Source organism: Nicotiana tabacum, chromosome 4, assembly GCF_000715075.1.
Source record: "Nicotiana tabacum cultivar K326 chromosome 4, ASM71507v2, whole genome shotgun sequence".
In the NCBI taxonomy this organism is placed as follows: domain Eukaryota; kingdom Viridiplantae; phylum Streptophyta; class Magnoliopsida; order Solanales; family Solanaceae; genus Nicotiana; species Nicotiana tabacum.
Window position 1 is genome coordinate 23637059 of NC_134083.1, and position 144179 is coordinate 23781237.

Consider the following 144179-nt stretch of genomic DNA (forward strand, 5'->3'; position numbering starts at 1 on the left):
CAATTCTCTCAACAACAACACGTGTGCCAAAACATAACAACTCAAATAAAATACTTTCACAATATGTGCCCACATGTCATAATAGGGCTGGCAAGTGGGCCGGTCCCGGGCCTAAACGGGCCAAGTAGGCCAGTCCAAACGGTCCCGGTCCCGGGCCGGTCCCAAATTAAACGGGCCTAAATGGGCCCGGGTCTAAACGGGCCCGGGCCTAAACAGACTTTTTGTATGGACCGGCCCGGGACCGTTTGGTCCCGGCCCAAACGGGCTAATTGGGCCCAACATATATTTTCTTTAAAAAAAAATTTAAATAGATATTAGAGACAAAAGGATGTTAAAAAAAAATATCTAAGGCAATGCTTTGTAAATTTTATTATAGAATTGTGACCTAAATTTTATTTAACATCCTAAATTTTAATATTTAATATTTAATATCGAATATATATAGTATATAAGATGTATATATAGTATATCGATATAAGTATATATATATATATATATATATAAGCTATATTCGATAAGCTATATATACATCTTATATACTATATATAAGATGTATATACTAGTTGGTGTATCATCATCCGGTTGAGTTTCATCAAAATCTATTTTCTCGTCATCATTTTCATCAATAGTTGGATTAGAATAAAGAGCATTCATTAATTCATGGTCTAATTATTCACCAGCTCTAATATTATGGCAAAATTGACTTTCAGTAAATTGTAATAAAATATTATTGCTATCAAGAATAGCAGGTGTATGATGGATATGAAATTTGATTCGGGGAACCCGGAGTAGTGAAGGAGGAACAGATTGAGCACTAGATTCGTCACTCTTGGATTTTCCCTTATTTTTACCAAAACGTTTTTTTAAAGGAAGCCATCTTAATTAATAAAGTAATAGAAAATAAATAAAACAAACAAAATTATAATATTAAAACTTAAGAGTTGGAACGAGTTTACCGAATTGACGAACAACTTGTTGGAAATTGATTATCGTTGAAGATTTCAATTCACCAACTCACAATTGTTTCACAAATTGTAACAATAAAGTAAGCAATAATAGCAATTATAGAAGAAAATTAGAGAGAGATTGTGATTGATTGATGATTTTGTAAGAAAACAATGAAAGAATGATGAGGTATTTATAGTTGAAAATAGGGAAAAAGTTTAATTATAAAATAGCTAAATGGCTATTTTTGATAGCCCAACGGCTATATATATTTTTTTAAAATAGCCGTTGGGACCGTTTGGCCCGCTAAGGGACCGGGCTAAACGGTCCCGGGCCCTGACGGGCCCAAATCATAGGACCGGCCCAGGCCCGCTAAAACCGGGCCAAACGGTCCTGGCCCTTTTAGCCCGTTTGGCACGTTGGGCCCGCGGTTCCGGGCCGGTCCCGGGCCTGGACCGGCCCACTTGCCACCCTTATGTCATAATGTTTCCTCAAAACAGTTTCAATATCACAACCACACATAGCCCTCGGTTCAACAACACTGAATACAACAGCAACAACGACAATAATATGAGAATACGACAAGTGAATCAACTCAGGAATTTCAGAACACAAAGAGACGGAAGAACGAGATCACAAAGAAGGACACAACAGGGAATAATAGTCTCAACAAGGATAACTCAACAAGGAAGAGATAATGTGTAGCAATAATTCCGCAAAAGTACAATTCGACGATAAGAGAGATAACATAAATCAATGATTCCAAATAAGAATACGTCAACAATGGAAGGAATAACAAACTTCAATTAAGGCTAAGCAATTACATATGGGATATTAGTAATTTCAATTAAGGTTAAGCAAATATGGAAGAGATACTAATAACGTCAATTAAAGTTAAGCAATTACAGAAGAGATAGCAACAAATTCAATTAAGGCACATAAGGGTTCAATTGGTAACAATGGTAAAACATGAATCAAATAAATTCCAAATACGACACGTAAGGGTAAATTTAGTAAGTGGAGGATTTAGCATGATAAAATAACTTCATATCTAATGAACATAAGAACCTAAGGCCCTAAACGATCAAGTTTCCACAAATAAGCTCGGACACGTACTCGTCACCTCGCGTACACGTCCTTCACATGACACAATTAGCACAAACGACTCAAATCCTAAGGGGTAGTTCCCCCACACAAGGTTAGGCAAGATACTTACCTCAAAGAAGCTAGACCGTTACTCTAAAATAACCTTCTCGAGTAAAACAACCCTTCGGACGGCTCAAATCTAGCCAAAATAACTTCAAATCATAAATAAAACTCATAGGAAATAATTCTAGATAATAAAGCTTCAATCTTTAAGAAAAACAAAAAAGTCAACCCAAAAGTCAGTCATGGGCCTGTACTTCGGAACCTGACAAAATTTACAAAATTCGAACACCCATTCAATTACGAGTCCAACCATACTAATTTCATCCAATTCCTACTCCAAATCGATGTTCAAAACCCAATTATTCTCTTTAGAAAATTTTTTGATATCCCCCCTCAATTCTCCAATAAAAATATGGATTTATTCACAACTAGAATTCTGTAATCATATTAACATACAAAAATTATAGTTATACTGACTCCCATGAAAAGACGAGAAGAACGCCGCAAAAATCATCTAAATCGGAGCTCTAGAACTCAAGATATGTTCAAAATAATAAATAAACATAATCTGATTTTTTTAATACACAGAAATTTTGCTTCCGCGCCCAAAACACCGCACCTGCCGTCTGCCAGCTGTATTTTTTGTATTTGCGGACCATTTTTCGCACCTGCGGGGACGCAATTCGCATCTGCGAAGCACCAGTACCAACTCTTTTCTCTGACACTAAAATGAGAATAACTTCCTCATACAATGTCCAAATTCGACGATTCTTTTTTATATGGCTCCGTAATTACGATACAGATCTAATGCTTTAATCAAAATACAAATTGGAGGTAATTTGTTTAATATAGTACCATTTATGCTTTAAAAAATGACGTCGAAACATAAAAAACGAGCGCAACACAACCCAAACCTATCTGAAACTCACCCTGGGACCCCGTTCGAACATACCAATAAGTCGCAAAGCAGAACACGGACCTGTTCGAGGCGTCAACTCACATCAAACAACATCAAAACTATGAATCGCATCTCAAATCGAACTTAATGAACTTATGAACTTTCAACTTCTACAACTCGCGCTGAAATATATCAAATCAACCTGGAATAACGTCAAATTTTGCATGCAATTCTCAAATGACATAACAGAGCTAATTTAACTCCCGGAATTACAATTCTAGGCCCATATCAACAAAGTCAACTCCCGGTCAAACCTCTTAACCTTCCGAAACTTTAACTTTTTAATTTTCGCCAAAATGCTTCAAATTATCCTACGGCCCTCCAAATCCTAATCCGGACGCACGCTTAAATCCAAAATCACCATACGAAACTATTGAAATAGTCGAAATGCCATTTCGGAGTCGTCTAAATAAAAGTCAAACTCCGGTCAACTCTTACCGTTTAAGCTTTTAAAACAAGAATCCTTCTTCCAAATTGATCCCGAATAATTCGAAATACGAACTCGACCACACACACTAGTAATAATACATAATACGAAGCTGCTCGAGACCTTAAGCCGCCGAACGAGACGCTAATTCTCAAAACAACCGATCGGGTCGTTATAACTATGGTGCACAATTGTATTTATATATTGTTCGTGCTGATTATTACTGTTTAAGAGAATGCTGAATTTGCTCGCATAGTTTGGATCAGATAGAAATTCTGAGAATAATAAGTTTTTAATTAAGAAGATGTTGGTGACATTAGTTTTGTTTTTGTTTAAAAAAATGTGGGTTTTGGGGTTAGGTGTTTTATATGGATAAGATTAATTACTTATCTTTTGAAATTTAAATATTAAATTAATTTGTGAATTTTGCCGCTTGAATAATTTTGCAAATTTTCTTGTTGATAGTTATAAAATTACATCCAACTTCCACATAACTTAGCAACAAAAATTATTTAAAAAAATCACGTCTAATGTAATTAGAAATACCGCATTTCACATCCATATTAGCAATATTAATCATACTAGTTCTAAACTAACTAATTCTATTATATTATTTATTTTATCCTAATATTGCCAATTGTCTTGAGCAATGCCAAGTGACTTATTATTAGGCTACCACTTGGCTAAATATAGATACTAGAAAGAAAAAATCGCATGAATAATTATTTGCATAGGAGAACGTGGATAAGAATGAATTATGGAGGTAGGTTAGAATAGTTGTTATAAACCTGCGTTTGGAAAGACATCGGTCATGGGATTGAAATTTTGGGTGATTTATTTATTTTTTCTTTCTTTTTTCGTGTTTTTGTGTGAAAACAATACTAAGTATATATAATAAATTACAAACCGCAGCAAAAAACAATATGGGAGAAAATATGATAATTACTTTTTGCATTGAAGGTTTAACAAATAAATATATAAATACCAAACAAACGTTGAGAAAGTTTTAATTTTTCTTAGACATTGGAGGAAGTATTAATTTTTTAAAATTGGCAAGTTTAATTTTTTATCTTCTATTTTAAAATAATTTTGAAATTTTTCTTTGAGTTTTTTTCCTAAAACATTAAACTTGACATGTTATAGTGATGACACTTGAAATAGAAATCATCGAAATAGTATTAAAATTTTAATTAATTCAAATTATTAATATCCTAACATTATATTTATTTCCTCTTTTTTTTCTATTGATATATTTGATTAGTTTTTCCATTTACTATTTTACTTAGAATTAAGATACCCTTATTTTTTAATTAAATTATAATTTTAAATTCATTAAAAGTATACAAAGAGAAGCCTTTTATTATTTTGTTCAAAAGTCTAAAAAGAGAAGGCTTCTATTATTCACATTCTTCAATTTGACTAAATTTATAAATAATACTTTAGTATATTATTTTTAAAATATTTCATGTATAATTATAAAATTTATCAAGTGATTTTATAGTATCCTGACACTTGGTTTAATCGTATGAATAACTATTCTTTTTATATATAGATGGCATTGCTAGCTAATTTTATGTGTAAAAATTTATGAGGACAAGTGTGAGCATTCAAAGATTTATATTAAAATATTTTTTTATCATATTGGTATCAGAACCGGTTCTGGTACCTGAACATTCAAGCTTATAGTAATTATGTATTATGTGGGGAAAACAATCTGACTATAGAGTTGCTCTATACTGTATTTCAGAATTTTATTTGTATAATTATTGAAATCGTTATAGACTCATTCAATACACAATTTCTTTTGGACATCACTATTTTTACTTGTCACTGTAGAAGAGAAAGAACTAAGCATTCCTTTTAGGATGGGCTTGCACGCTCTTAACCACTCCAATAAGCTGGCTGGACTGATCATGAGTAAGGGCAATAGTAGGCGAAGTCGGGAGAGTAAGCTGAGTTGGCGGAATGTAGTCAAACCTGTTATATCTGCTCTGCTTTCAGGTTCAACGTTGTTACTGCCTCCACGTTGAAGCCTATAGCATGATGGCACATCGTGGCTTGGTTTTCCGCAGTAAGTGCAAAATCGATCTATTAGCTGGTTCTGGTGTTTGAACATTCGAGCTTATATCAATTCTACATTGTGTTCCCTCCCCTAAATCAAGATCTTTAAACATGAGCATGCCGTGATTAATAGGTTTTGTAGGAATTAAACCAAATGTAAAAATTCTAATTTATTTATGATTTGATATTTACCTGATTTTCTTGTTTTTATGTTTGATGGCAAAATTAATTTTAGAACTTGGTATCAATAGACTAAGAATTTTTAATACTGTTGGATTATGGTCCATCATTGATGAAGAATTCGTGAAAACTCTCGAAGGTATATGATAGTAGGCTATATTTATGCAATTTAGACACTATTTACACTCTAATTTAGCCGTACTTTATTGATATTTGAATGCTAAAAGATAACAAAATGCTCTAATTAAGAATTTGATGCTTTGCAGGAGCTACTCCGAGCTAGGAGGGAGCTAACGAGTGTTTTGGAGTCAACATGGAGTGTGGAAGGCCAATCGAAGGTTAGACCGGTCGAAAAGGAGCGAGAAAAGCAAGCGAGACGACCCCTCCGGGTGTGCGGCCGCGAATTGGCCCGCGAACTCAAGGAAGTGAAGCAGTGGAAATCCGCGGCCGGATCCGCGGTCGAATCCGCGGCCGCGGACGGGCGGACGAAAGCCAAACATGTAGGGTTAATTATGTAATTTCCTAGGCGACTAACCTAAACCTATATGAAGCCTAAACTCGCCCAGAAGTCGGAGATAACTGATTTTTAGAAGATTTTAGAGGCAAGAACAAGGGAGAGAAGACGGATAATTTCCTAAGAGTTTTCATCTTTTTCTTCATACTTCTATTTGTTGATTATGAATTATTTTAGTGTTTTGTTCTCCATTAGTATGAGTAGCTAAATCTATTATCTAGGGTTGATGGAACCAATTGTTGGATAAAGTCTTGACTCTATTTTGTTATAATTGAGTCATGTTTGTTCTATGATTGTTCAACTATGTATTGTATTGTAGTTAATTGAAAGGGCCCTTGATTAATCGTGTCTAGTTACCTTGTATTTTTTGAGAAAGAACACTTGGTTAGATTGTTGTTGAACACCACCAACTTTGGGTAAGTTAAGAGATTAATTACTTGAATTTAAAAGTGAGGTTAGAGATAACGAAACTTTGGTGGGATAATTCTCAGTTGCATAAATTATTAACTAGAGTAGTTCGAGAGAATGATTCTAGTAAATTATCATAATTGATCGAGAGATAATTACGATATCCCGAAACTCATAATCCTCGTAGAGTATTACAGCGAGATTATAGCTAAGAGTTAAGAATTAATCTGGCAATTGGGGAAATCAATAGCCCTAGGTCCTTTTACCCTTGAATTCAATTTTAGTCTTGATCATTGCTAATTTTATTGTCATTTTTCCTTAGCTAAATAAATTCCACTGATTATTCATAAAACTCTTGCATCCGGAAGTTGTTTGAGCTTATCATTAGCATTATTTAAAGTTGTAGTAATTAGGTTAGTTCCCTGTGGGATTCGACTCCGGACTTGAACTGGCTTATATTTGCAGTGACTGCTTAGTCCTTTTTACAAGGCATAGTTGGGCGTGATCAAATTTTGGCGCCGTTGCCGGGGAACTAACAGTGTTATTTATTACAACTTAGAAGAATTGCTAGGATTCTTAGTTTAGATCAATTTCTTACGGTGTTTAAATTTTTCCATTGAAATTCTCACGTTTGAATTCTCCTGTGACTAGGTGTATGCCTAGAAGATCTTTGAGGACTGGTGAACTTTTTGAAGGACTCTTAGACCCCGAAAAAGCATTCATGGCATTAAATAAAGAACAAATAGTTACAACAAAAACACACATTCGAAATTGAAATGGACAACGTGGACGATGTCAATGAAAACAATCGGAATAATCGAGTTGTCCCAAACAATGGAGTGGTGGCACCTCTTGTGCCAGAAGCTGCTCTTTATGATAGGGCACAACCAACTGCTGATAACCTGGCCACCGCCATTGCTGTACCTCAGATACAAGCGAAGACATTCCAGATCACCAACAACATGCTGCATCTATTGCAAAATAAGGGACTGTTCTCCGGGTCATACATTGAAGACCCACGACAACATCTGAAGAATTTCCTATCAATATGTGTGACCCAAAGACAGCCAAATGTGACTCCCGAAGCCATCAAGCTATTACTGTTTCCATTTTCTGTGACTGGAGAGGCTCAAACTTGGCTGAATTTGCTCCCAATAAACTCTATTGCCACTTGGGAAGAATTAGTCAAACAGTTCTTAAACAAGTTTTATCCTCCCAACAAGACTGCAAGGTAGATTGATGAGATATTGTAGTTCAGGCAGAAACCAACTGAGACCTTACAAGAAACCTGGGAGAGGTTCAAGGGTATGCTAGTGAAGTATCCACACCATGGCATTCCAGATCAGATGCTGGGACAGAGATTCTACATGGGTTTAGCAGACAATTTGAAGGCCAATATAGATGCTTCAGCTGGGGGTGCATTTTTGAGCAAGACATTCACAAAGTTCAAGCTTCTTCTTGACAATATGGCTCAAAATTCAGGCTGGATGACTAGAGGTACGACACTTACACCAATAGTGCATTCTGTTGCTCTTGACCCAAACAATTCCCATGCAGAGAACATAGCCACTCTCATGACTCAGATGAGCATACCGACAAAGAAAATTGATGAGATGGGTACAAAGCAAGTGCACATTGTTGATACAACAAATGGAGGATTGTTCACTCCTTGCATAAACCAGTCATATATGTGCTCGTGGAGTGGAGAGAATGACAACCAGGGCTTCAAAGAAGACATGAATTATGTCAATAATTTTGGAGGTCAGAGGCAAGGTGGGCAACAATGGGGACCAACACCAAACCAGCAGTACAGACCCAACCTGCCACAACACAACCCCAATTCTGGAGGTGCACGACCACAAGGTTAAATTATGCCTTATCAAAGGCAGCAGGGCTATAATCAGCAGCACCAACAACAGTTGGCCTACCAACCACCTAATCAACAACATGACAGCAACATGGTAGAAATCGAGAGCATGCTGCAACCACTCATTGGAACAAATGGTAAGATGCAAAACAAGTTAGCAACACATGATTCGGCAATCAAAGGCATTGAAACTCAACTGGGACAACTGTCTATGGACTTTAATAATCGACCCCAAGGAACATTACCTGCAGATCCAAATGTTAACCCAAAGGAGCAAAACCCAAATCAGCTAATGGCAGTGAGTCTCAGGAATGGAAGAGATTTTGACAGAGAGCAAGAAGTTGCTCAAACTACGCCAACTACTCCAGTTACATTAGAGGCAGATGGGTTAGCAGAGCTCACCGAGGTGGTAGTTGAATAGGCACAGGTTGACAAGGGTAAGGCGAAAGAAGGTGAACACGTCTCAGAACAGGTGGCACCTCTTGTGCCATACGCTTCTAACTAAGAAAAGACATCAAGTAGTGGACAGAGGTTGACTCCTGCACCATTCCCTTAGAGATTGGCAAAACAAAAGAAAGATGATCAATACAGGAAATTCATGGAAATGCTTTGACAGATTCAATTGAACATTCCACTGATGGATGCGTTGAGGGAAATGCCAGGGTATGCAAAAATGATGAAGGACCTGATGTCGTCGAAATTTGACTTCCAGGACCTATCCACTATAATGCTGACACAGACCTGCAATGCGGTAGTGACAAGACCTATGGCCCAAAAGGTGTCTGATCCAGGTAGCTTCACTATCCCATGCACTATTGGGAGTTATGCTTTTGCTAAAGCATTGTGTGACTTGGGAGCCAGCATAAACTTGATGCCCTTAGCAATCTATACAAAACTGGGCATTGGCAGAGCTAGACCGACCTCAATGTTGCTGCAACTAGCTGATCGCACAGTCAAAAGACCGATAGGAATTCTTGATAATGTGCTTGTGCAAGTGGGAAAATTTGTATTCCCTGCAGACTTTGTTATTCTTGACTGTCAGGTAGATGAAGAGATACCCATCATTCTAGGAAGGCCATTCTTAGCCACTGGAAGAGAATTAATTGATTGTGAGACTGGAGAGTTGAAAATGAGGTTGAACAATGAAGAAATAATATTCAACGTTCCACAATCCATGAGGAGACCTAGTGAATTTGCAAACTGCTCACTAGTGGAGGCCGTGGATGTGATACTGCAAGAAGAGGATGGGACCCTTAATGTCAAGGATCCACTAGAAGCTTGCTTGATGAATTTGGAAGAGATGGAGGGTGAAGGGTTGGAAGAGTGGGTCATGGCTCTCGAAGGTCAAGGATTCTGGAAAAGGGAACCTCAGTTCGAGCCCCTACGCTTAGAAGAGAGAGAAACATCACCTGCAAAACCATCAATAGAAAAGCCACCACAGCTGGACTTGAAACCGCTTCCAGCCCACCTCAGGTACGCTTTCTTGGGGCCTAATTCTACTTTGCCTGTTATTATATCATCTGGTTTGCTAGCTGTGTAGGTAGAGCAACTATTGTAGGTATTGCAAGAATGTAAGATTGCGATTAGTTGGACCATGGCAGACATAAATGGTATCAGCCTAGCCTTTTGCATGCACAAGATTCTTTTGGAAGAGGGGCACAAACCTTCTAGGGAACATCAACGACGGCTGAACCCGAATATGAAAGAAGTAGTAAAGAAGGAAGTGATCAAGTGGCTGGATGCGAGTATCATCTTCCCCATCTCTGACAGTAATCGGGTCAGTCCTGTCCAATGTGTGCCAAAAAAGGGATTAATAACGATCGTACAAAATGAGAATAACGAGTTGATCTCGACTCGTACAGTCACGGGGTGGCAGATTTGCATGGACTATCGGAAACTGAACACAGCCACTCGAAAGGACCATTTCCCCTTGCCTTTCATTGACCAAATGTTGGACAGGTTAGCCGGGCAGTCCTACTTCTGTTCCTTGGATGGATACTCGGGGTATAACCAGATCTCAATAGCCCCGGAAGACAGAGAGAAAACATCCTTCACTTGTCTATATGGCATCTTTGCCTTTCGTAGAATGCCCTTTGGACTTTGTAATGCACCGGCTACATTCCAGTGGTGTATGTTAGCCATTTTCACTAACATGGTGGAGGATATTATGGAGGTATTTATGGATGATTTCTCCGTGGTGGGGGATTCATTTGAAGATTGTCTTCACAACTTAAGAAGAGTGCTCAAAAGATGTGTGGAGACAAACCTGGTGTTGAATTGGGAAAAGTGCCATTTTATGGTACAAAAAGGAATAGTGTTGGGGCATCAGTGTCCAGTAAGGGCATTGGAGTCGACCATGCCAAGGTTGATGTGATTAAGAAGCTTCCACCGCCCACTTCGATAAAGGCAGTGAGAAGTTTCCTTGGGCATGCCGGGTTCTATAGGCGATTCATTAAAGATTTTTCCAAAATTGCTAACCCCTTATGTAAGCTGCTTGAAAAGGATCATCCCTTTGTGTTTTCTAATGATTGCAAGTTGGTTTTTGAGGAACTGAAGAAGAGATTGGTGACTGCACCTATCATAGTTGCACCCAACTAGGAGCAACCGTTTGAGCTCACGTGCGACGCCAGTGATTATGCTATAGGAGCAGTCTTGGGGCAACACAAAGAAAAGATGATGCACCCGATTTATACTAACCATACAACAATTAGGTACTTGATAGCAAAGAAGGAGTCAAAGCCACGATTGATTCACTGGGTTCTTTTGCTACAAGAATTCGATCTAGAAATCCGTGACAGAAAGGGGACGGACAATCAAGTGGCGGACCAACTCTCAAGATTTGAAGGAGCTAAAAAGAGAATAGAGGTTGAATACATAACAGAGACATTCCCGGATAAACAGTTACTTGCTGTGACAATGGAGGAGACGCCATGGTATGCTGATATTGCTAACTATTTAGTAAGCAGTGTTGTACCTTATGAACTCTCCTCAATTCAAAAGAAAAAGTTCTTCCGCGATTGTCGAGCCTATTATTGGGACGAACCTCTATTGTTTAAAATATGTGTAGATAACATGATCCGGAGGTGTATCCCCGAGCAAGATCAACCTTATGTTTTGCAGGCTTGCCATGCTTCACCATATGGTGGATACTTTGGAGGAATCCGGACAACAACAAAAGTGTCAGAATCGGGATTGTATTGGCCTACCCTTTTCAAGGATGCCCATTCTTGGGTCAAAAGTTGCGATGAATTACAAAGGACAGGCAACATATCTCGCCGTCACGAGATGCCGATGACCACAATTCAAGAGGTGGAGGTTTTTGACATGTGGGGAATTGACTTTATGGGGCCGTTTGTCAGCTCATATGGTAAGAAATATATATTGGTAGTGGTTGACTATGTCTCCAAGTGGGTCAAAGCGGTAGCTCTCCCAACCAATGATGCAAAAGGGGTAACAAGTTTCCTAAAGAAAAACATCTTCACACATTTTGACACCCTGAGAGCTATAATCAGTGATGGTGGAACCCATTTTTGCAATAGAGCATTCGCACGTCTGTTGGAAAAATATGAAGTTCGCCACAAAGTAGCCACATTGTACCACCCACAGACGAACGGGCAAGTTGAAGTATCCAATAGGGAAATTAAAAGTGTCCTGACAAAGATAGTGAATGCAACAAGGACTGATTGGGTGAAGAAGCTGGATGATGCATTATGGGCGTACCGCACAACATTCAAAACTCCTATTGGTATGTCACCGTACAAGTTGGTGTTTGGAAAGGCATGCCCCTTCCAGTATAGCTCGAACATAAAGCACTTTGGGCACCGCGGCAGTTGAATCTGGATATAGAGACTAGCAGAGTCACTGAGTTACATGAGCTCGAGAAATTCAGGTTCCATGCATTTGAGAATGCTAGATTATACAAAGAAAAGATGAAAATGATCTATGATAAGCACATCTTAGATCGGAACTTCAAACCCGGAGATCTAGTGTTTTTATACAACTCGAGTTTGAGATTGTTTCCGAGTAAGTTGAAGTCCCGATGGTCAGGACCCTTCAGAGTGGTGCAAGTGTTCTCAAGTGGAGCTGTAGAGATTGAATCCAAAGATGGGACCAACAAGTTCACGGTAAATGGGCAAAGGTTGAAACATTACCTTGGAATGGTCGAAGAGAAGAGGGATAGAGTGGTGATAACTTTGGAAGATCCCCAGTACGCGAACGAGGAGTGATAATGAAAGCCTGTGTCATGCCGCGATATTAAACCAGGCGCTTCCTGGGAGGCAACCCATGGGTTTTTGTAAATCGTCGTGTCGCGACGTTAACTTAGGCGCTTTTTGGGAGGCAACCCATTATTTTTCTTACTTTGATTATTGTAATTGATTTAGAACAACTTTGATCGATCTACTAGTGTGTAGGGCAAATATTATGCGCATCGGAAGGATTCGGGGGTCGAAATTAACCCGAGAATAGGTAAAAATGCGGAAAAGACAAAAATTTGCTGGAGACGGAGATCCGCGGCCGCGGATTGGACATCGAATTTTGGTCTGTGTTCTGTCCCCCGTCTGCGGCCGCGGATTGGGGTGCAAATTTTTGGTCCCCCTCTACCCAGAATCCGCGGCCATGGATTGGACTGCGGATTGGGGCGCGGATGCACGGGCGTGTCCAGGTAACATGCAACCTTCAAGGAAGAGCGCTACCTGAGCCTCATCAAGTGGTCATGGAGGCTCATCTCGGGGACGGGCACCAGCCAGTGCAGCTTTGTTTGATTGCACCAAGTTCGTCTCCAGAGCTGCCCAGGAACGGTTCAGTTTGAAGGCTACTAAGAAGCCTATACCGGAAAGGAACATTAATAGAGCATCTCTCCAAGATGAGTGTCCTAATATGTATCGGGAGTTGATCAGGCGCAGGTTGGACAACTTTTTCGAAGAGTCGGAGGAGGGTAACTTGATGCTTGTCCGGGATTTCTATGCCAACTGCCCCGAACATGAGGATAGAATATGCACTGTGCGATAAACGAGTGTGGATGCCTCGATCGAAGCAATCAGGAGAGTGTATCGATTGCCTGAATTCAATAGGGAGGAGGATTTCTATGATACTTACAGGAGATAACCCATCACATGGAACAGGTTTTTCCGAACTATCTGTAAACCAGACAAAGAGGTAGTGTGGGTTGTGTCGGGATCAAAGCTACACTCTGCCTAACTAACTTTTGAAGGAAAATGCTGGTTGTACATCATCAACAGTGGCTTGTTGCCGTCCCATAACACCACAGAGGTAAATGGTTTGAAAGATGCCCTGATCTGGTGCTTCGTGAATGGCCACGACTTTGATGTGGCCAAGGTTATTCAGTCTGAGATGTTTGTCCGTTCACCACAGAAGAGGTATGGGTTCATTTTCCCCTCTTTGATCACTAGATTGTGCCGGGCAGCAAGGGTGCCTGAGAACCCAAATGCGGATGGCATGGTAAAGAAAGAAGCAAAGTTCCGGGCAGACAAACTGACCATCGGGAAAGACCCGGTGGAACCAGGGGCAACTAATAGTGACAATTCTAATGAGTCAGAAGAGGGCGATAAAGGGCAGGATGAGGTTGAACCTGCCTCACCCCACAGAAACAAGTTGCCGTAACTGAGGGACCATCCCAGGGCAGACGGAGCACGCAAATGACAGCCCTAGAACGAGACATGGCAGGACTGCACACTTCCGTCATGGAATTGGGGGCTAGAGTTGATGCTTTGGCCACCCAAAATGCGAAGTCAGAAAAGAAAATAATGGGTTGGTTGCGTGCACTAGGGAGAGCATGTCATCTAGACCCTGGCACTGTCTCCGATCAAGACTGATCCACCAGGGAAGTTCCTTTACCTCGCATTACTTTACTTTGTATGACATCGGGACATGCCATCTTTTTAAGTATGGGGTGGGGGATACTTTGTTGTATGTTGTATGTAGATAGTTTCGTAGTTTATTTGTATAAATCAATGTCGACTTGTCCCGACGATGGATATCATTCGACGGGTTTCTTGAGGAACTAAAGTCGAAAGAAAAAAAAACCAAAAAGATTTTCTTTTGTAGTAGTGTATCAATTCCCCCTTGGTTTTTCTTTAAACCACGATTTTTTTCCAAGAGTTTTGTTTGAACCAGGTATAGTTAGCTTTTTATTTTTAGCTAGGAACTTATGGGCTATGGGCAGAATTAAAATAGGATCCCTTAATTTTGTAATGCCTTGAATATAGCGGTTACTTTAGTGTGACGCTTAGGCTCATTTGTTGACTCTTGTAAGAAGGCCTTAAAATGCATGTTCTTAATTTGGCTTAAGTACCCTGATCTGAGTGTTTGATGATCTAATCTGGAATGAGTTATGTGCCATGTGTGTGTGAGGCTTGTTATATTCTGTGCACGACATTTAACACCTAGAACTTGCCCCGTGTGTCTGCAAAGCGAAATGGTAGTCTTGTTTAGTTAGGGAAATGATATAGGCATTTCTTTGTTAAACCATATATATACATACTCCACCCACCTATTTTCTATGTACCATAGTTAACCCCGTTGAGCCTGTAATCCTGTTTCTTTGGCAACCACATTACAAGCCCTATCCCTTGTTTGAATTTATCATCTTTTTGAACCCTTTACCTCTCGTAAGCACTTGAAATACTATGAATTTACAAAGGATAAAGTGTGGGGGTGGTGATGGAGCTTTTGAGTGGAACTAGGGAAATAAAGAGAAAGGTATATCTTGTTGGAAAAATCACTTGTGAAAAAAAGAGAGAAGAACATTGTTAATAGTATATCATGTTGATCGGTAATAATCCTTTGGTGGCTTTTAAGGTGATTGTGCTCAAAGAAGAAGTGTGGGGTGGTATATGTGGTGTTAAAGATGAAAATATTGGTTTAACTTAGGTGTGGACTTGATTGTAAAATAAATGTATTTAAGTGCTTAGGGAGGTGTAGTCACTATTATATATCCAAATATATCCTACCCAACCTGCAACCTACATTACATCCAAATAAAGTCCTATTTGATCCTAGACTGAGTGAGCTCAATGAGTAGAGTCGTACACTATGGGCAAGCCTATGGTGCATTTTCTGTGGTACAAGAATGTCATTTCTAAGGGTGAGTGAATTCTGTTCCTTTTAAAGTTCCTCAGTGTGTGTGAATTTTACTGATTGTGAAATGAGTCTCTTTTGTTATGAGCAAACACTTGATTCATGAAGGAGAGGTAAGTCTGGACCTATAAATTAGAGTAAGTACGCCGGTTAGGAACATTGCGTGGCTAGAGGGAGTCAACTCTTGAGGTGTAGATGTTTCACTAACGTCCTCAATTTATGTGAAATATTCTTGGTGTGACGAGTTGGGAAGTCGCTCAGTGAAGTTAGGCCTCTTAGAGTGCTGTTTGATGGCTCGGGGACGAGCAATGGTTTAAGTGTGAGGTGTTTGTAGTAGGCTATATTTATGCAATTTAGACACTATTTACACTCTAATTTAGCCACACTTTATTGATATTTGAATGCTAAAAGACAATAAAATGTTCTAATTAAGAATTTGATGCTTTGCAGGAGCTACTCCGAGCTAGGAGGGAGCTAACGAGTGTTTTGGAGTCAACATGGAGTGTGGAAGGTCAATCAAAGGTTAGCCCGGTCAAAAAGGAGCGAGAAAAGCAAGCGAGACGACCCTTCCAGGTGTGCGGCCGCGAATCGGCCCGCGAACTCAAGGCAGTGAAGCAGTGGAAATCCGCGGCCGCAGACGGGTGGACGGAAGCCAAACATGCAGGGTTAATTATGTAATTTCTTAGGCGACTAACCTAAACCTATATGAAGCCTAGACTCACCCAGAAGTCGGAGATAGCTGGTTTTTAGAAGATTTTGGAGGCAAAAACAAGGAAGAGAAGACGGATAATTTCCTAAGAGTTTTCATCTTCTTCTTCATACTTCTATTTGTTGATTATGAATTATTTTAGTGTTTTGTTCTCCATTAGTATGAGTAGCTAAATCTATTATCTAGGGTTGATGGAACTAATTGTTGGATGAAGTCTTGACTCTATTTTATTATAATTGAGCCGTGTTTGTTCAACTACGTATTGTATTGTGGTTAATTGAAAGGGCCCATGATTAATCGTGTCTAATTATCTTGTGTTGCTTGAGAAAGAACACTTGGTTAGATTGTTGTTGAACAACACCACTTTTGGGTAAGTTAAGAGATTAATTACTTGAATTTAAAAGTGGGGTTAGAAATAACAAAACTTTAGTGGGATAATTCTGAGTTGCATAAATTATTAACTAGAGTAGTACGAGAGAATGCTTCTAGTAAATTATCATAATTGATCGAGAGATAATTACGATAGCCCGGAACTCATAATCCTCGTAGAGTATTACGCGAGATTATAGCTAAGAGTTAAGAATTAATCCAGCAATTGGAGAAATCAATAGCCCTAGGTCCTTTTACCCTTGAATTCAATTTTAGTCTTGATTATTGCTAATTTTATTGTCATTTTTCCTTAGCTAAATAAATTTCACTGATTATTCACAAAACTCTTGCATCCGGAAGTTGTCTGAGCTTATCATTAACATTATTTAAAGTTGTAGTAATTAGGCATAGTTGGGCGTGATCAGTATAACACTAACGACTGGAGCAACTATACAATCAGAGAAAATTAGACATCTAGATTATAAGGCATGCTAGTATCTTGTTATCAATATTGTTGCAAGTATCTAATAAAGTTTTGTATGAAAATCAGCAAAGCAGACCTAAAATATCTTGGTGAGTTCACATCGAAGTGCGGCATACGTGAAAAAGAAAAAATTACAAGAGCTTAGGACACAATTCAAGTTGGCGATGAAACAAACAGAATCTATCAAAGAACTTTGTACAATAATTCAAAACATTACAACGAATTAAGGACCAATGCAGAACTATTAAAAGAAGATACAATTGTTAAGAAGATATTGCAGTTTCTAATTTTAAAATTTCACACCAAGAAGATAGTTTTGAGACTACCAAGAATCTTAATACTTTAAAACTTGGCAAGTTAAAAAGTGAACTAGTGATATATGAGATGTCCCTGAATCAACAAACAAATGAGATAATGGAGGAAGCATTACTAACAATGAAGATCGATGATCAACCTACAAAACAAAGACACCAAATTTAGTAAAAATCAATCAAGAAAGCCAAACTTCAGAAATAAAGGAGAAATAAGCGAAGATACAAGTAACTTTAGTTGTAGTAGGGATTTCAGCGAATGCGAAGGAAAGTAAAAAAAAAAAATTTAAAATTAATATGCCAACTGCGATGGTTAGAATGGATAACATGGTTGGACTTGATGTCATTTCAAAATAGGTTAATGTTTTAAGTCCTAATAGACTTGATTAACCCAAGACTGAGACAGAAATAGCTAGGCATCTAAAATCACTATAACGCATGACTATAAATATTAAAAATGCAATTAATTTCGTGTCATTGTTCGAGGTAATATTTTAAAGAGCGTGACGAAATATATATTGATGGAATTATTCTACAACCTACATAATGAGCTTGTTCTGGTGCCTGAACGTTAAAGCTTATAGCAATTCTGCACTGTATGCCTTTTCCTTGAACTAAGATCTTCAAACATAAGTATGACATGAGTAATATCAATCCTTGTATGGGTAAAATACTTAAGGCTTTTCATCAATTTTATAAAATATGCTGCATCAACAAAATCACGAGTGCAATCCTTAGTCAATTCTATCTTCTCTTCAATATTGAACATAATTGATTTGGCTTTACCTACGATAAGTCCTTCAAAATATCATCAACATATTTTTTTTTCTTTTACTTCGAAACTATCCGCTTCTCTAGATATTTTGTGGTTGGTCGTGTACACCAGTTCAACTTCAATTGGCCATTGATAGATTTCTGCGCACATTATAGTAAGAGAGGGCACACAATGCAGAATTACTATAGGCTTGAACATTCAGGCACCAAAACCAGCTCTAATACCAAATATGTAAACAAAATAGTATAATTCTCTAAATGCTTTTTATATATTTTTACACTTGTCTCCACTAATCTCTACGTACATAAAATAAGCTAGCAATATCCTTATTTATAATATTACCAACCTATTTTAACTAGGAATTTTAATTTTTAACTAGATATGAATTAAATAAACTTATAAATATCAAATCCTAAATTTAGTTTCCTATTACAACTATGAATTGGTTTTCTTACAGAAACTAAGACCGGGCCATATTCTAATCTACACCGTTTTAAAACTCAAAAAAATAAAGCAGAGTGCCAAACTTCACTTAATAAAATTATCCTGGTGGAGCTAGGGGGCTGAATGGGGATTCACCCTTCGCTGAAAAATAACACTCTGCTATATATATATACACACAATATTAAGCATAATAACTCATAATAAAAGGACATAACTGAAATTCTAGATATTAGTCTTATAATCCTATTAGTTTTAGGACATAATACTACACGTTAGAAATCCTACATGATTACCTTAGGAATCCTATTAAAAATAATTACTTTCGAGATTTCTTATTCATATAAAATTGAACAAGTAAATATCTTTAGTCATATTGTCACGACCCCAATTTCTCTCCGTAGGATGTCATGACGGCACTTAGTATCCAATACTAGGTAAGCGTAACAAGTATGTGGAATAACTGAAATATTAAGCTAAAACTCAAAACGTCAACAACTGTAATAAATAAAAGCTGCAACTCAAGTATAAGCAACTCCCAAAATCCGGCAGATATAAGTCACAAGCTCTAAAAAAAAATACTAAATATCCCAATACATCATAGTCTAAAGAGGATAAGAAAATAACATGATAAAGATTGGGGGGGACTCTGAGGTCTGCGGACGCTGGTAGATGTACCTTGAAGTCTCCACATACGGACTAGCTCACTGATACATGGTCTGGTAGGCAGTACCTGGATCTGCACAAAAAGATGTGCAGAGACATAGTATGAGTGCATCACAACAGTACCCGGTAAGTGCCAAGCCTAACCTCGGTAGAGTAGTGACGAGGTCAGGTCAAGGCCCTACTAGAAATAATAAGAAACAATACAGAAGATATAATAATATAATGAAATGACAGAGAAGTGAAACAATGAGAATTTACGGAAGGTAGTAACACGGAATCAGAGAAAGACAAATACAACATGAAAGGAAAGCACAAATCTTACAAGTTAAGGAACACCACCAACATCAACAATACAACAAATAGAGGAAATCAACGGGGGCACTCCCGAGGTACCGCCTCGCAGTCCCAAAAGTAAATATCTCACAATCTTTCCTTATATCACCGCGGGAGCCTTTATATTTTGTTTTAAAAATTATTTTTCCGAAATAGCATCCTGCATTTTAGCCACCCTTATCACACCGCATGGCTTCTAGTAGTTCCCCTACTAGCCACGCGTATCAAGCCCACCTTATCTCACCGCATGCGTTTCAACACCCAGACCTTATACCACCGCATGCGTATCAATAATCACAACGACACGACAGGACCTCGTGCAAACGATAACAACCGCACGGCAAAAACCTCATGCAACAACCAAACAATCATCTCAACAATAATCAAGGAAACCAAAACATAACAACTGAAATAATGATATTTTAAGGTTACCAATTTCAAGTAAGGAATTCCATAGTTAAATAAGGAATATGGAATCAAGAAAGCAGGTAATTCAACTAAGCATGTAGTACAAGTTGCAAATAAAAGATAAGACAAGTAGATAAGTGTAATTAGGCTAAACATGATGACTATTCATGCTAAAGTAACTCAGTTAAGTCATAAAAAGGAAACTACTTGGATAAAACCGAAATTTCAACATTTAGCCAGTGTACACACTCGTCACCTCACGGGCCCTCACATATCACAAATTGTCACAACATTACCAAATCCAAAGGGGGATCCCCCCCCTTCCCACAAGGTTAGATAAGTCACTTACCTCAAAGCACACTCAATCAATCAATAAGAAGGCCTTTCCCTCGATTTTCCGACTTCGAATGACTCAAATCTAGCCAAAAGCAATACATACTATAAATATAACTATAGGAAACTATTCTAAATAATGAAATTATAATTTTAGTAAAGAATTAAAAAATCGCTAAACTCGACCCGGGCCCACATCTCAGAACCCCACCAAAATCACAAAATCCAAACACCCATTCGATAACGAGTCCAACCACGCAAGAATTACTCAAATTCGACCTCAAATCTCCTTTCAAAACACAAAAATTTAGTCTAGGAAGTTTTTTTTTACCATTTCTCCCCAAATGTCCAACTCAAATCCCTAATTAGATGATGAAAATTGTAATGTATTCGAGAAATATAGTCCAATCCGGGTTAGAATCACTTACCCCAACAATCTTCTTGAAGAACCCTAAAATAATCGCCTTACACCGAGCTCTCTAGGTCTAAAAGATGAAAAATGAGATGAACCCTCTATTTTGAAACTTAAATTCTGCTTAGTTGTTATCCTTCTTCACGAACGCGAAAGGTGCCTCGCATTCGCGAAGCACAAAATTCTCAGCTGCCAGATTTCTCTTCGCGAACGTGAGATCCCCCATGCGAACGCGATATATACTAAGCCCAGGCCTACGCGAACGTGACCCCTCATACGCGAACGCAGTGAACAACTTCATACACCTTCGCAAACGCGTGGCCATCTTTGCGAATGCGAAGCAAAAACCTCACCTGCCTCCCAGATACCCTTCGTGAACGCGATGAAGGAGACCAGACACCAGCAGCTCCAGAAATTCTTCATAATTCTGAAATATGCCAAACATAGTCTGAATCACCCCCAAGCCCCCCCCCCCGGGACTTCAACCAATTATAACAACAAGTCCTAAAATCATCATACAAACTTAGTCGAGGCCTCAATTCACATCAAACAACATCAAAAAACGAATTGCGCATCGATTCAAGCCTAATGAACTTTTGAACTTCTAACTTCCACATCCGATGCCGAAACCTAACAAATCAAGTCTGATTGACCTAAAATTTTACACACAAGTCATAATTGACATTACGGACCTACTCCAACTTCCGGAATCGGAATCCAACCTCGATATCAAAAAGTCCACTCCCGGTCAAACCTTCCAAAATCATCCAATTTTTCAACTTGCGCCAATTAACGCCGAAATGGCCTACAGACTTCCAAATCAACATACGGACACGCTCCTAAGATAAAAGTAACCATGCGGAGCTATTAGAACCGTCAAAACTCTATTCCAGAGTCGTACTCACATAATTCGAACTACGGTTAACACTTACGACTTAAACTTCCATTTTAGGGACTATGTATCCCATTTCACTCCGAAACTCACCCGAACCCGACTCCAGGCGCCCCGGCAAGTCCCATAACCACAAAATGAAGTAGAGGGAGAAATAAATAGAGGATCAGGGCTAATACTCTCAAAATGACCGGCCAGATCATTACATCCTCCCCCTCTTAAAACAAACGTTCGTCCTCGAACGAGTATAGAAACATACCTGATGTGGTGAAAAGAAGAGGATAACGACTACGTATATCATGCTCGGTTACTAAGTCACCTCCTCGACTGGATGACCCCTCCAGTGAACCTTCACTGAAGCGATATTCTTCAACCTCAACTTCCGAATCTGCCTGTCCAAAATGGCCACCGGCTCCTCAACATAAGATAGATCCTTGTCCAACTGGACTTAGCTGAAGTCTAACATATGAGACGGATCACCGTGATACTTTCGGAGCATGGAAACATGGAACACTGGATGAACTACAGAGAGACTAGGTGGTAGTGCAAGTATGTAAGACATGTCTCCAACCCTCTCAAAAATCTCAAAAGACCCAATATACCTAGGGCTCAACTTGCCCTTCCTCCCGAACCTCATAACACCCTTCATGGGAGAAACCCGGAGCAAGACCCGCTCCCCAACTATGAATGCAATGTCTCGAGCCTTCCGATTCGCATAACTCTTTTGCTTAGACTGGGATGTACAAAGTCGATCTTGAATCAATTTAACCTTTTCCAAGGCATCCTGAACCAAGTCTGTACCAATTAGTCTTGCCTCACCTGGCTCAAACTAACCCACCGGGGATTGGCACCGCCTTCCATACAAAGCCTCATACGGGGCCATCTGAATGCTCGACTGATAACTGTTGTTGTAGGCAAATCCCCAAGTGGCAAGAAGTGATCCCAATAAATCCTAAAATTCATCACGCACGCACGAAGCATATCCTCCAATATCTGAATAGTGCACTCGGACTGTCCGTCCGTCTGAGGTTGAAATGATGTACTCAACTCCACCCGAGTACCCAACTCATGTTGTACGGCTCTCTAGAACCGCGATGTAAATTGCGTACCCCGGGCAGAGATGATAGATACCATCATACTATAAAGCCTGACAATATCGCGAATGTAAACCTGAGCCAGCTGCTCCGAAGAGTAAGTAGTAACCACATGAATTAAATGAGCTGACTTGGTCAATCTATCCACAATCACCCAAACTGCATCGAACTTCCTCTGAGTCCGTGGGAGCACAACAATGAAATCCATAGTGATCCGCTCCCATTTCCACTTCAGAATCTCTAGCTTCTGAAGCAATCCACCTAGCCGCTGATGCTCATACTTCACCTGTTGACAATTTAGGCACCGAGCTACATACTCTACTATGTCCCTCTTTATTCTCCTCCACCAATAATTCTGCCTCCAGTCCTGATACATCTTCGCGGCACCTGGTTGAATGAAGTACCGCGATTTGTGAGTCTCCTGAAGAATCAACTCATACAAACCATCTACATTGGGCACACATAGCCTGCGCTACATCCGTAATACACCGTCATCTCCAATAATGACCTCCTTAGCATCATCGTGCTGAACCGTTTCCTTAAGGACAAGCATATGGGGATCATTATACTGATGCTCTCTGATACGATCATAAAGAGAAGACTGAGAAACCACACAAGCCTAAACTCGACTCGGCTCGGAAACATCCAATCTAACAAACTGGTTGGCCAAGGCCTGAACATCCAAGGCTAAAGGCCTCTCTGCTACCTGTAGATATGCTAAGCTCCCCAAACTCTCCGCTTTGTGGCTCAAGGCATCAGCCACCACGTTGGACTTCCCAGGATGATAAAGAATGGTGATATCATAGTCCTTAAGCAACTCCAACCACCTCCGCTGACGCAAGTTAAGATCTTTTTGCTTGAACAGATGCTGCAAACTCCGATGATCGGTGTAAATATCACAAGGAACACCGTACAAATAATGCCGCCAAATCTTCAAGGCATGAACAATAGCTGCTAACACAAGGTCATGGATAGGATAGTTTTTTTCATGTACCTTCAGTTGTCTGGATGCGTAGGCAATCACCCTACCGTCCTGTATCAACACCGCACTGAGACCAATGCGCGATGCATCACAATACACCGTATAGGACCCCGAACTAGTTGGAAATACCAACACTGGGGATGTGGTCAAAGCAGTCTTGAGCTTTTGGAAGTTCTCCTCACACTCCTCATTCCACCTGAACAGAGCACCCTTCTGAGTCAGCTTGGTCCTAGGTACTGCAATAGATGAGAAACCCTCTACAAATCTATGGTAATACCCCGGTAAGCCAAGAAAACTCCGGATCTCCATAGCTGAGGACGGTCTGGGCCAACTCTGCACTACTTGCCCGTGTATGCACTCGTCACCTCACGGGCCCTCACATAGCACAAATTGTCACAACATTACCATATACTAAGGGGGATTTCCCCCACAAAAGGTTAGACAAGTCACTTACCTCAAACTACGCTCAATCAATCAATAAGAAGGCCTTTCCCTCAATTCTCCGATTCCGAACGGCTCAAATCTAGCCAAAAGCAATGCATACTATAAATATAACTATAGAAAACTAATCAAAGTAATGAAATTATGATTTTAGCAAAGAACTAAAAAATATCTACAAAACGTCGACCCGGGCGCACATCTCGGAACCTGACCAAACTCACAAAATCCGAACACCTATTTGGTAACGAGTCTAACCATACAAGAATTACTCAAATTCCACCTCAAATCGCCTTTCAAAACTCAACAATTTAGCCTAGGAAGTTTTTTACCATTTTCCCCCAAATTTCCAACTCACATCCCTAATTAGATGATAAAAATAATAATAGATTCATGAAATATAGTCCAATCCGGGTTAGAATCACCTACTCCTCCAATATCCTTGAAGAACCCTCGAAAACTCGCCTTAGACCGAGCTCTCTAGGTCCAAAATATGAAAAATGAGATGAACCCTCGATTTTGAAACTTAAATTCTGCCCAATTGTTATCCTTGTTCGCGAACACGGAAGGTGCCTCGCATTCGCAAAGCACAAAATTCTCAGCTGCTAGATTCTGCCATGACCTAAACCGATGGGCCACGACGGGCACCCGGTACCTTACTCAACCGAGTACCTACGTAGCGTATCTTTCGTATCATACTACCATAGGTAAATGAGCTAGAGAGGCTGTCGTGAGATAAATAGAATAAAACATGGGGAAAATACTTGACTTTGGATGACCCAACATGTAATCCAAACGTATGCATATGACGTACGGACCGATAAGGCCGACATGATCTTTCATATACTCAAAACATAGGCCGACAAGGCCATACAAGCATTCGTATACATGACATCTGTCTACAAGCCTCTAAGAGTACACTTTAACATAAAGGTCGGGTCAAGGCCCCGCCATACCAAACAATGCACGTCTAAATCATACTGACCAAACAAGCAACTCCGGAGCAAATGGAGCGCACCAACATCTTCCGCTGAGCTGATAGCCTACTTGGAGGACTCTCGACCTATCTATCGGGACCTGCGGGCATGAAACGCAGCGTCCCCAGAAAAAAGAAATGTCAGTACGAATAATGTACTGAGTATGTAAGGCACATAAATAAGTACATAACAGCCGTGGAAGAAATATAGAGTAAATGACTCAACCTGTAAGTCTGGATAACTCTGTAAATCATGAAATAATTATTGTGTCATGCATATGCGTATGAATGTTATGTCGTGCATAGGTACATGTGTCATAACATCATCAGACCTCTGAGGGCATCCCATCATATCATCTCAGCCACTGTGGGAAAAATCATTAACGTATACCGGCTGATCAGGTGGTGGTGCGTATATAACGCCATAACCTTTTCCCATATCCCATATACATATAAATACTTATATATACGCGTATATAACGCCATCTGGTCATGGGTCAATGTACATATATAAATGAATGCAATGCATGAGAAGTACATCACTAAAATCTCTCGGAATGTCATAAGGACATTATGCCTTTGAATAATATCATGAAGTAAACTTTTTCGACTTACGTATTTTCTGAGACCTATGAACAGATGATAGAATAATAATATACATGGGAATTCAACAACATAGACACTTCTAATACTTCTATGAATAGAGTTATTTATGGAAGTTGTGCATTTGCTCGTTTCGTGTCGTATAGATCATGCCCAAAAAAAAAGAAGGAATAGCCTTGGCATACCTAAGTCGATTCTCTTGACAATCCCTCTAATACACATCAATTGTGACAACACGTAACGACAAGATCAGAGTAGGGAAAAATCCGTATGATATTCTTGGAAAAAGTTGCACCGTACTCCTTTAGAACCGCAAAACTTTACGTTACTATGATTTTAAATATTCTCGTTGGATTCCTTTTGGTTGCAAGAATTCACGTTGATTAATGTAAGGGTTAGAATCTGATTTGGAGTATTTGGAAACGGAGAATTTGAAAATTTGTAGGAATTGACAAAAATGGCTAATGTTCTAATCTATTCACAACTTATAAAAATTGCTAATGAAATGTGTATCTTCTTTATTTAATGAGTATGAATCATGCTCTTTAAGTATTTCCACATAATCATAGTGACTTATGAGTCACAATCCTTAGATGGGTTTGCTGCCACGTTATGGATTTTATTCAATAATTAACCACCAATTGTCTTAATCAACTTGTTAATCTCCCATTAACCAATTACCCACATAATTAAGAATTATCTCAAATTACTTAAAATACTACTCATGTTAATACACCTTGTACATCATACCATCGTGGTCATGTGGTACCTTGTATGGCACTAGTCCATAAATACCGAGTATTTTAGCTCGGGCCATATTTTATCCCACATGTCAAACTTGGACTAAAATTCATTTTCTTTGACTTGCTTCCCCTCTCACCTTTATGAATTTACTCATCACTTGTTTGAAATGTCATAATGCTTATAATCTCAAAATAATCCCATTCCCGAACTTCCATTAATTTATTTATGGCGTACTTCAATGTATGAAAACATGGAGTGTAACAGATTGGTCTTCGCAAACGCATGATCCCCCACGCGAACGCGATGTATACCGAGCCCATGCCTACGCGAACACGACCCCTTATACGATGCGGTGAAAAACTTCTTACACCTTCGCGAACGCGAAGAACAAACCTCACCTGCCTCCCAGATACCCTTCGCGAATGCGAGACCTCTCTCGCGAACGTGATGAAGGAGACCAGACACCAGCAAAATCAACAGCTCCAGAAATTCTTCAAAGTTCCAAAATGTGTCAAACATGGTCCGAATCACCCTCGAGGCCCCCAGAACTTCAACCAATTATACCAACAAGTCCTAAAATCATCATACAAACTTAGCCGAGGCCTCAATTCACATCAAACAACATAAAAATACGAATTACGCATCGATTCAAGCCTAATGAACTTTTGAACTTCTAACTTCCACATCCGATGCCGAAACCTAACAAATCAAATTTGATTGACCTCAAATTTTGCACTAAAGTCATAATTGACATTACGGTCCTACTCCAACTTTCAGAATCGAAATCAGACCCCGATATCAAAAAGTCCATTCCCGATCAAACCTTCCAAAATCTTCCAATTTTCCAACTTTCGCTAATTAACTCCGAAATGACCTACGGACCTCCAAATCAACATCCGGACACACTTCTAAGACCAAAATTATCATACCGAGCTATTGGAACCGTCAAAACTCCATTCTGGAGTTGTCTTCATACAATTCAAACTAGGTTAACTCCTACGACTTAAACTTTCATTTTAGGGACTATGTGTCCCATTTCACTTCGAAAGTCACCCGAACCCGACACCAAGTGCTCCGGCATGTCCCATAACCATAAAATGAAGTAGAGGGAGCAACAAATAGGGGATCGGGGCTAATACTCTCAAAACGACCGGCCAAGTCATTACGCATGTAATCCTATTACTTTTATGATACACTTCGTAAAAATTCCTATTATTAATTTAATTTGAAAACGTATTATAATGTCCTATTACTAATTTAAATTGAGAATCTATTATATTGTCCAAACCCATTCAGAAAAATAAGAGCCTATACTTTTATAATAGCATAAATACAATATTAATATATCAAAATAGACCTAAAATATTAAACGAAAGAACTCATAGGGAAAGGATATAATTGCAATAACCTAGTAATCTCACATTAGGTAGAAATTACTTACCTTCAATAGCTAGGTTGAAATTCCCCCTTTTGAAGCTCCAAAATCGCCCAAGAATACAATAAATGAACCAAAAAATGGCTAAGTCCCGATTTTTAGATCACACTACCCAACTGCCCCTTCTTCACGAACGCGGAACAGGCCTCACGTTCGCGAAGGCAAACGGCCAGGCCCAAAAAAGCTTGGCCTACGCAAACGCGACCAGGGCCTCATGAACGCGGAGGCGTAACAGCCTTGCCCTATGCGAACACGAGGGCACCTTCGCGAATGCGAAGAGAAATCTGCACTGACCCTCCCCAAGTCCCTTCCTTCTACGTGAACGTGATGGGGCCTTCGCGAACGCGTAGGCCTTGTACCTCAAGGCTCTATGAACGCGATCCCTTTATCGCTAACGCGAAGGGAAAATTGGCCCACTGCCCAAATCCTTCACCGCGAATGCGTGGGTCCTTCCGCGTTCGTGAAGAAGGAAACCAGAACTGCAATTTCTGGTTTTTCCTAGCTCGGCTACGGGCGGTTTGAACCACCCCCGAGCCACTCGGGACCCCGTTCTAATGCATCAAGAAATCCATAAACATGATACGGACCTGCTCGAACTCTCGAACACGTAAAACAACAACAAAACCAAGAATCACACCCCAAAACCAAATCGAATCAAGTTATGAACTTCAAGTTTCCAAATCGCTCCGAATGCGCCGAATCATACTTAGACTACGCAGAATGACACCAAATTTTACAGGCAAGTCTTAAATCACCATACAGAACTATTCCCAATCTAGGAATCCTAATTTGACCTCGATAACACCAAAACCTACTCCAAACCAATTTTAAAGAACTTTAAAACCTTCAAAGAGCCATCTTTCACTATTAGGCATTGAAACGCTCCCGGGTCATCCAAAACCCCATCCGAACATATGCCCAAGTCCGAAATTGTCATACGAACCTATTGGAACCTTCAAATCCTGATTACGAGGTTGTTTACTCAAAATGTTGACCGAAGTGAAACTTAGCCTTTTTGTCCAACCTTAAGGAACAAGTGCTCTGATTTTAACCCAAACCCTTCCAAATCGCGAACTAACCATCCCCGCAAGTCATGAAATAGTAAAAGCACATATGGGGAGTCGTATTCAGGGGAACGGTTTTCTAGAAAGCAAAATGACCAATCGGGTCGTTACATTCTCCACCTCTTAAACAAACGTTCGTCCTCGAATGGGTCTAGAATCATACCTGGAGTGCTGAATAAGTATGGATATCTGCTCTGCATGTCCTCCTCGGACTCCCAAGTTGCCTCCTCGACTAGTTTTCCCCCCACTAAACCTTTACCGCGGAAATCATCTTGGACCTCAACTGGAGAACCTACCTATCAACAATGGAAACTGGCTCCTCCTCATAACCCAAGCTCTCATCTAACTGAATCGTGCTGGAGTCTTATACATGTGACTTGTCGGCATGATACCTTCGGAGCATAGACACGTGGAAAACTGAATGAACTCCTGATAGACTGGGAGGTAATGCAAGCTCATAAGAGACCTCCCCAACTCGTCTCAACACATCAAATGGGCTTATAAACCTTGGGCTAAACTTGCCCTTCTTCCCGAACCTCATGATCCCCTTCATCAGCGAGACATTCAAGAGAACCTTCTCACCCATCATAAATGATAAATCACGCGCCTTCTGATTTGCGTTACTCTTTTGTCTAGACTGTGCTGTGCGAAGTCGCTCCTGAATCAACTTTACCTTTTCCAAGGCATCCTTCACCGAGTCAGTACCATATAACTTAGTCTCGTCGAGCTTAAACAGTCCGATGGGAGAACGACATCGCCGACCATATAAATCCGCAAATGGATCCATCTCGATGCTGGACTGATAACTGTTATTGTTCGAAAACTCGGACAAATGCAAGAATCGATCCCACTGCCCTCCAAAGTCAATCACACATGCTCTTAGCATGTCCCCCATAATCTGAACTGTCTGCTCTGACTGCCCGTCAGTCTGTGGATGAAAGGATGTACTGAGCTCTACATGGGTCCCCAACTCACTCTGTACTGCTCTCCAGAAATGCGAAGTGAACTAAGGGCCTGTATCTGATATGATGGAAACATGCACACCATGAAACCAAACTATCTACTGAATATAAATCTGAGCCAACCTCTATGAAGTATACGTGGTTGCCACCGGAATGAAGTGTGCCGACTTTGTCAACCTATCGACAATGACCCAAACTGCATCAAACTTTCGCAAGGTCCGCGGCAACCCAACTACGAAGTCCATAGTAATGCGCTCTCATTTCCACTCATGTATAGTCATCTGCTAGAGTAGGCCACCTGGCCTCTGGTGATCATACTTAACTTGCTGGAAATTTAGACACCCCGCAACATACTCAACTTTGTCCTTCTTCATCCGTCGCCACCAATAATGTTGCCTCAGGTCACGATACATATTAGTAGCACCTGGATGAATAGAATATCGAGAACGGTGTGCCTCCTCTAGAATTATCTCCCTCAAGCCATCAACATTAGGAGCACATAGGCGACCCTGGAGTCACAGAACACCATCCTCGCCGATAGTAACCTCCTTGGCACCACCCTGTAGTATCGTCTCTCTGAGAACCAACAAGTGCAGATCATCAAACTGTAGAGCCCTAATCAGCTCCAATAGTGAAAACTGGGCAACAATGCATGCAAAAACTCGACTGGGCTCTGAAATATCCAACATCACAAGTTTGTTAGCCAAGGACTGAATGTCCAAAGCTAAGGGCCTCTCATCTGCTGATATGAATACCAAACTACCCATACTCTTCGCCTTTCTGCTCAAGGCATCCGTAACTACATTCCCCTTTCCCGGATGATAAAGAATGGTAATATCATAATCCTTCAGTATCTCAAGCCACCCGTGCTGCCTCAATTTGAGATCCCTCTGCTTGAATAAATGTTGCAAGCTACGATGATCGGTGTAAACCTCACAGGACACCCCATAAAGATAATGCCTACATATCTTAAGAGCATGAACAATCGCGGCCAACTCCAAATCATGTACATGGTAATTCTTCTCATGGGGCTTCAGCTGATGTGAAGCATATACAATAAATCGTCCCTCCTGCATCAATACATAAACCAAACCAATGCGTGAAGCATCGCAATACACAGTATACATCCCCGAACCAGAGGGCAATATAAGAACCGGTGTCGTAGTCAAAGCTGTCTTGAGCTTCTGAAAGCTTGCCTCACAATCATCGGACCAATGGAACGGAGCACCCTTTTGGGTCAAACCAGTTAAAGGTGTTGTAATAGATGAGAAGCCTTCCACAAACTGGCGATAATAACCTGCTAATCCGAAGAAGCTCCTGATCTCAGTCGCCGTAGTAGGACGAGGCTAACTCTGATATGCCTTAATCTTCTTGGGATCCACCTTAATACCCTCACCTGATACAACATGCCCCAAGAATGCTATAGAATCTAGCCAAAACTCACACTTGGAGAACTTAGCATATAACTTTTGTTCTCACAAGGTCTGAAGCACCACTCTCAAATGTTGTTAGTGCTCCTCCATACTGTGCGAGTAGATCAAAATGTCATCAATAAAGACAATGACGAACGAATCAATGTATGGCATGAACACCCTGTTCATAAAATCCATAAATGCCGTTCGGGTGTTAGTCAAACCGAAAGACATCACTAGAAACTCATAATGGCCATATATAGTCCGAAAAGCGGTCTTTGGAACATTTGAATCCTGAATCTTCAACTGATGGTACCCCGATCTCAAGTCGATCTTAGAGAATACCCTAGCACCCTGAAACTAGTTAAATAAATCATCAATACGTGGCAATGGGTACTTATTCTTAATGGTGACTTTTTTCAACAGGAGGTAATCAATGCACTTCCGCATAGTCCCATCTTTCTTCTTCACAAATAACACTGGTTCACCCCAAGGTGATACACTCGGCCTGGCGAACCCCATTGCTAGCAACTCCTCAAGTTGTTCCTTCAACTCCTTCAACTTTTTCGGAGCCATACGGTACAATGGGATAGATATAGGCTGGGTACCTGGAGCCAAATCAATGCATAAATCGATATCACGATCTGGAGGCATGCCTAGAAGATCAGAAGGAAACACATTGGAGAACTCCCAAAATACGGGTACTAAATCGATCTCCGGAGTCTCTGCGGTAGTGTCCCGAACATAAGCTAGATAAGCCAAATAACCCTTCTCGACCATCTATCGAGCCTTCATAAAAGAGATAATCCAGCTAGGTGTGCTGACAGACGAACCCTTCCACTCCAATCTAGGCAATTCTGGTATCACCAAGGTAACAGTCTTGGCATGGCAATCAAGGATGGCATGATATGGAGATAACCAGTCCATGCCCAGGATGACCTCAAAGTCGGTCATATCAAGCAGTAGAAGATCCGCCCTAGTCTCATAACCACAAATTGTAACAATACAAGATCGATAGACCCGATCCACAACAACAGAATCTCTCATTGGAGTGGACACATAAATAGGAGTACCCACGGACTCATGAGGAACATCTAGGAAATGAGCAAACAGAGATGACACATATGAATAGGTAGACCCTGGATCAAATAATACTGAAGCATCCCTACCGCAATCAGAAATAATACCTGTGATAACGGCATTTGAGGCCATCGTATCTGGTCTTACCGGGAAAGCATAGAATCTAGCTGGACCACCACCTGACTAGCCTTCACCTGCCTAGGCTTTACCACTAGGACGACTCCTACCCACCTGCCCTCCGTCTCTGGGCGGCCGGACGGCTGGTGCGGCTACTGGTGCTGCAATCATAGGTTGAGTACCCTGCTGCACTGCCTTGCCCCGAAGCCTGGGGCATAACCTCCGCACATGGATGAAGTCCCTGCACTAGTAACTACCTCTCGGGACGAAGGACTGCTGACCTAAAGTTTGACCCTGATGGACTGAATACCCACTGGAGGAACCCTGAATAGTTGGTGTGCGATAGGAACTCTCTGACATGGAGTTGAAATAAGGTCGAACTGGAGCACCCTGAGGAGGCGGTGGTGCTATATATGTGGGCCCACTAGGCTGACCCCTCCCAACTGACCTATGAACTCAATTAGAGCACCATTGAATGCTCCGGAATAACGAAACCGCTTGTCCCGCAGCATATGCTCTCGGCCCCACTGACGATAACCCTTAATCCTCCGAGCTATCTCCATAAGTAGCTGGTAAGAAGTCCCCATCTCAACCTCTCGGGCCATAGTGGTCTGAATACTGGAGTGCAACCCCGCAACAAACATCCGTACTCTCTCCGCCTCAGAAAGAAGTATCATAAGTGCATGGTGAGACAACTCATAGAATCTCGCCTCATAATCGGTCACTGACATCTGACCCTGCTGAAGCTGCTCAAACTAAAACCACAACTTTTCCCTCTAGGAGGGTGGAATATACCTATCCAAGAAAAGGCGTATAAACTAATCCCAAGTCAAGGGAGAAGAACTTTCTGGTCTGCCAAGAAGATGAGACTACCACCATCTACGGGCCCTGCCCTCCAGTTAGAAAGTAGTAAAATCCACCCCGTGGATCTCTACTATCCTCATGTTGTGCAATCTGTCCCTGCACCGATCAATGAAGTCTTATGGATCCTCATGTAGCTCACCTCTGAAGACAAGTGGGTGTAGTCTATCTATCTAATAGCTTCTGTGGCTCGCTGGCCGCAACTGGTCTGGGCTCAGGCACGGCTGCTGCCACTGGCTGGGCTCCACCAACGGGTAGTGTGCTAGGGGTTTGATATACAACAGCTGCATGCCCAGGAGCCTGAGCAGTAGGGGTTTGTGCTCCCCCTCCAGCCTGAGATGTGGATGGGTCTGTTGAAACAAACCGCCTAGGTCATAGTATCCATGAACTGTAGCATATGGCCCATGACCTCCTGGAATCCCGGTGCTGACATGAAATATACCGAGGCTGGCTCTGCTACAGATACCTCGACCTGCTCGTCAATGATAGGATCCTCTACCGGATTCGCTGGTGGCATAGTTGGGGTAACTCTGGGACATTCTCTTCCCTACCTTGGGTCGGTGCCCTCCCCGGCCTCTGCCTCGGCCTCTAGCAATAGGGGGAGCATCTCCTCTCGGGTCTAGAACATCTGTCATGCGCGTTCTCACCATCTATGAGAGAATAAGAGAAAGATACTTAGTATAACATCAACTGCACGATAGGAGATGAAGAAAGAGTAGTTTCCTAACACCCTATAGCCTCTAGAAGATAAGTACTAACGTCTTTGTACCAATCCGCAAGACTCTATTAGGCCTGCTCATAACTTGTGAGACCTACGTGAACCTAGTGCTCTGATACCATGTTGTCACGATCCAATTCCTTCTATAGGTCGTGATGGCGCCCAACGTTACCGCTAGGCAAGCCAACAGTGAACTAACCATGTGATTGTTTCTTTTAACATTTTAGAAATAGCTGATTTTTTTATTTAGTGCATAAATAGGAAGTAAAAGTTTAAATAAAATGAGAGATAAATAATTTTAAGAGCAAATGAGATGAGTAAATATCCAAAAAATCATCATGTGTCTACTAGCATGATCTCCAAGACCATGTGTCACAAGTGTATGAGCTACTAGTAGAATATACAAAAGTACTACACTACTGTCTGAAGTAAAATAGACAGAAAGTAAAAACAAAAGGAAGACTTCGGGTGCTGCAGAACGGGCTCGGAAGGTAGCTAGCCGCTAAGTCTCAAAGAAATCAAGGATGCGTGTCGTACTGATAGCCAGATGCATCTGCCTCAGATCCTAAACGATTAGTACAGAAGTGTAGCGTGAGTACATCAATAACATATACCCAATAAGTATCTAGTCTAACCTCGAATAAGTAGTGACGAGCGGTCGACTTCGACACTTACTATGGGCTAATAATAAATACCGAAATTATAATTAAGTATGGATTATAGAAATATAGCTGAAAACTCAATAACAAGAAATAAATAAATAATTCTTTCACTAATAGTAAATCCCAAATCAATTTCCATCATTTAACAAACTAATCTCTCAAGCCAATGAAACAATATCAATTACAATTGGGCTCCAAGAAATATTATGCATGAATTATGCCGAGGTCGTACGGCCCGACCCAACATACAAATATATAAACTGTGCACTGCCGATGTCATGCCCCAATACTCGAAGAGCGTGACCGGCGCCCAACCGAGTGAACCCGGTCAAGCAAGCCTGATAGGCGCTTTCTACCCAACGCACCCATGATCAAGAGAAGACATAATTTCGTTAATTTGACAGTAGGAAGGTCATATATACAATACTAAATTGTCTCATTGGTTACATCATTTTTAAGTTCCAAGATACACAAATTCTTATGATTCGAGTGGAACAAGAGATCAAAACACAACATAATCTATTTGACTTTTCTAGAACCCATGTACAACCCACATAGTGTCTACAGAGACTCTAAAACATACAAAAGAGTGTTATGATAGTGCAGGCAACAAGGCCCCGGCTATACCTCAAAATGTGATAATAATATGAATAAAAGATACAATACATGGCCTGGGATGAAATGGGGTTCACTAAGTCTGTTGGGAAAAGGATGTACCATTATTGCTGATCAACAATGCCTGCTATGGAACCACTTGCATCCATTTAAAGATGCAGCGCCCCCAGCAAAATGGACGTTAGTACTGTTGAATAGTACTAGTATGTAAAACTAAACACCATCTCAATAGAATGAATAACAATACAAGGGGGGACAGTCAAGAATTCAATAAGAGCTTCAAATAATACTAAAACATCAAGTTAAGGATCACATAAGTTTTCAAGTCAATTTTCATGTTATTAGGTTGGGCAATCTTTAGTGCCGATATACCATAATTTACAATACCACCGTATTCTTACACGGAGTCCGATCACGACCCGATCGGCTAGGTCGTCTCATTTGAGACATCAACCATAACCACAATTTCATTATAATTTCCAGCACAGTCACCACCATGTGTGCGGCATGGCGTCCGATCACGGCCCGATCGGCTAGGCCGTCTCACCCAAGACATTACCTTTTTCAGTCAGTCATCTCACATCATACTTCTTTCATATCCTTTCAATTCATTGGCACTAGTGGCCACAATTATAAAGTCATTCTTGACACTTGGCCGTATTTCATAATTCTAGTTCCCCTTTCCACATTCAAACATCATTATCATTAACAACAATAATAAGGCTTCCCATTCAAGACATTAAATTCACATATGAGCAATTTAGGGAATCTTAGGCACATAGAAGCTTTTCATACAATTTGGCATAACAACCTTTATTCGATCTTGACATGAAACCTTAACATTCTAACACATATTCCACATTTTGAACATATCCTCAAATGGCAAGGTGACATGATAAGCATTTAGAATAAATATTGAACATACATCTTTCAACACAAACACATTAGGAATAGCCAATTCTATAATGATCAATTTGGGACTTAGACTAATTACATGAAAACCGTGGGATTCAATTCTAAGAAAAAGGGGGTTTAGCCAACATACTTCAATTGAGCTTTCTTAAACTCTAAAATAATCCGTAATTCTTAGCAATTTCAATCTATTTTAAATATAACAAATTGAACCAAAAATTAGGAGGATGATCATGGTTCTAGCTCATTTGAGCATTTTATCAAACACTAGGTGTGCATTAATGTTTCAAGGTCCTTTTATGGAGGACTCCATCATCCCACAACTCACTCTTTACCATTTTTAGCTCACAACCTTCCCACATTCCTTGATAACACATGCATGCAAGATAACAACCCCCACACCCAATAATTATCTTTCTAATTATCCCCCCTTTTAGTAGATTTTCGGAATTAAGAGCTAGGACATAGATTATTACCTTTAAGGTGAGTACTTTCTTGATAATCTTCAAGGATTGAGCAAGAATTGTTGGATAGTAGGTTGAAGGTTACTTCCCCACTCTAAGAACTCTCTCTCACTCTAAAAATATCAGAAATGTGCTCAAAATGGACTATGGCATATGTTTTAATGAAATAGGGTCGAGTTTAAAAACCCCAAAAATGAAGCTCCTAAATAGAGTATGCGGTCGCATATGCAACCGCATAATGCGTATGCGGTCCTCAGAATAGGCCGCATAATTGCCCTCCAGAACTGGGCAAATCTGGCTTGGTTTGAGGTCATTATGCGGCCCGCAGACCTATTCTGCGATCGCATAATGCTCCACAGAACCTCCCTCCGAAAAATCTCAAAGTTGGATATGCGATTAGAGTGCAGCCCGCGAAATGGTTATGCGGTCGCATAATGGGCCGCGGACATGACATCAAAAATGGCCCAAAAGACTGTCTCAATTTGCGACCATTATGCGGTCCGCAGAGTGATTCTGCGGCCGCATAGTGGGCCGCAAAAGTGCATTTCTTCTGCCCAAATATTTTCTTTACTTTCCAGTGCATTGTTCAACCCAAAAAGTCCAAGCCGCAAAAATTTTATACAATCCTCAAACACGTAAGCCCAGTTCGGCACCACGAAACATTATTTTTCCTTTGCGAAATCTTACGGGGCCTTATAGCCGAGGGTCGAACGGCACGAACCATAGATGCATCTATTTTATTACCGAGGCGTTCGGTCCGCTCCATAAGAAAAGAAAATACTTTATAAACAACCGATTCAAAAATTATTAAGAGTCTAATATTCAAAGAAAACAAATATTCTCATTAACGGTCAAGTAACCCATCCAAAACTCAAGTAAATAAAATTCGGGTTACAATTCCTTTATCAAGTTCCAATATGGTTTAGGCACTTAAATTACAAGTAGGGTGCCAACATCGCAAGTATAACATGATTTGGATCCTAAACTACCCGTACATAAGCATGATTAGTAGCTACGTACGGACTCTCGTCACCTCGTGCGTACGTAGCCAACACAAATAGAAGCACATATTAATTCAATTCACCTATGGGGTTAATTCCCTCTTACAAGGTTAGAAAAGAGACCTTGTCTCAAAGCTTACTTTCCGGTCCACAATTGTGCTTTAAACCCTCAACTCGGTGCCAAATAACTCGAAACTAATCAAATGTTATATAAATTAGTCAATGCATGTTCAAAAGTTCATATCCTAACTATTAAAGTGATTTCCCAACCCTAATTGAAGAATTTCTAAATTCACCCCGGGGCCACATATCCGGATTCCGAAATTTTTTGAAAAAGGTTTTTACCCATAACATCTTGAACTCAAATATATAATTTTCTCTAAATTCCATAACCATTTTCGTGTTTAAATCCCATTTTTATCAAAAACCTAGGTTTTTCATCTAAACCCATGATTTCCATAAATTTACATGTTAGAATCTACCCATAATCTATGTATTAAACTCACATTAGGTAGAAATTACTTACCTTCAATAGTTAGGTTGAAATCCCTCCTTTTGAAGCTCCAAAATTGCCCAAGAGTACAATAAATGTCCCAAAAATGGCTAAGTCCCGATTTTTAAAACACAATGCCCAGCTGCCCCCTTCTTCGCGAACGCGGAACAGGCCTCGCATTCGCGAAGGCAAACGGCCAGGTCAGGAAAATCTTGGCCTACGCGAAGGCGACCAGGGCCTAGTGAACACGGAGGCGTACCAGCGCTGCCCTACGCGAACGCGAGGGAACCTTTGCGAACGCGAAGAGAAATTGGCATTGACCCTCCCTTCTACGCGAACGCGATGGGGCCTTCGCGAACGCGTTGGCCTGGGAAGTCAAGGATCCGCAAACACGACCCTTTTATCGCAAACACGAAGGGAAAATTTCCCCACTGCCCAAATCCTTCATCGCGAACACGTGGGTCCTTCCGCGTTCACGAAAAAGGAAACCAGAACTTGAATTTCTGGTTTATCCTAGCTCAGCTTCGGGCAGTCCAAAACACCCTCGAGCCACTCGGGACCCCATCCAAATGCACCAACAAGTCCATAAAATGATACGGATATGCTCGAACTCTCGAAACGCATAAAATAACAACAAAATCAAGAATCATACCCCAAAACCAAATCGAATCAAGTTATGATCTTCAAGTTTTCAAATCGCTCCAAACGCGCCGAATCATAATTAGACTACTCGGAATGATACCAAATTTTGCGGGCAAGTCTTAAATCACCATATAGAACTATTCCCAATCTCGGAATCCCAATTTGACCTCGATAACACCAAAACCTACTCCAAACCATATTTAAAGAACTTTAAAACCTTTAAAGTGCCATCTTTCACTATTAGGCACTTAAACGCTCCCGGATCATCCAAAACTCGATCCGAACATACGCCCAAGTCCGAAATCATCATACGAACCTATTGGAACCATCAAATCCCAATTTCGTGGTCGTTTACTCAAAATGTTGACCGAAGTCAAACTTAGTCTTTGTCACTATCCAAAATCCACTAGAGGTCGTGATGGCGCCTAACATCATCGCCGGGCAAGCCAACAATGAATTTTTAACTTAATTACTCATTTTAGTATTTTTTAAACCATAATTTTCATCAATTCAATAATAAGAAATAGAATTTACAAGGTTACTGATAATGTTTTCACAACTACAATAAAGGACAACCCATAAGCACCCCCAAAACCCGGTGTCACAAGTGCATGAGCATCAACTAGGAAATAAAATAAAATACAACATCTGTCTGAGATACAAATAACTCTGATGGAGACTCTGCAGGCTGCAGATCGTAACATGAAATGCAGCTCACGGTAAGTCTCTGCAATAGCTGCGCCTCTGTGCCCAAAATATCACCAGACATATATGTACCTGCACAAAAATGTGCAGCAAGTGTAGCATGAGTACGTAAATCAACGCGTACCCAGTAAGTATCTAGCCTAACCCCAGAGAAGCAGTGACGAGGGCTCAACATCGATATTTACTAGTGGTCTAATAAGACAGATACAGTAAGGAGTAAACAGATATGGGGCAGAGTAAATAAACGAATTTAAACAAGTGCAAATACGTGATATTGTCCTCCTATCTACAATAGACTCAAGTTCTCAATTAGCAATTACCTCCTCAACCGGAGCATATATATATATATATATATATATATATATATATATATATATATATATATATATATATATATATATATATATATATATAATGGACCTCACCAGATAGGTCGTCACATTTAAATCAGGAAGATCATAGATACACTGACTTCTTGTCAGATATTACACACGATTTCCATGAGAGTATTTTATATTAATATCGAGGCGTACGACCCGATCCCATCATAATCTGTGCACTGCTGAGGGTCAAACGACACGAACTATAGATACATTTATTATACTGCCGAGGCGAACAGCCCGCTCCCATGAGAGTGTGGTACATAATCCTGCCGAGGTGAACGGACCGATCCCATTAGAATAAGAAGCTTTGACGGGTTCTTGACCCCACCCACGAAGGAACATGTGAGTTAAAAGGAGCTTTGAGGAAACCTTCCGATTAGGACACATAACACGGGAGAAATTTGTAAGAGGAGTACAATTATTCTGCGGCTAATCATGAAACTCGTCAAATCTTTACAATAGCAAGTCTATCACTCTACGTCCGTCTAGCCTCAAAAAGTAATACGAAGTAAAAGCATTTAATAAGCAAGTGATAACCCAAATAGTACAGTTATAGCATGGCGTGAACCTAAGTCTACCCGTACAATAACATGAATGTAGCTACTGATTCTCGTCACCTCGTGCGTACTTAGCCCCCGCAACAAGTAGCACATATCAATTACAACAGCTAGGGGTAGTTTCCCCCTAACCGGCTCCAACGCCGCTCTAACACCTCAAAACGGTGCTCGCCGCCCCAAGAATAGTCAATCAATGTGCAAATCCATAAATATATACTCTAATACTCATTATAAATCAAATTATAACAATTTCCAACTCTGTTCAAAAAATCGATAAAGCCGACCCTCGGGCCCACGTGCCCGGATTCCGAAAATTTTCGAAGATAAACATTACCCATAACATTACTAACTCAAATATTTAATTTATTCCAAATTCCATGTCCAATTTCGGTCAAAATCCAAAATTACAAATTTCTAGATTTTCTTCAAAATCTCACAATTTCCACTAATTTTAATGTTCAAATCCATATATGGTTCATGTATTTAACTTAAAATGTGAATGAATCACTTACCTAGTGGAGGATGATGAACAAGCCCCTTCAAAAATCCCCCCAAGCTCGGCTCCAATGGATGATTTGAGATAAAATGAGCCAAAACCCGTTTCTTGTAACTTATACACTGCCCAGGCGACCCTTCATCGCGAACGCGGCACTGCCCTCGCGTTTGCGAAGCTCAGCAAGCCCAGGACCAGAAATCCTTCTTCGCGAACTTGGCAAGCCCTCGCGTTCGCGAAGCACAATCTGCCTCAACCCCCCAGTTCCTCTACGCGAACGTGAGAAAGGGCCCGCGAACGCGAAACTTTACCAGCTAGCCCTTCGCGAACGCATTTTCCCACTCGCGAACGCATAGAACAAAAAGGGCCCAGTCTAACTTCCTTCTTCGCGAACGCATGAGGCCCTTCGCGTTCGCGAAGAACAACACCAGCACCAGCAACAACAGCTCAACCAAAAGTGGTCCGGAACCACCCCGAAACACGCCCGAGGCCCCCGGGATCCTGTCCAATCACACTAACCAATCCCATAACATAACACAAACTTGCTCGATGCCTCAAATCATATCATACAACCTCAAATCTGCAAGTCGCATCAATTCAAGCTTAATGAACCATTGAACTCCTAACTTCCACATTCTACGACGAAACCTATCAAATCACGTCCGATTGACCTTACATTTTGCACACATGTGATATTTGATATTACGGACCTAATCCAACTTCCGGAATCGGAATCCGACTCTTATATCAAAAAGTTCACTCACGGTCAAACTTCCAAAAAAACCCCAACTCTCGCCAAATGACCCCAAAATGGCCTACAGACCTCCAAATCCATATCTGGATGCGCTCCTAAGACCAGAATCACCATACATAGCTATTCCCATGCTCAAAATTCCAAACAGACATCGATAACATTAAAATACACTTCAACCCAAATTTATAAATTTTTTCCAAAATGCCAACTTTCCACAATAGGCGCTGAAATGCTCTCAGGTCATCCAAAACCCTATCTCGACATAGGCCCAAGTCCAAAATCATCATACGAACCTGTTGGAAACTTCAAATCCCGATTCCGAGGTCGTTTACTCAATAGTCAAACCTTAGTCAATTCCTCTAACTTAAAGCTTCCGAAATTAGAATTTTCTTTCCAAATCAACTCCGAACTTTCCGAAATTCAATTTCGATAATGTGTTCAAGTCATAATACCTGAAGTGATGTTACTCAATGCCTCAAACCGCCGAACGACGCGCTAGAGCTCAAAACGACGGTCGGGTTGTTACAACTTTTTTGGCCAACTTTAAGGAACCAAATGTTTCTATTTCAACCCGAACCCTTCTAAATCCCGAACTAACCATCCCCGCAAGTCATGAAAGAGTAAAAGCACATACGAAAAATTTTATTTAGGAGAACGGGGTTCTAAAAAGCAAATGATTGGTCGGGTTACAACCTTAGATGATATCAAATATATATTGGGATCAAAAATAATAAGTTGTGATGCAGAAGCTAACAAAGTAAACATTTGGCGACGATAAATCAAACGAAATAAAAAATCTATTAAAAAAATATATACTAATTTAATTAGTTTGGTCAGGTGACCTACATTTGATAAAAACTAATATACAAGAAAATAAAAAAACGATGGAGAGAAAAATCTTTCCCTAAATAACATCTTTTTAATGACTACATTGTGGATGTTCTTGTGTTCTTATGCTTGAAGGAGAGATTTTCAATTTATAAAGATCTATAAATTATGGAAAAGATCTATATTTTCCTTTAAGAAAAAGTATAATAATTATGGGTAATATTCTACTCTTTCTTCAAGTAAAAGAATAAATTCAAATAAGGAATTAGGACAAATTCCCAACAATATGTACTTAAAAATTAGAATCTTGAATTAGGATCTTGAGTCGAGAGGATCACTAAAATGCACTATGAATTATTATATTGTTTTTTTCGCACCATTAAGAGCTAATAACTTATTTGTCTAAGCTTCTATAATTAGCTTATTTTGAAAAGTACTTTAAAAAAATATTTTTGGTGAAAAACAGTTTGTGTTCTACTAATAAATTTGAAAAGTATTTTTAAATGTATTTTTCTCAAAGTGTTTTTCAATAAAATGCTTTTGGGGAGAAGCAGCTTTTTTCTGTTTCTCAAAGACTACTTATGCTTCAAAAGTATTTGTTTTGGTTCTAAAAGTTTGGCCAAACACCTTAACTTTGAAAAACGTGTTACTGCTAAAACAATAATACTTTTGGCCAAAGAAGCTTGGCCACACAGGCTATAAATATGTTAAGTTCCAAAAAATGTTTTTTTGTGTGTATAATGGGGCATTTTAATATATACATACTTTTGGAGTCACCATTAAAGTTGCACAAATTTTTGCAAAGTGTACATGCTTGAATCTGAAGTAGTTCAATCTCTTAATACAACTTCAAAAATCAAATATAAAGTTTTTCAATCATCCAAATGCAATTTTAATAATTCGAACATAAGTAGTTCAATCTTTTCAAGCAACTTCATAAATTTTTTGTCTTTCAAGTGCAACTTCAAAAATTTGAATCTTAAGTTTTGGAACATAAACTTGTTCTTCGAATTTCAACAATCCAACTTACGATTCAACGTCCAAATCTACTCTATGTGAGCTCAAATTTGAAATATAACTTTCAAATATCATAAGGAACAAGCCCTAGTCATCAAATTATCAAAATAACAATAAATTTAACAAACCTATTTTGCAACTAAGAAGAAGAAGAAGAAGTCCATGTACAACAACAACAACAACAACAACAACAACAACAACAACAACAACAACAACAATAATAATAATAATAATAATAATAATAATAATAATAATAATAATAATAATAATAATAATAATAATAATAATAAGAAGAAGAAGAAGAAGAAGAAGAAGAAGAAGAAGAAGACTTCTTCTCAAAATCAAGAACAGATGAAAGGTATGAGAAAAGAAATTCGTGATTTAAAGCAACAGTTGGACTCCCAATTCGGAACATTTGTTAAGATACATAAATCCATGAGAAAATATGGGCATGATCTATCTGATGAGATAACATGGGCATGATCTATCTGAAATTCGTCTGTCCTTTTTGAACGTTCCGACTACTTTGGTCGGAAATCGCCGACTGATTCCGTCGAAAATTATTTTTCGACCAATTATTTTTTGATCGACTAATTTTGGTCGGAAAGTAGTCGGAAATTCATAATTTCAGACCGTTTTGGCGGTCGGAATTCTGTCATTTTCCAGTAGTGCAATATCCTTTATATTTTAGTTGTACGTTACCTAGTTTTGTAAGCGGGGTTATAAAAAATTAAAGTTAATAGATATTGAGTATAAGATTCGGTCTCATATGAAGGATGGTTATTAAAAGTTCCAAGTTTGTTTTGCAATCCACAAGCTCCATTTGGGTATACTGATCTTAATTATACACGTAAAAATTTCATGTGGCGCTCAGTTGCGTCACTCATTAAATTTGATTAACTAATACCCAATTTTTAGGTAACTTCAGGCAGAGGCGGATCTAGAATTTAAATTCTGTGGGTTCAACCTTTAAGGTTCTTACTACTGAACTCATTATATCCTTAAAGTTATGGGTTCATAGCTATAACTTATTGCGATTTTAGTGATTTTTTGCATATAAATTTGTACTCCGCGTCGAAAGTTATGATTTTAATTGAACCCGGTGTTATAGGGCTACATACGCCCCTGACTTCAAGTACACGCATCTTCTTCTTCTTCTTCTTCTTATTATTCTTCTTCTTCCACAAAAAGTGCAGCAAGTGTAGCATGAGTACGTTAATCAATGCGTACCCAATAAGTATCTAGCCTAACCCCAGAGAAGTAGTGACGAGGAGTCGACATCGATACTTACTAGATGTCCAATAAGACAGATACAGTAGGAGTAAAATAATGTGAATCAGAGTAAATAAAAGAAAATAACATGTGTAGATACATGGTGCAGCTCTCTTCTCAAAAATATCTCAAGCTCTCAGCTAGTAGTCGCCTCCACAATCGGAGTATATATAATATGGACCTTACCAGATAGGTCGTCATAGTTAAATAAGGGGAAGCTCACAGATATGCTGGCTTCTTACAAATTATTGCGCACGATTTCGTAAGAGTATTTCATAGAAATGTCGAGGCGTACGGCCCAATCCATCATAACATTTCCAAACCATAGATACATCTATTTTATTGCCGAGGCAAACGGCCCAATCCCATGAGAGTGTGGTACATAAATCATGTCATGGCGTATGACCCGATTCCATTAGTGTGCGTACTGTCGAGGGTCAAACGACACGAACCATAGATGTATCTATCCTGTAGGGCGAACAGCCCGATCCCATTAGAATAAGAAACTTTGGCGGGTCCTTGACCCCACTCACGAATAGATGTGTGAGTTATACATTTTTAAGGGAAACCTTTCGATGAGAATGCATAACTTGGGAGAAATTCGTAAGAGGAGTAAAATTATCTCACAGCTAATCATGAAGCCTTTCGAATCTCTAGAATAGCAAGTCTATCACTCTACACAAGTCTAGTCTCAAGTCTCAACGTAATATGAAGGAGTTTAATAGGTAAGAGACAACTCAAATAGTACAGTCATAGCATGGCGGAAACCTAAGTCTACCCGCACATAACATTAATCTAGCTACGCAGGGACTCTCATCACCTGGTGCGTACGTAGCCCCCACAACAAATAACACATAACAAATACATCACCTAGGGGTAGTTTCTTCCTCACAGAGTTAGACAGGGGACTTATCTTGCTCTGAAGTTCCATAACCAGCTCCAAAGCCTCTGTAACACCTCAAACTGATGCCCGTCGATCCAAAACTATTCAAATAAATGTGAAAACCAATCAAAATATATTCTAATACCCATAATTAATCATTTTAAACAATTCCCAACTCTGCTCGAAAAGTCAATAAAATCAACCCTCGAGCCCGAATTTTGAAAATTCTTGAAGATAATCTTACCCATAATACCATGAACTCAAATATATAATTTATTCTTAATTCCATGTCTAATTTCGTAGTCAAAATCCAAAAATACCAATTCTAGGTTTTCTACCAAAATCCCACAATTTCTATAAATTTCCATGTTTGAATCCTTGTATAATCCGTGTAATTAGCTAACAATGTGCGGGAATTACTTAGCTTGCAATAGATGATGAAAACCTCCCCTTGAAGCTCTCCAAAAATCGTCCAAACCAAGAGAGAAATGAGAAAATCCCTTATTTAAACAATTTGACCAGTCGACTTTCCGCACCTGCGGAACACCAGCCGCACTTGCGGCTCCACACCTACAGAAATTTTATCGCAGATGCGATTACAACTCAGTCCAGTCTCGTCTGCATCTGCGGACCCAAACGCGTATTTGCGCTTCCATTTCTGCGGCCAAGGGTCACTTCTGTGCATGTGCACCTGCGGACCATGTCCGCTTCTACGATCAACAGGCCTCATAGGCCTTTTCGCTTCTGCGCTCCTTCCTCCGTAGAAGCGACTCCGCTTCTGCGGTCCTCGCGTCGCACCTTCGACCACAGGCCACCTTCTCCAGGTCTGCTTGTGCGTCCAAATGCTCACTTCTGCGAGCTCGCACCTGCGGTCAATCTTGCGCAGGTGCGATTATACTAGAGCTGGTGCACTTCAGCCATTCACATGAGTCCAAATTGATCTGTTAACACATCCGAAAACCACCGACCTCGACCAAATATACCAACCAGTCCTAAAACATCTTACAAACTTAGTGGAGCCTTTAAATTTCGTCAAACAGCATCAAAATCATGAATAGCGGCTCGAATTCTAATTTATAAATTTCCAAATTCTATATCTAGTGCTGAAACGTATCAAATCAAGTCCAATTGACCTCAAATTTTGCACACAAGTCATAAATGACATGGTGAAGCTATTCCAAGGTTCAAAATCCAAAACGGACATCAATAACATAAAAATCCACTTCAAGTCAAACTTAAGTATTTCTTAAATTTTAAAATACCAACCTTCTATAATAAGTGTCGAAACGCTCCCGGGTGATCCGTTGCTCAACCCGAACATACGCCTAAGTCCGAAATCATCGTACAAACCTATTGGAACCTTCAAATCCTGATTCTGAGGTCGTTTACTCAAAAGTCACACCTTAGCCAATTTTTCCAACTCAAAGCTTCTAAAACTAGAATTGTTTTCCAAATAAACTCCGAACTTCCCGAAATTTAATTCCGGCCACACGTACAAGTCATAATACCTGAAATGAAGCTACTCAAGGCCTCAAACCACTGAACGACACGCTAGAGCTCAAAACGATCGATCGGGTTGTTACATTCTCCCCCACTTAAACATACGTTCGTCCTCGAACGTACTAAGGTCTGCTCCTGAGTTATCCAAAATCACTGTTTAACACCTCGTGCACCTGCCCGTGACACTACAACCCAGTTGAGCATATTAGCTCAAGCCAGACTGAAGGTCCCCCCTTTTCATTTAGTCAATAAGCCTTAGAACCAAATTCCAACCTCCGAATTTCATTACAAGACCTGATTCTAACTCACGAACACCATGCCAAAACATGATCATGCATCTATGGTGAAATCACACCATGCACCACATAAGTCGGTTGCCCATAATAACATCCTCCGACCACAATAGCTAAAATTTCAAAAATTCGGTGCCCACAATACATCTCATGACGTATATAAATCCTATTCCAACTCTCGCAATACTGCCACGACGACAGAGACACGTAGAAACTCATAACCGCCTGCCGAATCAATAATTCATGGAGTCTTTCCCCCTAACAAGAACCATTACCTCATTCTGAACCGAATAACGATATTTTTCCGTTAATGTACCTTATATAAATCTGATTGCACAAATTTCAGGTCCAATTATCTCGTCTTATCCAGTACAAGCCACTCAGGCAATAAGCCGCCTCAAACACTGACTCGGATCTCATATGACGCCATCAATGCAACGAAAAGCTACAACTCGAATATGAGACACAAGGAGGAACAAACTCTGGAAAAGAATTATCCAGCACGCGTAACGAATAAAATGGTCGAACATATGTTGTGAACCCTTCTCGGAGAATGAGAAACAAAATATGTAGTGATAGATATAGGGAACCGTACCCAACATAACATTGTTGCGACGTGCAACCCGATCCAAACATGATACCGTTGCGGCGTGCAACCCGATCCGAATAATGTACCCGTGGCGGCGTGCCACCCGATCCACTCATGACAATAAATAAGGACATACTCACCAAGCCATAATGCTTCTACCTACAGAATGCCGAATATCGGCCATAAGCACGCTATGTGCAAAAATACAACTCTGAGGAGACGGATAGCGTAATACGTCACAAAACCCAAGCACGACTAAGGTGCAATAAATGACCTTCATCTCGAGAGCCATCCTGCTCATATGACACCATAATCTACATGGGACCTCAACATACGTGCGAATAATCAAGTCGTCTCAATCCGGCACAACCCCTACAGTTCACAACCCAAGGAATAGAGCGCCTTCCAGGCATCAACCCTCACATTAACGATAGTACCAAAAATCTCCGTACTTGGTTTCGATCTTTAACCATCAAGTGACTAGCATGTCACACTCATACAATTTGCCTGTGGCGTATGCTCCCATGACCTTCCGCTCAGGTAGCCAAGTCCGTACATACATACCACCAATTGTACTAATTCTGTAAAGCAAATCACAATCCGCAAATCAATACACAATGCCTCTTCCATAGAACACTATTCTCAGGCGACACTAAGATAACGCCAGCTTACTCTAAACATCTAAATACTTTCCTGCTCATCCGAGCTCGTGACATTCTCATCAACACCGAACAACAACCTTGATCCTCAGCTTTCAATTTCCCATGCTGCTCGCTGCACCCACCATGCCGCTATGTGAGAATACACGAATTCATCATAACCCCCAAACTACCAGTAAAATAACGTTTCATTGGCTAGAAACCTTTCACTTAGCTCATTTTCGAAGAACCGATGCAACACACAACTGAATTCCCAACCCGCAAAAAACACAACCTCAAACCGTGATCTAAACCGTCATAACTCTTCCGGAATCCATTTACACAACAAAGCCATTTGAATCAAATACCTCCCGAATCAATCAGTTTATGGTGCCTGTCAAGCCCCCACATACAGCCACAAACCACATGTATGACTTCACACGACGAAGGGGTTGTTCATTGCCATAATCATGCCAATTCAAGCATTCCTAACTGACCCAACTTCTTTCATTTTACTCTTGACCTAACCTAGAAATATAATAGCTCCACTCATAACATAACAAACTCAATTCGCGCTCATCCCAAGTGACCCGAATCGCGAGACCACATCGTCTCAATACTCATGAACCATTTCATACCCTCATTATGTGCTCAATAGCATCTCCGGATGGTACACCCATTTCGCAAACCCTTCTGCGAATCCGAAGATATTTCTTCCTTTCTTCCAATACTGCACCACATACCCGATGATAACATAGAACATTCCAAGTCCCATTTGCAATCCACTGTGAAGGTTCGATCCTTAACCACACAACGGACCCGAAATCCTTAGCCACTGTACTTTAATTCTTGAACCCACTTGAACCATTGTTGAGAGTCACCCACTCTGACCTGATCCCGAATGCCACCAAACTTCAACGCTCTGCTAGCACATGAACACACCCTCAAAGAGGCAGCCGTCTGAATTCTCTTCCTTTTACATTACATCCATAAGAAGCATAAACTCTGGGTCTTCCCGAAATATGCACCTCAATCGATAAGGCGAAGCATATATTCATCAAGTTCTTTGCGGAATTACCCCAAATGGTTCCTTTTCTTAGTCATAAATAATCCACCAATGCATCGATAACCAGAAACCGCATAAGCTGACAACCATGCGATCCAATCATAGACGGTGGGGCTCCCCTACTTAGCTTTAAACTACCATCACATAATGTAGAGCCCACAACGATTCCTCCTTCTCATTTACCATGATCTCGCACCTCTAGCCCTCCAAATTTCTCAAAATCATTTGTTAAACATTTCAAGAAACATTTTGAATTATCAACCATTATCGTATACTCGACCTTCCGCTTCATAGTAAGTAGAACTCTTCGTAGAATCCTACCACAGAACCCATATGCTAATCTGCCATCCTTACTTTGGTTAAACCATCTCCTTTAAGCAACTTCTCAACCTCTGCTTTTCATACTTGACCTACTAGTACTTCAACCACCGTGAAACACTTCCTGCCATGTCCTTCCTCATACTTCGCTGCTCAAATGTTGCCTCAAGTCAAATCCATAATTGTAGCACCGGAACTAATGAATTGCTACCAACTCTAAACCTCCTAGAAGATCATCTTCCTCGAGCCACCAATATTAGAAATACCAATTCGATCCTGAACCGCTGCTCGCCGCTATTTCTGACAACTGCCCCCCTCGGGCACCATCTCACAACACCCTGCCCTGAAGGCAAAAAATCAAGAAGACCATTCCACCGGCGAACCTTAATGCATTCAACAAGAACGAAGACATCGCATCAAAACGAAAATCCCACCACGCTCGAAAATACCAAGTCTCGTTACTCCATCAACCAAAACCTGAAGATCCGTAGTCCGATTTCCTTTGTTGGAATTAAATACTAAGCCTATAAATCATGCACCGGAAAATCCTCCTTTCAAGTCATTCACTGCCTCAACACGTAGACAAGCACCCTACCATTACACCCACCTTGTGCGATAATAACGCATGAACATCGTAGCAATCCGTGCATAGTCTCGAAACTATAGAAAATACAGATACTAAGATGGAACAAAAAAACATATTTCTGCTAGGCGATGATAATAGCCTGACCGAACACACAGGGAAAAGCATCTTGCTCAACGTCTGCAGTATCAATACCACTATTCGGCATCCAATTGACGACGAGCGCTTCACGTCATATAAGATTGAGTAGGAAGAAAATAAAGGCACAAGCCTCAATGGAATCAAATCGCACGATGAGGAATCAAGAAGGGAAGTGCTCCTAATAATCTTGTAGCCTCTCGAAGATAAATACAGACATCTCCATACCGATCCGCAAGACTATACTAGACTTGCTCATGACTCATGAGACCTAAGTGAATCTAACGCTCTGATACCAAACTGTCACGACCCAAAATTCACTAAAGGTCGTGATAGCGCCTAACATCACCGTCAGGTAAGCCAACGGTGATTCACCAATTTAACCACTCATTTTAGTATTTTTAAAATCATAATTTTTACTAATTAAATAGTATAAAATGTAATATACATGGGAGAAATGTTAATAACTACATAGTCTGCAATGACAAACAACAGTAGTGTCACGACCCAATTTCTCCTATAGGCCGTGATGGCGCCCAACATTGCCGCTAGGCAAGCCAACTTTAAACTAACTCCGTGATCTTTCTTTTAACGGTTTAAAATAGTTAACTTTTAATTTATGCACAAATAAGAAATGGAGGTTTTATATAAAAAAAAATGAGAGATAAAATTTTTAAAACAAGTGAGATAAGATAAATTACTCAAAAGAAAAAAAACATCAGGTGCCTACTAACATAATTTTCCAAGACCCGGTGTCACAAGTGTATGAGCTACTAGTAGAATATATAAAAGAGTACTACACTGCTGTCTGAAACAAAATAGACAGAAAAATATGGCAAAAGGAAGACTTTGGCTGCTGCAGAACGGGCTCGAAAGACAGATCACCGCAAAATCTTGCAGTAGTAATCAAGTGTGCGCGTCAGACTGATATCCAGAAGCACCTACCTCAGATCCTGCACATCAAGTGCAGAAGTGTAGCGTGAGTACATAAACATCATGTACCCAGTAAGTATCTAGTCTAACTTCGAATAAGTAGTGACGAGGGGTCGACTTTGACACTTACTATGGGCCAACAATAAAAATATATATAACTGCTAATTAGACATGGGATATATAAATGACAATAGAACCCCAAAAGCAAGAATTTAAATAGCCAATCCTTTCACCGAATAGCAATTACCAAACCAATTTCTCTCCTTTAATCTTTTAACCTATCAAACCAATGAAGCAATATCAAACATATTGGAATTTCCAGTATCATTTCGCACGAGTTATGCCGAGGACGTTCGGCCCGATCCAGAATACATATAAATATACTGTGTGCACTACCGAGGGTCGAACAGCGTGAACCATAGATGCATCTATTAACCTGCCAAGGCAATCGCCCCGCTCCCATGAGAGTAGTGAAAATTTTCCCCGCTCGCGGAATATACTTGCGATGCGGTTGAACATAGATTTCTCAAGTTATTCCTAAATTCTTTCCGAAACAAGAAAATCGAACTAGAAACTTTAAAAGTCATTGAAACCCTCAATCTCAGCTCTATCCGAGGCAATTAGTAAGCATAATCAAATAGAAATGTCAACCAAGCATGGTGTAAACCTTAAGCTAACCAAACATAAGCAAAATTAGTAGCTGCGTACGGATTCTCATCACCTCGTGCGTACGTAGCACCCACAAATAAAAGCACATATTAATTACATTCACCTATAGGGTTAACTCCCTCTTACAAGGTTAGAAAAGAGACTTACTTTGTCTCAAAGCCTGCTTTCCGATCCAAGTTTGTGCTCAAATCCTCAATTCAGTGCCAAACGACTCGAAACTAGTCAAATATTATATAAAACGATCCATACATGCTAAAAATTTCATATTCCAGCTCTTAAAGGGATTACCCAACCCCAAATGTAGGATTCCAAAAATTCACCCTCGGGCCCACGTGCCCGGATTCCGGAAATCTTCGAAGAAAGTTGTTAACCATAACCTCACGAACTAAAATATATGATTTTCACTAAATTCCATAACAAATTTCGTGGTTAAATCTCATTTTTGTCAAAAACCTAGGTTTTCACCTAAACCTATGATTTTTCACTAATTTATATGTTATAATCTACCCATAACTAGGTATTTAACTATTATTGTGTAGAAATTATTTACCTCAAAGTGTTAGGCAAAATCCCCTTTCTAAGAGCTCCAAGAATCGCCAGACAAGGAAAGAAAATGAACCAAAAATGACTAAGTCCCGTCATTAAATGAGTGGTTCTGCCCGTAGTATTTCCGCATCTGCGGTGCCTGGGCCGCATTTATGGCGTCGCTTCTGCGGACCATGGTCCGCTTCTACAGAAGAGCTCAAGGATGGCTAGTCTTGATTCTGCGGACCATGGTCCTCACTTCTGCAGTCCCGCTTCTGCGACCATCGTGTCGCTCCTGCGGCTCAAGTCGCTTCTGCGAACACTGCCCTCGCACCTACGCTTTCGCAGGTGCGCAAACTTGTTCGCTCCTGTGGTTCTGGGCAGCCTTGGCTGGTTCACTTCTACGGCTCATCTCTCGCACTGGCGGCTGGCCAAGCGCAGGTGCAATCACACCATAAGCTGAAGGCTTCAGCACTTGCCTTCAAGTCCAAACTTCATCCGAGCCTTGTCTGTTTAACTCCCGGGGGGCCCAGGGGGCCCCGCCCGAACATACCAACAAGTTTGAAATCGTAAAACGGACTCGATCGAACTCACGGAATGCACAAAACAACATCAAAACTAAGAATCACACCCTAAACCAATTGAATCAAAATTATGAACTTCACGTTCTTAAATTTTCTCCCAACGCGCTGAAACATACTTAAACTACACGGGATGACACCAAATTTTGCGTGCAAGTCTTAAATCACTATATGGAACTATTCTTGGTCTTGAAATCACATTTGGACCTCGATAATACCAAAACCTACTCCAAACCAAATTTAAAGAACTTTAAAACCTTCAAAGAACCAACTTTAACTATTAGGCGCTGAAATGCTCCCCGGTCATCCAAAACCCGATCCGATCATACGCCCAAATCTGAAATCATCATACGAACCTATTAGAACCGTCAAATCCTGATTCTGTGGTCGTTTACCTAAAATGTTGACCGAAGTCAAACTTAGCCTTTTTAGCCAACCTTAAGGAACCAAGTGTTCTAATTTCAACCTGAACCCTTCCAAATTCTGAACTAACCATCCCCGCAAGTTATAAAACAGTAAAAGCACGTACGGGGAGTCTTATTTAGGGGAACAAGGTTCTAAAAAGCAAAATGACATGTCTGGTCGTTATATTCTCCACCTCTTAAATAAACGTTCATCCTCGAACGGGTCTACAATCATACCTGGAGTGTTGAATAAGTGCGGATATATACTCTGCATGTCTTCCTCGACCTCCCAAGTCACTTCTCCGACTGGTTGGCCCCTCCACTGGAGTTTTACTGCATAAATCTCCTTGGACCTCAACTGGCGAACATGTCTATCAATAATGGCAACTCGTTCCTCTTCATAACCCAAGCTCTTATCTAGCTGAACTGTGCTGAAGTCTAACACATGTGATAAGTCGGCATGATACCTCCAGAGCATAGACATGTGGAAAACCGGATGAACTCTCGATAGACTAGGAGGCAAAGCAAGCTCATAAGAAACCTCTCCAACTCGTCTAAACACCTCAAATGGGCCTATAAACCTTGGGCTCAACTTGCCCTTCTTCCCGAACCTCATAATCCCCTTCACCATCGAAACTTTCAAGAGAACCTTCTCACCTACTATAAATTATACATCATGCGCCTTCTGATCAGCGTAACTCTTCTGTCTAGACTGTGTTGTGCGGAGTCGCTCCTAAATCAACTTTACCTTTTCCAAGGCATCCTTCACCAAATCAATACCATATAATTTAGCCTCGATGGTCTCAAACCATCCTATGGGAGAACGACATCGACGACCATATAAAACGATCCATACATGCTCAAAAGTTCATATTTCAACTATTAGAGGGATTACCCAACCCCAAATGTAGGATTCCTAAAATTCACCCTCAGGCCCACGTGCCTGAATTCCGGAAATCTTTGAAGAAAGTTGTTACCCATAACCTCACGAACTAAAATATATGATTTTCACTAAATTCCATAATAAATTTCGTGGTTAAATCTCATTTTTGTCAAAAACCTAGGTTTTCACCTAAACCCATGATTTTCACTAATTTACATGTTATAATCTACCCATAACTAGGTATTTAACTCTTATTGTGTAGAAATTACTTACCTCAAAGTGTTAGGTGAAATACCCTCTCTAAGATCTCCAAGAATCGCCCCACAAGGAAAGAAAATTAGCCAAAAAATGACTAAGTCCCATCATTAAATGAGTGGTTCTGCCCAGCAGTATTTTCGCATATGCGGTGCCTGGGCGGAATTTGCAGCGTCACTTCTGCGGACCATGGTCCGCTTCTACGGAAGATCCCAAGGCTGGCTAGGCTCGCTTTTGCGGACGGGCCCCTGCTTTTGCGGTCCTGTTTCTGCGTCCATCGTGCCACTCCTGCAGCTCAAGTCTCTTCTGCGATCACTGCCCTCGCATTTGCGTTTTCGTAGATGCGCAAACTTGTTCGCTCCTGTGGTCCTGGGAAGCCTTGGCTGGTTCGCTTCTGCGGCTCATCTCTCGCACCTGTGAACTCGCACCGGCAGCTGGCCAAGCGCGGGTGGGATCACACCAGAAGCTGAAGGCTTCAGCACTTGCTTTCAAGTCCACACTTGATCCGAGCCTTGTCTGTTTAACGCCCGGGGGGCCCAGGGGCCCCGCCCGAACACTCCAACAAGTTTGAAATCGTAAAACGGACTTGATCAAACTCACGGAATGCACAAAACAACATCAAAACTAAGAATCACACCCTAAACCAATTGAATCAAAATTATGAACTTCAAGTTCTTAAAGTTTCTCCCAATGCGCCGAAACGTACTTCAACTACACGGGATGACACCAAATTTTGCGTGCAAGTCTTAAATAACAATACGGAACTATGCCCGGTCTCAGAATCCCGTTTGGACCTCGATAAAACCTAAACCTACTCCAAACCAATTTTAAAGAACTTTAAAACCTTGATAGAACCAACTTTCACTATTAGGTGCCGAAATGCTCCCGGGTCATCCAAAACCCGATCCGATCATAAGCCCAAGTCCAAAATCGTCATATGAACCTATTGGAACCGTCAAATCATGATTCCGAGGTCGTTTACTCAAAACATTGACCGAAATCAAACTTAGCCTTTTTAGCCAACCTTAAGGAACCAAGTGTTCCGATTTTAACCTGAACCCTTCTAAATCCCGAACTAACCATCCCCGCAAGTCATAAAATAGTAAAAGTACATACGATGAGTCTTATTTAGGGGAACAGGATTCTAAAAAGCAAAACAACCAGTCGGGTCATTACAAGTAGGATCCCACAAAACCCGGTGTCATAAGTGCATGAGCATCAACTAGGAAATATAATAAAATACAACATCTTTCTAGAATATAAATTAGATAGGAAAAATATAAATAACTCTGATGGAGACTCTGTAGGCTGCAAAGCATAACATGGAATGCAACTCACGTTAAAGTCCCCGCAATAGCCATTGCGTCCAAAAGACCACCAGACATGTAAGTACCCGCACAAAAAGTGCAGCAAGTGTAGTATGAGTACGTAAATCAACGCATACCCAGTAAGTATCTAGCCTAACCTTAGAGAAGTAGTGACAAGGGGTCGACATCGACATTTACTAGATGTCCAATAAGACAGATACAGTAGGAGTAAACAGATGTGAATCAGAGTAAATAAATGAAAATAACTTGTGTAGATATGTGGTGCAGCTCTCTTCTAAAAAATATCTCAAGCTCTCAGCTAGTAGTCGCCTAATCAATCAGAGTATATATAATATGGACCTTACCAGATAGGTCGTCATAGTTAAATTTGGGGAAGCTCACAGATATGCTCGCTTCTTTCCAATTATTGCGCACGATTTTGTATGAGTATTTATTTTAAATTAGAAATTAGATAGGAATTACACACCAATTGTTGGAATGACAAGGTGGGTTGCTCTGATAGTAAGCACCCTCCACTTCCAACCAAGAGATTGTGAGTTCGAGTCACCCCAAGAGCAAGGTGGGGAGTTCTTGGAGTGAAGGATGCCGAGGGTCTATTGGAAACAGCCTCTCTACCCCAGGGTAGGGGTAAGGTCTGTGTACACACTACCCTCTCCAGACCCCACTAGTGGGATTATACTGGGTTGTAGTTATTGTTGTATTTCATAGAACTATCGAGGCATACGGTCTGATCCATCATAACATTGCCAAACCATAGATACATCTATTTTATTGCTGAGGCAAATGGCCCGCTCCCATAACAGTGTGGTACATAAATCCTGTCGTGGCGTACGACACGATCCCATTGGCGTGCACACTGTCGAGGGTCAAACGGACACAAACCATAGATTTATCTATCCTGTCGAAGCGAACGACTCGATCCCATTAGAATAAGAAGCTTTGACGGGTCCTTGACCCCACTTATGAATAGACGTGTGAGTTATAAATTTTTAAGGGAAACCTTTCGGTGAGAACGCATAACGTAGGAGAAATTCGTACGAGGAGTACAATTATCTCGCAGTTAAGCATGAAGCCCGTTGAATTCCTACAATAGCAAGTCTATCACTCTATACAAGTCTAGTCTCAAGTCTCAACGTAATATGAAGGAGTTTAATAGGTAAGAGACAACTCAAATAGTACAGTCATAGCATGGCGGAAACCTAAGTCTACCCGCACATAACATTAATCTAGCTACGCAGGGACTCTCATCACCTGGTGCGTATGTAGCCCCCACAACAAGTAACACATAACAAATACATCACCTAGGAGTAGTTTCCCCCTCACTGGGTTAGACAGGAGACTTACCTTGCTTCGAAGTTCCATAACCGGCTCCAAAGCCTCTCTAACACCTCAAACCGATGTCTGTCGATCCAAAACTATTCAAACAAATGTGCAAACCAATCAAAATATATTCTAATACCCGTAATTAATTATTTTAAATAATTCCCAACTCCGCTCGAAAAGTCGATAAAATCAACCTTCGGGCCCGAATTCCAAAAACGCTTGAAGATAAATCTTACCCATAACACCACAAACTCAAATATATTATTTATTCTTAATTCTATGTCTAATTTCGTAGTAAAAATCCAAAAATACTAATTCTAGGTTTGACGAGCTCAAACCACACACCTAAATATGCTCGCTAGTCAAAGATAGTATAGAAAATTATCGTATCCACAAGGATTGCAGTTAAACAATATTTTCGTAGCTTGTAGCTAGATTGCTATCCAATATGAACAACAATTGAGATTATATGGTTAAGAACTAAAATTAACTAAGACTCTAGATCTAATTGACTAATGACAATTGAACAAAATTAAGCAAAGAAGATATCAATATGAGAAAATAAGGGTTGATTAGATAGGTGCAAGATAATTGTCTGGGATTTAACTCTCGTTAATTCACTCCTAATGTTTAAGTGAGTTTCTCGAATTCACACAATTATTAGTTCAAACGTTTAGTAGAATCTCCTCTCTCGATTAAGTCTCAACCTCACAATATGAACCAATTCGCAGTGGACTGTTCTTTAGGTGAACCTCTTTCGATTATCCTCCTAACTAGGTCTAAACAATAATCCAACTAGCCTCTTTCGATTACTAAGAAGAATCAATGAATTCAACCAACAAGATAATGCAAAAATATCACAAGTTATGCCTCTCTCGATTACATGAACATGTGAATATAGATGCAATAATTAAATCATCCAAAATAATTCAATACATAAAAACTAAAGTTAATATCCACAACCAATCATCAAAACACCAAATCCATCAATCCCTAAAGAGAACTACTCCATAGATATGGAGTAATTCATCACAAATATAAAGAAAAGCATTAAACGATCCCAACTCTTATCTTGAGTGAGGATTGAATGATGAATTCCTTGTGCTTTGGCTTCTCCACCTTCTCTCTAGCCTCCTTAGTTATTAGATGTGTCAAAAGTCCAGAAAATACCGTTTTCCATGTATTTATACCAAGTAGGGTCGTGCCCAAGCGAAATCACCCTTTCCTAGCCGAAATAGGAAAACTTGCAAACTTATTGCTTTTCATGCGTCGCACTGTGCGTAGCATTAGTGCTTTTTCCTGACAAACCCCAAAAACCCAGTCTCTGAAGTTTGCTATTTTCTGACAAATTTTTACATTGATGCGTCGCACTATGTGTCGCCCAGTGCGCCGCACCAGTGCATTTTTCAGCAGATTATTCTTCCTTGAATTTTGATGCCCAGAAGTGATCCTCGACCCCCAAACACGATTCCGGATTATTCCTTTGGGATTTTACTCAGACTTCAAAACTCCAATTAGATCGAATTAGTTTCATAACATCTACATAGCTCGGAGTCACTCCTACAAGGCATAAAACACACAATTAGTGCAAAACACTAGCAATTAACGCTCAAACTCAATTAAAGTACAGTAATTGGAATGTAATAAGCGAATAAAACACAAAATTATAGCCTACCATCAACACCCCACACTTAAACCATTGCTCGTCTTCGAGCAATCACACCACACTTTATATAGACACAACCTTACTAAGCAACCCTCCTAACTCATTACACCAAGAGTATTTAAAATAGACTAAGCACAATAGTATAACATCTTCACCTCAAGAATTGACTCAAAAGCACCATGCATTATTTACAACTCACCCACTTACTCTAATATAGAGGTCAACAACATTGTCTTTCCTTCATGAATTAAGTGCCCTCACAATAATAGAGAGTAGTTCCACACACAATAAAAGTTAAGAATAATTAGGAACTCAAGATAGAAAGAATTCACTCACTCTCAGAAACAACATTCATATGCCACAAAAGATGCACCATAGGCTTGCCCGTAGTGTACTACTCAACTAATCGAGCCCATTCAGTCAAGGATCAAATAGGACTTTCAATGGTTGTAATGTAAGCTGCGGGACAGGTAGGATACAATTAGATATAATAGTGACTGCACCTCCATAAGCACTTTAATACATACATTTCATTGTTCGAAACCCCACACTTATGTCAAACCATAACTCCGCCTTCACATCAATATACATTAACTCCCAACTTATTTAAGCACAATTACATCATAAGTAACTAATATCAAGGAATATTTTTCACAATCGTACAATTAATCTCTTTCTCTTCTTCTTCTTTTTTCAACTCAAGTGGCTCTTACTTTTTCAAAACAGTGCACCTTTTTCCTTATTTCAATAGTTCCACTCGAAAGCCCAACCAACACCCCACACTTTAACTTTTACAAAGTTCATACCAAATTCAAGTGCTCACAAGAGGTAAATGGTTCAAATAGATGGTCAAGTCAAACAAATGGGTAAGGCTTGTAATGCGGTTGCCAAAATAAACAGAATTACAGGCTCAACGCGATTAACTAAGATATATAACAATTAGGTGGGTAAAATCATATAACTGGATCAACAAACAACTGCCTATATCACTTTCCAGACCGAATAAAACTACTATTTCGCTTTGCAAACACATGGGGCAAGACATCAAATGCAATGCACAGAATAACACAAAAACCTCACACACACATAGCACATAACTCACTTAAGATTGGATGATCAAGACTCTGTAGTCAAAGCAGTTAAGCAAAGTTAAACTTATATAATTTAAGGTGCTTATACAAGAGTTAAAAACTGAGCCTAAGCGTCACAACTAAAGCACTCACTATTCTCAAGGCATAATAAAGTCAAGAGATATTGCTTCCAATTCAAATCATAGCACAAGGTTTCCTACTTCTAAAAACAAAAACTAACTACACCCAGTTCAAACAAAACCCTTGGAAAAGAACCGCGGCACAAAGAAAAACCAAGGGGGAATTATTACACTACCTAACAAAAGAAAATCTTTTTGTCTTTTTCTTTCGACTTAAATCCCTCAAGAAACCTATCGAATGATATCTATCGTCATGAAATGTCCAAAAAATTTAAAAAAAAAGTTTTTTTTTTCAATTTTACAAAACAAAAAATAAAACTAACATACATACAACATATAATTATCCCCCTACTCCACACTTTAAGTTGTGGCATGTCCCCATGACACACAATTAAAAAGCATAACGTAGAGAAAACTTCCCTGAATATCTAGTCGGGGTCTGAGTTGAAGTCGGGCTCCATTCCACGCGCCCGAACCAGTGCACACATCCATACAGACAACTTCTTCTCAGCCTTTTTGGGGTACACCCCACACTTATCTTTTCCACTCGTTGTAGACTTTTTTTTTTAACTCTTCACCTTTCACTCAACACTTGCAACTGGATTCTCCTTTTTAACCCCCGTTTCTACATTTATCTCAAAAGTTATAGTCTCTTCCCCCACTCTAAGCATGAGTTTTCTATCATGTATTTCTAATATTTCTCTACCCGTTGCTTAGAATGGTCTTCCTAAAATTAGAGGGACCTCCTTATTCTCCTGCATATTTACTACAATAAAGTCCATAGGAAATACAAATTTATATACCCGTACTAAAACATCCTCCACTATCCCTTCGGGTATCAGAGTTGTTTGGTCAGCCAGCTGCAAGGATATTGATGCTGACCTTATCTCTCCAATTTCATTCTCCTACTTCCTGTAAATAGAAAAAGGTATTAGATTAATTGAGGCACCAGAATCACATAAAGATTTATCAAAATTAAGAGTGCCTAAAGAGCAAGGTATTGTAAAACTCCCTGGATCTCCACAATTTTATGGGAGTTTGTTTTGCAAGATTGCACTGTAATGCTCTGTGAGCTTAACCACCTTGGTCCCTTCTATATTTCTCTACTTTGTGAGGATCTCTTTCAAGAACTCTGCATAAGCTAGCATTTGTGAGAGAACTTCAGTGAATGGCAGGTTTACATTAACCTGTCTCAGCATATCTAAAAATTTCTCAAACTTTTTGTCCAGCTTTTCTCTATAGAGCTTTTGGGGAAAAGGTAGAGCAGGTATGTGCTTGCTCACATCATCAGTTTCCTCCTTCATCTATTTCTCTACTCCCTTCTAGCTTTTTTTCTTATCAGTCTTTTTATCATCTTCAATTTTAAGCTCATTCCCCATTTCTTTTTCAGGCGCAACTTCTTTGTGAATTGGAGTGGGATCTTTCAACACTTGTCCGCTTCTCAAGGTCACAACATTTACCGTTTCTTTGGGATTCTTTTCAGTATTAGCTGGTAGACTACCTGGGATTCTCTCAGATATTATAGTTGCAATTTGTCCCACTTGTCTCTTCAAACTTCGCAAACTTGTCCCAAGTTCTTTAATAGTTGAACCATGAGCATTTAATCTCTCATCTATCTTGACAATGAATGGCTTCATCAGATCTTCTAACCCATACTGAATTGGTTGTTGAGGCTGAAATTGCGGCCTCTGCTGATTCACAAAACCCGGAGCTCCTTGAAATCTGGAGTTATTTTGTTGCCATGCATTTGCTGTATCCCCAGGTGAACTCCATGAAAACCTAGGGTGCTTCTGACCCATTGCATTGAAGTTATAATTACCAACAACATTAACGTCCTCTTATTGAGGCTTGACACTCATGAGTAGGGTAGTGAAATTGAGACTGCTCAACCTCCACATATGTCACATGCTGCAGGAGGCTCACTGTGTATTGAAGCTAAAGTTAGCTTCCTTATTTCCTCTCCCATGGCATCAAGTTGAACCTGCACAGATGTGTTAGCATCAACTTGGTGAACACCCGTTGTTCTTCTTGTTTCAGTAACTTTAGAGGGCCACTGATTTGCATCCTTAGACAACTCATCTAGAATAGTGACTATCTCTTCTAGAGTGGTTTTCATCAACGGACCTCCAGCTGCGTTGCTCAATGTTCTACATGATGTTGGTGTCAATCCATCCCAATAATCCTGGAGTTGCATCTAGAGTTCTATTCCACTATGATGACACTTACACACTATTTCTTTAAACCTCTCCCAAGCTTCAAACACAGTTTCAGTCTCGTTCTGACAAAAGTTATGAATCACTTTTCTAAACTTGCCCGTCTTAGCTGATGAGAAATATTTGTCAAGAAATTTTCTGGTCATCTTATCCCATGTTCTAATCGATCCATTAGGCAAGCTTCGAAGCTAGTGCTTTGCATCGTCTTTGACAGGAAGGGGAATGCCCTTAAGTACACTTTATCTTGTGATACACCATTACATTGAAAGGTGTTCATGATCTCCTCGAAGTCCATTAGATGATTGTTTGGATCTTCATTCACCTTTCCTCAAAAGACACAGCTGTTTTGGAGGGTTTGAAGCAACCCTTGCTTCATCTCAAAATTATTTGCTGCAATAGGAGGTGGTCTCACACTCGATAATCCTTGGTTATAGATCGGTCTAGTATAATAACCAAGCGGTTTCCCAGCACATATTTCCAAATTGGTCTGCCCCCACAGGTCAATTTTGATTAAGTCTGTGACCCCTCTCTTCTTCATAAATACGTTGTGCATCTCTAAAAGCTGCTTCTTCAGCATCTCATGCCAACTTTTCTCTTTGTTGGGCTGCCTCTCTCGCAGCCAGGTCCATATTATCTTCACCATTTTCGGCCATATCTTTGGTTGAACCTTTTCTAACGTCTCGGTGAGGTTTATTTCCTTCTTCAGTTATTGCAGTTGTATTTCTATTTCTGGCTCATATGGTAGCAAATCATTCCCAGAAGATCGAGTCATGCACCAATCTAACCTGTAACCTACGCACAGTCAAAGAACACCAATCGTAAAAGGGAACACCAAAATAAAACAAAAAGAAAAAGTTCCTGAATTATCACTACAAACTATTTCAAACACTATTGACTGCCAATCTCCGGCAACGGCACCAAAATTTGATGAGCTCAAAACGCAAACCTAAATATGCTCACTAGTCAAAGATAGTATAGAAAATTATCGTATCCACAGGGATTAGAGTTAAACAGTATTTTCGCAGCTTGTAGCTAGATTGCTATCCAAGATGAACAACAATTGAGATTATATGATTAATAAATAAATTAACTAAGACTCTAGATCTAATTGACTAATGACAATTGAACAAAATTAAGCAAAGAAGATATCAATAGGAGAAAATAGGGGTTGACTGGATAGGTGCAAGATAATTGTCCGGGATTTAACTCTCGTTAATTCACTTCTAATATTCATGTGAGTCTCTCAAATTCACTCAATTATTAGTTCAAACGTTTAGTAGAAACTCCTCTCTCAATTAAGTCTCAACCTCACAATATGAACCAATTTATGCTCGGTGAAGATATGCACGAATTCGTAGTGGACTAGTCTTTAGGTGAACCTCTTTCGATTATCCTCCTAACTAGGTCTAAACAATAATTGAGCTAGCCTCTTTCGATTACTAAGAAGAATCAATGAATTCAACCAACAAGATGAAGCAAAAACATCACAAGTTATGCCTCTCTCGATTACATGAACATGTGAATATAGATGCAATAATTAAATCACCCAAAACAGTTCAATACATAAAAACTAGAGTTAATATCCACAAACAATCATCAAAACAACAAATCTATCAATCCCTAAAGAGAAGTACTCCATATATATGGAGTAATGCATCACAAATATAAAGAAAAGCATTAAACGATCCAAACTCTAGTCTTGAGTGAGGATTGAATGATGATTTCCTTGTGCTTTGGCTTTTCCACCTTCTCTCTAGCCTCCTTAGGTCTTAGATGTGTCAAAAGTCCAGAAAATACTGTTTTTCATGTATTTATACCAAGTAGGGTCAGGCCCAAACGAAATCACCCTTTCCTAATCGAAATAGGAAAACTTGCAAACTTATTGATTTTCATGCGTCGCACTGTGCATAGCATTAGTGATTTTTCCTCACATACCCCAAAAAACCAGTCTTTGAAGTTTGTTATTTTCTGATAGATTTTTACACTGATGCGTTGCACTGTGCATCGTTCAGTGCGCCGCACTAGTGCATTTTTTCAACAGATTATTCTTACTTAAATTTTGACGCCCAGAAGTGATCCTCGACCTCCGAACATGATTCCGGCTTATTCCTTTGGCCTTTTACTCAGATTTCAAAGCTGTAATTAGCTCGAATTAGTTTCATTATCATCTACATAGCTCGGAATCACTCCTACAAGGCATAAAACACACAATTAGTGTAAAACACTAGCAATTAACGCTCAAACTCAATTAAAGTGCAGTAAATAGGAATGTAATAAGCGACTAAAATACAAGATTATAGCCTACCATCAAGATTTTCTACCAAAATACCACAATTTTGACAAATTTCCATGTTTGAATCCTTGTATAATCCGTGTAATTAGCTAACAATGTGCGGGAATTACTTACCTTGTAATAGATGATGAAAATCTCCCCTTGAAGCTCTCCAAAAATCGTCCAAACCAAGATAACAATGAGGGAAAATGAGCAAAACCCCGATTGAAACAATCTGACAAGCCGACTTTTCGCACATGTGGCTTCACACCTGCGGAAATTCCATCACAGATGCGGTTCCAACTCAGTCCAGGCACGTCCGCATCTGCAGACCCAAACGCGCATCTGCGCTTTCGCTTCTGTGGCCAAGGGGCGCTTCTGCGCATGCGCTCCTACGGACCATGTTTGCTTCTGCGATCAGCAGGCCTCCCAGGCCTTTCCGATTCTGCACTCCTTCCTCCGCAGAAGCGACTCCGCTTCTGCAGTCCTCACGTCGCACCTGCAACCACAGGCCATCTTCTCCAGGTCCGCTTCTCCATCCAAATGTTCATTTCTGCGAGCTCGCACATGCGGTCAATCTTGTGCAGGTGCGATTACACCAGAGCTGGTGCACTTTAGCCATTCACACGAGTCCAAATTGATCCGTTAACCATCCGAAAATCACCCGAGGCCCTCGGGACCTCTCCCAAATATACCAACCAATCCTAAAACATCTTATGAACTTAGTTGAGCCTTTAAATTACGTCAAACAACATCAAAATCATGAATCGCACCTCGAATTCAAATTTAAAAATTTCCGAATTTCCAAATTCTATATATTGTGACGAAACGTATCAAATCAAGTCCGATGGGCATGGTGAAGCTATTCCAAGGTTTGGAATCCCAAACGAAGATCAATAACATAAAAATCCACTTCAAGTCAAACTTAAGAATTTCTTAAACTTTTAAAATACTAACCTTCCATAATAAGCGTTGAAACGCTCCCGGGTGATCCAATACTCAATCCGAACAAACGCCCAAGTTTGAAATCATCATACGAACCTATTAGAACCTTTAAATCCCGATTCCGAGGTCTTTTACTCAAAACTCACACCTTAGCCAATTCTTCCAACTCAAAGCTTCTGAAACTAGAATTTTCTTTCCAAATCAACTTTGAACTTCCCAAAATTCAATTCCGGCCACAGGTACAAGTCATAATACCTAAAGTGAAGCTACTCAAGGCCTCAAACCACTTAACGACGGGCTAGAGCTCAAAACGATCGGTCGGATCGTTACATTTCATGTTCAACACCTCTATCTTCGTCCTCATTTGGTCCAAGGACAAAAGGATAAAATTCTTCATATATTCCTTCATTATGCTGCAATTCATCTGCTAATTCATCATCCACTATTGATTCAACATTTGAAATATCATTCTGGTATGCCACATCTAATGCATCTTCGACTTCCACTCTACCCACGGGCTTTGTTTTCAAAACTACCTGCCATGCAGACTTATTCTTGCTCAAAGGATAAGGAGCATAATACACTTGTTTCACCTTCTATGCAATGATAAAAGGATCATAAAGTCTATACTGCCCTGTGTGTTTAATTTCAACTCTTTTGTACTAAGCGTACACCTTTGTACCTCTATTCGGTGTTGGATCATACCATTTACATCGAAAGAGTACCAACTTTTTCTTCGGCCAACCTACAGTATACTCCAATTCCAAAATCTCTTGAAGCACACCATAATAATCAATATTTCCATCACCTTTCACCCATACCCCACTATTGTTGGTTTTCTTTCCATTAGACCATTCTTTTGTATGACACTTGTACCCATTGGCCAAGTATTTAGACATCATTCTGACTCAGGTCCCCAAGCTATATCACGTAAAAATGGGTCATTAATTCCATTAGTTGGATCATGAACCTACATATATAATTAAATATAATTTAGAATTTTAAAAATATATATAATTAATTTACATACAATAAAAATCATGTTAAATAATAAGTAATACTTACAAATTCTTTAAACCGCTCTGAAAACTTGGGATAAATAACATCTTGCCCATATGTACCCACAAAGTAACTGCCATTATAACTTTTATTAGATAAATCAGTGATAGATCTAATATAAAAGTCAGTAATAAATACGAATATATACTTACCTATAATAAGGTTGGACTTCAGGGCAATTCAACAATACATGTGTTGTAGCTGACTTTAGCTCCATCTCAGACAACCTTCGCTTTGGACTATTTTTTGGACCTCCTTTACCTGATTGATTAAAAATGGAAAAGGGTGGTGCCAAAGGATCGATTTTGCCTCCATCGTCATGCCGATTCAGTCTACTCCTCAAACATGGAGCATCATGTTCAAAATAGTATAAACATAAATAAGATGTTTCTTTAGCCACATATGCCTCGCATATCGATGTAACACCCCAGAAAATTTCAAAGTATTTAAGTGTACAGCCCCGTAAAATTTCGCAAATGAATTCAAGGTTTCGTGGTGCCGGAGTAGGTATACGTGTTTAAGGATTTTAGAAATTCTTCGCAGCGATCTTGCTCGCCACGGCTCGGACTTTTTGGATTGAACAATGCAACGGAAAGTAAAGGAAAATGTTTTGCAGAAAAGCGTGCTTATGAGGTCCATTATGCGACCGCATAATCACTCTGCGGGACGCATAATGGCCACAGAAGTGAGGCAGGAGAGGGTTAATTTGGGAGCAATTATGCGGTCGACTATGCGACCGCATAACAGTTATGTAGACCGCATAGTGATCGCAGACTCAGACAAATGTTTTGGTCATTTTGGACACCAATTATGCGACCAATATGCGGTCCGCATAACCATTATGCGGTCGCATATACGACCACATAATCTGTTTCCGGAGCTCCATTTTTGAGTTTTTAAAACCCGACCCTACTTCATTAAATACACGCTTTTGGCCATTTTTGAGCAAAAATCTGATGTTTTAGAGAGAAGGGAGAGTGTTTTAGAGAGAGAGGAAACCCTAGGATAATTATTCATCAAGTTTTGCTCATATCTTGGAAGATTAACAAGGAAAACCCACAAGATCGTCATCTAAGAGGTAAGGTTCCATACCCTAGTTTCCAATTTCGAATTTGGGTAAAAGATGGTTGATTTGGAGTATGATTCTTGGGTATATGATTATTATATATACATTCTTGTACTAATAAGGTTTGTGGGAAGATTGTTGAGCTCAAATAAGTAAAGATTGTGTTGTGGAGTGAAGGAAATCTTGTAGAAGAACCTTGTAGTTATATTTACACATCTAGTGTTTGATAAAATGCTCAAATGAGCTGAGATCATAAATATCTTCCTAATAATGGTTCAATTTTTGTTATGTCTCAAAATAGATTGGGATTGCTAGAATTTTCGGAACGTTGTAGTAATTTAAGGAAAGCTCAAAGCGAGTTATGTTGGCTAAACTTTCTCTCTTGGAATTGAATTCCATAATATTTCCGTAAGTTTTAAAGTATGGGTTGTGTATTAAAAGGTTATGGCTTTGAGTCATATTTCAATGAAAGATAGTATGCCAAATTGTGTGAGAAAATCTCAATATTCTTAAGACTCATAATTGCTCATATGTGTACCTAAAGTCTTGATAGGAAATATTTTATTGTTAATAACCTGTAAAGGTGGTTGGAAATGAAATAATTTAATTGGGGATATAAAGTGTGGACAATGTGCCAAGAATTTAAGTTATGACTATGGCTAATAGTGCAAATGATTTGAGAGAATGCGGTAAAGAATATGAAATGAGCCTCGACTGAACTATGTTAAAGGTGATTTGGAAAATAGAATTTGCCTAAGAGCTTTTGTTCTCAATTCATGCCCATTTGTGGCTGCTTTAACTAATGCTTTGCTTTATAAATATATCTAGCGTGATTCAAGTTCTATATACTCATGTGTTGAAATTGTACATTGTCATTTTTGGGGAAGAGTATTGCAAGAGTAAATGGTGTATTGACTGTTTATGATTTTTCATGTGTGTTTCTATTGTTGATTGGTATGCCTCATTCTTTAGGAAGAAACCATTTGTATTTGAAGTTCCCATTTCAAATGGATTGGAAGTATATGATTTCTAAAATTTTCTATATGTTGATATTTGATGGTGATCTTTGAAATTGAAAGAGGTGAAAGTGTGGAATATGAAATACGGCCATCGTGCCAGGAATAAAGAATCTTGTGAATGGCCTAATGAGCCAAGGAAATATTGTCGTTGTGAATGACTGGAAATACTAATGAGAATTTATACAATGTGAAAGATGTTGAGGTGAGTACAATTATATTTATGATATTTCTGTTTGCAAATCAAATCAAAAATATTTTTGGGAGCATCATTAGCAATACCGAGGAAGGGTGGGTCATAAGGCCTACACCTAAAACTACATGTGTCAGTGTAGGGGTGGATTGAGATTATTCCCCTTATTTCGGATAAAATTGGAAACTCTGGGAAATTGTGATATTATTCCCCTTAATTGGGATGAAACTGGAACCTTTGTGGATTGGAAAAGTCAACTCGCACGGCATATGTGGGAAGGCGGCCTAGGTGATCGGGTGGAGATTAGACGCCATATTGCGCATATGGTGGTACTACTCTTGGTAACAACTTTCTTTCGCATCATATGTCAAACCACATTGTTCGTGGGTAGATGGCCTAGCCGATCGGGCGTGATCGGACTCCGTGCTAACAAAGACGGTGGTATATCGGTGCTAATGATCTTCAAACCAAAATTGTATATGAAGTTCGTATTTTGAAAATTATTATGTTTTAACTGAACATTTGGATATTGTTGATTGTGACTTATTGTTTCTATGTGTTACATTTTCTTATATGGGCATTCTATTTTGAAAGAGGACTTTTAGCTATACATACTAGTGCTATTCGACAGTACTAACGTCCATTTTGCCGGGGGCGCTGCATCTTTAATGGATGCAGGTGGTTCTACAATAGGTGGCATTGATCAGTTATAGCAGTACACTCTTTTCAGCTAATTTGGTGAGCCCCACTTCATTTCGGGGTCATGTATCTTTTATTTCTTATGTACTGTGTTTTGAGGTATAGCCTGGGCCTTATTACCGGCATTTTCATATTACTCTTGTACTGTATTTAGAGGCTCCGTAGACAGGTTGTGTGTTGTGGTTGAAGTTGGAAATTGAACTAGAAATGTTGGTATTTGGAAATCATATTTTTCATTAATTCTATAAACTCGTAATGTTTTGGAAATTAGTTATGAAGCTGCTAATGGGAATGAAAAGGAAGTTGTTAATAAAATCTTGTTAGTAATTGATTAATGGAGTACATCTCCTCTTTATTATTGGGTTAGTTTGGGTAGAAGGAAATCTAACAGGCTTGCTCGGCCGGGTTCTCTCGGTTGAGCGCCGGTCGCGCTCCCCCAGTTTGGGGCGTCATAATTGAACCCTCAATTCTTGATCTATTTTTTATGGTCTGTTTACATTTGCCAATAGTCCTGCATAGTGTTATTTTTAGACGAAACAATCTTTAAAGCAAATACAAAAGGTAAATGATTAAATGTCATTACCTCTCGAAGGGATACATCCATCTACATTGAACTGGCCATCCAAGTCGTGCCTCTTATGCAAGGTGAATTGGAAGATGTTTCATTACATCAAAAAAACCAAGAGGGGAAATTTTTTCCAGCTTGTTTAAAGTTAAGATAAGATTACTCTCCATATAAATTAGGTTCTCCACCCTCAATGTGCAAGAACACAAATCCTTAAAAAAGCAATTTATCTCTGTAATCGGTTTCCATATTCGACCAGGTAATGCATTGAACGCAATGCATCAAAACTTCCATGAAAATATGACAATTGTGGCTTTTCATTGACACCAACTTCCCTTCTTTCATGTCAACACACCTGGATAAATTTGATGCGTACCCATCAGGCATCCTCAAATTGTTAACCCAACTACAAATCTCTCTTCTCTCATCCAAGGTGAACATGTAACTGCTTTGGGCTTTTGAATCTTGTTGTTAAAGTATGTCAGATACAACTCACTTCGCCTACAATAATTCTTTAAGTCCATCCTGGCCTTCAAGTTATCTTTGGTCTTGTTAGTAACATCCATAACAGTGTTAAACAAGTTGTCAAAAAAATTCTTCTCGATAAGCATGACGTCCAGATTATGCCGAAGAAGATTGTGCTTCCAATAAGGTAATTCCCAAAATATGCTCTGTTTAGTCTAGTTATGTATGATACCATAAACTGGTATCTTAGATGGTGGAGACTCTGTTACTTTATGCACATCCCTTACTTTGTTCCAAATTCTTTCTTAACACAAGCACGCCGGTGGCTCCTCAAAATCAGTTCGGTTCTTTATAAATGCACTTGTATTTCGCCTAAATTCATGATTCATTGGCAAGAATCTGCGGTGGTAGTCGAACCATGTATTTTTACCTCCATGTTTCAAAGTAAATGCTTTTGTGTCTTCCATACAACAAGGGCAAGCTAACTTTCCAGCAGTCGACCACCCGGACAATATTCCATAAGCAGGGAAATCATTTATAGTCCACATCAAAGCAGCATGCAATCTGAAGTTTTGTTTAGTTGATATATCATATATTTCCACACCTTGATGCCATAATAATTGTATCAATCAAAGGCTGCAAGTATACATCAATCAAATTTAATACTTAGCAATCTAACCGCAACAGACAACTTGGAACGCACCGAGCCTTCATATAATGGACGACTAGCTTCTTCTAACTATTTATAGAAACGCTTATCCTCATCATTTGGTTCGGATTGAACCCCAGGAAACATCCCAAAAGCATCCCTCATCATTTCATTGTATCGAGAATTTTCAACATTATACTCCGCAATGGGGCTACCCTTACCACCAAAAGAATTATGAAAGTTAACATCATCTAAACTAGCATGATTCTCCCCGTGAACAGTCTATATATAATAATTTTCTACAAACCCTTTCTTGTAGAGATGAACTTTAACTTCGTTTGTTTTCAATAACTTAACACACTTACATTTCACACAAAGGCACCTAATCCTTCCTCCAATAAGAAAATCATCAAGTGTTTGAGCCTTAGCAATAAATTCAGCAACCCCTTCAATAAATTCATCCCTCAACCCCGCACGATTAGGATGATTCCTATTATACATCCATCTACGATGCACAAATTCCATCTACACAAATAAAAATCTAGAAATGAGATATTTAAAATAATTTAATTTATTTAAACTGGTTACAAAGTTATACTCTTTCAAAGGTTCGTTTTAGATATATACATCTCATTGTGTCAAAGTACTTTAGTTGATATATTTTATTTTTTAAATAAATATTTTTAACTCTCAAAATCTCACATTAATCCTTATTCTAAATAATATAAGTCTTTAACTATAATAATTAAATTTGAATAGCTTCTTAAATGTTCATATAATCCAAATTAACTAATTATTTCTCAAATTTATAAATTAATCTTAATGTTAAAATTGAAAAAAATTAAATTTACTATCATTCTAATAATAAAACTAACAAGCAATAATGAACCTAGTACAACAAACTTTACACCAAAGCTTTAAACTATAACTAGTTAATATAATTACCAATGGAAGTGAAAGTGAAAGTTTGTTTTCCTTCTTTCCTATCGTTGTTTTATCAATTACTTTATGCCAATATGTCACCTTTTTTATTTCGAAAATAATTAAGTTAATAAAACACTAATTCAGCATATTCTTAACAAATTCAAAATTAGATTTAGGATTTCTTAACATATTCTTGTTTAACCCAAAATTTTAACCATACCTAATTCAACATATTCTTCTCTCTTTTTGTTTTATATTATGTATCATTAAAAAAACTAAAATCCCTAAAATTACAACCATACCTACTTCAACTAGCTAGGATGTTCATATATAGAAAATTACTACAAATTTAATAATAAAAACAAGATATATATGTCAACGAAGTTCTTACCTCGACGGAAAAACTGCGGAGAAGTCGACTGAGTCGCCGCCTCCGCCGCGCGGAGAACCACTGCTGTAAAACAGATTTTTTTTTAAAAAAAAAATTAAGGGGAAAAGGGAGGAGGAATGAGAGGGAGAATGGGAGGAGGAAATGAGAGAGAGAGAGAGAGAGAGAGAGAGAGAGAATAAATTTAAAGGGCAAGTTTTTGGGGACGGGGGAGAAGGATGAGAGGGAGAGAGGAGGATGAGAGAAGAAGGAGGAAGAAAAGAGATGTTATGTTTTTGGGGACGGGGGTCGGGTAGGGTTTTTTTAAAAAATTCCGACCGAATCGGTCGGAATTGTCATTTTAATTTTAATTTTTTTTTAAAAAAACTACTGACCAGTATGGTCGGAAAAAATTTAAAAATACATACCTGATATTTTTTTTGACATTTCCGACGGATCTAGTCGGAAATTTTCGATAATAATTTTCAGTCAAAAATTTACGATTTTCTGGTAGTGTTGGTTTTCCTATTTATTTTGCTCTTTTGTGGTATAAAACAAAAGCAAACCCGTTTTGTCAAGGCAATAATTTATACAAAGATATACAAGCTGATGAACAAAACCATGTTTCCATTAGAGTCCACCACTATCCACGAATTACAAGGGCTCATATGATTCTAATGCCAAAGAAAAGATGGGCTGCCAGTTGTCACGACCTAATTTGCCCTCCGTGTGACGTCGTGACGGCACCTAGTCTCTACAACTAGGTAAGCCTAATATTTTTGCAGAATATTAAAATAAAAATATAAATTTAACCAATTGTTCAAAAATACACAACAAATTCCAAAACCCACAACATTGTGAATCACAAATTACAGAAGGAAAAATCTAGTGTCTCTATACATCTGAATCTAACAAGGAAAAATACATAAGATAATGGACATGAGAAAGAGTAGAAGGGGACTCCGAGATCTACGGACGCGGCAGATATACCTTGAAGTCTCCAAAAGTTGTCCCGGCTCACTGATAGTGCGGCTGATAAGGTACACCTGGATCTGCACACGAAAAATATGTGCAAAGAGTAGCATGAGTACACCACAATCGGTACCCAGTAAATGCCAAGCCTAACCTCGGTCGAGTAGTGACGAGGTCAGGTCAAGGCCCTACTGGTAAATATGTATTAAAATAATATAGAGTGTAATACCGTAATAAAATAAAGGTTGAACTTTAACAACAATGAAATCATAGAAGGTAACAGCTTAGTACATAGAAATACAACAGGGGATCTCCCGAGATACCGTCCCGTAGTCCCAAACGTAAATGTGCAGGGGGATCTCTCGGAATACCGTTCCGAAGTCCCAAAATAAATGTGCAGGGGGATCTCCCGGAATACCGTTCCGTAGTCCCAAAATAAATGTGCAGGGGGATCTCCCGGAATACCGTTCCGTAGTCCCAAAGTAAATATGAAAGACAGGGAGGATCTCCCAGAATACAGTTCTGTAGTCCCAAAGTAAATATGCAGTGCGAATGATAGAAATACAACTACATCACGAAATTCTTACAATTTAGACTAAGTACCAGTCAGGGAAGAAGCAGGAAATTTATTAAGCATGCTGCACATAACTCACATAAACAATTAAGACACGTAGACATGTTGTATTAGACTAAACATGATAGCTACACATATTGGAATAACTCAATTAAGAATGAAAATAGATTAGTACTCATTAAAATGTTATAACTCAAAATAATAGGAAAACATGTTGCTGCTCAGTAAGAAAATTGGGTTCTACCACAACTAGCCCGTGTACGTACTCGTCACCTCACGTACACGGCGCTCACATATCATAATAGTTCCAAATCTTAAGGGAATTTTCTCCACACAAAGTTAGGCAAGCCACTTACCTCGAACCAAGCTCAATCAATCGGTCACAATGCCTTTCCCACGAATATCCGGCTCCGAATGGCCCAAATCTAGCCAAAAGCAATTACATATCATAAATACAACAATAATAGACTCATCTAATTAATGAAATCAACACTTTAACAAAAATCCCGAAATTAACTCAAAAATTGCTTGCCCACATCTCGGAATCGGATAAAAGTTATAAAATAGGAACGCCCATTCCACCACGAGTCTAATCATACCAAAATTACTAAATTCTGATATCAAATGGTCCTCCAAATCCACAAATCAAACTTCCAAATCCCTAGCCTCCAACTTCCAATTTTCACCTTAAATACACACTAACTAGGTGAAAAAATACATGGCAAAGCAAGATTATTGATCAAAAACATGCACAAGGGACTTACCTCAAGAAATGCCTCGAAAATGCTCTCAAAAATCGCCCTAAACCGAGTTCGCAATATCAAAAATGACAAAAATCACGAAGCCCTTCGGTTTTAACCACTGCCCAGGTATTTCTGCACCAGCGGAACCTACGCTCGCACCTGCGGGTGCGCTTGTGTGGAAATTGTGCGCATCTGCGCAATTCACTTGCCCCCTATGCCTTCGCACCTGCGATGAAAGGGTCGCATCTGCGCATGCGCGTCTGCGAAATTCCCTTCCGCTTCTGCGGACCTTGCGCACCTGCGAAGACCCCTAACGCATCTGCGGGCATCGCATATGTGAAAATCACCTCGCACCTGCGACCCCTGGCACTCCTCCATTTTCCCGCTTCTGCGCCAATTTGCTCGCACCTGCGGGCAGCCTTGCGCAGGTGCGATTACAGCAGAAACCAGCAAAAGCACCAGATTTTTCCTAAGTCCAATTTCATTCTGTTAAGCATCTGAAACACACCCGAGGCCCCCGGGACCTCAATCAAACCTACCAACCAATCCTATAACACCATACGAACTTAGTCGAGCCTTCAAACCACATCGAACAACACCAAAAATCATGAATTAAGCACGGATTCAAGCCTAAGAACTTAGAATTTTTCCAAATTCTACAAAACGACACTGAACCATGTCAAATGTAGTCTGAATTGCCTCAAATTTTACACACAGGTCACAAATGACACTACGAACCTACAGCCACTTTCGTAAATCCATTCCGAGCTCGATATCAAAATTTCCACTATCGGTTGAAATCGCTGAAAATCTAACTTTCGCTAATTCAAGCCTAAATCTACTACATACCTCCAAAATACATTCCGGATGCGCTCCTAAGCTCAAAATCACTCAACGGAGCTAACGGAGTCGACGGAATTCCATTCCGGATTTATATTCATACAGTTCTGACTACGGTCCAAATTCTAAGACTTTAGCTCTCATTTAGGGACTAAGTGTCCCAAAGTCCCAAAATACTCCGAAACTCAAAGCCATTCATTCCGGCAAGTCATAATAGCAGAAATAGATATGGAGAAAGCAGTTAATAGGGGCTCGGGGCTCTAACTCTCAAAACGACCCGACCGTCATTTCGCTTTCTAGATCCCCGTTTCCCTAAATAAGACTCTCTGTATGTGATTTTACTGTTTTATAACTTGCGGGGATGGTTATTTCAGGATTTATAAGGGTTCAGGTTAAAATCAAAACACTCGGTTCCTTAAGGTTGGCAAAAAAGTCTAAGTTTGACTTTGGTCAACGTTTTGAGTAAACGACCTCGGAACCGGGATTTGACAGTCTCCATAGGTTCGTATGATGGTTTTGGACTTGGGCGTATGTTCGTATCGAGTTTTGGATGACCCGGGAGCATTTCGGTGCTTAATATGGATAGTTGACACTTTGAAGGTTTTAAAGTTCTTTAAATTTGGTTTAGAGTAGGTTTTGGTGTTATCGAGGTCCGTTTGGGATTCCGAGCCTGGGAATAGTTCCGTATGGTGATTTAAGACTTGCACGCAAAATTTGGTGTCATTCCGAGTAGTTTAAGTATGTTTCGGCGCGTTCAGAGTAAGTTGGAAGAACTTGAAGTTCATAAGTTGATTCAATTTGGTTTGGGATGTGATTCTTAGTTTTGATGTTGTTTTATGCGTTTCGAGTGTGTGAGCGAGTCCCTTTTAAGTTTTTAAACTTGTTGGTATGTTTGAGTGGGGCCCCGGGGGCCTCGGGTGTTAATCGGACGAGGCGCAGACCAAGCTTTTGACTTAGAGGAAATGGCTGAAGCATCCAGCTTCTGGTGCAATCGCACCTACGGAAGGCCAGCCGTAGGTGCGAGCTCGCAGAAGCGAGCCAGCAACCGCGGAAGCTGCCCAGCAAAGGCTGCCCAGGAATCGCAGAAGCGGGGGGAGGACCGCACCTGCGGAGGTGCAGGTGTGAAGCAGACGATCGCAGAAGCGGGGGCAAGCGCAGGTGCGACGTGCTCACCGCAGAAGCGGTCTCGCAGAAGCGAGCCGCTGGTCGCAGAAGCGAGGAAGCTAGACGAGGGGAGGACCACATCTTTGAGGCCCTTTCCACAGATACAGAGCCGCAGAAGCGAAAGTCCTGGAGGCAGTGAGCTTTGTTTATTATGGGACTTAAGCCACTTCTAAAACCCATTTCTCTCACTTTTGGGCGATTTTGGAGCTTCTTGAGAGGGGTATTCACCTAGCAACTTGGAGGTAAGTAAATTTTATCTAATGTAAGTTAAATACATATATTATGGGTAGATTTTAACATGTAAATTTATGAAAATTGTGGGTTTAGATGAAAAACCTAGGTTTTGATAAAAATGAGATTTAATCACGAAAATGGTTATGGAATTGAGTGAAAATTATATATTTGAGTTTGTGAGGTTATGGGTAATAACTTTCTTTGAAAATTTTCGGAATTCGGGCACGTGGGCCCGGGGATGAATTTTAGGAATCCTTCAATTGGGTTTGGGTAATCACTCTAATAGTTAGAATATAAACTTTTGAACATGTATTGATTTATTTATACAACATTTGACTAGTTTCAGATTTTTCGGCACCGAATTGAGGCTTTAAAGTGAATTTGAGACCGGAAAGCGAGCTTTGAGACGAGGTAAGTCTCTTGCCTAACCTTCTAAGAGGGAACTCATCCCCTTAAGTGTATTTTTGTTGTGAATTATATGTGTATGGAGCTACATACGTACTAGGTGATGAGAGTCTGTGCGTAACTATATTTTATGTGATGTTCGGGTAGTCTTAGACTTACACCATATTTTATTTGCTCTATTATGTTGGTCATACATATTAATTATCTTAACTAGAGCTAAGATTAAGGATTTTAAGATTTAAAGTCTCCCGTTTAAATTTCTTATGTGTGGGGAAGAATGGAAGAATTTTATAATAACTTTGAGAAATCTATGTTCACTCACGTCGCAAGTACTTCCGCGAATGAGGTAAATTTCCTCTACTCTCATGGGAGCAGGCTGTTCGACTCGGCAGGTTAATAGATGCATATATGGTTCGTGTCGTTCGACCCTCGACAGTGCATACGGTATATACATATATTTTGGATCGGGTCGTACAACCTCGACATAAATCGTGGGTAATAATACTTGGAGCATAATCTTCTTGATATGATTTTATTGGCTTGAGAGGTTACAATTATTTAAATGATGAAAATTGACTTGGGATTTATTATTAGTGGAAGAAATATTTATTTATCGCTTGTCATGGAGATTTACGTTGTTTACATAATTCATGCTTATTTAGAATTTCGGTATTTTATTGTTAGCCCATAGTAGGTGTCGAAGTCGACCCTTCGTCACTACTTTTTCGAGGTTAGACTAGATACTTACTAGGTACATATTGTTTATATACTCACGCTACACTTCTGCACTAACCGTGCAGGATCTGAGGCGGGTGCATCTGGACATCATTCCGACGCGCACTCCTGATACATCGAGACTTAGCGGTGAGCTATCTTCCGAGCATGTTCTGCAGCACCCGAAGTCTTTCTTTTATATTTAATTTCTGTCTACTTTACTTTAGACAATAGTTAAGTATTTTTTGTATTTTACTAGTAGCCCATATACTTGTGACATCAGGTCTTGGTATTTCACTACACATGATCTTACAATTTGTTACGTTTTATTTTATTAAATTTTCTCATCTCTTACTTATGTAATAATTAAAAAAAAATAACTATTTCGAAAATGTTAAAAGAATAGATATACGGTTAGTTCACTGTTTACTTGTTCAGCGGCGACATTTGACGCCATCACGACCTATAGGAGATTGGGCCGTGACAGCCAGCTTTCCTTTTTATGTCCAACAAATGGTTAGTGAAAGCTATTATTATTCCAGTAGTTATCTATCCACATTTCTGAAAAATGCATATCTTTCAAACAAAGTTAACAGGAATATAGGGAAGTCCAATTAAGCAGGTCCGATTACTATGATTATGTTGTGGCTTTTAAGTGACAACAGAGTCTACTTAGGGTTCAAACAAAAAGTTATTGCTTAAAATGGAGGATAAAAAATGTGAAGAAATTTTCTTGATCATGACAAATTGACAATTATCATCAAATCATGATTAAGAGATAGCTTGTCTAGTCATTTTACATGGAAAATATCTTATGTGACAAGTTCTACGCCGTCCATTAGCTAGACATTATATTTTTGTTGATTGTGGATGTTCAACAAAAATATAGACGTTCTTCATCCTAAATAGGACACTCCATTTTATTGGGCTAATTTTGGACCTAATGAAATTTGTCCAATCTTGGGCTGGGTAGGCATAATATTCTGAGGTCCGGTCCATCTCCTCCGCACTTGCAGATTTCGCTTAAAATGAATCACTATACAACTTGTCTCTTTGTCCCATGGGTTGGCCTACAGACTTTTGGCTTTGGATTACATGCAAGCAATTACTTAAATAGTGTCCATTGCTGTCCGTATGTTCTTTAAGCTTTCTCTCATTTGGGCTATAGCAACAGATAAACACATAGGTTAACTGAATATAGAAAGACAAATTAACTCAAATAGCCGTCCACCTAATCTCTCAAACTATAAATAGCCGGCGTATGTATAATATATATACAATTCACGTATAATGAATATATAATTTATGTATACCGACTAGAAAAAGTAAAGATTGAATCTGATGGGCTATTTGTGTAACAACCTATTATTTTCAACACGAATTATGTATATATATGAGAAAAAATGTAAATAATATATGCACATAAATAAGATCATTCCACTAACCGTTATAGATGTTTGAATATTCATCGTTCCTTTTTCAAACCGACGAAATATGAATTCACCAACTCTAGATCTTAAATTTACCGTCCTCAACAGGTGAAATAAAGGGAAAGACGAAGCAGGATATTCTCGTCCTTCAAACGAATAGGGGAATACCCAATTGGTCACAAGCAAGAGCTCAAGTGCAATTTGACATTCCAGTTACAATGAAGATAATAGGATGGTATAAAGTCATGTCGGGGTTGGTGTGTGGTCCTCTCAATATTGTAAATTGGGGGCCTAACCCAAAAGAAGAGCTCATTTCGAAAGAATCTCAGCTAAAGGACGGAGGGAGATGTTGGATTGAATTGATGTTTATTTGGGCCTTCTAACAATAGCCTCGTACAATTATTAATAGTATTGATGCAATCTGTCCAGTATCTTCTTATAAACTTGAAAAACAAGTCTAGTCAAGACATGTGGCCCCTATTTATGTTTACTAAAAAAAAAAAAAAGTTTTCTTCTCCCCACTATTTTTTAACTTTTGTTTTTGCATAATTAACAAGAGAAGAGGAGGACAATAAAGTTCAAGCTGGTGAACTGTACACTTTGGGACATTTCTCTCAATAACTCAAAGAAATGTTTCAAAAATCAAGAATATGAGTTAGTAACACTTTAAAATCAATTAATGTAAAACGGTGTCTAGGAGAGGTGAGTCCAAATTGCCCATCATGTGAGATTCTCATCGTTAAGAACTGTTATTAAATGCCAAGAACTAGATTATCGAACTCAACCGTTACGATGTGATTCTGAAGTAAGCAGTTGAGTTATATCATTATCAAAGCCAGCACTTCCTTCTGCCAAAATTATAAATTATTTATAAACCCCTCTCAGCGTTATGTTGTTTTCCTAAGTTTGGTCAATTTAACTAATTAACTCCTTTCTATATTATATGACTTTAAAGTTTCGAACATCCTTTAACAAAGACATTTAATAACGTTAACTTTAGAACATATATCTAAAATATCATTTATCTACTCCTAACTTATCGCGTATTGTTATTACACTTTGAAGTAGTAAGGTTAAGTACTCTTTTTCAACAAAGAAATATATAACTTCTTGCTTTTTGAAACGGGTTTACCCGCAAATCGGTACAGCTAAATTTGTTCGTGGTTTCTACACAAATGGGTCAATTTGATCCCAAAGATAATGAATTAATCGGTTGATATGTAAGATACTTAGCTCAAAATGTAGATGAGATAATAAATTCAAAGAGCCCAGGAATAAGGTCTCCCGGCGCGATAATGATAAGATTAACTAGTGAGAGAGAAACAAGATATCAGATTGCCGTATAGAATGTATCGAATGTATTCTAGAAAAACCATGCCTTACAATGATAGTTGAGCATATTATTTATAGCTCAGTGGGCGTAATGGTCGGGCCCACCACTAATGACAATTATTTGAGTGTGATAATGGAAACCTAACGGTAAACATAAATGCTCAGATTTGTTTAATGAGTCGTCACTCTTTAATACTGTGGAATATCCTTCATTAAATGCCACCGGACGCAGCATGCTTAATGCCCTTATGAACTTGCTTTCCTCGGTGACACAAGGTAATAGTGCCCGATTTTCCATCCTCCCGGTTTTAATTCCACGTGTCTCCTTCTTAGATGGCCACATAATATACTATATTTTACCCAGTACAAAACGTTATTTTTTTTTAAAACAATACAAGAAGAAATGACTAGCATCTGGAACTGAAAGGAGTAAATAACAATAAATGGATTATATTATAAACAAAACTCATCGCTTAGATACGAATTTATCCCTTCTTTTCCCGCTTGCTTGGCCCCCGGGTGGGGCTGCAGTGGCCGATCTACATGGTGTGGGTGCTCAAGTACCCATTATCTTTGACAAGATTTAATAAATTTACATAGACAATTATAAATTTCTTTAGATAAATATTGAGCGAGCACCCATAACTAAATTTCTTTTTCCTTTCTGTTGAGATTAGCAGTGATAGTAGTGGTTAGTTTGTTAGTTGTTAGTTGTACATTTGATTAGTTATAACTAATCTAGACTATGCTAGAGCTAGTGTGACTAGAGTTAGCTTTAGCACTAACCACAGTTAGATTATTTTACCTATTTTATATATCCATGTACAGATATTTTTGATACTTGGAATGGAATATTACATTTTTCTCTCTCCTCTAGAATATTCCCTCAGACTCATCTTCTCTCTAACCGACCTTCTCTTAGCTCAGAACTTCAGCGAAATTACCATGGTAGAGCTCCATGGATAGCTGAATTCAACATGGTATTAGAGTCACACGGCCATTAGTGTGGTCCTATTGTCTTCAATTTTCATTATCTCGAAGCTTTGAAGGAAGGTCATCAATGGCGACGGTCGATAACACCAAACAGAGAAATTAGATCACAATCATCTACTTTTTCTGAATTCAAATGATAATTCAGGAGCTATATTGATTTCGTTGCAGCTGAGAGGACCGAAAAATTATTCCGTATGGAGCCGGGCGATGAGGATTGCAATCCTAGGTCGGAACAAGCTAGGTTTCATTGATGGCACATGCAGAATGGAGAATTATGGTCCGAACCTCGTCGATCTCTGGGAGCGTTGTAATGCGATTGTATTGTCTTGGTTGATGAACTGTGTTTTACCGGAACTGTTGAGTGGAATGGTATACTCCTCAAATGCTAGTGCAGTATGGGGTGATCTGAATGAGCGATTTGATAAGGTGGATTGTTCTAGGATTTTTCAGATCCACAGAGAAATTGCTACTGCTAGGCAGGGTATTAGCTCAATTTCAACGTACTTCTCAAAATTAAGAGTGCTTTGGGCAGAATTTGATAGTTTGACACCATTTCCTGGTCGTGATGCTACCAACTCTCGTGAATTTGTTCAATTTTGTGGAGCGCCAAAAGCTCTTACAATTTCTGACGGGGCTAAATGAATCATACGTACAGGCTCGAAGTCAGCTCTTGATGATGGTACCAGTACCATCAGTGAATAAGGCGAATTCTATGCTAATGGAACGTGAAAGCCAAAAGACTATGGCAAGTGCTTCAGCTAGTCTAGATGCTAGGTGAAATAGCTGCCTTGTTGACAAACAGGGTTGGAAATCAGCAAAATCTAAAGAAGAATTACAATCTCTACTGTGATTACTGCAAATTGAAAGGTCATACTAGGGACATATGCTACAAGCTAGTAGGATATCCAAATGATCACAAGTTTAAGAAGAAATACAACCCTCAAGGAACAACCAACATGGTAAATGAACAGCCTGTACCACCAGTCTTCACTCCCACTGCACCAATCTTCACAGCAGAACATTACCAACAAATCCTGCAATTGCTCAATAGTAAGCCCACAGAAGTTACAGCCAATACAGCAGAGCTGGAAACAGGTACTATTAAGTCCTTAATGACTTGTCTGAATCAAGGTGTTTGGATTGTAGATAGTGGAGCATCCAATTATATGATTCCTAGGTTGGATTTACTGCATAGTGCAGTTTTATTAAATAAAGGTCGTTCAGTTCACTTACCAAATGGAGAACTAGTTGAGATTGCTCAAAGTGGTTCAACTAATATTTTCAAGGATTGCAAAATTAGTGATGTACTTCATGTTCCTCATTTTTAAGTACAATCTATTATCAGTTTCAAAACTCACTAAAGAGCTACAATGCTTGGTAGCTTTTTTTCCTGATCCATATGTGTTTTAGGATCTCTATACTGGCAAGGTGTTGGGGATTGGTAGTGAATCAAATGGGATCTACTTTCTTAAAGATTGCATTCAGAAGATATAGTTGAATACACCAATTGTACATACCACAGCTATGCAGACTTCAACAAAAAAAAATCAGAGTTCAATAAAGCTGGGAATTTGGCATCAGAGGCTTGGACATCTACCTATGGAGGCATTGAAGAGAATTGATAAGCTCAAGCAGCAATTTGAGAATGATAGATCAGCTGGTGATTGTTTAGAATGTCCTGTTTGTCCATTAGCTAGGCAAACTAAATTGCCATTTTCAGTCAGTAAGAGTAGAGCACATGCTCCTTTTTATCTTTTACATGCAGATGTATGGGGACCCTACAGAGTGCCTACTCATGATAATAAAAGATTCTTCCTTACTGTAGTAGATGCTTTTTCTAGTTCTACTTGGTTATTTTTAATGAATACTAAGGATGAAACTTATTGGTTGATGAAGAGGCTCATTTGCATGATTCATACACAGTTTAATTGTCATGTCAAGACAATAAGAACTGGCAATGGATTAGAGTTTGTTAACTCAGATATGAGGGAGTTCTTAGAGTCACAGGGGATCATTCATCAGATTACATGTGTATATAATCCACAACAAAATGGTATTGTAGAAAGGAGACATAGATATACACTAGAGGTGGCTAGTGCTTTGAGGTTTCAAGCTGCAATCCCACTAAGATTTTGGGGAGACTGTGTTCTCACAGCTGTGCACATTATAAATAGAATACCTTTCACAATTCTAAAGGGGAAGTCTCCCTATGAAATATTACTTAATACTCCACATTCCTTTGAGCATTTAAAGGTCTTTGGATGCTTATGCTATGCTGTGAATGTGAGAAGACATGATAAATTCTCAGTTAGGGCACTACCCACTGTGTTTATGGGATATTCACCTACTAAGAAAGGATACAAGCTATATGATTTGCACTCTAGGCAATTCCTGGTCAATAGAGATGTGATGTTTAAGGAGAAGATATTTCCTTTCAAGCATATGAAGATATCTTCCACCGGTCAATGAACCAGCTAAAGAAGTGGATGTGCCACCCATACATGATGCATCTCAGCCTGCACATGATGAATTTCCAGATATTGGTGAAATGCAGAATGCTCATAACATGCCTGAAAAAGCAGATACTTCACTGGGTGATCAAGAAGAATATACCTCACTTGATGTTTCAATTGATAAAGCTATTGAGAATCTCTCACAACACCAAGGTGCCACGGACACATTACCTATTGCAATCAGAAAACACCCAAAACTACAGGTCCACCAAAGTAGATGCAGGATTTTATCTCAACTTTCTGTGCATATCCAATGACAAACTATCTGAACTATTGCAACTTATCCCCTTCTTATGCAAAGTGTCTCCTAGCGCAGTCTTCAGTTATAGAGCCAAAACAATATGCTGAAGCTGCAAGAGATGCTAGATGGGTGGCAACCATGCAGCAAGAAATGGAAGCCTTAGAAGAAAATAGCACATGGGATATTGTTGACTTGCCTGCAGACAAGACTCCTATAGGGTGTAAGTTGGTATATAAGGTGAAATATAGAGCCAATGGAGAGGTGGAGAGGTTTAAGGCCAGGCTTGTAGCCAAAGGCTTTAACCAACAGGAAGGCATAGACTACAAAGAAACTTTTTCCCCAGTGGCTAAGATGGTTACTGTCTGATCAGTCATTGCTGTGGCAGCCTCTAAGCATTGGTACATCTATCAAATGGATGTGCATAATACTTTCTTGCAAGGGGATCTATTTGAAGAAGTCTACATGCAACTTCCACAAGGGTACACTGCCAAGGGGAAGTCCAAGTCCAAAGTCTGCAAACTAAAGAAGTCATTGTCTGGCTTGAAACAAGCCTCCAGACAATGGAACCTAACGTTAATAGAGGCTCTTCAAGTCCTGGGCTTTGTTCAAAGTCATTTCGACTACTCATTATTCACACTAAAACATGGCTCAGCCTTAGTGATTGTATTGATCTATGTAGATGACCATTGGGTCACTGACAATGATACAACCTTGATTCAGACCACTAGTGCCAATCTACAGAAGAAGTTCAAGATGAAGGATTTAGGGGAGCTCAGGTTCTTTTTGGGTATAGAGTTTGCTCGGAGTAAAGCTGGTATCTCTATGAACCAAAGAAAATATGCTCTTGACCTAATTGCTAATTCTGGGCTAGGGGGAACTAAACCAGTATCTACTCTATTAGAGTGTAATAAAAGGCTAAAAATAGTAGAATTTGATGAAGCTGTGGAGTGCACCAATACAGATGACAGCATTCTGGGTGACCTTGAACCTTACCAAGGACTGGTATGGAGGCTACTATATTTGACCATGACTAGACCTGATTTAGCTTATGTTGTCCAAGTACTAAGTCAGTTCATGCATAAGCCAAAGAGATCTCATATGGATGTAACCTTAAGGGTGATCAAGTATGTAAAGAATGCACCAGGATTGGGACTGTTGATGTCTTCAGAAGGGTCTAACAATTTGGTTGCATATTGTGACTCTGACTGGGCAACATGTCCACAGTCTAAAAAATCTGTCACGGGTTACCTTGTTAAGTTTGGAAACTCCTTAGTCTCTTGGAAATCTAAGAAGCAGAACACAATTTCTAGGAGTTCAGCAGAGGCAGAATTGAGGAGTATGGCCTCTACTGTTACAGAACTCTCTTGGCTGGTTGGTCTATTCAAAGAGCTAGGAGTTACAGTTCAGCTGCCTGTTTTAATGCATTGTGACAACAAAGCAGCTATCCAAATAGCTGCCAATCCTATCTTTCATGAACGCACAAAACACATTGACATCGACTGTCATTTTGTGAGAGAAAAACTACAGCAGGGCCTTATTCAGACTCATCACATCAACACTAAAGCACAACTGGCAGATATCCTTACCAAGGGCCTTAGAAAGTCAAAGCATTATTTTTTGCTTAGCAAGCTAAATATTGAGCGAGCACCCATAACTAAATTTCTTTTTCCTTTCTGTTGAGATTAGCAGTGATAGTAGTGGTTAGTTTGTTAGTTGTTAGTTGTACATTTGATTAGTTATAACTAATCTAGATTATGCTAGAGTTAGTGTGACTAGAGTTAGCTTTAGCACTAACCATAGTTAGATTAGTTTACATATTTTATATATCCATGTACAAATATTTTTGATACTTGGAATGGAATATTACATTTTCCTCTCTCCTCTAGAATATTCCCTCAGACTCATCTTCTCTCTAACCGACCTTCTCTTAGCTCAGAACTTTAGCGAGATTACCATGGCAGAGCTCCATGGATAGCTGAATTCAATACTTTCTTTCAAAATTTTTATCGATGAGCATCCACAACTTTAAAATTTTGAATCCGCCACTAGGTGAGGGTAGGGGTGAGTGAACGAGGGGTAATGTATTCCTTGTATATTTTCTAAGCCATATTATCTCATGGCGAAAAGAAAGAAGCCATGTGAAGCCTAATATGATGGTGGAGCTTTTGTCCACTTGGAATTTTTCTAATTTGTTCAATTTACAAGCCTAGATTTCTACTTTAACTTTCACAATTACATTCTTCCTTGTCAAATAAATCATCTTCTGATGATCAGTTGCGATAAAAAAAAGCAGTTCGGTGCACTAAGCTCCCGTTATGTGCGGGTTCTGGGGAAGGGCCGGACTACAAGAGTCTATCGTACGCAGCCTTACCCTGCATTTTTGCAAGAGACTATTTCCACGGCTCGAACCCATGACCTCCTAGTCACATGGCATCAACTTTACCAGTTACGTCAAGACTCCCCTTCCAATTGCGATAATAAAAGAAAAATATTTTTAAATGACAAGATAATTTTTGAGGGCATAAGAAATCCAAAGTCATAGGTTATTGGACTGTGGACTATGTATACCTTATTGGTAGGGTACGGTTGGTGAGAAACAAAATGTCTAATCTTGCATAAACTTCTACATGTTGCCAATCATCCATCTCTTCAAAGTCTATATCAACTCTTTAACACTGAACCAAATTCACTTTCTAATTTCTAACCTCATTTTTAGGACGAAAAAGATGCCCGATGAATGAAGGTGGAGTACGATAATTATACTGTATAAAAATAAGGGCGGTATTCAAAGTTGCAATAATTATAGGAGGATTAAGCTGCTAAGCCATATTATGAAAATTTGGGAGAGGGTGGTTGAAGCGAGAGTGGGACTAGTGTGTCTATTTCTGAGAACCAATTTGGTTTCATGCATGTGGAAAACTATTGGGTTTGTTGTTATTGTTGTTGTAGTACTACAGAAAATGATATGTTTTACACGTGTCTTTATTTGTATGTCTATACACTTTATTATCGCACGCAAAGATATTTTGATAGAAATTTTAGTAAAAAAGAAAATTGTTACGGGGGTCATCTTGCCAGTTGCCACTAACACTAGAAAATAAAAAAGAAAGTGAGTCTTTTTCCTTTTTATTTTTGATATAAGGAAAATAAAGTTTGAACTTCTTTTTTACTGGAGGAGTAAGGTGGAAAAAAAAAAAAAATTATTTATGTGAAGTTATGATCAAATAAAGTTAACAATTGTAATCCTGGAATGTCGAGGAGTGAATGATATTCCCACAATATTCTTAATACGAAATCCCGGGTTCGAGTCATAAAATAGAGAAATTCTTGATAAAAAGTGTATGAGTTTTGAATATCAAATGATTAAATAAAAATAAAAATAAAGAATTGTAAGTTTAACGTCCTTTATTACAACTTTGTCCACGTGAACTTTGTGTTCTAATTTCTATATTAGTTCTAAACTTGGATGTAAAAAGTTACTATTGTAATAAATTGATAATATTTGTAAAGATATTTTTTTACAATATCAGTGAGATTTGACCTATTCAGAAGACAACATTTTGGATCAGATGTTACCATCACATGTAAACCCCACCCCACCAATGTATCGTTAAGTTAATATACCAATCATAGTGGCATTATATCAACTGTGGCTTCTGTTGTGGAAAATCCCTTTTTGTATTAGCTTTTCTGGAAATATTCCCTAGTTTTACTCATCCTGCTGCCCTTGTTTATGGTTCTCTCGAGACTTGTTATTTTCAATAATAATTGTTAATTCCTATGACTTACTCTATCGAGATATGTTGTTGACTCTTCATAATTTTCATATCATAACCTTTACCTTTTTATGGAAATAATAACTAGATTACAACTGGGACACTGTTTGGAATTTCTCATGACTAAGGAGAAATCTCTGAATTGATTGAAAACGAAAGATGATTTCAATTATAATTGTCTTTTGTGTGTGTGGGGAGTGGGGGAAGAAAATCTGGATCTATAACAGTATCGTGCAGAGTAAAATTATAAGCAGTACGTTTATTACATAGTCACGCAATGCCATTGCTTTTCTACTTGTCGATTTTCCTAAGAAAGAAGGGAAAAGTTTATGTTTTTATTTACTTTTTGTTTCTAAAAATTATGTGTGATTCTGGAGGGAGATTTTTGTTTTTTAAGAATTCTTGATTGATCTTGTAGTGGCCCCTTGTTGTGTAAACTATACCCTTTGTCCAATATTATCACTTAGTAACGGCACGTGCTTCTTGAAAACATATGTTTCTCTTTATTTTTTGTCTATTGTCTGCTCATTAATTTGCACCTATGGTGGAGGTGCTTGTCGATGCTACTTGTCTATCCATCATTCATATATCAATTGAATAACTCTTCAGTCTTCACCTCTCATTGCACCCAATCAGATTTTAAAACATATAATTTGTTCCTTCTTCAAGCTTTCCATTGGTTTTTTCAATCTTTCATAACAGCCCTTCTTATTGTCATTGCAAAACCATAACTCTACCACCACCACGATTTACCTAAAGCATATTTAACGAGTACCAAAGAATGTGTACTGGCTATTTTGCAGTATCATATACAATATCAGTCACCAAATGTCCCTAACCAGTAACCACTACAATCCAAAAACATTTGAAACTTTTAGCTTGAAAGTTTATGGAAAATCATGGCGTGTTGCAACTGGTGATACCAAATAAAGCCCGAACAAAGTTGAGAAACATTAAATAAACTATTTCTTGGAAACTACTTACAGTGTTTTTACTAAAAGCAATCAACTTCTGTCTGAAAAACCTACAATATATTTTCCAGATGGGGGGGTCTGTGTTCTCCCCACTCCCCGGACCCCATTTTTGGGATTCACCGGTATGTTATTGTTATTGTTGTTGTTAGAGGAGCTTAAAATATTAGCTTTCTGGCAATCTATGTTTAGATGGAAGAATTTGCCATTATGGATGTTACTAGAAAATAGAGGAGTTGTTGGCACAGTGGAACGGGCCATAGTAACCTTGCATTTAAATGTCATTAAGGACCCGCAGATTGTGGAATTAGCATCTATCTTAAACTTAAATCAATCACTTTTTCTCTATGCCAGTAAAGCAAGGCGTTCCCATCAGCTTAAGGACGAACTAATTAACAAAAAAATCACCATTTTTCTCTTCTATATATACTACTAAGGCAGTTGAGCGATCATTTCCAGCCCTCATTCCAAGATTTCCATCATAACGTCTCCACGAATGCCTTTCGAAAAAAACGTCTAATCTTGTTCTCGGAAAAAATAAAAGATTCAAATACTTAATAGGAGTAGTACGCAACATTATTAATTGGCGTGTGGTTTGCTAGCCTTGTAATTCTTTTTTTAGTCTTTTGGTATCTGAAATCCATTGACTCGTCCGGCCGCATAGGGTCAATTTAAAGCGGAAACATTTCTTATTAGAAAATCTCGAATCCCAAATGTTAATTAGAGTAATCTCATTTATCCCGTTATATGATTGATTATTCCCTTTGAAACTTTTTGAAACAATAAAAGCATATCCATGTCCAATTTTTAAAGACAAATCAATCTCTTCCACTCTTTCCCGTTTAAATCGGAAAATAAAAACTTAAAATTTGAAAATTTTGAAAAAAGAAGTCAAGTTTACACGACATGTGGCATTTTTTATCTGGCGAGGTAAATTTTGTAGTATGGGTGATCAGAGAATCTTGCCTAATTTTTGGACCAAAAGAGTATAGAAACAATGATTGAAAAAGGCCATTGTCTATCCTAGCATATACTCCTTCCCACACCCACGGCCCCAGCCTCCAGCCCAACCTCTCCTAAGTCTTGTCCCTTTTCCTTCTTTTTTTTTCATTTTTTTTCCTTTTTGATGTTGAAACTAGCAAGGCTGCTAGTATATATTAACATGCTAGGGTTAGGTTTATATTCAGAAGACTAAGCTTTATTTTCTAGCTCTCCTTTCAAAGTAAAGAATCCCGCAGGAGGACTCAATCTAAAATCAGTCTCCCTATCTATATAAGTCAAAGTTCAAATAGGGTTTTTTCAAGAATGATGAAAAAAAGGCAAGTGGTTGTGAGAACAGATGGATCCAGAAGGAACATCGGAGGTTCCTCGATTAGGAACATACGATACGTTGAGTGCCAAAAGAACCACGCGGCGAATATCGGAGGCTACGCCGTAGACGGTTGCCGTGAATTCATGGCGAGTGGAGAGGATGGGACGACCGCCGCCCTTACATGCGCTGCTTGCGGCTGCCACCGGAATTTCCACAGGAGAGAAGTCGATGGCGGCGAAGTTGTTTCTGAGTGTTGATTTATTATGATGATCATGTTTCGTCCAAGATTATATGAAAAAGGAAAGGTGAGTTTAATTTTTTATGTATCAGAGTCTATTATAGTAGTTTATTATTTGTGGTTTGAGCTTGAATATTTGTGTATAATTGTCGTTGTACAAAATTGATGAATTCCAGCTGAAAGAATCTTTCTTGTAACTCATGCAAGATATATAAAATACACTTATCAGAAGATTTTATATTGAAGTGTTTGATTTTGTTTTTTCTTTTTGTCTTGCTTCCTCTGCTAATAATGATCAAATCACAACTTCTTTAAGAACTGTATCTAGGAGTTAGAAAGAACAAGCTAGAAACTGATCCTCAAGTTCCAATAATTAAATCCGAATATACATAAGAGTACTGTAAATTGTTTTGCAATTCTTTCTACATTATTTTTAGTTCAACTTGGAATAGAGATATTGAAAAACTTATTTGAGAAATATTAAAACTGGAATAATTTTCATTTACGAACCTTCTAACTTTATTTCCAATGGAAATTCATGTCTAATGCCAATTTCAAGTTCCAATCTCTCTTTATTAACTTCGACTTCAAATATCCTTTTTCCAATTGCAACCTAATATTGTCCCAACGGGCCTAAGTGCACGAATTCATTAGTACCTTTTTCATGTACATTTGAGCCAAAAACTTAATTAGCGTCCTTCTTTATTTAGGGAAGACAAAACCCTGGGTAAATCAAGAAAATAGCACTATGATTTTACCTTAATATGCTGCTTAAAATTAAATATATACTAGCTAATAAACAATACCGATGAATCATGAGGAAACTTCATCTCTATCAATTCCATGGTGTGCAAGACAGATAGTATGTCTCCTTTATGAAGCTGCAACAGATAATTTCCAGTTCAGCCAGGCATTATAATACAGTGAGTTTTTTGGGAGCTTTTGGTGCTCAAAGGAACCAAAAGACAGATAAGTAAAATAAAAATCCAATCTTTAGCTCATATTCTATTGCTCCATTAAACTCTCTGGCAGACAATTGGAGGAACACAATTTTTTATCAAGTTGCATCATTTCAGCTTTGCAAGAAGTGATCGTTTTCTTTATCAACTCTTCTAGGCCCACACATCTACTCATGTTTTCTTGCCATAATGCAAGTCTTCCTTCTAATTAATTAAAAGCTGACTAAAGTCTAACTACAAATAAAATAATGTCCCTCAAGTGATCCTCATGTTCTTAAAACGAAATATTAGAATATGAGAATGCTTAAGTTAAAGAATAGAATATGTTAGGTGATTCTACATAAAATCATGGTGGATCATATACTTAATTTTTGGGATGACTTTATGACTCCAATTTAAAATTATTTAAGCATTATCAATCTCCCAAGGAAGAATTATGAGACAAAGCAAAGATCATGCCCCTAGGCTTTGATCTAGTGGTTTAGAGCACAATGCTTAATATGTAAGCTAGGCGCATATCACATTTTTGAATCCTACGGCAGACAAAAATCAAGTACTACTCCCTTTCTTTCAATTTATGTGAACCTGTTTGACTTGACACAGAGTTTAAGAAAAAATGAAGACTTTTAGAATTTGTAATCCTAAACAAGTCAAAAAGGGGACCAGAGTATTTGTGTTGTTATAAAAGCTTCTCATTAAGGGTAGAATTGAAAGTTTAAACTAAATTGTTTCCAAATTTAGGAAGAAGCCATTCTTTTTAGAACGAACCAAAAAGAAAATAAGTTCACATAAATTGAAGGAAGAAATAATGCTTAAGTTGAGATGGTCATTCTCCATCGAGTTTTGAACCAGTCACCTGATTTCTAAGTTGTCAAAAAGAACAGCAAGGGCATATCACTGACAAGGCGATGAACACGTGTGCACTATTCATATTTGAACTCTGACAAATTAGAGCTCCGGGAAGTAAGAGAAAGGGAGAGAAGAGAGGAAGATTTACATTCAAAGAACTTGGAGATTTATAAGTCATTCAAACTTTCCAACACTGAAATCATCTAAAATCTTAACGACTTCCCTTGTCATTTAGAAAATAGGTTTTCCCTTTTCTTCTTGGTGTCATGTCGAACTTTTTGATTTTGGGTGTGTTGTAGAAACTGTTGCACTGCACAAAAGAATGGCGTGGAATCACTCAAAAGAAAAGTGTGTAGTTGAGAATGACTCCATGTTGCAACTTACGACAATGGATTTAACTAAGTTGTTCCACTTTTCTTGGCAGTATATACTAACAATCTGCACATATTGCCGAATTGTTTTCCATTTTGGTTTGTGCGATCCTTTTGTAGTCCTACAAGAGACTTAAACGGGAGCAAATAGCTGAAAGTATATATAACTGGTCTTCAGCAGACCTATGAATTGTCTTAAAGGACTTGTATTTGATATGAAAGGCAAAGGATGAAACTTTACACCACGGCTTACTGTATGCTAACAATGGAAAAGTTGTCTTTTTCTTAATTTCCTAAAAGCTAAAGCTAGAGGCTGAAAGAAAAAGAAATGTTGGAGATGATGTGGTTAGTTTTTTTACAGATAAAGCAACAAAAATTAATTGATACGACGCCGCCGGTTGATGTGACATCAGGCCACTTATGTGGTTGTTTGTGGTTGGTTTATGTGGTTTTAACACTACGTGATGAGACGAATGACCACTTAATTGTGCCTCTTTTCAGTTTCAACTTCGTTTAAACAGTTGTTCCATTGACCTTGAGTAATTAGTAGTACGAAAAATCATACCAAGAATCTGCATCTCTATGAGGTGATCCTTTAATTTAATAGTATTAGAATTCGATGAACTGCAATTACTACGAACGTTTAAAATATGTTACTGACTTACTGTCCGGTTTTCTCATGAATAACCACTAAAGTGCAATATCAAAGAATGATTCCAAGTCGGAGTATTGAATGGTTGAGCACTTGAGTGTTACCAATGGAATTGTTATCAAGCAAACAGCTCTCGTGCAAGCCTTCTATCTCTTAACCTGAGACTCAACACTAAATAAACACCGACGTGCTTGCATAGAACGTATTTGTTTGGGCGTTATTAATGTAGGGGTGTCAATTGATATTTAAAAATCGACTAAATTGATCGAATCGTAGCGTACCGTATCGAATCGAATTTTAGGTTTCTTTTAATAAAACCATTGATTTTTATACAAATCTATAATTGTACCGATAATTATGGTAAGTTTTTTATTTTATAAAAATAAATCGAAAAAATACCGAACTGTACCGAATAAATTTACATGTGAAAAATATATTTATATATTAAGTTTAAAAATAATAAAGCATTATATTTTCCTTGGGTCTTGGAATTATGAAAATAGTGATAAGCCAACAAGTAACTAAACTCAAAATCCTAATTCTCAAACCTATTATGCTACTCATATTGGAACTAAATTATTTCCAGCATACTCACTAGCAAGACACAAGTTATTGTAGCGATTATAAGTAGCAAACTACAATGTAATATGTTTCCTCTCATATGATTTAGAATTTTTTTTTTTGAATATTTAATCTTCTATAGACTTTATTCTTGAGTCTCAGTCCCAGCTTGGTTAATATCTTTCCACCCATGTGATTTATATTTTTTTTGTATTAATTTGCTTAGTTTTTTACGTTGTTGTAGCATATTGATGGATCTATGCTCTAGCCTTCTTTCATATTTTCTGTCACGGCCCCAAATCCCCTTCCGTAGGATGTCGTGACGACACCTAGTCTCCAAGACTAGGTACACCTAACAAAACATGCGGAATAACAGAATAATAATTTAAATCTCAAAACATCAACAACTATATGAAATGAAATATGTAACTTAACATGTACATCTCCCAAAACCTGGTATAAATACAAATCACAAGCTCTAGATATATTACTGAACACTCATATACATCACTGTCTATAAAGATGTAAAAAAAATAAGAAAAGAAAAGGATAGAAGAGGACTTCGAGGCCTGCGGACGCGAACATGTGTACCTTGAAGTCTCCAATAAGCAAGCCACGCAATGCACTAATACCGAGGCTGATAGGATGTACCTGGATCTGCACCAAATATGTGTAGAAGCATAGTATGAGTATACTACAACGATACCCAGTAAGTGTCAAGCTTAACCTCGATAGAGTAGTGACGAGGTCAGGTCAAGGCTATACAAAAGGATAGAAGGGGACTTCGAGGCCTGCGGACGCGAACATGTGTACCTTGAAGTCTCCAATAAGCAAGCCACGCAATGCACTAATACCGAGGCTGATAGGATGTACCTGGATCTGCACCAAATATGTGTAGAAGCATAGTATGAGTATACTACAACGATACCCAGTAAGTGTCAAGCTTAACCTCGATAGAGTAGTGACGAGGTCAGGTCAAGGCTATACTGGAGATAATAAGAAACAAACAAAAGATATAATGATATAATAAAAATGACATGGAAGTGATCAATAAAGAATTTACGGGAAGTAACAACACGGAATCAAGGAAAGCTAATACAACACGAAAGGTAAACAAGAATTTTACATGTTAAGGTAACAACAACCAAACAATACAGAAAATAAAGAACATCAACAGGGGCACTCCCGAGGTCTTCACTCCGTTCCGGAGTCGTCTTCACACAAGTCCATTCTAGAGTCGTCTTCGCACAGGTCAAACTATGGTCAACTCCTACGATTTAAACTTCCAATTTAGGGACTATGTATCCTATTTCACTCTGAAACTCTCCCGAACCCGACACCAAACGCCCCGGCAAGTCACATAACCATAAAATAAAATAGAAGGAGCAATAATGAGGGGATTAGGGCTAATACTCTCAGAACAACCGGTCGGGTCATTACATCCTCCCCCTCTTGAAACAAATGTTCGTCCTCGAACGAGTATAGAGACATACCTGAAGTGGTGAAAAGATGAGGATAACGGCTACGCATATCATGCTCGGTCTCCCAAGTCGCTTCCTCGACTGGCTGACCCTTCCACTGGACCTTAACTGAAGCAATGTTCTTCGACCTCAACTATTGAACCTGCTTGTCCAAAAAGGCCATCGGCTCCTCAATATAACACAAATCCTTGTCTAACCGGACTGAGCTGAAGTCTAACACATGAGACGGATCACCATGATACTTCTGGAGCATAGAATCATGGAACATTGGATGAACTGCAGCTAGACTAGGTGGTAGTGAAAGTCTGTAGGCCACTTCTCCAACCCTCTCAAGAATCTCAAAAGGTCCGATATACCTAGGGCTCAGCTTGCCCTTCTTTTTGAACCTCATAACGTCCTTCATGGGTGAAACCCATAGCAAGACCCTCTTCCCAACCATGAATGCAACATCGCGAACCTTCCGATCCGCATAACTTTTATGTCTGGATTGGGCTGCACGAAGTTGATCCTGAATCAATTTAACCTTTTCCAAAGCATCATGAACCAAGTTTGTACCAAATAGCCTAGCCTCACCTGGCTCAAACTAACCCACCAGAGATCGGCACCGCCTACCATACAAAGCCTCATATGGGGCCATCTGAATGCTCGACTGATAACTGTTGTTGTAGGCGAATTCCGCAAACGGCAAGAATTGATCCAAAAAACTCCCAAACTCCATAACACATGCACGAATCATATCCTCCAATATCTGAATACCGCACTCGGACTGTCCGTCCGTCTGAGGGTGAAATATCGTACTCAACTCCACCCGAGTACCTAGCTATAGTTGTACGGCTCTCTAGAATTACGATGTAAACTCCGTACCCGGTCAGAGATGATAAATATCGGCACGCCATGAAGCCTGGCAATCTCGCGAATATAAACCTGAGCCAGCTGCTCCGAAGAGTAAGTAGTCACCAATGGAATAAAATGAGCTGACTTGGTCAATCTATCCACAATCACCTAAACTGCACCGAAATTCCTCTGAGTCCGTGGGAGCCCAACAACAAAATTCATAGTAATCCGCTCCCATTTTCACTCCGGAATATCTAGCTTCTAAAGCAATCCACCTAGCAGATGATACTCATACTTCTCCTGCTAACAATTTAGGCACCAAGATACATACTCCACTATGTCCTTCTTTATTCTCCTCCACCAGTAATGCTGCCTCAGGTCCTGATACATCTTCGTGGCACCTGGATGAATGGAATACCGCAAACTGTGAGCCTCCTGGAGAATAAACTCACGCAAGCCATCTACATTGGGCACACATAGCCTACCATACATCCGTAATACACCGTCATCTCCAATAGGAAACCTCCTTGGCATCACCGTGCTGAATCATGTCCTTGAGGACAAGTAGATGGGGGTCGTTATACTGACGCTCTCTGATACAATCATAAAGAGAAGACCGAGAAATCACACAAGCTAAAACTCGGCTCGGCTCAGAAACATCCAATCTAACAAACTGGTTGGCCAAGGCCTGAACATCCAAGGCTAATAGCCTCTCTGCTACCGGTAGATATGCTAAACTGTCCAAACTCTCCGCCTTGTGACTCAAGGCATCGACCACCACATTGGCCTTCCCGGGAGGATATAGAATGGTGATATCATAGTCCTTAAGCAACTCTAACCACCTCCGCTGTCGTAAGTTAACATCTTTCTGTTTGAACAGATGCTGTAAACTCCGGTGGTCGGTGTAGACCTCATAAGGGACACCATACAAATAGTGCTGCCAAATCTTCAAGGCATGAAAATAGCTGCTAACTCAAGGTCGTGGACATGATAGTTCTTTTTGTGCACCTTCAACTGTCTAGACGCGTTGGCAATTACCCCACCGTCCTGCATTAACACCGCGCTGAGACGAATGCACGATGTATCACAATATACAGTATAAGGCCCCGAACCCGAAGGCAATACCAACACTGGGGTTGTGGTCAAAGTTGTCTTGAGCTTTTGAAAGCTCTTCTCACACTCCTCAGTCTACCTGGACCGAGCACCCTTCTAGGCCAGTCTGGTCATAGGTACTACAATAGACGAGAAACCCTCTATAAATCGATGGTGATACCCTGCCAAACCCAGAAAACTCCGAATCTCCATAGATGAAGACGGTCTGGGCCCACTCTGCACTGCTTCAATCTTCTTCGGATCTACTTTGATCCCCTCACTCGATACTATATAGCCCAAAAGTGCCACTGAATCTAGCCAGAATTCACACTTCAAAATTTTTGCATATAACTTCTTTTCTCTCAAGGTCTGAAGCACAGTCCTCAGGTGCTGCTCATGATCCTCCCGGCTCTGGGAGTACACTAGAATGTCGTCAATAAACACAATGACAAAAGAGTCAAGATAGGGCTGAAATACATTGTTCATCAAGTGCATGAATGCTACTGGGACGTTGGTCAGCCCAAAAGACATCACAAGGTATGTCCATACCAAGTCCTAAAGGCAGTCTTCGGGATATCTGGCTCCTGAATCTTCAACTGATGACAGACTGAACGCTAGTCGATCTTAGAGAATACTCTGGCACCCTGAAGCTGATCAAATAGGTCATCAATACGTGGCAATGGATACATGTTCTTCACTGTAACCTTGTTCAACTGGCGATAATCAATACATATTCACATAAAACCATCCTTCTTCTTTACAAATAAGACTGGAGCACCCCAAGGCGACACGCTGGGCCGAGTGAAGCCCTTATCAAGCAACTCTTGCAAATATTCCTTTAAATCTTTCAACTCTGTTGGGGCCAGACGAAAGGGTGGAATAGAAATGAGTTGAGTGCTCGGTAACAAATCAATACCAAAGTCGATATCTCTGTCGGGTGACATGCCTGGAAGATCTGTCGGGAGTATATCTGGATAACCCCTCACTACCGGAACTGACTCGACAGTAGGAGTATCAACACTGACATCTCTCACATATTCCAAATATGCATCACACCCCTTCTCAACCATCCGCTGAGCCTTTAGAAATGAAATAACTTTCTGGGAATATAATCTAAAGTACCTCTCTACTCTAACCACAACAGACCTAGCATAGCCAACGTCACCGTCTTGGCATGACAATCAAGGATAGCATGATAGGGTGACAACCAGTCCATGCCCAAAATAACATTAAAATCTACCATACTGAGCAACAATAAATCGGCTCTGGTCTCAAAACCACTAAGAACAACCAAACACGACCGATACACACGGTCAAAAATAAAAGAATCTCCCACATGTGTGGACACATAGGCAGGAGAACTCAAAAAATCACGGGATACACCCCAATACGGAGCAAAATAAGATGACACATAGGAATAAATGGATCCTGGATCAAATAAGACTGATGCATCTCTATGACAGACCAGAACAATACCTGTGATGACTGAGTCGGAAGCAACTGCCTCCGTCTTAGCAGAAATAGCATAATATCTGGCCTGGCCTCCCCCTCAAGGGTGACCTCTGCTTGCACAACCTCCACCTTTAGTTGGCTGTACAGGTAGGGTGGCAGCTGGTGCGACGACCATGGACTAAGAAACTTGAGAACCCGGTGGAATACACGGAGCCTGAGTAGTCTGTGAAGGTGCACCCCTCCTGAATCTGGGGCAATCCCTCACCATATGACGAGTGTCACCATACTCAAAACAAGCTCTCAGAGGACGTGGCTACTATGGCTGGCCCGGGCCTGATTGGTTGGACTAACCCCTGAAAGCACCCCGTGCAGGAGGTGCACTAGATAATGGCGATGCATAATAGGGAGCCTAAGGCCTAGGAGTGGCCGGAATGCCACTGGAAGCTGGAAGTGTAGAATGAACAGGGCGACTTACATAGCCCCTACTCATGACGAGCTACAACTGGGGTACGGGTACCACTATATGTGCCAGAGTCATAAGACCTCTTGGCCTCCCTCTCATCTCTCTCCCGGGTCAGCATACCCTCCAATCTCCTAGTGATCCCCACTGCCTGTTGGTATGCAATGTTCATCTCCAACTCTCGGGCTATGCTAAATCTGATACTGGGGTTGAACCCCTCGATAAATTGACGGACTCGCTCTCTAACAATAGCAACCAATGCTGGTGCATGCCTAGCAAAATCACTAAACCGGACCGCATACTCGACACGGTCATAGAACCCTAACGCAACTGCTCAAACTTTGTTCCATGCATCTCTGAGACTTTGGGAACATACTCACTCAAGAACATATCTAAGAACTGAGTCCAAGTGAGTGAAGTTGCCTCGGCCGGACTACTCAACTCATATGATTTCCACCACTGATAGGCCGCTCCCTTAAGCTGGAAAGTAGTGAAAGTAACCCCACTACACTTCGCAATACCTATAGTACGGAAGATACGGTGGTACTCCTCAAGAAAATCCTGGGCATTCTTTGACGCCAAGCCACTGGAAGTAGGAGGGTGGTACTTCTTGTACCTCTCGAGCCTGAGCTGCTCCCACTCAGAAGATGATGCCCTAACCTCGAGCTGAACTGGGGCTACCAGATGTACTGGTATGACCTTTGGGACCTGATCAACCCGAACCCACTGCTCTAGGGTACGGGCGGCGGGAGTTTGTGCTCCTCCCCTATTTTGAGATGTGACAGGAGCAAGTGGGATCAACCCTGCCTGAGCTAAAGTGCCGAACATGCTCAGAACCTGGACGAGAGTCTCCTGGAGGGCTGGTGTAGTAACAGGCATCTCAGGTGCCTGCCCTCCAACTAGGGCTACTGGTGAATCCTATGTAGCAGCTCGTGCGAGTGCTATGGCTGCACCACGTAGACGTCCTCGGCCTCTACCCCGGCCCCGGCCTCTCGCGCCTCTAGCAGGGGGTGCGAGTGTCTGGTCATCTGATCTAGCTATACGTGTCCTCATTATATGTTAGAGAATAGAAAGACAGAAATTTAGAATTCGAAGTCAAAGATTTCGCACGATAAGGAATCAAAGATGTGAAACTTTTCCTAATAGTTCCATAGCCTCCCGAAGATAAGTACAGACGTCCCTGTACCAATCCGCGAGACTCTACTAAACCTGCTTGTGACTCATAACACCTATGAACCTAGAGCTCTCATACCAACTTGTCACGACCCCAAATCCCCTCCGTAGGATCTTGTGATGGCACCTAGTCTCTAATACTAGGTAAACCTAACAAAACATGCGGAATAACGAAATAATAATTTAAATCTCAAAATTTCAACTACTATATAAAATGAAATCTGTAACCCAACATGTACATCTCCCAAAACCCATTGTAAATACAAGTCACAAGCTTTAGACATAGTACCGAACACTCTTATACATCACTGTCTATAAAGATGTAAAGAAATAAGAAAAAAACAGGATGGAAAAGGACTTCGAGGGCTACAAATGCGGGCAGGTGTACCTTGAAGTCTCCAATAAGCAAGCCACGCAACGCGCTAACACCAAGGCTGATAGGATGTACCTGGATCTGCACAAAACATGTGCAGAAGCATAGTATGAGTACAAGATAACGGTACCAAGTAAGTGACAAGGCTAACCTCGGTAGAGTAGTGACGAGGTCAGGTCAAGGCCCTACTGGAGATAATAAGAAACAAACAGAAGATATAATGATATAATAAAAATGACAGGGAAGTGAACAATAAAAATTTACGGGAAGTAACAACATAGAATCAAGGAAAGCTAATACAACACGAAAGGAAAATAAGAATTTTACATGTTAAGGTAACAACAACCAAACAATGTAACAAATAAAGACGATCAACATGGGTACTCCCGAGGTACCGCCTCGTAGTTCCGAATCATAAAATAACTCACAGTCTTTCCTTATATCACCGCGAGAGTCTTTATATTTGGTTTTGAAAATTATTTTCCTGAAATAGCATCCCGCATTTTAGCCCACCTTATCACAATGTATGGCTTCTAGTAGTTCCCTACTATCCACGCGTATCAAGCCCACCTTATCTCACCGCATGCATTTCAATACCCAGGCCTTATACCACTACATGCGTATCAATAGTCACAACGACATGTCAATAACCTCGTGCAAACAATAACAACCGGACGGCAGAAACCTCGTGCAATAATAACAACAACACGACAGAAACCTCGTGCAACAATAACAACAACGCAACAGAAACCTCGTGCAAACAACCAAACAATCAGCTCAACAATAACACGAAAGCCAAAAAACAACTAAATAAGTGATATTTCACAACTTACACCTTGCCTCAAAAGAACCACGGCCTTGCAATTCAACACCATACTCAACAGCAAGATATTTCAAGGATATCAATTTCAAGTAAAGAATTCCACAGTTAAGTAATGAATACGGAAATCAAGAAAAGCAAGTAATTCAACTAAACATGTGATACAAGTTGCATATAGGAGATAAGACAAGTAGACATATGAAATTAGGCTAAACATGATGACTACAACATGCTAAAGTAACTCAATTAAGGCATGAAAAGGAAACTACGTAGCTAAAATCGGAATTCCAACATTTAGTCCATGTACGCACTCATCACCTTACGTACACGGCCTTCACATATCAAAAATTATCGCCACAGTACCAAATCTTAAGGGGAATTTCCCTCACACAAGGTTAGACAAGTCACTTACCTCAAACCACGCCCAATCAATCAATTAGAAGGCCTTTCCCTCGATTTTCCAACTCCGAACGGCTCGAATCTAGACAAAATAATTTCATACTATAAATATAACTATAGGAAACTAATTTAAATAATAAAATAATGATCTTAGCTAAGAATTAAAATATCGCTCTAAAAAGTCGACCCGGGCCCACGTTTCGGAATCCGACTAAAATTATAAAATTCGAACACCCATTAGATATCGAGTCCAAACATACAAGAATCACACAAATCCGATACCAAAATCTCGCTCAAATCCCCAAAATTCGGCCTAAGAAGTTTCCCCCATTTCCCCCAATTTTTCAATCCAAATCCCTAATTAAATGATGAAATCAAAGATAGATTAGTGAAATTTAATCAAAAACGAGTTAAGAACTCTTACCCCAACAATCCATCTGAAAATCCCTCGAAAATTCTCCTTAAACCGAGCTCTCAAAGTCCAAATTGTGTAATATGAAATAAACCCTTGATTTTGAAACTTAAGTCTGCTGCCTAGTTATTTACACATTGCGATCGCGTAAATCCTCCCGCGATCGCGTAAGACAAACTTCTGCCCAGCTCAACTTAACCCTTCGCGATCGCACGAAAGCACACGCGAACGCGGATAACAACACTAACTCAACATCGCGTTCGCATCACAGGCTACGTGATCATGTAGAACAAGTGCCTCATCCCGAGGTTCGCCATTTCTTCTACACGAACGTGAACGCGAACTCCACCATGCATTCGTGATTAACTGCAAGCCAAACCTCTGCGATCACATTCTTCTCTCTGCAAACTCGTAGAGTAAAATCCATCACACCATAAAAACCCCTTCGCGATCACAGTTCAAACCACGCGATCGCATAGAAGGAAACTAGAAGCACCGGATTCAGCAACTCCTCTATGATCCAAAATGCGCCGAACATGGTCCGAATCATACCTGAGGCCCCGGGGACCTAAACCAAATATACCAACAAATTCTAAAACACGATACTAACTTAATCGAGGCCTTAAATCACATCCAACAACATCAAAAATATGAATCACACCCCAATTCAAGCCTAATGAACTTATAAACTTTTAACTTCTACATTCTATGCCGAACCCTATAAAATCAAGTCCGATTGACCTCAAATTTTGCACATAAATCATAAATAATATTACGGACCTACTCTACTTTCCGAAATCAAAATCCGACCTAGATATTAAAAAGTCCACTCCCGATCAAACTTTCCAAAATCTTCCAACTTTCTAACTTTCGCCAATTAATGCCGAAATGACCTACAGACCTCCAAATCAATATTCAGACACGCTTCTAATGCCAAAATTACCCCCATGGAGCTATTGGAACCACCAAAACTCCATTCCAAAGTCATCTTCACATAAGTCAAACTACGGTTAACTCCTACGACTTAAACTTCTAATTTAGGGACTATGTGTCCAATTTCACTCTGAAACTCTCATGAATCCGACACCAAGCGCCCCGACAAGTTACATAACCACAAACTGAAATAGAGGGAGCAATAATTAGGGGATTGAGGCTAATACTCTCAAAACGACCGGCCGAGTCATTATATTTTCTTAATTCATCACCCTTTAAAATGTAAAAATATTTAGAGAGTTTTTCTAAGTCCTATAAAAGTACGTAAGCTATTGCATTCTACTTCTACTAGTGACTTTTATTTGACAATTTAAAAAATACCAAAATTTAACCGTACCGTTATCGAAGAGAAACTGATATGATTGGGACGATTTCGAAAAGTCTAATTTTGGTTATACATAATAGAATAATCGAAAAATTTGGTATGGTACAAAATTTATAAAATAACCGACCGAACCGAACCATTGACACCCCTAGTTATTAGATATCTTTTTTACCATTTAATTGAAGTCTTCTAATGATAAACTAATTAACTATTTAGCTGGGAAAATAAAAGAAAAGGAAAGAAATCAGGTAGAGCTTTTCCAAACGTACGTTATTCGGTTCTTGCTGTGCGTTTTTCTACTGAAAAATGATATTGTATAGCCGTTCTCAAAATAATAGTCAAACTTTTATTTTGTGTGTGTATATATATATACATATATATATACACACACACACATTATATATGTTATATACAAAAATTATACAAATTTTATACATCTTTTCGAATATTAAATATAAATAGTTTCTATCGCGAGCTAAAAATAAAAAAAAGCCTGTTTTGCCACTTTAATTTCTCCACCTTGGGCCACAAAAAAGTTGAGGAGAAAGGAAGAACCACAATCTCTTGCATAAATTTTTGAAAACTTTACATAACTGTCATAATTTAAAAGAAATATAATAAATTCATAGCATGAAATCCAATATTACAGTTGTGGTAGGAAAATATTTATATTTGTAGCACACAGTTCCATTAAAATAGAAATATTAATTATTAATCTCTAAACATAAGCAATTTGAATGGAAAGTCAATATTTGTTTTGTACAAAAATCATGCCTTTTTTTTTTCTCTTTATCTATTAGCTTTCCTTCTTTTTCCTTATCTTCTTAATTTTATTTTCTGCCGAAGCCAATATATTTTCTAAATTTGTTCCATTCATTTTTTTTTAATTATTTTTCTTAAATTTTTCTCTTCCTTCTTTTTTCCTTTCTTAACATAAAGATCTTACTTCGATAATAATATACGTTAATATATACAAAATATATATAAAAAATATATATATTGAATTAACACATATAAAAAACATATATATAAAAAAATATACATTGAATTAACACATATAAAATATATAAAAAATATACATAAAAAATACATCTTCAATTAAGATAACACTTAGACATGTGAAATATACATAAAAATATATATCTTAAATTTAATTAAGATGACATATAAATATACAAAAAACATATATATAAAAAATACATCCTGAATTAAAATGGCACTTGACATATAAAATATATTTGAAATATACATTAAAAATACATCTTAAAATAAGATGGCACTTCACAAATAAATATATAAAAATTATATACATAAAAATATATTTTGAATTAAAGTGATACTTGATATACAAAGTATAAAAGACGTATAAATCAATACATCTTGAATTTAGGTGGTATTCACGTATACATCAAATTTTAAAAAATGTAGTGAAGAAGATAAATATTGGGCTTAATTTTTGTAATATGCTAATAATGAAAAAAATGCTCTTTATGGAATAAACAATAAATGATGCTATTTTTTTTTTAAAATAATAGTTAAAAAAGGATCAAGTATGTAAAAATCTCTAATTTTCACATAATCAAAATACTTGTTCATGTGGACAGACTTTAATTGGTAATCGACTAGTAGTATCTAGCAAATGACACATTTGGCCGGTCAATCAAAAATAATTATACTAGCCAGCTATATATATATATATATATATATATATATATATATATATATATATATATATATATATATATATATTATGCATATTATTATTTTTGAGATCGGCTATAATGTATAATTTTCCCAATACATTAATCCAGATTCATATTCTAATGTTCATTTATGCTGGACATGTCAAAGTGACCACGCGGCACATTTGTTTTGTCTTGCTTGCTCTACATGGGCTTGAACCCAATAATATCGGGGTAAATTCACATATACTCATTCTCAAGTATGTTATTTAGAGATTAGCTAATATTTATTTGGTCCTGAGCTCATTAGCGTTACTTGGTGGCTACTCCACTATAACCCTAATTTATGCCTAAAAATAAGGCTACATATGTCCTTCAAAAACAATCTCAACAATTCCATAAACTCTCAAAATATGCACAAGATCAAATATATGATCTCCGAAATTCCATAAAACTCTTGGAATACTCATTAAGAGATGAAAGTCATGTCAAATATATCTTGCTCAAAGTTTTAGTAACATTCAATATCCAAATGGGATGCTGCTACATGCTTCTTGATCATTAAATACATCAAGGAGATGCATATCATCCTACGTTTGAGAAAAATATCGCTAAGGCCCTCGAATTATGGATAACAAATCGGAGGGAAGAATCAAGGGAGAAATAGAGTTGTAACCCGCAATATTTATCAATAAAATTCGTTTTTCTTTATAGTTGCTTGTGATTGCAGTTTTATTTTTTTGCACAAATTTATTGCAAATAATGTCCATACACGAACTTCTTTTTGCAAGTTCTACTTCATATCAATCTTGTAATAATCCGGATATATTTAGGATAGGTTATGAACCCACAAAAAAAGGAAAAATATTACACATAAGCACATTTCACACACATACATTGCAATTAGGTGGCATATATATGACTTTGCAAAGTTGTGTCACGACCCGAAATTTTCTTCTTCGGGACCATGATGACACCTAACATTTTACTTGCAAGAAAAGCCAACGTTAGAATAGTTTTTAGCCATTTTTAACAAATCAAATTAACTGATACCAATTAAGCTGAATACACTGAAATAGAACTGAAATAGAGTGAGAAATATCATAATAACCGCAATATTTAGATACAATCCCAGAACTGCTGTCACAAGTACACGAGCGACTAGAATAATACAGATAATCGTCTGAATGAAAGTAAAACTGTGTGAAATAAAATAAACAGCTAGGATAAGGTAGAAGGGGACTTCGGGACTGCGAACACCGAGCAACTGTACCTCAAGTCTCCTTCAGGTAATAACAACACTAAATCTTTGTTCTAAGTCAGCCCTTTCCTTAGCGGGCTTGGGACTAAAATAATGGTTGGGACTAGATAACCATCTTCATCTCATCTTTTCTTCTTCTAAGTATCGTATCCACGATCAGCGCAATCCGAGCAATCTACTGACCGCCGCTAGGAGCGACTCCAAAATCTGCACAAGAAAGGCAGAGTGTAGTTTGAGTACAACCGACTCCATGTACTCTGTAAGTGTCGAGCCAAACCTCGACGAAGTAGTAACGAAGCTAAGGCGGGTCACTTACAATAACCTGTACGCAGTATAATAATAATAACAGGAAAGAAATACAAGAAAAGTAAGGCAGTTAACTTATGAAAATAAACTCAATCCCCAAAATCAGTAAACCAGTAAAATCAGTCCTCAGAATCTCGTACGAAAACACTAAAATCTAACACAATGCACATGAATACCAAACACGCAATCCGTTGCGGTGCGCAAATCGATCACACCGTACAAACACAATCCTTCCTTATTTCACCATATCAATATCAAGAATAACATGTAAAATCCGTTGCGGCGCGCAACCCAATCCCACCATATAGTCGGAATCAGTATCACAATTCTATCTTATTTCACCATATCAAAATCACATATAAAATCCGTTGCGGCTTGCAACCCGATCCCACCATATTAATATCAATCCTACCTTATTTCACCCGTTGCGGTATGCAACCCGATCCATAAATAAAATTAATAAATGTAAGCAATTAAATAACTCAATTCATGAGAATCTCTACGACTAAAGAATACAAAAACAAGCCATAAAAGTACCTCGTACCAAATCAAGGAATGCTAGAATTAATACAAGGCAACAAGACAAGTTAAATATATGACAATTAAAGTGTACAAGTAAGGCAATTAAGGCAACTAGCAATTAATCATGAAAATATGGGAGAAACAAATATTTTAATATGAGAGAAATAAGTGACATGTAGCAAGTTAAGGCATAGGAAGCAATTAAGGCATGTAACAGTTAAGACATGGAATAAAATAATTAATGAATTACAGGAAAGCATGGAAACAAGTATTTTGACGGCGTATATACACTCGTCACCTCGCATATACGCCGCTACACATGTAATTCACATATTACATAGCTCAAGGGTTCCTAATTCCCTCAAATCAAGGTTAGACCCAATACTTACCTCGCTCCGCAAGCAAATCAAAACTCAACCGGGGTCTTTCCTCTAAAATTCACCTCCAAACCAATCGAATCTAACCGAAATCGACTTAATAACATCAAAAAATGTTAGGGAAATCAATTACAATACATAAAGTTAACATCTTTACACCTTTCCCAAAAAGTCAACAAAAGTCAACCCCGGACTTGCTTGGTTAAAACCCGAGATTCGGACTAAAACCCGATTATCCATTCACCACCGAGCCCGATTATGTGATTAGTTTCAAAATCCGACCTTAATTTGAGGTCTAAATGTCAATTTTACAACCCCTCCCCCCCCAATTCTAATGAAAAGATGGTGAAAAATGGGTAAAATCTCGTCTTCGGAACATTTTAAATCACTAGCGTCAGGTCTTCTTCACGTTCGCGAAGGACCTGACGTGATCGCGAAGCACTGGCCCAATGGACTTCGCGTTCGTGATGGCTCTTTCCCCTGACCATCGCGTTCGCGACCCAATGATCGCGTTCACGTAGAATACCAGCCCAACTCCACCCCCCCCCCCAGAGTACCACAACCTTCGCATTCGTGTGTGGTTGGTCGCGTTCGCGAAGGGTAAGCGCCCCAAAGCTTTGCGTTCGTGACCAGTTCCCCGCTTTCGCGTAGAGTAAATTTATCCCCATCCCAGGTTACTCTTTGCGATCGCGGGGGTATCTTCGCGATCGCAAAGAAGAATGCACCAGGTAACAACAGACTCCAAAAACAGCAATTTTTGTAAGTTCCAAATGGTCCGTAGCTTATCCGAAACTCACCCGAGCTCCTCAGACTCCAAATCAAACATGCACACAAGTGTAATAACATCATACGAATTTGCTCATGCAATCAAAATATCAAAATAATACCTAGAACCACGAATCAAACACCAAAACAAATAAAAATTTCAAAGAAACTTAAGAACTTCCAATGTTTAAAAGGACGTCTGAATCACGTCAAATCAACTCCGTTTTGCATCAAATTTTGCAAACAAGTCATAAATACTAAAATGAACCTATACCAAATTTCAGAACCGAAATCCAAATCCGGTAGCAACAAAGTCAACCTACGGTCAACCTTAGAAATTCTTTAAACTTTTAAATTGCTAGTTTTCAACAAATTACGTTAAATCAAGTTAGGGAGTTCCGAATTAGATTCCAGGCATACGCACAAGTCTCAAATCACGATACGGACCTACCGAGACTACCAAAATACTGTTCTGGATCCATTTATAAAAAATATTGAATGTAGTAAACTCAAATAAGTTTTTAAGGAAAAATTTCATATTTTTATCAATTTCATCATAAAAACTTTTCAAAAAAATGACATGGACTGCGCATGCAAATCGAGGAAGGATAAATGGAGCTATTCGAGATTTCAGAATACAAAAATAAAGGGTAAAACTATAAATGACCTATCGGGTCATCACAAATTATAACCCAAAATAATAGGCCAAGATTCAACATCCAACTCTAAATATGTTCTTGAAATCGATATTCAATTTTTTTTTAAAAACTCAAACTTCTAACCAGTCTCCGAATGTGACTCATTAGTTCAACAAACCAACACTCAATGATGATTTTAAGAAAACCCAACAATATCCATTTCAGATTAATCTCAAATCTCAAATTCGAGTTTGGCTTACAAACTCAAAATCTTAGGTATGGTTCAAATTTCGCTTCAGTTCTTCAAATTTTAGATGAGTAATCAATTATGGCAGAGTTAAAGACAATGAAATACCACTGGCTCTGATTCACATGACAGTTCAAAAGTCCACATAGTTCTCGCAAGTGAGGCAACCATTGGTTTTGTCTCGAAACTCATAGGAAAACTTATCTTAAAGCTAAAAACGTGTAATGACCCGACCATACATTTTGATCTCTAGCACGTTGATTAGCAGTTTGAGGTCTTGAGTAGTTTCTCTTCATGTATTATGACTTGTACGTGTGGTCGGAATTGAATTTCGGAAAGTTTGGAGTTGATTTGAAAAGAAAATTCTACTTCCGAAAGCTTTAAGTTGGAAGAATTATCTAAGATTTGACTTTTAAGTAAACAACCTCAGAATCAGGATTTGAAGGTTCCAATAGGTTCGTATGATAATTTTGGACTTGGGCGTATGTTCGGGTTAAGTATCGGGTGGCCCGGGAGCATTTCGGCGCTTATTGTAGAAGTTGACATTTTGAAGGTTTTAGAATTTACTAAGTTTGGTTTGAGGTGGACTTTGGTATTATAGATGCCCGTTTGGGGTTTTGAACTTTGGCATAGGTTTGTATCATGATTTTTGACTTGTGCATAAAGTTTGGCGTCATTCCGGGATGTTAAAGTATAATTCGGACGCGTTCGGCGAAGTTTAAAGTTCGATCGTTGATTCATAATTTTTATATTGTTTGGCATGATTTGAGACTTCGACTAGGTTTGTATCATATTTTAGGATGCGTTGGTATGGTTGGATGGAGCCCCGGGGGCCTCAGGTGTTAATCCAATTGGAATTTGGTTGAGTTTTAGACATAAGGAATTGCTGAAGCTTAAGGCTTCTGGTGTGATCGCACCTGCGAAGTCTATAGCCGCAGGTGCAAGACCGCAAAAGCGGCCAAGGGGTCACAAAAGCAGTCCTGGGTGAGCTGGGCAGTGGTCGCAGGTGCGAGGAGTATTTCCATATCTGGGAGCTCGCAAATGCGACGAGGCTTTGGAGATGCAGAGTTGGAGAGGTGTGGCTGGCCCCGCAGAAGCGGAAGGGATCACGCTGGAGCGGTAGCACAGAAGCAAGCGAAGGTCCCCAGAAGCGCCTTCGAAGGTGCGAGCCTTGGGCCGCAGGTGTGGCTGGTCGGGGCCTAAGTGACTTCCGCAGGAGCAGACATTTTTTTCGCAGAAGCGGAGCCGCAAGTGTGGCTGGGGTGGCCGCAGGTGCAAAGACGCCTGGGCAGAATATATGTTGCTCGATCGGGATTTTTTGCTCATTTCTCTCATTTCTCTCTTGGTTTGGGCGATTGTTGGAGAGCTTCAAGGGGAGACTTTCATCATCTATAGCAAGGTAAGTTATTTCCACCTATTGTAAGTTAAATACATGGATTCTATAAGGATTTAAACATGACAACTAGTATAAATGGTGGGATTTTGGTAGAAAACCTAGAAATTAGTATTTTTGGATTTTGACCACGAAATTGGACATGAAACTTGTAGTAAGTTATATATTTGAGTTTGTGGTATTATGGGTAAAGGTTATCTTCGAAAATTTTCAGAATTTGGGCACGTGGGCCTGAAGGTTGACTTTATTGACTTAGAGCAGAGTTGGGAATTGTTATAAATTGATTAATTATAAGCATGGGAGTATATTTTGATTGAATTGCACATTGTTTGACTAGTTTCGCAGTCCACAAAGTCTCCATCGTACTATTTATTTTATCCTAACTCATTTACATCCTAGACATATGTTCTACTATTATTGTACTCCCTAGTAAATGCTCATCCACTTGTGACACCGTGTTTTGGGGTATACTAGTTAATGTTTACAATTCTTTATATTTTCATCGCCTTTCATTTCTCTTAAAAACTACAATTTTGTACATTCCCGTGGATTTAAAAGTGTAAATTTCCTTTTCTTATTAAAATTGTGATTTCGAAAGTAATAGAATGAGTAATTAAATATATCAATCACCGTTGGCTTGCAAGACGGCGGCGTTAGGCGCCATCACGACTTATAAAGGATTTTGGGTCGTGACAGCTTGGTATCAGAGCTCTAGGTTCATTTAGGTCTCACGAGTCATGAGACCGTCTAGCAGAGTTTTGCGGATCGGTACGGAGACATCTGTACTTATCTTCGAGAGGTTATAGGGCTGTAGGAGCACTTCCCTTCTTGATTCCTCATTGTGCAGTTTGATTTCTTTGAGGCTTATGCCTTTATTTCCTTCCTACTCAATCTTATGTGACGCTCCTAAGTGACACGGAGCGCTTATTATCAATTGGGCATTAAGGAGTTGTAGTGGTACTGCAGATGTGGTACATGATATTTTTCGCTGCGTAATCAAGCGAGTTATTATCGTCATCTTGTGGAAGGGGGTTCCGTCATTTCATGTCCTGTATCAGTATTGCCTATGGTTTTGAGGCTACGCACAGATTGCTATGATGTTCATGCATTGTTATTGCGCAGTGTTGGTGTAATGGTAGGGTACTTGTCTATGTGTCGAGGCAGTGAATGACTCGAAAGGAGTATTTCTCAGTGCATGGTTTTGGCGTTCGACATCTAATTCTAGCGGGGGATAAAGACAATCATTCTATAGATGTTTAGGCTTTGGTTGATGGAGTAGCGAGACTTTATATTTTCGAGCGTGGGGGAATACTCATTTGTGACGTGGTGTCGTCATCCTTATTTGAACGCATTAAGGTTCGCCGGTATTATGGTCTTCTTCGATTTGCCTTCGGGGCAGGGTATTGTGAAGTGGTGCCTAAGAAGCGGTTGTCAGAGATAGCAGAGTGTAGCGGTTTCAGAATCGAATTGTTGTTTCTAATGTTGATGGCACGAGAAATATGATCTTTTAGGAGGTTTAGAGTTGGTAGAAATTTATTAGTTCAGGTGCTACAGGTATGGATGTGATTTGAGGCAACATTTGGGCAGCGAAGTATGAGGAAGGACATGGCGGGAGGTGTCTCACGGTAGTGGAATTACTAGCAGGTCAAGTATGAAAAGTAGAGGTCGAGAAGTTGCTTAGAGGAGATGGTTTAACCGAAGTGAGAGTGGCATATTGGCATATGGAATATGTGGTAGGATAGCCACGTGCCTTGAGAAAAGTTTAGAATGATTTGGGAATCGTGGTGGGAGGTGACTAGGTCCACGAATTTTTTTTATTTGAGATGGAGGCTATTGCACTGAGGAAGATGGAGTATGGAAAAGAGGAGTTTGCTTGAAATGAAGAGGGGTGTGAAAACTTGATTATTATTTTTGGATGCAACGTGACTTCGAGTTTGGAGCGTATTGTCAGAATTTCAGTCAATGGCAATGAGGAATGAACACTGGTTCAGCTGGTGTACGAGTATAGGCTTAGGAGGATTTACTGAATTCGTGGTAGTTGTACACAGTGTAGCGTCGTTGGAAGATGTTGGTATGGAATTCTACAAGTGGGTTATCTCCTGTGAGCAGGTTAGCGATTGCATGATGTTGATGAAGTTTCTACAAAGAGTTCTACTTACTACCTAACAGGAGATCGAGTGTGCGATTGTGGTAGATAATTCGGAATGTTTTATGAAAATCTTAGCAAAAGATTTCTAGAAATTTGGAGGGTTAACGGTGCGAGATCATGGTAATTGAGAAGGAGGAATAGTTATGGGTTATACATTATGTGATGGTTGCTTAAAGCTAAGTGGGGGAGCCCACCGTCTACGATTGAATCGTGTGGTTGTCTGCTTGTGCGATTTCTGGCTATCCGTGGCCTTGGATAATTTTGGCGAGTTGGAGGTGACTGGAAATGAAATTGTTGAAAATTATAGGTATGATAGACGGTGGCCAGTCGTGAATATCTGGGAGATGAGGGTTGATATGTAGATGCTGGTGCTTGGTATGTGGGTCAAGAAAAAAAATTCAGACGGTTACTTCTTTGAGAGGGCGTTCATGTGCCAACAGAGCGTTGGAGTTTGATTATATTTGGGACCAGGTCAGAGTGGGTGACTCTTAATAGTGGTTTTATTGGGTTCGAGGTGGTAGGCAAGAATTTTGGGTCCGTTGTGTGGCTGAAGATAGGGATTTTGCAGCAGAGTGTGAAGAATACCTAGGGAATTTTCTATGTTATCATCAGGTCTGCGGAGTAGTAATGGAGGAATGGGAGAAATAGCTTCGGATTTGCAGAACTTCTTTCAGAATGGGTATACCGGTTGGAGATGCTATTGTTCGCATAAGGAGGGTATGAAATGGTTCATGAGTATTGAGACGATGTGGTCTCATGATTCGGGTCACTCGGGATGAGTGCTGATCGAGTTCGTTATGTTTTGAATGGAGCCATTATTATTTCTAAGGTAGGTCAAGATTAAATCGGAGGAATTTGGATCGGTTAGTAATGGTTTAAATCAACGTGATTGAGGCAATGATCAGTTCTTTCGGGCTGTTGATGTTATACATGTGATTTCTGGTGGTACGTGGGGGCTTGACAGCCACCATAATTTGATTGATTTGGAGATATTTGATTATAACGGCGTGATATGTGTAGATGGATCCCGGAAGAGTTATGGTGGTTTAGTCCACAACTTGAGGTTTGCATTTTCTGCGGTTTTGGGAATTCGGTTGCGTGTTGCCATCGTTCCTCTGAAACGTGTTGAGTGAAAGGGGTTCTAGATGATGAAGTATTTATTCTATTGGTGGTTCAGGAGTTATGATGAAATTCTTGTACTCTCGCGTAGCAGCATGATAGGTGCAGTGAGCATCATGGGAATGGAAAGTGGAGGATCAAGGTTGCGGTTCGGTATTGACAGGAATGTTACGAGATCGAAAGAGCAGGGGAAAAATCAGATGTTCAGAGTAACATGGCATTTTCTTTAGTGTCACATAAGAACGACATTCTGTGTAAGAGGCTTTGTGTTTGATTTGCGGATTCTTGACTTGCTTTACAGAATTAGTACGGTTGGTGGTATGGATGTGCGGACTTTGTTTCCTGGTGCGGAAGGTCGTGGGAGCGTACCCCCACGGGGAGGTTTTCATAAGTTTGACATATTAGTCACTTGATTATTATAATATTGAAACCAAACATGGAGATTTTTGATACTATCGTTAATGTGAGAGTTTATGCATGGAAGGCGCTCTATTCCTTTGGTTGTGAACTGTGGGAGTTTGGTCCGGAGTGGGCGGTCGCTCGTGTGTGTCATGAATTGGGCCATTATGGATCCTTGGAAGGTTATTGGTCCAGTATGGTATGATCAAAATCGGTTTGAGGTCCGTTGGTGGGTCTAATGTGAATGTGTGCCCTACGTCATGTTGGAAGTGTTCATTCGTCTTAACATTGCTTACGGAGGAGTCGTCGGGTATTGGATGTTATTCCCGTCGACAGTTGTTCCATGTAAAAAATCTATTGTGCCATGTGGTTTGTGAGACGGCTTGATTATCCGCACACATGTTGTGATCCCGTGTAGCCTGTGGTATTATGTGAGTAGGATGGCTCTCGAGACGCAGGTCATTTATTGCACCTTAGTCGTACTTGGGTTTTGTAGCGTATGGTGCTATCCGTCTCCCTAGGGTCGTATTTTTGCACTTGGCATGCTTGTGGTCGATATTCGAGTATTTCGTAGGTATGCATATTATGGTTTGATGGGTATTCCCTTATTTACTGTTATGTGTGGATCGGGTGGAACGTCGCTAGGGTATGTTATCGGGTTGCACGCTGCAATGGTATTATATTAGTGTAACGACCCGACCGTTCGTTTCAAGTATTACAATCTCGTCTCCCCATTTACTGTTCAAATTATGCTTTACGGTTGTTATTTGACTTGCCGGGGTAATTGGTTCGGGCCCGATGATGTTTTGGAATGATTTGGAACACTTAGTTTCAAGGTTTAGAATTTAAGTTGAAAAGGTTGATCGGATGTTGACTTATATGTAATGACCCCGGAGACTTTGGGTTAAACAATGCGCTGGTGAGTAAAAGAAATTTTCGAGTAGGAAAATACATTTCTGCGCCCCACGCATAATCACTCTGCGGACCACATAATGACTGCAGAGTGAAGCAGAAATGAGCTAAAGGATAGATCCATTGTGTGGTCAATTATGCGACCGCATAATCGTTTCGCAGACCGCAAAACCTATCGCAGAATCAACTTGGGATTTTCGGAGGGAAGTTATGCGGTGCATTATGCGACCGCAGAACATGTCTGCGGTGCATTTTGCGATCGCAGAACAGGCCTCCGGGCCGTAAACCTGCCGCAGACCCAACCCGAAATAACCCAGTTTTTGAAGATCAATTCTGCGGTCCATTTTGTGGGCCGCACAACAGTTCTATGGTCCACTCTACGATCGCAGACCTTAGTTCGGAGAGTCCATTTTTTGATTTTTATAACCCGACCCAACTTTGATTTATAGCCCTTGAAGCTCATTATGGAGCAAAAATCTGACATTTTTAGAGAGAAGGGAGAGTGTTCTAGAGAGAGGAAGAAGCTCAAGTGCTTTGTTCATCAAGATCTTGTTCGAGCTTTGAAATCCAACAAGGAAATATCACAAGATCTTCACCCAAGAGGTAAGGTTCCAACCCCTAGTCTTCAATTTCGAGTTTGGGTAAATATGGGTGATTAAGAGTATGATTCTTGGGTGTAAGAGTATTATTTACACATACACGTACCAATAAGGTTTGTGGAAAGATTGTTGAGTTTAAATGGGTAAGGATTGGGTTGAAAATGGTAGAAATCTTCAAAGACTTTAATTGAAGATTTGAGGATCAAGTTACTGTCGGAATTATGTGAAATTATTATGGTTGGACTCATGATTAGATGTGCGTTCATATTTTGTAACTTTTGTCGGGTTCCGAGATGTAGGGCCCACAGGCGATTTTTGAGTTAAATTTTGGATGTTTGTTGGAAAATTAGTATTTTCTTATGGAATTAATTCTAATAATTAGTATTGACTAAATCAAATTAATTGTTGCTAGATACGAGACTTTCAGAGACCAATTCTCATGGCAAGGGCATAGTGGAATAAAGAATTACATGGTTTGAGGTAAGTAACAGTTCTAAATTTAGTCTTGAGGGTATGAGACCCCGGATTATGTGTTATATGATTGGTTTTGAGGTGACGCACATGCTAGGTGACGGGCGTGTGGGCGTGCACCGTAGGAATTGTGACTTGGTCAAATTCCATAGAACTGTGTACTTGAATAATCTGTTGATACCTGTACATTTTTTCACGCATTAGGGAAATTGAACTATGAATCATGTTTAAACCATGTGTTGACATTGTTGGGACCCACAGAGGGTCGTGTACATATTGAATTATCTGTTAAATTACTTTTTTGTTCTCAATCATGATTTTACTTGCATATTACATCTTAGTCTCTCTTGTTCATTATTGATACATCATATCACTGTTGTTGGGCTGCTTATCATGATTTTTGAGAGTCCGAGAGGCTGGAGAGGTTGATGACTGAGTGAGGTCGAGGGCCTAATTGTGAGGATATTTATGGGATCGGGCTGCATGCCGCAACATGATTTATAAATTTTTGCCATGATTGGCTTGTTATAGAGCTTGGGCTGAAGGAGCCCCTCCGGAGTTTGTACACACCCCTAGTAAGCACATGTACCTACTGAGTGCGAGTACCGAGTGCCGAGTGATTGAGAGGAATGAGTGACTGTGAGGAAAGAGTGATTGTGAGGTTGGAGTGAATGGGAGGACTGAGTGACTGTTACTCTGAGAGGATGCATGGATTTCATTATTGCTGCATTTCAGCGGTCATATATATCAGTGTTTTGGAAATTTCTAAAAGGCATTATCTTCTGTTTCAGTCGAATGATATGAAATTATTGTGGAATTTTAAATGTTGAACTTGAAAGTATGCCTATCTTTGGGTCGTGACAAGTTGGATCATGTTGCACGCCGCAACGGTATCATGTATGGATCGGGTTGACGCCGAAACAACAAGATTTTGAGTACGGTTCCTTATATCTATTCTTGCGCATTTTGTTTCTCACTCTCTGAGAAAGGTTTATAGCATCTTTTCGGTTGTTTTATTCGTTACATGTGCTGGATAGTTCTTTTCCAGAGTTTGTTTTTCCTTATGTGTCATATTCGAGTTGTAGCTTGTCGACGCATTGATGATGTCATATTAGATCTTTTTCAGTGATTAAGGTGGCTTATTGCCTGAGCAGCTTGTACTCGGTGAGACGAGGTTATTGGACCTAAAATCAGTGCAATCAAATTTATATAAGGTATATTAGAGAGCAAATATCATTATTCAATTTAGAATGAGGTAATGATCCTTGACAGGAGGAGAGACTCCATGATCTGTTGATTCGGCAGGTGGTTATGAGTTTTTACACATCTCTTCCATCATGGCAGTAGTGCGAGAGTTGGATCAAGGCTTATAAGTGTTATGAGGTATACTACGGGCTTTGCGCCAGGTTAGTGAAATTGCAGCTGTTGTGCTTGGAGGAGGTTGCTTTAGGCAAATTAGTTATGTGGTGTGTTGTGTGATGTCAGCATGGGTGCATGATCATGTTTTGGTACTGTGTGTAGTGATCGATACAGTGTTCGTATGTTAGCATCAGGTCTTGTAGAGAAATTCGGAGGTTGGAATTTGGTTCTAAGGCTTATTGACTAAATAAAAGGGAGAATCTTCAGTCTGGCTCGAGCTAATGTGCCTACATAGGTTGTGGTGGCACGGGCAGGTGTGCTAGGCGTTAAACTGTTATGTTGAACAACTCCGGAACAGTTCTTGGCATGTTCAAGGATGAACGCATGTTTAAGTGGGGGAGAATGTAATGACCCAATCGATCATTTTGAGCTTTAGCGCATCGATCAGTGGTTTGAGGCCTTGAGTAGTTTCACTTCATGTATTGCGACTTGTACGTGTGGTCGGAATTGAATTTCGGGAAGTTCAGAGTTGATGTAAGTTTTAATTTCGGAAGCTTTAAATTGGAAGAATTGACTAAGGTTTGACTTTTGAGTAAATGACCTCAGAATCAGGATTTGAAGGTTGCAATAGGTTTGTATGATGATTTCAGACTTGGGCGTATGTTCGAGTTAAGTATCGGGTGGCCCGGGAGCATTTCGGCATTTACTTTGGAAGTTGGCACTTTGAAGGTTTTAAAATTTCCTATGTTTGGTTTGAGGTGGACTTTAATGTTATCGATGTCCATTTGTGGTTCCGAGCCTTGGAATAGGTTCGTATCATGATTTGTGACATGTGAGTAAAGTTTGGCGTCATTCCGGGATGTTAAAGTATAATTCGGACGCGTTCGGCGAAGTTTAAAGTTTGAAAGTTCAAAGAAAGGTTACGATAGTCGATTCATAATTTTGATGTTATCTAGCGTGATTTGAGGATTCGACTAGGTTCGTATCATGTTTTAGGATGCATTTGTATGGTTGGATGGGGCCCCGGGGGCCTCGGGTGCGAATAAGATTAGAATTGGGTTGAGTTTTGGACTTAAGGAATTGCTGAAGCTTAAGGCTTCTGGTGTGATCGCACCTGCGAAGTCTATGGCCGCATGTGTGAGACCGTAAAAGCGGCCAAGGGGTTGCATAAGCGGTCCTGGGTGAGCTAGGTAGTGGCCGCAGGTGCGAGGAGGATTTCCGCATTTGCGAGCCCACAGATGCGATGAGGCTCCGCAGATGCGGAGCTGGAGAGGTGTGGCTGGCCCCGCTGAAGTGGAAGGGATCACGCAGGAGCGAAAGCGAGTAGAGGGCCACAGAAGCTCTCTCGCAGGTACGAGCCTTGGGTCGCAGGTGCGGATGGTCAGGGCCAAAGTGACTTTCGCAGGAGCGGACACTTTTTCTGCAGAAGCGGAGCCGCAGGTGTGAAGACGCCTGGTGTAACGACCCGACAGGTCGTTTTGAGAATTTAAGTCCCGTCCGGCAGCATAAGGCCTGAGCAGCTTCATATTATGTGTATTGACGTACGTGCGTGGTTGAATTCGGTTCCAGATATTTCAGAGTGATTTGGGACACTTAGTCCCTAAAACGGAAGCTTAAGTCTTAGGATTTTGACCGTAGCCGGAACTATGTGAAGACGACTCCGGAATGGAGTTCTGTCGGTTCCATTAGATCCGTTGGGTGATTTTGGACTTAGGAGCATGTCCGGACTGTAAATCCGAGGTCTGTAGCTGATTTAGGCTTGAAATGGCGAAAGTGGAGATTTGGACCGGAAGTGGATTTTTTGATATCGGGATCGGAATGCAATTCCGAGAGTTGGAACAACTCCGTTATGTTATTTGGGACTTGTCTGCAAAAAGACGTTATTCCGGGTTGATTTGATAGGTTTCGGCACGGGTTTTAGAAGTTAAAAGATTTGAAAATTTATAAGTTCGATTCATGGTGTGATTCATAGTTTCAACGTTGTTTGATGTGATTTGAGACCTCGAGCGAGTCCGTATTAGGGTATGGAACTTGTTGGTATGCTTGGACGAGGTCCCGGGGGCCTCGGGTGTATTTCAGACGAGTTTCAGATGTTTTGCATGGTTTTGAACAGGTCTAGTTCTGGTGTTTTCGCACCTGCTCTGCTTGGCGCGCAGGTGCGACTCCGCTTCTGTGTGAGCCTGGTCGCTTTTGCGATCCTTGAGTCCTGGGATTTTGCTCGCTTCTGCGGAAGTTTGCTCGCAGGTGCGAAGGCCGCTTCTGCATTCCCCCCTTTCACTTCTGCGGTGCCGCTGGTGCGCCTGTAAATCCGCAGATGCGGTTCCAGGCCTGGCCAGCTGAGTTCACAGATGCGGACTCTTTCTCGCAAATGCGAGTGCGCAGGTGCGTCTCCTAGTCCGCAGATGCGGAAGTCCTGGCAGAAACATTAAGTCGAGGGTTTGGCCATTTTCTTCATATTTTGAGTTTTAGACTTCGGTTTTGGGAGCTTCCTTATGGGTTTTTCAAGAAAATCGATTGGGTAAGTGTTCTTCAACTAGAATTTATTTATTTCCATGATTCTATCTTTATTTTTATCATTTAATTTGTGTTTTGAGTTGGGGAAAAGTGTGATTTTTGAAGAAAATTTTCAAAATGAAGAATCACGATTTGATAGACAAAATGGTATCAGAATTTGATGATTTTAGTATGGTTAGACTCGTGAGTGAATGAGTGTTCATATTTTATGACTTTTACCTGATTCCGAGATATGGGTCCGGGTCGACCTTTTAGGGCGGATTTCGGATTTTTTGTTAAGATATTGATTTCACTAATTAGATGAGTCTATTATGGTTGTATTCATGATATGCAATTTTCGTTTGGCTAGATTTGGGCCATTCAGAGTATGATAATCGAGGAAAGGGCATTCTTACGGACTGTTTGAGCATGGTTTGAGGTAAGTATCTTGCCTAACCTTGTGTGGGGGACTTTCCCTTAGGATTTGAGTCTTCTATGTTGATTGTAGTCCATGTACACGAGGTGACGAGTGCGTGTACGGATTTATTTGTGGAAAATTGGCCTTTTAGGGTTCTTAGATCCTTATATTCATTGAAAATGCAGTTGTTCTTGTTATGATTATATATCTATATTACTAGATTCACATCTACGTGCTTAATTAGAATCAATTGCTTCATAATCCACTATTATTATTACTTGATTCATATGTGCCTTAATTGAAATTGTTATCTCTTTTATAGCCATGCTATCTTTTCATAACTGCTTCTCTTTATTTGGAATTTATATTATTTCATCCTATAATTGTTCAGTCTTAATTGAGGTTATGATTATTTTTTTCGCTGCTTATCCTTAATTGAATTGTTGAATATCATTCGTAATTTCCTCAACTGTAAAAGAAGTTTAGATATCCTATATCTTAGTGGACTTGTTTTATTTGGCATTATTTGATTCGTGTTAGCTTCCCTGTTATTGAAGTGTATATTGTGGGATCGTTGCTACACATTAGTTTTCCCTTGTTGAGTTGTTCACTTTACGCCAAGCATTCTTTATTGTGGTTATTCCTTGTGAATTGGTTCTACCGTTTCTTTGTGAATTAAAGTTCTTGAGTTGATTTACTTGTCGTACTTTGTATTATTGTCATTGTTGTTGTTGTACTTGTTGTGGTGATGCACGAAGTTTCTACTGTGCGGTTGTTATTATTGTGATGCACGGGGTTTCTGCCGTGCTATTGTTACCATTGATATTTGCACATGCGGTGTGACAAGGCGGGATGTGCATATATATATATATATATATATATATATATATATATATATATATATGGGTTGCGCATGTGGCAAGATAAGGTGGGAACATTATTATGCACGTGTGGCGAGACAAAGGGGCATTTATGTTACTATTGCACACGTGGCGAAACAAGGTGGGCTGTGTCAGGGATTGATTTGTGATAATTTGTGGCCCGGGGGCATTCTTGTTATTGATATTTGTGAAGTGGTATACATACTTGTGTGAGCTTTATCTTGTGAAAGCAGTGAGAAAATATTCTACGTGTTGTCCATTCTTTTTTCTTATGCTTATTTGTTGATATGGACTTTGGTAGGACACTTGCACAAGCATACACGTAGTTAAGCACTCTTATCGGATAAAAGGTATTCTTAATATTGTTGAGCATAGATGCTCACCCTTGTTTACTTGCTTTCTATATGAAAATGGATCTATTGGCACGTGAGTCGTCAGTGCGGTTATGAGATATTATGAGGGCACAAGATGCCAAGTGTTAGAGTTCAGATATTGAGACCCGTGAGTTGTGATTTGTCTGAGGTTCGGTACCTCGTAGAGTTGTTGACTAAAACCTGATGTAAAAGCGGTTGTAGTTGCTGAGTTATTACTTGTCCTTGCTGTATTTGTGATTTCGGATTTAGGTTGTGTTCCATTTACCTTTCTGTGTCAGTTTCATGATATTCCGCTGATACTTGTTGTTTCCTTCCTTATTGCCATCACTGTATTGTGAGCCATATTGCATAGTCTTTATGTGACATCATACTTTTGTTGTTCATGTACTCATATCTGTTCACTTTATTAGACCAGTGGGTGTCTTGATACTTACTGGGCACCGCTGTGGTATGCTCATGCTACTCTTCTGCATATTTTTGTGCAGATCCAGGTACTTATTCGTTAGCTAGCAGTGTGGACTGTTGCTGTGGAGACTCAAGGTAAACCTGCTGCTACGTTCGCAGGCTTCGGAGTCACCTTCAACTTTTCATTTTGCACTGTTTATTCTTATTTCTGGACAGTTGTAATTAGAAGTTTTCTAGCAAACACTCTGTAGAGCTTATGACTTGTACTACCGATTTTGGGAATTGTAAGAGATTCTTTTTAAATAATATTATTATTTTAATTATTATTAGGCTTACCTAGTCCCTAAGACTAGGTGCCATCACGATACCCAAACGGAGGAAAAATTGGGTCGTGACACCTGGGCAGAATATATGTTGTTCAATCGGGATTTTTGCTCATTTCTCTCTTGGTTTGGGCGATTTTTAGAGATCTTCAAGGGGAGACTTTCATCATCTATGGCAAGGTAAGTTATTCCCACCTATTGTAAGTTAAATACATGGATTCTATAAGGATTTAAACATGAAAACTAGTAGAAATGGTGGGATTTTAGTAGAAAACCTAGAAATTAATATTTTTGGATTTTGACCACGAAATTGGACATGGAACTTAGAATAAATTATATATTTTAGTTCGTGGTGTTATGGGTAAAGTTCATCTTTGAAAATTTTCGGAATCCGGGCACGTGGGCCTGAGGGTTAACATTATTGACTTTTAGAGCGGAGTTGAGAATTGTTATAAATTGATTAGTTATAAGCATTGGAGTATATTTTGATTGAATTACACATTGTTTGACTAGTTTCGGATCGTTTGGCTTGAATTGAAGAGTTAGAGAGGCGTTAGAGCCGGTTATGAAACTTCGGTGCGAGGTAAGTTTCCCGTCTATCCTTGTGAGGGAAAAACTATCCCCTAGGTGATGTAATTACTATGTGATACTAGTTGTGGGTACTACGTATGCACAAGGTGACGAGAGCTCGTACGTAGCTAAAGCATGTTTATGTATGGGTAGACTTAGGACCTTATCATGTAATATTTGAATTATTTGAACTCATTCTGCTGGCTTAATTACTTGAACTTATAATTGAAATTGATTTAGAATTAAATATATGTATACTAGGCCGAGTCTTATCAACTTGAGTCGTTGGCTAGTTATTTGAGAAACGGTAAAGATTATATTTACTTCGCGCTCATGTATTGTATTGTAAGCATGCGTCTCGTAATTCGATAACTTTCTTCCTTTCTTGTGGAGCAGTCCGAACGCCTCGGCAGTATAATAGATGCATCTATGGTTCATGCCACTCGACCTTCGGCAGTGTACACATTATTCTAGATCGGGCCGAACGACCTCAGCATAATCGTACGTTATATCGCTGGTAGTCCGAACATTCACGATATTATCCTTCCACTGATGCCTGGCATTTTACATGGTACGTCTTATCCGTTTGTTACTGGTACTTGATATATCTGAGCTGATGAGATAGAATACAATACTGAGAAATTCGTACTTTAAAAGAAATATTTGGAAGATTAGGTAACTTACAGATTTACTCCATTATGACTGTGTGCTTTACATATGCTTATTATTTTATTATATTACTTTGTTGGACCTTTAGTATGTGTCGATGTCGACCCATCGTCACTACTTCTCCCGGGTTAGGCTAGATACTTACTGCGTACGCGTTGATTTTTGTACTCATGCTGCACTTCTGCACTAAATGTGCAGGATCTGCTAGGTTCATTTGGTGATCATCTTGGCGCGTAGGCGCACCTGTTGAGGAGACTTTATATGAGCTTCATTCCAGGCTACGTATCGCAGTCCACGGGGTCACAATCGTACTATTTATTTTATCCTGTCTCATTTATATCCTCTTACATCCTAGACAGATGTTGTATTTTTATTGTATTCCCTAGTAAAATGCTTATGCACTTGTGACACCGAGTTTTGGGGTATACTAGTTGATGCTTACGGTTCTGTATATTATCATCGCCTTTCATTTCTTTTAAAAATTACAATTTTATACATTCCCGTGGATTTGAAAGTGTAAATTTCCTTTTCTTATTAAAATTTATGATTTCGAAAGTAATAAAATGAGTAATTAAATTGATCAATCACCGTTGGATTGTCTGACGCCATGACAACCTATAGAGGATATTGGGTCGTGAAAAATCTGGAGAAAACAAGGTAAAACCTTAAAGGAAATAGTTGTTACAGTATCGTCGTCGGTGAAGGAGACTACAGGTAAATGGTGAGTGGGGGTGGGTTTAGAGCTGTCAATATAGGCTTGGCCCGTTAGGCCGACCCAACCCAGCCTAGCCTAGCCCAGCCCGTGGTTTAATAGGGTTGGGCAAAGATCTTTGGAGCCTATTTAAAAATGTTGCTTTCAAACCCGACCCAACTAAGCCTGTGGCTTATGAGGTTTGACGGAGGCTGGGTTGGTCTAGCCCGTGGGGTTATTGTGTTGCATAAGCTTGTAGACTTAACAAGCAGACTCTTATTCAAGTACAAGATTTTTCGATAGAATTTCTTTAGGTCGAGGCAAACAAGCTTCAAAAATAAAGAAGAGTTTGAACTAATTTTTTTTTTATTTATTTCCAAAAGGTTGTATTTCAACCGAACAAGAAAAACAAAATTTTTAAGTTTTTGCTTAGATTGAAATTTTTTTCCTTTCTCGATGTTTGGTAAAGAAACAGTTTTTATACAACTTAAAGGGAAAAGAAATGAAAACAAGCTTTTTCAAATTTGGACGCACACACCACCTAAATGTATTCAGATATTTTGGGCCTAGGACAACAAGCCTTTTCAAAGAGAGAGAATGTTGTACTTTTCAAAAAATAAAAAACTAACTTGAGAAAAATTAAATAATCTAAATTGTAAAACAAAATAACAATCGCAAATTTAGAAACTAACCTGAGAAAATAGAATGCATACTAAATTCTCGATTTGCATCGTAGCACAAAGTCGCAAAAAATAAAACGATAACACAATTCACTTTCCTGCTTGTACTTACCGAAAAATAGTGGGGAAAGGACTAGCCAGTGGAAAAAAAATTAGAATAAGAAGAGAGAAACCATAATACATATTAAATTCTTTATCTGCATCGCAACACAGAGTCTCAAAAAATAAAACAAGAACACAATTCGCTTTCCTGCTTGTACTTGCCGAAAAATAGAAATAAAAAAAGACTATCAAAGCAACATAATCAAGATATACACCTAGAAGTATCAAAACTAAATTCTAACACAGAATAACAATGTCTAACACAGAATAACAAAAGCAAAGCTAAATATAGAATCTAACATGAGAAAAAAGAAAATAAAAAACATAACTCTTAAGAGTCAGATAGGGTGATCGTGAGCGGCCTCTTTGTGCCTTGCCAAATCGATCGCCTGACGAAAAATATTTTCACATCGATGGTAATCACATGTATAGCGATTCTGGAGGTGTCGTTGCTTGTTGTGTGTGTGGATTCCCGAGAGAAGAGGAAATTCTTTTTTCTGGCAGTGAATGTAATGATAAAGAGGATTTTGGTTTTGCTAATTTTTATTCTCATTCTGCTGTTGATTGTAGTTTTGGTTGTGATTTTTGTGGTTTTCATCTGCTATTCTTTTCTCATATAGAGTTTGAGAGGTTTCTGGGTTTTGAATTTTTGATTTTGGGTATGGAATAAGCGCGAAAATCCACCTTTAAGAAAGCGAAGTCACATATTATATGATAACCGCCAATGGGCCCGGACAAAATTTTAACACAGAATAACAAAAGCAAAGCTAAATTTAGAATCTAACCTGGGAAAAAAGAAAATAAAAAACATAACTCTTAGAGTTAGATAAGGTGAACGTGAGCGGTCTCTTTGTGCCTTGCCAGATCGATCGTCCGGCGAAAAATATTATTATATCGATGGTGATCACATGTATAGTTATTCTGGCAGTATCTTTGCTTGTTGTGTGTGTGAATTCCCGAGAGAAGAGGAAATTCTTTTTTCTAACAGTGAATGTAATGGTAAAGAGGATTTTGGTTTTGCTGATTTTTATTCTCATTCTGCTGTTGATTATAGTTTTGATTGTGGTTTTCATCTGCTATTCTTTTCTCATATAGAGTTTGAGAGGTTTCTGGGTTTTGAATTTTTGATTTTGGGTATGGAATAAGTGCGAAAATCCACCTTTAAGAAAAAGAAGTCACACAGTATATGATAACTGCCAATGGGCCCGGACAAAATTCTAACACAGAATAACAAAAGCAAAGCTAAAATTAAAATCGAACCTCGAAAAAAAATAATAAAAAACATAACTCTTAGAGTCAGATAGGGCGAATGTGAGCGGCCTCTTTGTGCCTTTCTAGATCGATCGCTCGGCAACAAATATTTTCACATCGATGGTGATCACATGTATAGTGATTCTTATAATGTCGTTGCTTGTTATGTGTGTGTGGATTCTTGAGAGAAGAGGAAATTCTTTTTTCTGACAATGAACATAATGGTAAAGAGGATTTTGGTTTTGTTGATTTTGATTCTCATTCTGTTGTTGATTGTGGTTTTGGTTTTAGTTTTTATCTGCTATTCTTTTCTCATATAGAGTTCGAGAGGTTTCTAGGTTTTGAATTTTTGGTTTTGGGTATAGAATGAGCACGAAAATCCACCTTTAAGTGAACGAAGTCACACAGTATATTGTAACCGCCAATGGGTCCGGACGATATTTTTTCTTTTTTTTTCGATTTCATGCATCAAATAGGATACTCCATCGATAAATAGGAGTAATATTAAGTGGTGTGGTGTTTAAACTTTGAAATCACGTTCAGATGCGGCCTTACTGGGCCCACATATCTACTCATATTTTCTTGTCATAATGCAGTCATTAATTAAACGCGGACTAAAGTCTAAGTGCAAATAAAATAATATCACTCAAGTGATCCTCATGTTCTTGAAATGAAATATTAGAATATGAGAAAGCAGAAGTTAAAGAATAGAATATCTTTGCTGATTCTACATAAAATCATAATCATACACTTAAGCCCCCGTTTGGCCATAGATTTTGCCAAATATATTGTTTATAGATTTTATCCATATTTTAGTAAATTTTTAAATCACAAGACCCAAAGCGAGCTCAAGAGCTGTTTATGGCCCAAATTATTACCGTTTGGTTTTTAAAATTACCCCAAATTTTGTATTTTATAAAAAAAATCACTTTCTATTATTATGACCCAACTAATCCATATCTACTAATTTTTCCTCCATTAAACTCACGCGACTTTGCCCTTCTCTATAAATAGAAGAAAACCTTCCCCAAAGTTGTAATTGCCAATCTGTGGCAATCCATTGCGAAGACACAATTTGAAGGTAATTTGCAAAAATCTACTGATGTTTGTATAAATTTTCTTCATATTTCTCTTGTTTTGTATGAATTTTCTTTAGATTTGTTTCGCTTGTTTTGTATGAAGTTTCTTCAAAGTTATTGGGTATTTTTGACAGTTTTTTAAAATTTATGGGTATAAGTCACATTTTATTGTTCTTCAAAAAACAAAAGTGATGTATGTTTTGAAAAATTATGTCCAAACATATTTTCATCTTCAAACCAAATTTCACTCAAATCAGATTTTTTTAAACAAATTTGGGAATCTATGCCCAAACGCTAGCTTAATTTCTTTGATGACTTTATTACTCCAAATTGGATTTATTTAGGCATTATTATTAATCTACAAAGAAAGAATGATGAGACAAGCAAATATCATGCCCCAAGTAAGGGTGGCAAGTGGACCGGTCCGGGTCCGGGTCCGCGGGCTAAATGGGCTGGGACCGTTAGGACCGCTAGAGGTGGGCTCGTGCCGGTCTCGTGGGCCGGTTCTTAGTTAGGAACCGTTAGGACCGGGCACATTTGACCCGCTAAGAGACAGGGACCTTGGCGGGCCCAACGGAATACCCCTCTTCTTTTTTTTTTATTTTCTTACAAAATCAATATCAATTTATCACAATCTCTCTCTAATTTTCTTCTATACTTGATACTATTGCTTACTTTGTTCCAAAAAATAGTAAAAAAATATTGAAGTTGTTACAATTTGTGAAAAAATTATGAAGTTGGTGAATTGAATTCTTCAACGATAATCAATTTTTAACAAGTTGTTCGTCAATTCGGTAAACTCGTTCCAACTCTTAAGTCTTAATATTATAGTTTTTTTTATTTTATTTATTTGCAATTACTTGATTAATTAAGATGTCTTCCTTAGGAAATATTTTTGGTAAAAATAAGAATAAGGGAAAATCCAAGACTGGCGAATTAAGTGGTACTGTTGTTCCTCCTCCCCTGCCCCTGACTCTCCGAACCAAACCCCATACCTGTCCTACACCTTCTATTCTTGATACCGATAATAGTTTATTATAATTTATCGAGACTAAATTTTGCCATAATATTGCACCCGGTGAACATTTAGACCATGAATTAATGAATGCTTTCTATTTTAATAATTATAATACTATTGATGAAAATGATAATGAGGAAATTGATCTTGATGAAACTTAACCGGACGATGATACAACCACTAGTCCTGCTCCAGATGTTGGCCCAACTAGTGATAACGCTGCTAATCCAAATGATAACCCATCTGATACTCCCATTACAGCCCCTACTTTTTCAAGATAACCTACCAAACGACAAGAAACATATCATGTTTGGCTATTTTTTACTCAACTAGTTCCACAAAATAAGGCTAAGTGTAAAACTTGTGTGTGATAACCCAAAATATCATCTTTAAATTTAATAATTAATTTTGTATTCTAATACCTCAAAAATCACTACTTATCATTCTTCGATTTGCGTGCACAGTCCGTAAAATTTTTCGGAAAGTTTTTAGGTAAAAAATGAATTAAAATGTGAATTAGAGCTTTATAACTAAGTTGACTTGGGTCAATATTTTGAGCAAATGGACTCGGATAAATGTTTTGACAGTTTTGGTAGGTCCGTATCATGATTTGGGACATAGGCGTATGCCCGGAATCAAATTCTGAGGTCCCTAGCCCGAGATATGGAATTTTGATGAAAAATTAAAAGTTTACGTTCAAATAGTGACCGAATGTCAAATTATGTGCAAACCACCCCAAAATAGAATTTTGATGATTCCAACAACTCCGTATGGTAATTTTGGACTTAGGAGCGTGATCAAAATTTTATTTGAAAGTCCGTAGTGGAATTAGGCTTGAAATGCCAAAAGTTGAATTTTTGAGAAGTTTTACCGGGGGTTGACTTTTTGATATCGAGGTCGGAATCCGATTTTGAATATTGGAATAGGTCTGTTATATCATTTATGACTTGTGTGCAAAATTTAAAATCATTCCGAATTGATTTGATGTGTTTCGGCACAAGATATAGAATTTGAAAGTTCAAAGTTCATAGATTTTGATTTGAGGTGCGATTCGTCGTTTTGATGTTGTTTGATGTGGTTTGAAGCCAAGACTAAGTTCGCATTGTATTTTGGGACATGTTGGTATAATTGGTTAAGGTCCCGAGGGTCTCGGGTGGATTTCGGAAGGTAAACAGAATGGATTTCGGACAAAGAGGGTTGCTAGAAATTTTTGGTGCGTGGAGCCAATTTTGAAAGCTTATATCTCGCAATTCATAAGGAATCGAAATATTTTCAAAACATAAAAGTTGTAGTCGTTTGATTCTAGTTTTTAGAAAGTTAAACCATTCATTATGTTGACATTTGTACAGAAAGTTATGATAGATTGAATGAAGGTTGGTAGAGCAGTTTCGCCAGATATTTTGCCAGAAATTTCTCATGCATGGAGCCGACTTTCGAAGCTTATATCTTGCAATTCTTAAGAAATCTGAAAATTTTCAAAACATGAAAGTTGTAGTCGTTTGATTCTAGTTTCCAGAAAGTTAAACCATTCATCATTTAAATATTTGTACATAAAGTTATGATCAATTGAAGGAAGGCTGGTACAAGCAAGTTCTGGTGGACTTTTAGTGATGGAAAATGAACTTTTAGTGACGGATGGGCAGAAACTTAAGGACTAAAAATGGCCATTTCCTTCATTTCGTTTTGAATTTTTGGAGCACGGTTCTTGGACGATTTTCATGGGAAAACATTGCGGTAAGTGTTCCTTATCCTATATTGATTATATTTCATGATTCCATACTCATTTACATCATGAATCCGTGAATTTATGGAAGAACAATCAAGATTTTTGCAAAATCTTCCATACTCATTTACATCATGAATCCGTGAATTTATGGAAGAACAATCAAGATTTTGGTAAAATTGGTATGGGTGGACTCGTAATTGAATGGGTTGACGGATTTTGTATGGTTCGCCGGATTCCGAGATGTGGGCCCCATGGGCAAATTTTGAGCTAATTTCGGATTTTATTGAAAAATATAATATTTTCTTATGAAATTGATTAATATAATTTTTGTTGACTGTATTGAATTAATTATGACTAGATACGAGTTGATCGGAGTCGGAAAATCGAGAAAAAAGCATAGTACTTGGTTAAATTGGAGCAAGTCGAGGTAAGTGACTTGTCTAACCTTGTGTGGGGGAAATTTTCCCTAGGATTGGTATTGATGTGTTTATTGAAATGTGTTAAAAGTGGTGTACACGAGGTGACGAGTATGTACACAGGCTAAATGTGAAAGATTATGTTTTAAATTGTGTAGATCACTATTGCGCAATTTTTAAATTATTTTATCTTGTTATATTCTTCAACATTGATCTGAGATATATACTTTAAATTTGTTTGACCTTTTCCTGCTAATTGTTTTACCTGTTTAGTTGAAACTTGATTTCTTTTATTCTGTGCATTATTTGAAGGTTGTTTTCTTTAAATTAAATATTATTACTATGAAGTATTTGACATTTTTAAACTTGATATTGAAGCAACGTATTAAAGATTTTGAAATATTATTTTTCTGAATTATTTATTCCTGAATATTTTTGTAAGATTTTCGTACTCATTATGATGGAGCCGTGAGCTCTTTATAGTAGAAGAATATTATTGATGATTTATTTTGGCATGAGCTGTGAGCTCTTTATTGTGGAAATTGTTTTTGGTGATTTATTTTGGCATGAGCCGTGAGCTCTTTATTATGGAAAAATATTTTGTTGAATTATTTTGGCAAGTTAAATTATTTGAGCACTTGAGGTGCAAATTGTGATATATTGTGATATTGATACGCATGCGGTGGTATAAGGTCTGGGTATTGAAATGCATGCGGTGGGATAAGGGTGGATTGATACGCATGGCTAGTAGGGGGAACTACTAGAAGTCATGCGGTATGATAAGGATGGCTAAAACGCGGGATGCTATTTCGGAAAAACTGTTTTCTTTAAAATAAATTGTGAAGGCTCCCGCGGTGAGATAAGAAAATGACATATTGTGAATTTATTTATGATTTGGGACTAGGAGGCGGTAACTCGGGAGTGCCCTTGTTGATATTGATTTATGGCCGTAGTTGCCTTTAATTTTTGTTGTGATCTTTCTTAAAGTTGAAAAGAAATTTTGTTTTGTTTCCACGAGGTATTTATTTGCCATTATTTGTTGTAATTGAATGTGACATACTACTTGATTCATTTCCATTGTCATTTTATCTTATTATATTATTTAAACATTTTTACCATGTCATTATTTATTCTCCAGTAGGGTCTGGCCTGATCTCGTCACTACTCTACAGAGGTTAGGCTTGGCACTTATTGGGTACCGCTGTGGTGTACTCATACTACGCTTCTACACATCTTTTTGCGCAGATCCAGGTACATCTTATAAGACCAGGCATCAGTAAGCTAGCTGTACGAGGAGACTTCGAGTTATATTTGCCAGCGCCCGCAGACTCCGGAGTCCCCATCTATTCTTGTTATGTTGCTTCCTTATTTTCTTTAGACTATGTTATATAGAGACAATGAGGATAAATTCTTAAAAGCTTGTGACTTATTTCTACCGGGTTTTGGGAGTTGAAATTGTTTGAATTGTCATTCATTTATTTATTTCAAATATTTATTATTATTTCGCATTGATAGGCTTACCTAGTCTTAGAGACTAGGTGCCATTACGACATCCTACGGAGGGAATTTGGGGTCATGATAAATTGGTATCAGAGCTCTAGGTTCATAGGTGTCATGAGTCACAAGCAGGTTTAGTAGAGTCTTGTGTATCGGTACGGAGACGTCTGCACTTATCTTCGAGAGGCTATGGAACTATTAGGAAATATTCATTTTTTTGATTCCTTATCGTGCGACATAGATTTAGCTTGAAACATATATCTTATATTCCTTTATATATTCCTTTATATCCACTCATGTATGACATTGCGCACTCGGTATCAGTTGTGCGTCGACGGTTTGTGATGCCGCAGATGGACTTTGATTGCCTCAACGTGTGGTTCCGACTGAAGATCGTGCCATGGCCACGCCCTGCCCTGTTGTTACACCCTATATTTTCGTATGTAAAAATGCGTCGTAAGCAAACTAATGTAGGACAAAAAAATGAGATAATATTTAAAAGTATATAAAGTAAGTTAATCATGTTACCTCTGAGGTTACAAATATTGAAGATCATGAACAACAAGTACAAAGAGGGTTGGACAGTTCAGAAGCTAAAGCAATTAAATAAAATAATGTTTCATCGAAAGTCGACAAGTTGGGAATGTTATAACATGTACCTTTGGGGTGAGACTAGGGTGATTAACATGATAAAGAGATTATGTTATGATTTATATTAGTCGTATTACATCCGTGTGTTATGTTTTTAAGTCAAGCGAGTTGTGGAACAAAAGTCGATGAAAGTCATCACAAGTTACATTCATAAGTTTTACTGAAACTTTGGGTCAAATATAACTGCAATTTTCTCCCAATATACTTAGAGTTATGGTGTGTTCCACACATCAAATTAAAGATCTATGAGTCTATTTTCCAACGCATTAAACCATTTGTCAATACGACATCGGAGTAGAGAGATATGTGCATTTTTGCGATACTGCGCAAGCTGCTAGGTGACAAGTAGGTGTGTCACCTACTTGCTTAAATGAAAGCCCAAAAATGGGCCATTTCGGGTCGTCCAAAGAGGCCTTTTAAGGGCCTATTTTCTTCATATATTAGACTTAAAATAGAGCATAATAACCAGACATAAGCTCTGCAAAGAATCCTCCCAAAAATTTTCCACAAACCCTAATTGATTTTCTCTCCCTTTCAAGTTCCAATTGGAGGTAAAACTTAGAGTTTGAAGAACCAAGATAGGAGCTGAGTTATCCAACAAATAAGGTGAGTTTACTGCTCTCTTTCATCCATTTTTTCTTCTGTAAATTCATGGTAAGTCGTTCTATACTTGTAAGAACTCACGGGATGGTGATCGGAAGCCGTGAGTTCGAGTTATTCACTTGTAGCGGACTGTTTTGTGGACTGTTTTGTGTTGCTGTTGGCCTGCGTGTTTTATTACTATTTTGTGGAGTTTTGGAGGAGGAAGGGGGTTTATAAACACCATATAAATGTAGGGTGGTTGGCTGGTCGTTCGTCATAACATTTTCGGGTCGTTTGACACTACTACGGTGGTCGTTTTGTGTACGAAGAGATTGGGGTGTGTTGGGCTGTTTTGTAGTATTTGATGGTGTATATAGGGCTGGAAAATGATGTATATATGTTGTTATTGTTCTGTCCTTGTATTGTTGGTGTTATCTTGAAGTTGGAGGAAGGGCATATTATAGGGGAGATGCTGCCCGTTTTAATACAAAATAGGTTTGTTGTTCGTTGTGCGATAGTTGTACCTTTCGTAACTTAACGATAGTATTATTATCATTCTTGTAGATTAAGGTGCGAAGAGGTGAGTTCAACTTGGTGATTGAAAAGATTGTGATAAGGTATGTTAAGGCTAAGCCTTCCTTCATTTTGGCATGATCTCGTAGCTACATGTGTTAGTAATGAGACAAAAAGAGAAGTTCATATTCATGAATTTATTCACACTATTCTAGTCTCATAAGTTACAATATTATTCCTTATCGAGACTCTATATTCAATTTTAGTATTGTCTTCTTTCAGTCAAGAGAGCAGCAAGCCTATATATACAGTATTACAGTATTTTCATTACCATCGAGCTATAATCGATGGGCAGGCCCCTATTGGGCAACCTCTGATCAGATGGAAAGTTATATACCGAGCCTACTGTGGCCGAGCGCCTATGAGCGAGCCCAGCATGGTCGAGATACATAGCCTAGTATGGCCGAGCGCCTATAAGCGAGCCTACTATGGCAGAGCAGTTATATATACCGAGCCTTATAAGGCCGTACAATTATTTTACTTACTATATTGAAGGAGTTGAGTCAGTATCAGCAGGTAAGTATATCTCCAGATCATTTTTGACTCCCAGTTAATTTCAGTTATCATATTATCAGTTCAGTTTCAGATTTCAGTTATTTTATTGCCTTACATACTCGGTACATTATTTCGTACTGACGTCCCTTTTTGGGGGCGCTGCATTTCATGCGTGCAGGTTCAGACAGACAGACGGGTAGACCTCCTCAGTAGGTGTTTTCCGAGTTCCGCCTGATCGGTAAGCTCCACGTCTTTCGGAGTTGCCAGGACTAGAGTTTTGTGTACATCTTATGTATATCTGTATATATGTTATGGGTAGGTCGGGGCCCTGTTCCGATCACAGTACATCTATCAGTAGAGGCTTGTAGGCATATCCTGTTGGTTAGTGCAGTATGTTGGGTTTGTATAAATTGGTGGTTTGTCAGCTGTAGTAGCTATGACGGCCTTGTTGGCCTAGCTTTATATTGATATTTAGTTAGTGCTAGTTTCCATTCAGTTTTATATTTTGCTTCGCAAATTGTCTTGCAAGGTGGCCCCATGGCCAAAGTATGACATTATGTGTTCAGAGTCCCTTAGTCGCAATTTGGTACGCCAGGTTAGGTGAGGCACGGGGTGCTTGTCTCGCTCCTAGGTTCGGGGCGTGACAAACTTGGTATCAGAGCAGTTCTGTCCTAGGGAGTCTACAAGCCGTGTCTAGTAGGGTCTTGTTTATAGATGTGTTGTGCACCACATTATATAAGCAAGGAACTACAGGGCATTTAGGAGTTGGTTACACTTCTTTGAAATCTAAATCGTGCTATAGAACTGAGTTATAGGAAATTTGAATTAAACTTATGTGTTGGTGTTTGCATGCACAGATGACGGTGACTAGGAAGACTACGGCTAGCCAGAGGAGAGATACAGTAGTAGGTGAGGGGACCAACAGGGTACCCCCAGTAGATGGGGCCCAGTCTGAGGCTCAAGGGGAGACCCCTACTCAGCCATTACCGGCTCCTCCACCAACTACGGAGATTCCTAGGGAAACCGCACATCCAGTTCCCCCTCCACTTCCATCAGATCAGGACTTAAGGAGTGCGGTGCATTTGTTGACACAGTTGGTAGCTACCCAGCAACATGCTAGGGCATCAGCTAGTGCAGGAACTTCTGAGGGGTCTGGGAGTTCAAGGGTCCGAGAGTTTATTGCTTTGAGTCCCCCAGAGTTCACGGGGACAGATCAGAGGGAGGACCCGCAGGATTTCATAGATCAGCTTCACAGGATCTTTCGTGTTATGCATGCCACGGAGAAAGAGGCAGTTGAGCTAGCAGCTTTTCGACTCCGAGATATAGCCATCCTTTGGTATGAGGGATGGGAGAGGTCCAGGGGACGTGATACACCTCCAGCTATTTGGGAGAATTTTTCAGATGCTTTCCTTGACCAGTACTTACCGCGGGAGATCCGACAGGCTCGAGTCGATCAGTTTCTAGCCCTCAAGCAGGGTAATATGAGTGTTCGAGAGTATAGTCTCCGTTTTGACTCATTGGCCAGATATGCACCATCCATAGTTTCTACTATGCGGGACAGGATTCACAGGTTTATAGCAGGGTTAGCCCCAGAGTTAACCGAGGCATGTGCCACCGCTGCATTGCAGGATAGTATGGATATCTCCCGGATTCAGGCATTCGCCCAGAATATAGAAAGGGGTAGGCGTCGGCAGCAGGGTACAGAGAGGGCTGAGCAAGGGCAACGTAAGAGGATGAGATTTCCTAGGTCTCAGGAGCAATCTCAGAGTAGTTATAGGACCCAGTACTTCGGACGGCCACCTAGGCCTCCGCCACCTCAGTTACAGGGTTACGGGTATGACCGCTATACTCAGTCAGGACCAGGTGAGAGCTCACGGGCGTCGGGTTTGCAGCGACAACGAGGTTCTGCGCAGACATGGTCATTTCCTCCGCGGTGTGACATCTGTGGTAGAGGACACTTGGGTCAATGCCGAGCAGGTTCTGATGCTTGTTATACATGTGGGCGTCCGGGGCATATGATGCGAGATTGCCCAAATAGAGATTCTGGGGGAATGGCACAACCAGCGAGTTCAGCAACAGGATCATCTATGTCCGTGCATCCTTCAAGGCGTGAGTCTCAGTCTTCGGCTGGTAGAGGTCGAGGCAGAGGTAGAGGTTCCAGTTCAAGTGGTAATCAGAATCGTATCTATGCTTTAGCGGGTCGACATGACCAGGAGTCTTCACCAGACGTTGTGACAGGTATATTAACCATTTGCTCTCACGATGCTTATGCTTTGATAGACCCAGGATCTACTTTATCGTATATTACCCCATTTGTCGCGAGGAAGTTTGGTATAGTGCCTGAAATACTAAGTGATCCTTTTGCGGTATCTACACCGGTCGGAGAATCGATTATTGCTAGACGGGTTTACCGAGGTTGTACGGTGACAATTTGTAGTCGTCAGACCTCAGCTGACCTAGTTGAGCTAGAGATGATGGACTTTGATGCTATCATGGGCATGGACTGGTTGGCAGCTTGCTATGCCACAGTTGATTGCCGAGCAAAGGTAGCCAAATTTCATTTTCCGGGTGAGCCAGTCCTTGAATGGGTAGGTAATACACCAACACCTAGAGGTAGGTTTATTTCCTATCTGAAGGCGAGGAAAATGATCGCAAAAGGGTGCATTTATCATATTGTGCGAGTTAGAGATGCAGATGCTGAGATACCTACACTTCAGTCTATTCCCATAGTCAAAGAGTATGCAGATGTGTTTCCAGATGAGCTTCCAGGTATTCCTCCAGAGCGAGAGATTGATTTTAGCATCGATTTGCTTCCAGGAACTCAACCAATATCCGTCCCTCCGTATAGAATGGCACCTGCCGAATTGAAGGAGTTGAAGGAGCAGTTAAAAGATTTGCTGGAGAAAGGTTACATTAGGCCCAGTACCTCACCTTGGGGTGCACCGGTACTATTTGTGCGGAAGAAAGACGGCTCGCTGAGGATGTGTATCGATTATAGGCAGTTGAACAAGGTAACTATTAAGAATAAGTATCCACTTCCAAGGATCGATGACTTGTTTGATCAGTTGCAGGGAGCTAGATGCTTTTCCAAGATTGATTTGAGGTCGGGGTACCACCAGGTCAGAGTTCGGGAAAAAGATATTCCGAAGACAGCCTTCAGGACCCGATATGGCCACTTCGAGTTCCTTGTCATGTCCTTCGGGTTGACTAATGCACCCGCTGTATTTATGGACTTGATGAATAGCCTATTCCGGCCATTTTTAGATCTGTTCGTGATAGTATTTATTGATGATATTCTGGTTTATTCCCGTTCAGAGGATGAGCATGCGGACCACCTGCGAGCGGTACTCCAAACCCTCCGTGATCGTAAGTTGTATGCTAAGTTTTCTAAATGTGAGTTCTGGTTGAAGTCTGTAGCATTCTTGGGGCATATTGTATCAGATGAAGGGATAAAGGTGGACACTCAGAAGATTGAGGCCGTGAAATCTTGGCCTAGACCTACCACTCCGACAGAGGTTCGTAGCTTTCTAGGCTTAGCAGGATACTATCGGAGGTTCGTAGAGGGTTTTTCTTCCCTTTCGGCACCATTGACGAAGTTGACACAGAAAGAAACTAAGTTTCAATGGACAGAGGCTTGTGAGCGGAGTTTCCAAGAGCTTAAGAACAAGTTGACCTCAGCTCCAGTTCTAACACTTCCAGAGGGTCTAGAGGGTTATGCCGTGTATTGTGATGCATCAGGTGTCGGGTTAGGATGTGTCCTGATGCAACATGGGAAGGTAATTGCATATGCTTCAAGGCAGTTGAGGAAGCACGAGAGGAATTATCCGACCCACGACCTCGAGTTAGCTGCGGTTGTCCATGCACTTAAGATATGGCGGCATTATTTATATGGTGTTCATGTTGATATATTTACTGATCATAAAAGCCTACAATATATTTTCAAGCAGAAAGAGTTGAATTTGTGACAGAGGCGATGGCTTGAGTTATTGAAAGATTACGATGTTAACATTCTCTACCATCCAGGGAAAGCTAATGTTGTAGCAGATGCCTTAAGTCGCCGATCTATGGGTAGCTTAGCACATGTAGAGCCTGAGAAAAGACAATTAGCTAGAGAGATTCATCAATTGGCTTCTTTGGGGGTTCGGTTAGTAGATTCTGAGGATGGTAGAGTTGTAATCCAAAACACTGCAAAATCATCCCTCATAGCTGAAGTCAAGGAAAGGCAGTACGCGGACCCAGAGTTGGTCGAGTTGAGAGAGCGAGTTCCGCAGCAGAAAAAGCCATTGTTAGAGCTCAAGGGAGATGGGGTTCTCAGATACAAGGGTCGTTTGTGTGTTCCAGATGTAGCAGGGCTACGAGATAGGATTATGTCAGAGGCACATTATTCATGGTATTCCATCCACCCTGGATCGATGAAGATGTATCATGACATTAAGGATATGTACTGGTGGAATGATATGAAGAAGAACATTGCTGAGTTTGTCGCCCAATGTACTAGTTGCCAGCAAGTGAAGGTAGAACACCAGAAGCCCGGAGGGCTAATGCAGACTATAGAGATCCCGACATGGAAATGGGAGGCGATAAACATGGACTTTATCATGGGTTTACCTCGTTCTAATCGTAAGTTCGATTCCATATGGGTGATAGTCGATAGGCTCACGAAATCAGCTCACTTCCTACCGGTCAGATCTACATATACAGCAGAAGATTATGCAAAGTTATATATTAAGGAGATAGTGCGGCTACACGGAGTACCAGTTTCTATTATATCTGACCATGGGGCTCAGTTTACAGCACATTTTTGGAGGTCATTTCAGAGAGGTCTAGGGACTCAGGTGAATCTCAGCACAGCTTTTCATCCACAGACTGATGGACAAGCCGAGCGCACAATTCAGACGCTCGAGGATATGTTACGAGTATGTGTGTTGGATTTTAAAAGAAGTTGGGATGAACATCTACCTCTTATCGAGTTTGCATATAATAACAGTTACCACTCCAGTATCCAGATGGCTCCGTACGAGGCTTTGTATGGGCGTAAGTGCAGATCTCCTATAGGGTGGTTTGATGTTGGAGAATCTGGGTTACATGGGCCAGACCTGGTTCAGCAGGCCGTAGAGAAAGTAAAGGTTATCCAGGAGCGACTGTTGACAGCTCAGAGTCGTCAGAAGTCATATTTTGACGTGCGGCGACGAGACTTAGAGTTCAGGATTAATGACTGGGTATTCTTAAAGGTATCACCTATGAAGGGCGTGATGAGGTTTGGCAAGAAAGGAAAGCTTAGCCCACGGTATATTGGGCCTTATAGGATCATTCGGAGAGTGGGCCAACTAGCTTATGAGTTAGAGTTGCCCTCAGAATTGGAGTCTGTCCATCCGGTTTTTCACGTATCTATGCTACGGAAGTGCATTGGCGATCCTACCCGAGTGGTGCCCACGGATGATGTACAGATTACAGAGGACTTGTCATACGAGGAAATTCCAGTTGCCATCCTAGACCGACAAATCCGCAATCTACGAAATAAGGAGGTAGCTTCCGTAAAGGTTTTATGGAGGAGCAAGAATGTAGAAGAGATGACGTGGGAATCGGAGGAAGAAATGAAGTCTAAATACCCCCACCTATTTCAAAATGAAGATATGGTTCGAGATGGGACGCTACAACATAGCTCTATGTAGGTTAGCAGGTCATCAGGTAAGCTTTTATTTTTCACTTTCAATATTTATGATTTACGGTCGGTGAGGCAAATTGCTGCTATTTATAAAGATTGGCCATGTGTGGCATGCATAGTATGTTTCTGGCTACGTGCAGGTTGGTTTTAACCTAGTGTACGAAGGATACTCTGGAAAAAGTTTCCAAAGTCTCCAAGAGTAAACATTCGAGGACGAATGTTCCCAAGGGGGAGTGATGTTACACCCTATATTTTCGTATGTAAAAATGCGTCGTAAGCAAACTAATGTAGGACAAAAAAATAAGATAATATTTAAAAGTATATAAAGTAAGTTAATCATGTTACCTCTGAGGTTACAAATATTGAAGATCATGAACAACAAGTACAAAGAGGGTTGGACAGTTCAGAAGCTAAAGCAATTAAATAAAACAATGTTTCATCGAAAGTCGACAAGTTGGGAATGTTATAACATGTACCTTTGGGGTGAGACTAGGGTGATTAACATGATAAAGAGATTATGTTATGATTTATATTAGTCGTATTACATCCGTGTGTTATGTTTTTAAGTCAAGCGAGTTGTGGAACAAAAGTCGATGAAAGTCATCACAAGTTACATTCATAAGTTTTACTGAAACTTTGGGTCAAATATAACTGCAATTTTCTCCCAATATACTTAGAGTTATGGTGTGTTCCACACATCAAATTAAAGATCTATGAGTCTATTTTCCAACGCATTAAACCATTTGTCAATACGACATCGGAGTAGAGAGATATGTGCATTTTTGCGATACTGCGCAAGCTGCTAGGTGACAAGTAGGTGTGTCACCTACTTGCTTAAATGAAAGCCCAAAAATGGGCCATTTCGGGTCGTCCAAAGAGGCCTTTTAAGGGCCTATTTTCTTCATATATTAGACTTAAAATAGAGCATAATAACCAGACATAAGCTCTGCAAAGAATCCTCCCAAAAATTTCCCACAAACCCTAATTGATTTTCTCTCCCTTTCAAGTTCCAATTGGAGGTAAAACTTAGAGTTTGAAGAACCAAGATAGGAGCTGAGTTATCCAACAAATAAGGTGAGTTTAATGCTCTCTTTCATCCATTTTTTCTTCTGTAAATTCATGGTAAGTCGTTCTATACTTGTAAGAACTCACGGGATGGTGATCGGAAGCCGTGAGTTCGAGTTATTCACTTGTAGCGGACTGTTTTATAGACTGTTTTGTGTTGCTGTTGGGCTGCGTGTTTTATTACTATTTTGTGGAGTTTTGGAGGAGGAAGGGGGTTTATAAACACCATATAAATGTAGGGTGGTTGGCTGGTCGTTCGTCATAACATTTTCGGGTCGTTTGACACTACTACGGTGGTCGTTTTGTGTACGAAGAGATTGGGGTGTGTTGGGCTGTTTTGTAGTATTTGATGGTGTATATAGGGCTGGAAAATGATGTATATATGTTGTTATTGTTCTGTCCTTGTATTGTTGGTGTTATCTTGAAGTTGGAGGAAGGGCATATTATAGGGGAGATGCTGCCCGTTTTAATACAAAATAGGTTTGTTGTTCGTTGTGCGATAGTTGTACCTTTCGTAACTTAACGATAGTATTATTATCATTCTTGTAGATTAAGGTGCGAAGAGGTGAGTTCAACTTGGTGATTGAAAAGATTGTGATAAGGTATGTTAAGGCTAAGCCTTCCTTCATTTTGGCATGATCTCGTAGCTACATGTGTTAGTAATGAGACAAAAAGAGAAGTTCATATTCATGAATTTATTCACACTATTCTAGTCTCATAAGTTACAATATTATTCCTTATCGAGACTCTATATTCAATTTTAGTATTGTCTTCTTTCAGTCAAGAGAGCAGCAAGCCTATATATACAGTATTACAGTATTTTCATTACCATCGAGCTATAATCGATGGGCAGGCCCCTATTGGGCAACCTCTGATCAGATGGAAAGTTATATACCGAGCCTACTGTGGCCGAGCGCCTATGAGCGAGCCCAGCATGGTCGAGATACATAGCCTAGTATGGCCGAGCGCCTATAAGCGAGCCTACTATGGCAGAGCAGTTATATATACCGAGCCTTATAAGGCCGTACAATTATTTTACTTACTATATTGAAGGAGTTGAGTCAGTATCAGCAGGTAAGTATATCTCCAGATCATCTTTGACTCCCAGTTAATTTCAGTTATCATATTATCAGTTCAGTTTCAGATTTCAGTTATTTTATTGCCTTACATACTCGGTACATTATTTCGTACTGACGTCCCTTTTTTGGGGGCGCTGCATTTCATGCGTGCAGGTTCAGACAGACAGACGGGTAGACCTCCTCAGTAGGTGTTTTTCGAGTTCCGCCTGATCGGTAAGCTCCACGTCTTTCGGAGTTGCCAGGACTAGAGTTTTGTGTACATCTTATGTATATCTGTATATATGTTATGGGTAGGTCGGGGCCCTGTTCCGATCACAGTACATCTATCAGTAGAGGCTTGTAGGCATATCCTGTTGGTTAGTGCAGTATGTTGGGTT

At 39.4% G+C, this 144179-nt stretch overlaps 1 non-coding gene across 1 annotated transcript; it reads left to right on the plus strand.

The window, feature by feature from the left end:
- The first annotated feature begins 63013 nt into the window (after window positions 1–63013).
- Window positions 63014–63120, plus strand: LOC142180472 (small nucleolar RNA R71). Its single transcript, XR_012709095.1, has one exon. It is a non-coding gene; the product is annotated as a small nucleolar RNA R71 (small nucleolar RNA).
- Window positions 63121–144179: the final 81059 nt, after the last annotated feature.